This window comes from Anopheles ziemanni, chromosome 2, assembly GCF_943734765.1.
Source record: "Anopheles ziemanni chromosome 2, idAnoZiCoDA_A2_x.2, whole genome shotgun sequence".
Taxonomy (NCBI): domain Eukaryota; kingdom Metazoa; phylum Arthropoda; class Insecta; order Diptera; family Culicidae; genus Anopheles; species Anopheles ziemanni.
This window is the reverse complement of record NC_080705.1, coordinates 86344241-86483336: the sequence shown is the minus strand read 5'-3', so window position 1 is coordinate 86483336 and position 139096 is coordinate 86344241. Positions and strand designations below refer to the sequence as shown.

The following is a 139096-nucleotide window of genomic DNA, read 5'->3' as shown; positions in this document are numbered from 1 at the left end:
AAAAACAAACACACACACACAAACATAAGAGCGACCATTAGCAAAAACTGGGGTGCTTCAACTTTTGACATTTGTTTGCTGCAGCATCCCATCGTGGAACAGCAAACTTTCCATTCGTTCCATTCCGCCCAGTCTTCACGCCCTGAACAAGTGCACCCTGTGCGGCGTAAGGAGTTTTCCTTTTCGCTCATCATTCACATCGTGTGGATCGCTTTTCTCCCAGCCACCGGCCACAAGATGATTCCATTCGGTTCGCGAACGTTCTCGCCGAATCCTTCGGCGACCGTCACCGTCTTGTATGTACATAAACTGTTCCACCCCGAGCGTACCGGAAACCTTGGAGTTATCAGGATACGGATACGGTCGTAAGACGACAGTCGATAATTGATCGAAACACGGGCTACACTGTTGGTGGAAATTCATTTGTGCGTGAATTCTCCCATCGATTAAGTTTGTGTATCGAACATCGCCCATCGCCGCTGATTGATGAGTGTCTGGCCAATGGCACTAATAGTGCCAATTAAAGTAAAAGCAACATAGCGATGGACCGAACTACAATGAAACGAAACAAAAAAAACAACCGCCCTGGATGAAAGTCCACCAGTTTGACAGGGTTTGATGCGCCTGGCTGAGGAAAATTTAGCTTCACAACGCGCCAGGAAAAGGGGAGAAAATACGCTGGTCAAGGTCCTTTGACCGGCATCAATTTTGGAAACGACCGAAACGGAACGCTGCGACGACAGGTATTGATTTCGGAAGGACATAGCCTCGGGGGCCGTAACTTTGAAAGCTTCTCTTCTTCAACGGGCTGGATGAAGGATGTACAAAAACAGATTATCCGTCATCCGATGGTTGCGAAATTAGTTCGTCTTCCCACACAACAGATTGGGTAGCGTTTTCGGCTTGCTGGAAGGCAATGATGCTGGATGTTTCGGTGGTAGAAAAGAATGCTTTATGAAGGACAAAAATGTTAAGCATCCTAGATGCCCCTAGTGATAAGAAAGGATACGCATCAAGAGAAGTGAACAATCATTACTTCCAATCTTACACAGTAGGGTGAAACATAAGAGTGCATTCAACCGTTTTTACTTTCACTCGGGTGATTATCTATAGCGAACCACACAATCAGTGGGTTCCCGGTGGTGACGCATCTGTGTAGGCAAGATTCAGCCGGTTTTACATTTGGAACAGAGGCCATTCGTTTTGTCAGCATCTGCTCGTGGGACGTGCATAAAATTTGCCCAGCTTCCCGGTGGCGTTTATCCGAATGTGCGGATGCAGTTTCTGGCATGTATGCAAGATAACATTTATCGCAAACCGCCTTGTTTAGTCCCGATGGGATACCACCTTCCGGATGATTTCGTGGGGCAACAACTGAATTTTCAGTCCGCGGATTAAAGGGCGAACCAGATTGCTTGAAATGAGCAAAAATAGAGCATGCGAGTTATGGCAGGCGTTGAATTTTTGTGTTTCAGTAGCTCTCCTTGCTGGTTTTGTTTCACATTTTCGGGTGTGTTTCTCATTTCTCTTTCGCGTCGATGATATCAAAGACCGTAAAAAAAAGTAACGAACGAACGGTGGGAATGTCGTGCCCGCACTTTCACGATTCGACTGAATTCTTCTCGGAAGCCACGTAAAGGAACGGTACAAGGGTAAACCACATTCCGTGGAAAGTGACGCGATTATGGGAGCATCTGTTTGTCATTACGGCATACCCAAAAAAAAAAGGCATCCTGTAAAGGCTCCGTTGATCCTGCTGGCTGAATAAAAGAACAAGGAGGCGGATGCTTCATGCTCAGCCCCGGATCTGGGATGAAACACTGATCTGGCCGTCTAGCTACGTTCGTCCGTTTATCTGTCAAACTGGATGCTGCGTCCTGCGGACGCGGGTTTTCTTCGATTTTCGCCGCAGGCTCACACATACACTCCAAGACTTCACTCCAAAGGAATAGCGTCACTATCTGCAGCACACCATCGCCACCGTTTCAAACGGCCACGGGGAAGACTTTGTGAAAACTTAACAAGTTTCTTGAAATTTCTCACGCAACCATTTTCGCAACATGCATTACTTTTTTCTAGCTGCTTTGCCAAACACTTCACGACCGCAGGCCAACCGGATTTCGGACTACAGCAAACACACACGCACGCGAATGCGAACCGCGGCTTCGGTTTCCACGGAACAGACGTGCGAACGCATCGACGGGCGGAACGAAACTGAAGTTTGGAACAAAGCTGCAACGCGCCAAACTGACATCAGCAAGTTTCAAAAACCTTGGTAACAGCTTGAAAAAATTACCGAAATAGCTAATTTGCTAATAACTTTTTAGTGCCTAGGTCTATTTCAGCAACAGACCCCTAAAATGAAAGGTCTTGTGAAGACAAACAACTTGATACAACAAAGATTCCACCTCGAATTGAGGTTTACGAAATAAACATTTGACTGGGACGTATGTACAGATACCCTGGTTGGTAACTTCTGCTGAAATAACAAATTTGTTAATTACTTCATGATCGCTTAACCTGTGGTCAAAGCTTTCCGCAACCGCATGCGGTTGCGTTTTTGATCTGTCAAACGAGCACAGCTTTTTGCCAAAAATAATACTTTAATGTTTGAATATACCACTTATATGAGCATACAATTTCATTAAAGTCTACTAGGAACAATATTTACTATTGACATATAAAAACGCAAGAGTCTGTGGCAAGAATCAAACTCGTTTGATTTTTTAGTACAGAAACCGCAAGGTCTTGCGTCTGCGGTGACAGCCCATGACAGCTCCTATCTCTCCCATGGGGAAAAACTCAACCGCATGCGGTTGCGCAAAGCTGTGACCAGCGGTTTAAGCGATTGGTACCTGTGACCCCTCAAATGAAAAGTCTTTTCAGGACACACAACTTGAGACACAAAAGACCTTTCTGTTTTTTCTAGTTTTTGAAAAAGCTTATTGTGTGAAAAAGAGACAGCATTCTACCGGGAACCTCGATTACTTTTTAAGTAATTTTGGCAAAAATTTGCCAAATTGTTAATAACTATTGATTCTTCCAACCGATTTTCACGATTGACCCCTTAAATGAAAGGCCTTTTCAAAAAGCGCAACTGTCGTTGAAGGTAGATTTTAGCGTAGTTTCTTATTTTTGATGAAAACCGCAGGTGGAAATGTGTTCGCCAGAGGGGGCGGAAAAGTAAAGCAACCTTGACGGATTGGGATTCGGATTCGGAGATCCGGATCTCCAAATGGATTTGAATCGAACGATTGGATCCCAACCGGTTTTCCCAACACTAGACGGCACATTTTTAGCGCCGTGTAAGGTTACTATACCCTAGATGTGATAGACGGAAAAGTGTAAAGTAACCGTGGTCACAATAATGGTGGGTTCATCAGTTCCGATCCGAATGCGGAAAACGCAGCAGAACCTGGTTTGCCACCACTGTGCTCGACAGCGTGCCATCACTACAAATGTCACATGCAGTGAAACGCATTGTCGGTTTGTTGATAAATGTTTACATCGCATTTTGGAGCCGGATAAAACGATCCGATTGTAAAAATATGGATTCAGGGCTTTCGAGCCGTAATAGCACCTTCAGTGGAGGTAATCAGCATTCCCGGTCCTATGGCAAACAGGACACGGTGAAGCTACAGCGTAACGCTTTGCCCATCTACTCAGTACGGAAATCGTAAGTACTACAGCACCGGCAACCTAAAGTCGGTCTAAGTCGGCTCTAATTATTTATGTATTATGTGCCTTAACAGGTTGATGGATTTGGTACGCAAATCTTCCACGATCATTGTACTCGGTGAAACGGGTAGCGGGAAAACTACCCAAATGCCTCAGTTCATCTACGATGCCGGGCTGAACGGGAATAAGCTGATCGGCATCACACAGCCGCGCCGTGTGGCCGCCATCACAGTGGCGAAGTGGGTAGCTAAGGAAATGGGCACCAATCTGGGCGATCTCGTGGGGTACGCGGTGCGCTTTGAGGATGTGACGTCAGACAACACGCACGTCAAGTACATGACCGATGGTATACTGTGCCGTGAGGCTCTGTCCGATCGGCTACTACGAAACTATAACGTCATCGTACTGGACGAGGTACACGAGCGCACCGTCGCGACCGATGTACTGCTGGGGATAGTGAAAAAGGCACAGCAACTGCGCGCCAGCCAACGCTTGCCCCCGCTGAAAGTCGTCATCATGTCGGCCACAATGGACTGTGACCATTTTGCGAGCTATTTCTCCGACTGCCCCATCGTGTACCTGCAGGGCCGAACGTACCAGGTGAAGGTGTACCAGATGGTTGAAAAGATGCATTACATTGAGGCTTGCCTCAAAACGGTGATCGAAATTCACCAAACGCATCCACTCGGAGATGTTTTAGTGTTTCTTACAGGGCAGGAAGAAATCGATTCGACGGTTAACAAGATGCGGCGCTTAGCAAAGGTAAAGAGGAGGGACGATTTGTCTTCCAACGTTTTTATCATAAAACAATCTTTTCTAGAACCTCCCGTTGGACCTGCCCAAACTCGCAGTGTATCCCATGTATGCGGCGCTTCCACAAAATCAACAGCTCGATGTGTTCAATCCGGCCCAACCAAACGTACGGAAAGTCATATTCGCGACGAATATCGCCGAAACTTCTATTACCATCGATGGAATCCGTTACGTGATCGATTGCGGGCGGGCGAAGGTTCGCTCATACGATCCCATCACCGGACTGGACATGCTTAAAGTGTCCATGATTTCGCAGGCCCAAGCACATCAGCGTACCGGTCGAGCCGGGCGCATTTCGGATGGAGTTTGTTTCCGAACGTACTCCAAAGAGGTGTACGAACGGATGGACAAAATGACGGTACCGGAAATACTCCGATGCAATCTAGCCGCCACCATCCTGAACCTGCTTGTGATGGGCGTTAACTATAAGGAGTTTGATTTCATCGATAAACCACCGGAGGAAGCCATCATCGGTGCGCTGCTCGAGCTGAAAGCGCTGAATGCGATCTCGTCGGTGGAAAATCCAATCCTCACGCCGGTCGGCAGCAAGATGGCAAAGTTCCCGCTCGATCCGAAGTACTCTAAGATGCTGCTTTCCGCCCCAAAATATGGGTGCCTGGAAGAGATGCTCACTGTCGTCGCCATGCTCTCCGGGGAGAACATTTTCACCAACAGTACCCAGAAGCGCGAGGAGAAGCTGATTGCACATTCGAAGTTTTACGACAAATCCGGCGATCACATCACGCTGTTGAACGTGTACAACGAGTTTAAGAGCAAGGCGAAACCGAGAACGTGGTGTTACGACAATTTTCTGCACGAGCGGAATCTCTCCCATGCGGCCTCGGTGCGAGAGCAGCTGAGTGAGATTTGCAAGATGCTCGACATGCCGAGCAGCACCTGCGGTAAGGATCGTACGCCAGTGGCCAAGTGTATGCTGACGGGGCTGTTCGCAAATATTGCCACCAAACAGCCGGATCACCTATACCTGACTGCGACCAACAACCTGAAGGCCCGTATACATCCGACCAGCTCGATCTGTGGCAAGCTGAGGCCACCGGTCGTGATCTACACCGAGCTGGTGGCAACAAGCTTCAACTATCTGCGTCACGTAACCGAAATCGATCCGGCGTGGATCGATGAAGTTGTGCCAAACGTTAACCTTCCCGGCAAGGCCCAGCCAATTCACAGTGACGCCGGGTTTAGGTCCTTTTCTAGTTACAAATGAATACGGCAAGTATTCGTAAAAGTATCAATTAGTTAGCAGTAAATGATAAGCACGCAATGTGAAATAAAATCCTAATTTTCAATTGCAACGGTTTAGCCAACTGGTACTGCATATTCCTAACCCCTTGTGCTGTAGCTGTCAAACTGAGCTACACCAATCTGCATTGTCCTACCCCAGTCATTTTGACAGCAGTGGCATCCGTTTCAGTCGCACCTACGGGAATCCTAGGGCTAGCAATCCAGCAGCAACGATGACAATTTGGCAATTTGGAACAAAAAAATTAGTCACGAACGACAGACACGACGGTCGACGATTTGTGCGGCGCGGAACAGTGTCGAGCGAAATAAATTCTTATCAAAAAAGGGAAAGACCTTTCGCCCAGCCTAGTGCGTGCAGGAAAGTGTGCACCGTCATCAGCACCTTGCGCGTCTAGTGTGCATTCTGTTCTTACATAAGTCAATCATATTGAATCGAACCCGATCCGCCAGGGAACAGTGCACTTTTTTTTCCTGCTGCTCCTGCTCGCCACCGAAAGTATCCTTCAGAATATCGTCTAGAGTAGAAAGTGCAGTCCGTGTGCGCGTCTTTCACTTGTTTTTTTTTCGTCCCATTGAGTGTGCGAAAGGAAATTACACCGTTTGCTGCGACCGCAATTCAATCGCCAGCAGCGAACAACTGCCCAGCCAGTGGTTGCAGGTTGTGGGCATCGCCACCCACCCCCTCCCGTTGTGTGTCCGTGTTGGAAAAGAATTTGCCGCATCGGCCAAAAAACGTCTGGAAGCGGTCGTGTTGCAAAAGTGGATTAAAGACACGCATCGTATTGCGTGCAGTGAAGCTACATCCAGCTAGAAGCGGTGTGCCTATGTGTTTATTGTACAGTGCGTTGCTCTCAATGGACACTGGCGGAATCGTTTGAACGCTTCGCTTGTTCCGGCTATTGAATAACTTTGGGTGACCTGATAACAAGTGACCGGAAAGGGCAACCAAATAAGCGGAAGCATAAAAGTGATTGCTTGCGCTTCTGATTAGAATCGTGGTAACAGCAAAGCATACGGGGGCTCCGTAATTTTCAATCATGGTAAGCCATTGTTCCCTTGCGAGCTGTCACTAGACGATCGATGATCATGATATCTAAGGAAAGAGGGAGAAGAACACGAAATTCGATCCGATGGACAGCTTTGTAAATGCATTTTTGCTTCTCTTTCTTGTTCCGCTAGAATTTCCTTCGCTTTGGCCAATCGGCCGACATCGATATCATCTTCGACGGCGCCGAGAACCGCCAGCAGGCGGAAATCAAAACAGAGGACGGCAAGAAGGACAAGTACCTGCTGTATTATGATGGCGAAACGGTGGGCGGAAAGGTGAACATTACGCTGAAGAAACCGGGCAGCAAGCTGGAACATCAGGGTATCAAAATCGAGCTTATCGGTAGGTATCAGAGTTTCTCTGGCCGAATGGCTGAATGAATGCGCTTTCAGGGCGACCTCTGCTCCACAATACTGGCCAATCGGATCGCCTAGTGTTGTGTGTGCGTCGCATGTCGTTGTGTGTACCGCATTTGTACATCAGTTACGCGGTTACGCGAGATAGCCGTCCCTCCCTTCCTGCGTCATACGATATATCCAATCCACCCACCTGCTAAAGTCGGTTCCTGCTTCCTTCCGCCCCACGGTGCGCGTTGTAAAGCCATCCGGCAGATTCCTCTATGGCGGACGGGAACCCTACGGACTTTTCCGCTCATTGGGTTCGAGCGACTTCTTATCGGAAGTTTGCTCGAGCACAACCGTGTTCCGCTTTCCGCCAACCTTCCCTCACGCCTACATTGCATAAATGTTCGTTTTATCAATTTGTTGACTTTCCAGTTTTCTGTGATATCAAAAGAATATCGTTGTGGGCTGAAATGAAATGATGGCGTGTCTAGCAGTTAAAAAAGGTCACATATTCCATTAAGCAATTTGCGCGAGCTGGTCGCATTTGATTGTGCTGTCCGCGTTTTCATCATTGAATGTGTTATGATATTCTATTAGGTTGATCAAACATTTGATATAACAATTGAGGGTTTATTGCTATTAAATGTTATTTTTGCTATGCTGTTTGAAATTGGCAACTATTTTTAGTGTTTATGAAATACCATAACCATAAGATTGGCTTTTAAAAAACTGCTCTGACGCCCATAGATTGGTATGTGTAGATCGATGAAAGATATTAATAGTAAATATCACATAAAAAAGTGTACCCATATAAAAAAAATCACTGATTGTTCATTATGATGATAAAAATCCACACCAGACTGTTCCCACCTCTTCTCAATGAACTCGCAATTGGTACGGTCTCCAACCGCTAATCGGGAAGCCAATCTCGTCAACGACACCGTCCTTAACTGAAACGCAACCCCACTGTGCTGTGCTGGGTGCTTGATATTTTATCAATTCTTCGTCCTTTAGTTATTGAATGGTTTCTTTTGCCCGTTTGCTTTTGCGTTTGCAGGTCAGATTGAACTGTACTATGACAGGGGCAACCACCACGATTTCCTCAGCCTCGTGCGCGAGCTGGCCCGCCCGGGCGATCTCATTCAGAACACGTCATATCCGTTCGAGTTTGCGAACGTAGAGAAACCTTACGAAGTTTACGTCGGTTCGAACGTACGATTACGGTAGGTTAGGGAGAGGGAGCAAAACACTCGAGTGTTTTTTTTTTTAACTGTTCCTCTTTCAACAAGTTAACTGTGTTGCATTAATCGTTTCATGTTTCCCCAGATATTTTCTTCGTGTAACGATCGTTCGCCGTTTAAGTGACATCGTGCGTGAGGTGGACGTTGCCGTGCATACGCTTTCGAGCTACCCGGACACGAACAGTCCGATCAAGATGGAGGTTGGTATCGAGGACTGTTTGCACATCGAGTTTGAGTACAACAAGAGCAAGTAAGGATCACCCAGCAATGCTCAATAATATGAAAAGAAAAATGTGAAACAGTGCTAACAATGGTTGAACTTTTCCAGGTATCATCTGAAAGATGTAATTGTTGGAAAAATCTATTTCCTGCTGGTGCGCATCAAAATAAAACATATGGAGATAGCGATTATCAAGCGGGAGCAGACCGGTTCGGGTGAGTAGCGAATATTTATATAGCGTCACCGGGAGGGGCGGAAAAGCCCATATCATGACCTCTTTCACCTCCGCCACTATCAGGTCCGAACATGTACACCGAGAATGAAATCATCGCCAAGTACGAAATTATGGACGGTTCACCGGTCAAGGGCGAAAGCATACCGATACGCGTGTTCCTCGCCGGGTACGACCTCACCGTGACGATGCGCGAGATCAACAAGAAGTTTTCGGTGCGCTATTTCCTCAATCTGGTGCTAATTGACACCGAGGACCGGCGGTACTTCAAACAGCAGGAGATCACGCTCTGGCGCAAGGCGGAAAAGACACGCAAATCGCTCACGCCCTCGCAGGCGGCTGCCATAGCGGCCGCGCAGGGTGGTGGGGCCGCTATCGGCGGACTGGCACCGGGTCAGCTGGCGGCGGTGACGGGCTCAAGCAACAATCCCCACATACCTCACCACCTGGTGGGGCAGGGTACGATGAGCTCGCTCGGATCGAAGGATCTAACTGGCGGGGGTACCGGTGTTTCCCTCCTCGGGGACGGAAGTGCCGGTGAGGAGGACGAGGGCAACGTGAAGCAGCGGCCAGACGAGTCCAACCCGATAATGGGATTGTTTACGGAGGATAGTTCACAAGCCGGTAAGTGAAGCGATGGACAGTCGTTTCTTCTGCTACGAATGAATGTAAATAATATGCTTATTTCAGATCTACGGCCGAAACCGACGGCACGGCAGCGAAGCGTGGACACATTGCCGTCAAGCAGTGATCAGTTGCCCGATAGCAGCTCCCGATCGGCCGGAGTTAATAGCAACCTGAAATCCGGCGAACTGCCTCTTCACGTGGAACCGGATGATGATTCGTCCCCGCAATTAGAAACCCCGCAACCCCAACAACCGCAATCACAACAACAGCAGCAGCAGCAACAGCAACACCTGCATCGTGAAGCAGGTGACGGAGCCGCTTCAATATCGCAAACCACTGACGAAGAAACATCCTCCCTGTTCGATGCGAACGATCTGAGCTTCAATGCGGCTCCAAGCAGCAGTAATACGCCAGCGGCGGCGACAGCGGCTACGTTGTCGGTCACTGCCACCTCGACGGCTGCGACCGATCCGACGTCCTCCCCGACGATCAGCAGTTCCGTCAAGCAGGAAGATGAGCCACCACTTGTTGTGGATGACAACGGGGCAGTGCCACCGGTGGTCTCGCCCAGACGACAGCCGGACGAATCGTTGTCCGTGACCGACAATATACCGGTCAGCACAACGAACGACGCTGGCAACGTTGCTGGTGCACCAGCATCCCCGATAACAACCAGCTCAGCATCGCCCCAGCCTCAGCCGAGCGCAAAACCGGCCAAACCGCGGAAGCCAGTGCTCGAATAAAAAACGGTAGATGATTCCTGCATCGCATCTACTACTAATTAACTAACGGCTATCTCGCGCGGGAAGAAAGCATTTCCTTCTCCATCCTCCTCCTGACTCCTAGCCAATAGTTGAAGAACACCCTGTCCTTCGTAAACGCCGGCATCATAGGAAACTAAGCGCCAACGCAAACGCATTGTTTCATGATTTTTTCGTTCGATCGTAGATGGCCGGAAATCAACAATGTGTGGTGTAAAATAAGATTGTATGTTTTTTTTTGTTGTAGGACAAAAAATATCAAACCCCAACTGCAAAAGCAATTTGAATAACGATCGGTGTAATTTGCGAAAGGGACCGGACGGTGTGAAAGCAAGTAAAGCCAATTTTGCGGACACAAATTGAATCGTATTGTGATCAAGATAAACAACCGGAAGCAAATAAGAAGTTGTCGTGGTCCTTCGGGACATTGACAAACGTTCACTAACAACAAGTAAAAGTAAAAATCTATTTTAATGTGATGGTGTTGGAAAACGCCTAGCGAAAGAGGAAAACAATCTAGGCTGCGTTGGAAATGCGTTTCCGGGTTCTTGGATTGCCCCGAAACGTTTCAGGTTGGATCCGAGCTTTCATGATCGCGGATTAAAATAACAGCACCCGGCCACTCCTTGGTCTCATGAACGATCTTTATTTTCGATTCGTACTTTCGCACCAAAAAACGACGCAAAAGTCGCAAACGAAAACAGAAAAGAAATATAATTGTAACCAAAATTAAAAGTCATACCTCCCCTCTCTTGGATGGTGGCTCTTTTTTTATGTAGTCAATTTTCGGCACGTTTATAAAGAAAGTTTAGGTATCGCGGAATTGTAAAATCCGCCTAGTGCAACGACGACAGGGGGGAGGCGGCATAGGCCGTCAATAATTAATTTGTAATCTGCTTTTCCTAGGTTAAGAGTATAATCCTTTCTACAGGCTTTGCCCTGTTTTTTCGCTATTTCGCCCCCATGTACGGTTAAATCCTTGGCGTGGTGAAGTTTTGACTATTTCTTTTGTATTTCGTCTTTAAAGTCGATCGTTAGCTTGCTGGACCCTGTCCGGACGGCTCATGGTAAACAAAAATGTGGGGGGTCTTTAGGTATGTGAAACGAAAACGAGAATACGAGTAGAGAACGCGGGGACGTGTAACGGACTGTTAAGAGAAGTATCTTGTTACTACATTTAAGCAACGCAGGGTGAATGATAACTAAAAATAACAAATTAACAAATTATACGCTCGACGAACGATTACTACGAACGGGAGCGAAATTGTGGCATAGTTGTTCTTCATGGGTATATGATAGTATACAACTGGGGGAGTTATTTTTCCTTCTTCTTTTTATACGGAAAAATCGCACGCCCTCCGTATGGAAGATTAACGCACGCGGTTACTCAAGTTTATAAAATAACACGATTGGACAACATTTAAGAGACGGAGAACCAAAACCCTCGGTCGGAAAGAAGAGCGAAACAAACGGCAACAACAAAACTCTATGAAAAGTATATATATATTGAAAATAAACATGCTATGTATATGAGAAACGAAAACAACCCCGGAAAAACATGCCTGTTCAACATCTTCAAAATGATAAGGAATGGAAAGAAACATGTTTTTTGCAAGGACTCTGGAAATATAAATAAACTTGTGATTAGAAATAAAACGTGGCTACTTGCGTGCATTATTATGTTTACTCATAACTTTTTTAGTGAACATTCGCATCATGGTCTTTTATTACAAATTCAAATTTCTGGAAAACATCGAATAGACAGTAAGGCATAGTAATTTCATCGGGTTGTCTCCCGGTGCAATTTAACAGCAAATCAAATGAATAAACAAAAACATCTGGTACGTCAAACACCGGCACTTTTCGTAATGCCCCTTTTCTGAGTGTTCGGTACATTTTTTAGCTATTTTCTTAAATTTCCACTTCGAGATGGTATCTATGAAAACTCTCGCGAAAACGGCCACCTATATTGCTGTCGGTGGCATTACGGCGGCGCTGATAATGAAGGTAAAACTAGAGGACAAGATACGCAGGCAACCATACTACAAGGAATCGCTCAAGCTACTCCGGTCTCATCCAGGTGACTTGCTTAAACTAGTCCCACCTAATCGTTTTAGCGGAATTGCCTTACTAGAAAAGTTCCATTTTTTTTTCTTCCAGGTGCTATCAAGCTACTCGGTGAACCAATCAAAGACCTAAGCTTTGATCTGGGAGAAGAAACGAAAAAGTTTGGCGGTGGGAAAATCGACAGCTTCGCCATACCGGTAAAGGGATCCAACACCCGAGGGAAGTACTACTTCTGGGCGGAAATGATTGATGACCAGTGGACTATCAAACGAGCCGAATTGGAGCTACAAAATGAGCCCGACCGAAGACTTCTAATAAGGGCGGCAAGTGACGCATAATAATTCTACGCAGAAATAAAGGCGTTTGTATAGTGTACTAGTTCTAAACAAATTGATGCGCCTTGCAGGGATTGGTTTATGTAATTTATATTGTAGTTTATTATTGAATTTTATGTACAAATTTGGCAAATATTAAACGATCCAACCACTACTTATAGTCAAAGAGGAACTGGTAATCGAAAAGGTTTTTTATGAATTTTATTTAATTTTATATATTTTATTGTAATAATAATTAAATATACAGTTATTTCATTAATTTTCACTTTTACTACGAACCTCCAGCATTCGCGATCTAATGTCCGACGATCTTGTCGCGCGCGCGCACAAGTTACTTCCCTATATACGTGCTTGTTTAGCGTTTGTCGTGCTTTGCATATGGTCTTACTTAGTGTTTGCTCTTGCTGTTTGATTTAGTGTCATACTTATTTTTCTTCGAGGGTTTCCGTTGTTTCCTATTTCCTATTCCTATGGTCTTGCAGGCTTTTCACACGTGTCTGTGTTTTCTAATTCTCTGTTAATTCGGTTTCCAATTCGTCACCTGGCTGGTCGACCACCTTTAGCTTTTTTGTCTGTTTGAATTCTACCTTCACTTTTCCTTGCCACTATACCACACTACGTGTTTACTCATATCAATCTCAAAGTGTTAACCTCTTTTCGCTAGTCTACTAATGCTTGGTTTAGATTTTTCTTTTATTTGCATTTTGGCCTCCATCTTTGTCAATATGATCCGATATCATACAACCATAGCGTTGTTCTCACCAAATTAAAACAAACTGGTACCAGTTGGACAAGTAGGCCAACAAAAAAAAAACATGTCCCATACTTAATCATATCTCTATCGTAAGCTTCACTTCAGTAGGCGCAAAGGAAATACAGTTTGTTTTCTTCCAAGTTTTTTTTTTGTTTGCAAAATTAACCAAACACACTTAACGGTGGTATCGACATGGTTTAAACTTATAAAGGAGCGAAGCTTCAATCGTAGCGTACCCTTTACTAAACCTGTTTGTTTTTTCTTGGTTATATTTTTCTTTTCACTCTCTGTTTCGAAAGAATTGCCCTTTCGTCCGGCAGCCTAGCATTATCCAAAAACGCAATGTCTCTACTAAATGCATCAAAAGTACACCTGATATCGGAAACTCTCAGCTTCAGTCGTGTCGCGAGCGATCACGTTCGCGCCATTGTACCTCCTCTGTGTCATCGTTTTACGTAGTATTTTTAAGCGAGCAATAGAGAGTTGGACGAGTGGGTAACAAAAATTGCAAATCAGAGAGAACACGTGCTATTTCGAATTGACATTGGATTAAATGGGTAGAAAAGTTAAAAAAAAAAACTGCACAAAACCAAGATAATAAAGTACGGTGCTGGCCAAACATTACAGGAAGGTGAGACAGAGGGAAAGAGGACTGATCGGTGGCCATGAAAACCTCGTTGCAAATAAGCGAATGTGCGTGATTTGTCTTCGTCCTTTAACGAAGGTAAAGTTGTAACCTTTTTGGGAACCGCGTGGAAACCGAAAAAGGCAACGGTTCGAGCTGGCGACTTTACTTTTAATTTCCTTCATTGGTGCATGTCTGGCGCAATCATACTTTCCCTTTGTATCACTTTCTACGACCGTGACTTAAGACGAATACCGTTACGCAGGTCCCCCGATGGTAAAGGGGTTCATTGTTTGTGGCTGAAGATCATCATCGTTAAAACAAACTAACTTGGGCGCATTAACTTCCTAACGGCTGGAGGCAATGGAGGAAACAGAATTACTATGTCACCAACGGACATGCTTCATATTATACGGCAAACGAATACGTCACTTAAGTCTCGCAACTATTTGCGAACGTGTCGTCGAGGATCGATCAATTTCGTTAACACTGTTACTAGCAGTTCCCTCACTGTATTCGGTTGCTTTATCGACGCCTACTTTATTGCCTTCTTAACAAAATCTTAAGACATCGACCACTGTCTTGGACGTTGCCTAGCGATTCACGTATTAGGAGTGTGGGTAGGTTTTATTACACACTTCCTCCTTGTCGTATCTTTTGGAGAAAACAGCAAAAGATACCAGCGCGCAGAGGCAGGAAGTAGGGATGTGCCCTCATGTTGAAGGGAATCAGTTAAGAGTACGTTCGTTATTGCAACCCCCTGAAGAACACGCTTCGTTTGGCATTGGGATTTCAACCAAAGCTAGTACTGGTTGTTTGCTTGTTTACCTTCGATTGCGCATACTCAATAAGAATGATTTTCCTTGTGATTTTCCTCTCATAAAAAAGGGATCAACATTTGTAAATTATTTCGCCTGTTTCTGCGTGTTTAGCTTTGCTTTATTCCATGCTCTTTTTCGGGTTTTTTCAGTCCTAACCCTCCATCATCCGTCGTTCTCCTTGTGAAGAGAAAGATTGTAAAAAAACGAAACAAAACGAAAACACAAACAAGCTGAAAAGGAGGTCCAACAGGACCTTCCTTGGTTGTTATTCGACACGGCTCGATTGAGCCGACACGGGACAAAACAAATCAATTTCACTACCTACCCGGGCGAAAGATTTAGCGGTATGTAAGTGTGTCCGTTTGTCTCTGCTGGATGTTTGAATACTTTTTGCATTGGCCTGGTTTGTTCGTTCTTCTCTCAGCCCACACGGGAGGGAGAGTAGGGGGAAATAACTGTCGCGCGTATCTAATGTGTGATTGGAGGTTGCAGGATATCCCAACGCACAACTAGGCTAAGTTTAGTAGTGTCTCGGTAAGCTTGTTTCATGTTCTCATCTACCTAGTAACAAAAAGAAAAAGGAGTAAACTAAATCGCGCATTTCCCTCCCCCCTCCATCTGCTTTTTTCCTAACGATCTTTTTTTCTTTTTTGCTCCGATTTTGCTTAGCTCTCCAAGCCCCGTCGTCCCTACCGTTTCAGGGACGCTGCAGCGATGCATTTCATTTGTTGCTCTCGTTTTCCACCATGACCTCACCATGTCCCGCTCCTTCTAATGCTTGTTCCTCTCCCTAGGCGCGCGCGCTCTACTGTGTCTTCAGCTCCTTACCGATGCTATAGGATACTATCTTACTCCAGTCGATTTTCGTCCGCGTCACGGGTAGCTGTCGCCGGAGCGCCTTGAACGTCGTATCGGACATCGTCTGGTAGTTTTCCGATATTGCCGTCTGGTAGTCGTGCTCGCTCTCCTCGATCAGCCGGATGATCTCCTTCGCCGTGTTGGCCTCGTTCGTGATCGGTACCGACTCGCGGCAGTCCTTCGCCGACACGAGCTGCACGTTGCCGTCCTCGTAGTAGTGCACCTGCAGCTTCAGCGAACCCTTCAGCTCGGCCGTACCACCGCCGGTCGCCGGGAACGTGATCGACCAGACCGAGCGCCACCGCCCGTTCCAGAAGTTCTTCGGCTGGAACTGGTGGTCCTCGATGCACACGTTCAGCGTGATCTGCCCGTTCACCGTCCGCCCGTACACCGAGCAGGACCCGTTGCGGTAATGGTTGGCGCTGTAGGTGAGCGTTTCGATGTCCAGCATCGCGCGCCACTGCTCCGACGTGTGGTCACCATCGAGGTTCTGCAGGTCGGTGGCCTCCTTGCGCAGGTGGTCGAACTTGAAGCTCTGCTTGGTGCGTGGATCATAGAAGCGGCCGCCACCTGTTACCGGAGGGTAAGAGAAAACCGTTAGATGTTTTAATATTTCTTCTTGTTCGCCTCCATATCGTCCTAAAATAGTTTCATCCACCACAACACCATCAGTGTACGGGCGCAGAGGACGGTCAATGTCCCAAGTATGTTTTCAAAATGGTCCCCACGTTTGTTTAGCACGTTCTCACATGTATCAGGCACGCAGACGTCCGGAGTAATTGTGTTAATTTGAAACGAAACAAAGAACTACTATTTGTGTAACCAATTGCCCTAAGAAGATTGTCCCCAATAGGAAAAGTATCCGCGTGCTACTGCGTACCCCGGCCATGAATCATCTTTGCTATGCACCGAGAGTTGGTTGGTCATTGCCGACGATATAGAATAAAATTCCCCCTTGAATGCAATGAACTTTCTCTTACCAGGCCCTTAGAATGCAATGCGATTATTTCAACAATGCGTAATACGATACTTTACAATATGATCGTTCACTAACTAGTGTTTCAAGCGTGCTTAAACCTAACAATGGGGATGGACTGTGTGCTCAACAGAAGCGTCAGACGAGACAGTTTCTTACTAGGTCGCCGTAAGGAAAACAAACACACGGACGCACAACTTAATCGTTTAATGTTTCATTGACCCACGGGGCAACCAAACCTAATCGCATCGTAACGGATAAGCGAAGTGACTGGACAGCGCACATCGGTCATATCAAACACGACCCTTGCGTGCCGCGAAGGTGTGGCTTTGACCGGACGAACCTAGCGCCTCGCTTTCGCAGACTTTAATTAGTTATAAGCTGTAGTAAATGTAACAGCCGAGGTGTAAATAACCACGCATTCTAACGTAGTTTGGCTTTCGTTGAACGCGTGGCATAAAATTATACGACCAAACAAAGTGTCCGAAAGCCTATAAAAATAGTTGTACTCCATGCTTGGTACACTAGAGTTTGGTAAGAAAAAAAATCCCTTATCTCCTCCACGAGTCGGGGGTGGTTTTTATGAGCTTGATAATTTCAAAGGAATGATTAAATAAAACTACGCTTTCATAATGATTATTGACAATAATGTTTGTTTCAATTAATTGATTTGTGGGACTTAACTTTCGAGCAATGATATTTTAGTTATGTTTATTATTCACATTAATCTTCCTGCTTCATTATTAAAAGACAAGGATATCTCTTTACCAGTGTTCCAGATGAAATTTTGATGTTTTTCCCGCGGTCCTAATAAACAAAAAATAGTGTGGATGCCTTATTGGAGCTTCTACTAGTTCACTCAGGTTTCAAGAGAAAATAGTTGGTATAACAATAAGTTATAATTAACAATTGGTTTGCTAGGCTCTGTTTTTTCCGTATTTCTCCTTTTATGGGCCGGTTATGAGTGGTATGAAAACATTAACTAGTGTTACATCAAATCCGATTTGGTGCATTTTCATTGCTCCAATTATATGTTCCACAAGATGTTACCAACCACTTCTCGGGCATGCCATTGGATCATCTCTCGATAGAGACCAAAACACGCACCTCTCGCGTAACGTATGCCGTAAACCATGGAAACTTTCACTGCTTATCCACCAGTCGAAAGGGACAAAAATGCGTCAGACAGGGTAGGGAGGGGGGTTTCAAGACAAAACAAGTGGCCGGGTGTTCCGTTGGTTTTCACTCTTTTCACTGCACTAATCTGTGAAAGACACACACATGGCCGATACGGACCTCTTTCCCTGGCAAATGGGGATCGATCGGACTGCGGATTGTGCCCTCATTCCGGCTTTGCGTGGAAGTATTGTTTTTATTGATCGATCTAATTTAAAAAAAGGAATTCAAATAAAGCATCCTATGCGTTGCACCAGTTTCGCTTTCAACCAAGGGTATACATTTATGTTTGTCCATACGACCATTTCCTCCTGCATGGCGAAAAGTAATTTGATATGCTTCGAGAACTGGACCGGTACCTGGGATCAACACGTGCAAACACGTGTGCAAGAAAAGGTGAATTATCTTCTACGCCACCGAAAAACATGAAGCTATCCGACTAGGACTATTACGCGGTTATGTTTCATCGTTAGATTTATCTATTTCAGTTTCAAGCACGTACGTTTTGGCTACATTCGAACATCCAAGCAAAAACCCCATACCAAACCGCACGGTTTCGTTCATGTTTGCTCGATTTTAATTGCCACTAAACAATCACGGATTTTGCGTCAGCCAACCCATGTAGAATAATCAGTTGTTGTTCGTATTTCGTATTGCGTAACCACGCGTGATGAAGTAGTTTTCCAGTACGAAGAAGAAAAAAAAACAACACGATCGACTGTTTCCGCTTTTTAATGAGATTTAACTGAACTCCCATTTCGGCATTACACTTTTCTGATCCATTTTCCAATGAGATCTACCAGTTTTGAGCAAACCTACACGGAATGGAAGGGGATTTTACTTTTGAGATGTTCCGAAAAATCACCAAGATCGGCCAGATGCGTCATCATTGCTCAACTTGCACGATCGTTTTGACCTTGGTTTGCTAGATTTATCAATCCCGTGCAATGTACGGCAATTAATCCTTGTACCAAAAATACATGTCCTCATGTTGAGTTGAGAAATCGTTTCGAATATTCAATAATGGAAAAGATCTGTCTGTTTAAGTTGCGCATAGACGTTTGGGGTGATGGCCTATTTTGCCACGATGTCACAAAAGATTATTATGATTTCCTAACATAATTTAGAATGTATTTTAAACAGATAATTTAGAACTTTTTACGTGTGTTTTTTGTCTAAAAATAAATGCATCAAAAGCAAACAACCTGCTTGTAGTTAAATGGGATAAAGTTAAAGTCCTTCGTTTGGCTGCTAAAGGAAACTCTCCATTCAAATCCGCACACGCTCGAGATGTTCCGCAAAGATCATGCACTAATCGTGATCGTTACCAAACAAGTGACACGGTTTGGTGCCGTCGAAAGGAGGCTCGCTGCTGCAATGGTGGTGACCAGCCTTCGAGCTTTCCTATACTTTTGTTACCTTTTATGGTCCGGTGGCCTGAGTCAGCCGGACGCTCAGTTGCAGCCATTTTCAGTGTCCCGTCGGCACTCTGTCGGGCATTCCTACCAACACTAAGCTGGCTGATAAGGAGCAACTTGACTTAAGGAAGGTGTGTTTGGAAAAATCGTACCGCCATCCCAACGAGTAAGGTGCCGTAACATGGCCGTTAGAGGGTGGTTTTGTCCACACAGTGTCCGTCCGTTTGAAACTGGAACGCAACTAAACGAAACTTATCAAAATGCCAAATTTGCTCGCCTTAGGCTTTCTCGAACCAAGAAACTAAGTGGGAGGCAACTTCGACAGAGCGCGGCAGTTAATCGACTTTAAAATTGTTGCACATGACTGTGCTGCAAAACACATTGAGGGGGAAAAAATAACAGGCCTCACAAAAATATAATATGCCGAAGACCGCCTTGGTCATAATCAGTTTCAAGTTTTCTCAAAGCCAAAATAAGGACACCCTTGTGAAATGGAGTATTTTTCAAATGTAGCCATACTTGGGATAACGTCGCTGAATTGAGGAAATTTGAACATTTAATTTTCCAAAATAATATTTACCACTTGACGTGTACAAGTGTAAAAGAACCCATTGACTGGGGGAATCAAAATTTATAATACAACTGTGGGCGTTTGAAGAAAGTGAAAGTGCTCGCGGCATCGTTTAGGATCAACGGACGCCAACGTCTAGCTCTTCTCCGACTTTTGGGCAACGTGCCAGGATGCAAAAATAAAATTCCCTACGGTAGCGTTAGAAACATGCAAGTAGTGGGAGCAAGCAACACCCCACCACATTCTTCATCAACGGAAGAAATGCCTTCTTTTATCGGTGCCGGTCGTACACATATGCTTCTCAAACATCTTTCCTGTAGGGCGTTGTCCGTTTCCTTCCAATACTTGGCGCGCTGCCGTTATCTTACTTTTCCACACGCCTGAGAGTTATCGGCCGAACCGAAGACCAGCATGAACGACCCGGGCGATCCTACCGAAGAGTGGTGTGTGTTATCGGAACAGCACGCGTATGCATGCGTAAGATTTTGGAGAGAGCGTCACTACCAGCGAAGCAACTGATAACACACTGTGGCTTTACACAACTGTGGTGTTTCGATCGTTGCAAAGTATCGAAAAATGGAAACCTGATTTGCGACAGACTTCCGCCCGTATGAGCGTATGTAGATACCGGATGCGAAGAGTGGAAGATCATCTCTCTTCCTACAGCATGATGTGGTGGGAAGATGGGTCATGATGGGAAGAGAAAAATGAAGGATGGAGAAGCGTATAGGAGGCAGGGCCGAAGAGCCGTCGGGTCAGCAGCAGTCGAGGTGAAACTACGTGCGACGGCGGGAACATGAATGAGCTCATGCCGGTCCAAAACAACCGTCCCGTATCTATGGCTGGATGAGGTAGTCGTTTGGGACCATGACCATGCGTATGATTCATACATCGCGTAATGGAACGAAGACTTGAGGACAGGTTAGATGACGTTGTGAGCAAATGAACATAGTTGATGAATTGTTTCAGTTTTCTCCAGATCGACAACTGATTGTGGTAATTGTGCTCAAAACTATTTTACTTTATACAGGCGTAATTTCGTAAACAAAAGACTAACTCTCGGGGTATTTTAGATTTTTTACCCTGCTAATGCAAGTTTTTAAACCGTGCAGTTCGATCCAGAGTTCAATTTGTTCAAATTCAAAGATAAACTTGCATCATGAAAACCATGGCGCGACTAGTGGCTTCTCTTTTAAACATTTCTAATATTACCATTTTTATCGCATAATGACACACCTATAGACAAACAATCGTATCTACTTTTTTCCTGCTCATCTCTAATCGATTCGATCGTGGTCTAAAATTCCTTATTATTCCATTGGTTCGTTCGATGCGAAATAAATCAGTACAGTTTGCACATGGATCGATATCTTATCGGTGCCAACCGTGCCCTTATCAATTGTCACCCAACGGGTTGATAAAGCATAGGAAGGCAGCTAAAAACATGTTTAAGTGGCTGCCAATATGAATATGATATGCTAGGACATGAAACAAATAGTTGTCTCCTTTCAAACCCCCAACACACAGGTGGATATAATTTTACATCCAATCGTGACGACTTCCTTATTTAGCGGGCCTCAACAAATTGATTTGAAAGGAAATCCTTCATCAGGTTGAGGGGTCCATCGGGGTATGGCACTCTTCTGTTTTTTGCAACCAGCGCCTTCGGTTCGCTGATAACGGATAAGCGTCTTGGTGGGTAGGCGAAAAAGAAAACAGTTACCAATACCGTTGGGTGGCGGCGGTGTTTTCGGGGTCTAGTGGAACCCCATTACAACGGTACGGAGGCCGAGGGACGGGAGTGGAGGAACGGTCTTGTCTGTGTTTAATTCACCATTCCGACCACCCGTGTGCGGGCCCAAACCGTTGATCCCAAAATCTCGATTTTATGGGTTCCTTTTTCCTTCCTACAATCCGATGACGGGTCGTTGCAGTGGGAGCAGCGATACCAGCGGGGCAATTCGTCTTACTGCGCGGAAAGCCGCTGTGACAACGTTTTCTAAAAATACTTTCAACCATCGACGTAATGTATCGGGGGGATCGCACATTTTCATTCAAAACTATTCATGGCGCCCCCGGCATTCGGACGTCGGTTCCGTGGGTTGATTTTATAGCATCGGTCAAGCCTTCCGCAAGAATGTAAGCTCTCGTCGACGGACAGGCGGTGCATTCTCCGTGTGCCCCAAACCATGCGTGCACTTACCGAGATCGTTAAACTCTGTGATCAGCACGGCCAACTCCGAGTTCTCGAGGATGACTGGAGTAAGCTGATCCTTGTTGTACTGGGCGCAGGCGGCACTGGCACCTTCCTTCAGCAGCCGATCGTCGTTCAGCAGTTCGCGCACATCGTTGAACACCTCGTTGAACTCGCCGGGCGGTGCGTGCATCAGGAAGTCGGATGCGATCCGGATCTTGTCCTGATCGCTTATCACATCGTCCACGTCTGCCATTGTGTGCCGCTGTCGCTGTGGATGGTTCCTGTCTGTTCCTGTTCACTCCTGGGGTTCTTCTGCTCCGTCGTCGTTCTTCGTGCGCCGGCAACGTTTCGTTGACACAGCAAGCGCTAGTTGCTGCAGTGCAGAGGGCGAGAATGGACGAAAAATCAAATCGATGCTACGAGTGACGGCAGGCGTACTGAAAGCTAAAACTAAACTTTTCACAATCAATCAACACACAAAACTGCAATGCAATGAAAACGCGTCTGAGACTCCAAGAGTCCTCAGCAGAATGCAGTAATCAAAATGACTAGCTAACATCGAAACGTCAAAATAGGCACCGGGTAACCTGAAACTTTACGTATCGTGAGCGGGAGGGAATAAAATGGTGTTGGTGGTTCATGCGTTCTCGATTTTCTGTCACTGCGATGCACGGAACGCACTTCTGGGTTGGGTGAATTGGCGATGAGTAATAATTTCGTTTTCTTTGCTTCTACCCCCGCGGATTTAACGGCACTTTATGGAAAGTCGACCTTTCTGCCAGATGATCTTGCCACACCTGTACAGCACTTTTTTCTATCCGATCGCTTGATGGAAACGAAATGCACCTGCGGTGGGCTACGAAAATCACATTCCACACCGCATCCGATGCGATCAAATGAACACAGATTCGTGTCAAATAAAGTGGCAATGAATCTTGACTATTTCTTCGCAATCTTCGAGATGCACAGCTTATATCGGCTTGAAACGGCAAACAAAATATCACCAGTACACACCTATTGCCTTCTTTCAGAAGACGACATAAACTAGTGGCGCCCGAGACGTGCCTGTGATCGGTTATTAGTTTTTTTCTGGTTGCAAATCTGCTGTTTTTCACGGAAACTCGAACACCACACCGTTCTTTTAGGGACGATGAAGACGACTGACTGACAGTTATGATGTGGTATATACTCAAGGCATAGATGATACTGGCAAAGGTAGTGATATTTTCTGAAGACAGGCAACTGCCAAACAAAACATCGAAAAACGAGTATTGACACTAGGAAAATAAACAACACGAAAATGTTAATATCATAGAATCTTCATTGAATATTTATTTTATTTAAATATATTTTGTTCTTTTTTATCGCAACAACAGGAGTAAATGCAGACATAGTAAAAGCATAAGAGGAACTGATGCAGATACAACACTGCGGTTGCTATAAACGGTTTTATGGATGAAACCTTTTTTCAAGATTAGAAGCCACAATTTTGAAATGTAAATCAGCACTTATGTTGTTAAAATTGTTTAATTCTGATAGCGATAAAACTTCACAGTGCTCCAGTTTGATTGTTTCGATTATTTAGTCGTTATTTAAGCATGAAATCACGTTTTATCGTTAGAAATTGCAAAGAGCTTTCGCTGATTTCAGCAATTTGACTATCCCATAGTTTGAATTTAAATTTCGCATTCCGCACGATATCAAATAGGTTTGAAATATTCCGTTTAAAACAAGATTGGTTTTTGTGACTACATTTGCAGTATTGTTTTGTTTAGATAGCTTTGGACGATTAACACAATGGAAATATTAATAAAAACTCTAGTAGAATCGAATAGTTCAATAAAAACAATTTTTTTTTTGCTACAAAAATATGTCTGTACTGTGCTAATCCGTTGTGTAGCTAGAATGTATTTGGCTAAATTCAGCTTCACCCTGCGCAGTATGAACGAATTCAAACCGAGGGCCTAAGCTGTCAAAAGCTCTCAAAAGCTTTGCCTGCTGCAATCCAAAATCCAACTACTGCGCCAGTAGTGGTTCAAGTGCCGTCGCAAACGGTCGTGTTCGTAACGGATTCGCGAGTCAACGTGTTCGTCAACCGTATCGGTCGCTTCCCAGCTTAGGTCAGTGACTACTACCATCGATTAGCGATAGTGTGGCATGTTTGATAATGCATAATCTGTTTTGATTTTTACTTGCTTAAGCTTAGAAATAAGAAATTATTACATTCCGTGTAAGCTTGGTAATGTAAAGATTAAATCCGGCCAGAAAGCAGTGAATTTATGTGCTTGTTGGAGAATGTGTGGAAGAAGAGGAAGAGAAGAAAACGGAAGAGCATCATACCTGTGTAGTGTAGTTGTGCACCTTTAACCGTCGACGGAACGTAACTAACACACATCAACCGGGTAGCTTTTTTAATGTGTTTTGTGCGGTGATTCGTTGAAGAAGAATTGGAATGAAGTAAAACACCGAAGCGGAATACAAAAGCAACCGGTGTGTGCGGAATGGCTATCGTTGTTTCTTCCATTTTCCGTTTCTCCGTCTCGTTCGTAGTGTTGTTGGTCTGGTCCAACAACCTGGTGCCCTTCGCCGTGGCGTTGGAAGCCACGATGCTTAAAAGCGTCAGAGAAGGTAGAATAAGAAAGGCAAAACATTAGTAGTGGAAAAGAAGCAGCCGCAGCGCAGCGATCTCGAGAAACCGGGTGTTCGAGCTTCGAGGAAAAATATCTTTCTTTGTGCTTGTGTAACGCAAAGAAAGTGAGGAAAAGTGCACGAGGTGAAGGTGGAAGGAGAGTATTTACCGGGCGAGTAGCAACAACAGCAGCAGCATCTATGCAGACGGTGTTCTTGTTGATGCTGCGTCGGTGCTTTGCGCAGAGAGCTTGGCATTAGTTAAGCCCTCGTTTACACGCAACAGTGCATTTTGGCCTGGCCATTTCTTCACTCGTTCTGTTATGGATCTACCAGCAACTGCCCACATCGAAGTGGGCTTCAATCTCTGCTGTTCATCGAATAGTGGTCGGAGGTGGAAGCCTTTGTTGGACCGTCGATGACTCTCCTTCCGTATTTGTGGCTCGCGAGCGGCTAGGCTTAAAAGTGTGTACTCGACTGTTCTACATACATCCAGGTCGCCCTTGTCGAGTTTAAGTGGCACAGCTTCTAAAGCATTTTTTTTGTGTCCGGTTGTGATTTTCTTGTGATCTGGGCAGGCCGCGCCGTAGCATTGCAACAGTCCAATTGATAGTGAAGGTTGTTTACAATCAAAGTGATTCGAGTGCCTGAGAGCAAAAAAGGTGTACTACCCGAAAAAAGAAGTGTACCAGCCTAGTTTCCCGTAAGATAACGCTGACTGGCTCGCGTACCATGAATCACGTACTGGAATACAGGAAACGGTGGCCAGTGAACCCAAAAAGTGTCTACTTGTTTATTTTTTATTCCGTTGCTAATTATGTATTTTTGTTTCGTTTTAAAGATTTTTAGTATTTAAAACAAAATTCAGTTTAGTGGATCATCATTGTGTTATTAAGTGGTGCAAAATTTCATGTGCTTTTATTTTTATTTCAGCATACGGTTTATGTGGTGCCTTATTGATGTGAAAACATAACAAAAAACCAAATAAAGTGCATCAGATGATTGGATGCAACCTCTGATACTCAGTGAAAAATTGCCAAAGTGCCACTTGAGTGTGATTTACGTTTGGTGAAGAAAGCACAACGTTACAATCCACTCGAGCACCAACACAGTGCCTCACTTCCGGCGTTCCGAAACACACATTTCCAGTTCTGGCGAACTGGTTCGGTGCGAGAAAAGGCCTACATGGCCCATACAGCCACACACCTCCGGTCACGTCCGCGGCGCGTAGAACGAGTGGAATCTTAAGCAACGCCTCAGCGTCAACCTATATTTTGTGTCGCGCTCCGGAAAGGCCGGAAGTTGTCACACACATATTCCCGTAGCCCGATTTAAACCGGAGCAGATCAAGTGCAACTGGCCACGGATTGACTTTTCAATCTACCGAAAGCCAACGTGTCGCGACCAAAAAAGTGGAGGTCCATTAGCGCATCCGGGCAACGATCCGGTTCGTTTGACGCCAGTGGTCTTGAAAAGAAAAAGGTAAGAATCTACCGGGCGTTAGGAGCTTATATGTGGGGAGGCGAAGCAGGGAAAAGGGAAGTTTGATATTTACACAACAATTTGAGTGTGCTTTTCTTCGTCGTTCGGCCATCCGTTATCCACAACCAGACTTCCTTCCTTCTCGTCGCTTTCCACGGTTCAATGCCAGCAGGATGTTGACAAGACCATGATCCGCCCCGTTAAAGACGGTCAAATACCTTGCCTGTAGTACCTGATTCATCATAAAAAATCAAAGCATACTTTTTGAAGCAAAACTGAATCACAGTTATTAAAATAATTTCTGACTGTCGAATATTTGTGTGTGCATTGAATCATATATTAAGTACATTGCATGATAAAATAAAAGTAGTAACTCAACAAATATGCTTTGATAAAAAAAAACGGATTGAGGATATGAGAATCTTGTTCCAATTTGGTCGTTTAACTCTCGCTAGAATCGAGGGTAAGCCAAGGCAATCTGTTGATTATTTAATTAAAAAATCCTTGTGGGCCCACAGGGCTTACTTTGATTAAAAAAATGAGTGCATATGTGTATGTTTACGTTGTTCGCTGCTACAGATCGGTGGAAGATCGTAAACTCTAAACACGCTGGCACACTCTTACGATATAGTTAACTGGCGGTCGGCCGAGTCGGTTTCCTCTGTGGTTCGAATTGATTCTTTGTTTATATGCAAAAGTCCATAAAATCTCCCCGTTTAACGATGCTGTTGCATCCCCACTTTAAATAAGATGGGTGAGGATAAACAGTCGGTTTCATGACCCGAAAGGTGTTTTAGTATCTTTCATTTTCACTGCATCAGCCTTTGTCGACTTGAGAATGCAAACTTTATGCGTTTTTTTTTTCAATACATGCGTCGCATCTCATTACCGTGCACACGGATTAACGAACGATTGGGAACGGTGCTGCAATTTATATGCACTAAATAAATGCAATCTGGGGCGGTTACTTGATTATCGCGACCGTAAATTATCCCTCCGAATGACAACTTAACTGTACACATAAGACGTGCGCCACGGATTGAACTTTTGCCGGCAGAAATCTTATTGAAACATCATCCCGTCAAGGCCAAAGACTCTCGGCAGGCAATCGGCACCGATCGGGTACATGATCGGCGGCAGCAGCTCGATAATGTTTGTCGGTAGAATTTCTTTATAGATGCTTCCCACGCCGTGTTTGATGGCGCCGTTTCAACGTCCCAGTACAGCGTCATAAATAGCGCCCGAGGTTGCTAGGACGATCGTCATAAAAGGGATTAATAAATAACCGATTATGAGATTTCAGAAAAATTAATTCAGCCGATAAGAGAATGCTAACCTTTTTAATTAGTTTCTAATAAGATGTGCCGATGAGATAAGATTGCACGAGTGCATCGGTTAGATGAAGAGTTTTCTTAGAATAGATGGATGTTTACACACTTTGAACAGCTATTTTACTGACGCGTTGAAAACATTAGTATGGTACTATTGGGGATTTACCCAAAGGCCTAAATGGTGCTTCCTTCAAAATATATTTAATGACTGAATAAAATAACGAAGGTTTAAAAAAACAATGTGGATCACATGTAATATTTTGATATTAATTTTGCCTATAGAGAAGATGTGTTCGAGAATTTTAATCGAAACAGATTTACTGTGTAAGATTTCAATCAGAAAGTTTCCTCTGCGGTTAATTGAGTGGCAACTGCATCGCGCTATCGAGCGTTTTGTCCTAACTCTGCTATTTACGGTTCTCGGAAACATTTCTTATCAGCAAAGCACTCCTCTCAACCGTTAAACTGAGGATCCCTGTGTCAACGGGCACCGACCGAGATTGCTTTCTGCGTAGGTAATGCGATCAGATAGATAGAAGCTCTCTGGAAGGGGCTATATTTATTGAGCTCTCGATTGTCATCCACTTGTCAGGATAGCTCTGACCGACGCCGCGAAACAACCGGACCGCATAGACGCGGGCTGCGAAAGCCTCTGCTTCTTCTGCTGGCGAAAGCGACTCGGTTAACTCGATTTCATGCCGAATCAAAAACGGAAGGGCAAGTTGGTTGGTGGGAAGATTGCCGGGGGCTAGCCTCGCGATGGTGGTTGTGTGTGGTAAGCAAATCTAACACTTTCAACCGTCCGTTATCTATTTGCAGATGTATCAACCCCAGCAACGTGTAGTGAACGCACGGTAAACCGGAAAAAACAGCAGTGCACGCATAAGGTGCTGTGATAGTGTGGTGGCCAAAAGATAAGCCAGCCATCATCCCGGATCGCTTTTCATTTACAACATAGAGCGGTGAGTTCGATCGATCCGGTACGACTACGACGACGACTACGACGGCGACGGTGGTACATTATCAACCATCATTCATCCGTCAGCCAGCCCTATCTACGGCTAGGTAACACACTTATCGAAGGGCTTATCGTGTTCAAACGGCAGAAGAAGAGCGTCTGCCCGTTGTGTGTGTGTGTGTATTGTGCCCTATTCTAATGGTTGCATCGAGCTCGACCCATCAGGTACCGGTGCAGCAAATTTTACCTACACACACGGCGTACGATGTCCAGCTTGTTGCTTGTCAAATTAAAGTAGCGAGAGGAACGTTCATACCCTGGACAAAATCAACCGAGAACGGACGAGAAAAGCCGGTCTGTATTGTTGAGGTTTTTATGGCGAGTAATAAAATTTCGCCATCAGTAGGATCATCGAACAGCGGGACATAAACGCAAGCAATATAGTAGAATTTACATCGCGGCCTCACCTTGTTGCGTTTGGTACGCGTTAAAGGATAAGAAGTAGCGAAGGAGAAGATTTTTCGACCCGTGCAACATCGACGTGCTCCTCGAGGGAGCCGTCGAAGGACCGAACCGATCAGATCATGCGCAAACCTGCCACGAGGATGTCACGCCTGGTGACGACGCTGGCAGCCGCCCTGTCGGTGCTGGCATTAGTCGCATCGTCCGCTGTGGAGAACAGTAGTAGAAGCAGTAGTAGTGATAGTAGCAGTGAAATCAGAACATCGCACCACATTGCAGACGATCATCGGTTAGCGAGGCAAACCGTAAGTCACCTGTACGACTACCAGCGGGAACTGTTGTTCGGTGGCCGACGAAGTAAACGAAGTCCCTTCAGCACACTCTACGAATCGAACAACGCACTCAATGGGAACGAATACGGCAACGGTGGTGCGAACAGTGGTGGAGCGTCCCGGGAGTCGGCGTACTCATCGCCGGGCATTCTGCGAGACAACCGCAAACCGAGCTTCGTCGAGTGTGATGGCTACAAACCGATGCTGAAGGAAGAGCAGCCAGTTGGCACGCCGGTACTCCGCGTGACCGCAACCGATCCCGACCGGCGACAGACGATCGAGTACAGCTTCGTGACGACACCGGGCGAGCGGGCACGTTTTCGAATCGATAAGAACACCGGCGAGATCACGACGGCCCACATCTTCGATCGGGATGAACCGATCCGCGAGAAGGAGATCTACATAACGGTGCGTGTGACGGACAACGGCCGACCCCGGCTGGATGACGTGTGTACGTTCAAGGTGACGATCCTCGACATCAACGACAATCCGCCCGTTTTCGACAAAGTGCGCTACGAGAAGTCAATGTCAAAGGACTCGAAGGCGAACCTGCGCGTAGCGACGATCTTAGCGACGGACATAGACGATGGAGACAACAGCATCATCAAGTACGAGATCGTGCAGCAAAATCCGGACAGCAGCTACTTCAAGATCAACGAGAACAACGGCGTGCTGACGCTGACGAAGCCGATCGATCGAAGTCCCGGACAGTTCTACTCGATCCGGGTCCGTGCATTCAACGTGGACCCGCAGGGTGAGGCGATGCAGGACGCGGAGGTGGACGTGAAGGTGCGCGTTGTGGAATCGAACAAACTACCGCCGTACTTTACCAAAGTCCAGATGACACCGATCGTGCTGAACGAGACGTTTAAGAACTACACCGAGTCGCTGGCAGAGTTCGAGGCGGTATCGAACATCCCCGAGAAACCGGAGGTAATCTTCGAGCTGATCCAGGGCCGAGCGGAGCAGACTAACCTGAAGAATACGTTCCTGCTAGAGCAGAAGAATAATACGGCCTCGATCAAGTTGGGCAAAACGCTCGACTACGAAACGGTGACGGAGTACACGCTGACGGTGAGCGTACGCAATTCGCACGAACTCGTCGCGGAGACGGTGCTCAAGATCAAGGTGCTGGATGAGAACGACATCATCCCGGTGTTCACGGAGGTTACGTCGGGAACGATTCCGGAGGACGAACCGGCCGGCACACCGGTGATGCAGGTGCATCGGTCAGCGAGGCACACCGTAGGTCACCTGTACGACTACCAGCGGGAACTATTGTTAGGTGGCCGACGAAGTAAACGAAGTCCCTTCAGCACACTCTACGAATCGGACAACGCACTCAACGGGAACGAATACGGCAACGGAGGAGCGAACAGTGGTGGAGCGTCCCGGGAGTCGGCGTACTCATCGCCGGGCATTCTGCGAGACAACCGCAAACCGAGCTTCGTCGAGTGTGATGGCTACAAACCGATGCTGAAGGAAGAGCAACCAGTCGGTACGCCGGTACTCCGCGTGACCGCAACCGATCCCGACCGGCGGCAGACGATCGAGTACAGCTTCGTGACGACACCAGGCGAGCGGGCACGTTTTCGAATCGATAAGAACACCGGCGAGATCACGACGGCCCACATCTTCGATCGGGACGAACCGATCCGCGAGAAGGAGATCTACATAACGGTGCGTGCGACGGACAACGGCCGACCCCGGCTGGATGACGTGTGTACGTTCAAGGTGACGATCCTCGACATCAACGACAATCCGCCCGTTTTCGACAAGGTGCGCTATGAGGAGTCAGTGACGAAGGACTCGAAGGCGAACCTGCGCGTAGCGACGATCTCGGCGACGGATATGGACGATGGAGACAACAGCATCATCAAGTACGAGATCGTACAGCAAAATCCGGACAGCAGCTACTTCAAGATCAACGAGAACAACGGCGTGCTGACGCTGACGAAGCCGATCGATCGAAGTCCCGGACAGTTCTACTCGATCCGGGTCCGTGCATTCAACGTGGACCCGCAGGGTGAGGCAGTGCAGGACGCGGAGGTGGACGTGAAGGTGCGCGTTGTGGAATCGAACAAACTACCGCCGTACTTCACCAAAATCCAGATGACACCGATCGTGCTGAACGAGACGTTTAAGAACTACACCGAGTCGCTGGCAGAGTTCGAGGCGGTATCGAACATCCCTGAGAAACCGGAGGTAATCTTCGAGTTGATCCAGGGCCGAGCGGAACAGACTAACCTGAAGAATACGTTCCTGCTAGAGCAGAACAACAATACGGCCTCGATCAAGTTGGGCAAAACGCTCGACTACGAAACGGTGACGGAGTACACGCTGACGGTGAGCGTACGCAATTCGCACGAGCTCGTTGCGGAGACGGTGCTCAAGATCAAGGTCCTGGACGAGAACGACATCATCCCGGTGTTCACGGAGGTTACGTCAGGAACGATTCCGGAGGACGAACCGGCCGGCACACCGGTGATGCAGGTGCGCGCGTACGATCTGGACGGGACCCCGGCGAACAACATTGTCTCGTACCGATTCGACGACGAGAGTCAGCCGTTTTTCAAAATCGACAGCCGAACGGGCAACATAACCTCGATGGTGGAGTTCGATCGTGAGGCGCAGGATTCGTACCACCTGAAAGTGATCGCGGAGGACAACTCACCGTCGGCGCTGTACCGCAATGGAAAACCGAACAGCATCTCGCAGCTGTTCATTATCAAGATCTCGGACAAGAACGACCACGAGCCAAAGTTCGTGAAGGAACACTTTGTGGCGGAGAACGTACCGGAGGACGCCAACATCAACACGGTGGTAATCGAGGTGACGGCGATCGACCAGGACACGGCGTCCCTCATCACGTACAGCATCATCTCGGGCAACGTGGGTGATGCGTTCAAGATTGACGAGAACACGGGCCGCATTTCGGTCAACAGTCGGCTGGACTACGAGACGATCCGCGAGTACATGCTGATCGTGCAGGCGGACGATGGCATCTTCCAGGACAATGCGACGGTGTCGATCCGGATCGAGAACGTGAACGACAATCCGCCGCGCTTCATCGACCTGCGCAACGTAACGATTCAGGAGGAAACGATCCCGCCCGGCTGCATCATGAACATCAAGGCGTACGATCCGGACATCGAGAGCCAGGACGAGCCGCAGCACATCAAGTTTTCGTTCGTCAAGGAGCAGGAGGACCTGCTCGAGATCGACGACAACGGATGCCTGCGGTTGCGCAAGGCGCTCGATCGCGATCCACCGCAGGGCTTCAAGAGCTGGCAGTTCATCATCACCGCGACGGACGAGGATGGTGCGGGCAAGAAGACGCCGGCCACGGTGAACATCATCCTGGAGGATATCAACGATAATGCGCCCCGGCTTTCGAATCCGATGCCGGTCGTGTGGGGTGAAAACCAGCCGCCCGGGTTGATCGTGAAGCTGACGGCGGAGGACGTGGATGAGGCACAGAATGGGCCTCCATTTTTCTACAGCATCGATTCGAACGCACCGCACGAGATTCTCGAGCGGTTCGAGGTACAGGGCGATGAATTGTACGCACGTGTCGAGTTTGATCGCGAGGAGCAGAAGCAGTACCAGGTGCCGATTCGTATCCGGGACTCGGGCGAAGAGCAGATGACCGACGTCAGCATTCTGCTGCTGGTGATTGGCGATGAGAACGACAACGAAATGCGGCCGGGCTCGAGCCGCATCTTCGTGTACAACTATAAGGGCGAATCGCCGAACACGGAAATCGGTCGGGTGTATGTGGAGGACGAGGATGACTGGGACCTGCCGGACAAGACGTTCCTGTGGGAGGAAACGGTTGGACCACACGATTATTTCGATCTCAACCGGGACACGGGTATGATCACGATGCTGCAGGGGACGCGCGGTGGCGAGTACGAGCTGCAGTTCCGCGTGATCGAACAGTCGCGATACTTTGCACGTCACAACGTGTCCTCCACGGTGACGGTGACGGTGAAGGAAATCCCGGAGGAAGCGGTCGATCGGAGCGGTTCCGTGCGCTTCTACAACGTGACGGCGGAGGAGTTTGTAACCCGCACACCGGGGGTGAGCAGCTCTCCAAAGGATCGACTACAGGCGAACATTGCCAACATGTTCAACATCAGTCGGGAAAATGTGGACGTGTTTACGGTGCTCAAGCGTGACACCGCCAATGGAACGTTCCTGGATGTCCGGTTTTCGGCGCACAGCAGTCCGTACTACGAACCGGAAAGGCTGAACGGACAACTGGGTTACCGATTGCGTCAACTCGAGGAAGACGTTGGCCATTCGATTCTGATGGTGGGCATCGACGAGTGCATCGAGGAGGGACGCAACTGCGAGCTGTCCTGCAAGAACACACTCTACAAGTCGAACGTACCGATTGCGGTCTACACCAACACCAGCTCGTTCGTGGGTGTGAACGCGTTCGTGCAGGCGGAGTGCGTTTGCCAAGTACCGCCTCCGATGACGTGCTTAAATGGGGGCTATTTGGTGAACGACCGGTGCTCCTGTGTGGATGGTTTCGAGGGGCCACACTGTGAGATGCTGGGCATCGGGTTTCACGGTAGCGGGTACGCACTTTACCCACCGATCAGTCCGTGCAATATGACGCGCATCAGCCTGGAACTGTCGCCGACTCAGGAGGACGGCCTGGTGATGTACATCGGCCCGATGAACTACAATCCACGCCTTTCGGTGCAAGATTTCCTCGCGCTGGAGCTGGTCAAGGGCTTACCGGTGCTACTGCTCGACTACGGCAGCGGAACGATCCGCATCGAACACCGGCATCGGTTCCCGCAGAATAAACCGTTCACTGTCGAAATCGTGCTGCAGCCCCAAACGGTTGAAATGATCGTGGACAACTGCAAACTGTCGACGTGCATGAGCCTGGACGCGCCGAAGGGTCCGAACCGGTTCCTGAACGTGAACGCCCCGCTACAGCTCGGTGGAGCGGCCGTCAACCTGGAGTATCTCGGGTCGCTGTTCAACTGGACGTACGTCCCCCAGGACAAAGGCTACAGCGGGTGCCTGCGCAATCTCACCATCAACGAGCATACGTACAACCTGGGCATGCCGAGCCTGGCGAAGAACCACGACCCGGGTTGTCAGCGGTCGGTTGCGGTGGCCGTTTCGTTCGGCATCGATTCGTACTTCCTGATCGCGATCATCGCCTGCATCGTGGTGCTGCTGGTCCTGCTGCTGGCGGTCGTCGTGCACAAGAAGCACCAGGACGGCTGGCACGAGAAGGACATGGACGACATCCGCGAGACGATCATCAACTACGAGGAGGAGGGTGGTGGCGAGCGGGACGCCGAGTACGACCTGACCGTGCTGCAGGCACCCCCGATCTACGTCGACAAACCGTACGGCAGCGAGCTGCGCCAGAAGGAAGCAAACACCGAGGTGCCCGACATCGGTGCGTTCCTCACCGACAAGAAGGACGCGTGCGACAAGGATGCTGACGCGTACCCGATCGACGATGTGCGACACTACGCGTACGAGGGCGACGGCAACAGTACGGGCTCGCTTTCCAGTCTGGCCTCGTGCACGGACGAGGGTGACCTGAAGTTCAACTACCTGTCGAACTTTGGCCCACGGTTCCGCAAGCTGGCCGACATGTACGGCGAGGAACCGTCCGACACGGACTCGAACGTCGACGACGAGGAGGGCTGGAGGATATGAAGAACGCTGAACATAAACGGCACTTTCGAGTCAATCTAAGTGTGTGTGATAAACAAAAAAAAAGGGAAGAGAAACAGCAAGGAACGCCAAGCAAAGGTCACAGCGAAGATTATGGATGTTGTTCCCGTTGTCGTCCTCTAAACAAACCTAGCGATAAGACAAGAGAGGAATGACCACTTTGTGATCTATCGTTCAGTAACACTGGACAAATGCTCGAAGTCACCACACATACACGACACATACAGAACACATATACACACGGGCCTCCATGGAAAATAGACGAAATAGTTTGTTAAGATCATTTCACTTTAAACATCTTCTCGAAAAGCTAGCAACGGAGAATCGTTCGATTTAAAATTTGCAGAAGTCATTCGAAAAGGTAATTAATTATCTTTTGCTCCACTGCCATTTGAGGAGGATCACTCTTCAAATTGTGAGTTTTTTTTCTCTTGATATATTTTGTTTAGCTCAAGATGGCACAAGAGGACATGGAAACGAAAGTCAGGTTGCGCCGGGGGAATGGTGGTTGGTAGTTTCGAAGGAATTTATTTATTAAAAGTGAATGATAAAGTTATCCAAAATCTATTTGACAAAATCCGGTGCAAGCGCAACGCGAGTTAAAACAAAAATATCTAATAGTTCGACAGTCCTGCCTTTTGCGTTTTCCTGGCGGATTTACAGGTTTTGCTGCCTCGGGTGTCGATCCATTGTTCAGCGCTTGTTAGATTGGTATTGGGGAGATTACCGTGAGTCAGCTAGGTTAAATTTGACTTATTCATTTCTTGTACAAAAAGAACGCCCGATTACAGTTTTTTTTAATGTAATCAAAAAACTTCAGCCCATCTACCTAACGAAAAAGTTATCGATTCAACGACATTTATAACAACTGATGTATGTTTGGACGTGTCTCTGCTCTTATCCAGCCAACCCACCATTATTTGTGACACTTTATTCCTTCCATCTACCTTCCTACCCTCGACCTCCTTTCGTGTCTGTTGTGGCTGGTCGTGCAATAAGAAACTGCGCTAGCCCTTCCTAAAAAGACTGAACGAAGACACACGAACACACGTCGTGTTGAACGTGGGCAGTCGTTTGTACTGCGCTGTGGCCGCGATGACTCATAACTTTGTCCATGCATGCTTCATTCCGGGTCGGTCGGTGTTACATTTCCAGCCGGCCAGCAACAGCAGCAGCATACATGTCCTAGGAGTTGGGAAGCGCGTCCGTGCCAGGGACGACATGATCGATATGATTGCCCTTTTTCGTGGGCGTTCGGACAAATAATAATTCCAAACGAGCCACAAAGAGAGAGAGAGACAGAGGGTGCAAGAAAGATGTTGAATGTGAGACGGTGAGAGAATAAAATGTGTTTGGTCTCTTACTATGTAACGTAATAATCACGCGATCTATTCTAAGAAACGCGAAATTTTCATTTTTTTTATTTCTTTATCGTTATTTACATTAAGGACCTACGACAAACGGATGGGAAAGTAATTAAAGATGTGAAATAGGTGGTGAACTAAATTAACGGGAAGGGATGGATTTTAAACAAGGAACATAGTATCCGTACTGGAAAGAACTGGCGAAAAAGGAAGACTCTTTTGTAAACAAAATCAAAACATCAAAAAATAAACATTAGCATTGACTTATGTAAGGGCGTTGAAAAACGTGTTTTAATCATTTAAGGTATAGCAGTAAACTAGGCAAAGCATTTAAAAAGGGGAAAACGAACTAATGATATAGTATTATAAAGAGACAAATAGCATATGGCAAAGAAGAAAAAAAAGGTACTTTTTTTTAACACAGGTTGAATGGATGGCCAAACTATCTCAAAATGCACACTTCTCCCCGAAGATAAGTGTTTTTATGTTTTTTGGGAGAAGTTTTTAACGAAATTCAACGGTCAATGGATACGAAGGTGAGTTGACATAAAAAAATCCTAATGGACCTAATAGGAAAGTAACAGGAAAGGACCTAATAGGAAAAATACAGAAACAAGAAAAAAAACCAGACACGAACGAGAGATACACACGTGCCTAATAAAATATGTAAAATAGTCTGCTGGGAAGCCTTAGTAGAGAGAACACATGTGGAACTTTGTTTTTAATCCTAGCAATAAGAATAGTGTGGAGGATGGTGCGCAGCGAGAAACAATCTTTCACTATAATTACGCCGGCCCTGTAATTGAATGGTCGAGAACATAGAAAGGGGAACGGGGAAAAAAAGAATATATTTTTCGTGTATTTATTAGCTAGATAAATCGTGTAATGGCGGCAGCTCTTAAGGACGTGATAGCGAAAAGTTGACCATAAAGAATGAATTCAAAAAAAAAGCGACAGGACGCGCGAAAAAAAAAACAGAACAAACCCTTGCAGAACAAGCTTAGGAACGACGTTCGGTGGAACCTTTTGGGAAAGCGGTTTCCCACGGCAGGGGGTGTATAGTAAACGGTTTTTAACCGACCCGCATGTGCTTTAGGGAGGTAAATGTTATGGCAGCGATGTAATTTAAGAAGCAAACAGCAATGTACACAAGCAGCAAAGCCACCTTTCAAGGTACTGCATTTTGGCACGCCCGGTGTCGCCGTTTCACCAAAAATTCCATCCACCGTTTGCGGGACCGAGCACACGATCAAACAGAAGACAGATTTATCAAACATTCCTTTGCATTTTACTTAAACTATCCTGGTTTTCCAACTCGTTTGCATCTCCTTCCAGTTGGAGCAATGCGCATATGTATTTTGTACGTTGGAAATATTAGGGCCGGAATCTCGTTTCCAGCGCGATATGATATGTGGGCGCAGGCAAGAGACAGGATCGACATACGATCGTTTTTATAGTTGTTGTAAACAAATCTCACACTCAACGCAACAGGTTAGGATTTTATGTTGTGTCCTCGCAGGTGCGCGCCATGCAGTGAGTAGGGACAAGGACGACCCGCGTGTCTATTATTGTATTTCAAATAAATCAAAACTACGATCGTAAAAAATAATCATATGTACAACATAGTTTTTTTTTTAATTCCCAAAAGTGTGTAGTTTGTAGTTTGATGAAGTTAATAATTGATGCAACGTGGAAAGAAAATACACTCGCGATCCACTGTTCTATGGCGACGCTGGTGAAGTACGCAAAAGGAAAAACACGATCGAGTTTCCCGATCAAGGCTGAAATTAATCCACTTCTGCCAGAGCGCAACAGCGCGTGTTGTAAATGTGCGCCTTTCTTTTCTCCGCACACCACAGAAAAACACACTGTGGGTATTGTGATGACGTTTTCGAGTGTGCTAGAGTTTGAGTGCGATCGTTTTCATTCGGGATCATGGATAACGGCAGGATGCAGCCAACGGGAAGCAGCGGAACGATGTGAAGAAAACTCTGCTCTAAGATGGAAAATATGATTCAAATCTCGAAACTAACCGTCCGGGTCGCGTTGGTAAAGAGAAAAAACACCCCAGCCTCCTTTGCTTCGCCTTTAGAACGTTCCCTGTTGGTGCGAGAAGACAAACATCGGCTGCGGAAGCGTAAAGGAGATGCAGAAAAATAGAAGGCAGCTAGTGGTAGAAGAAAGGCACGTTTTAATGCTGATGCTTGCCCATATTTTATCCCTTCCCGCGCAATCGTCGACGCCGGCTTGTAACGGGGTAAGTTGGGTTATTTTTCATCTCGCACCGGAATTTTACTAAGCACGATTATCGTTTTTCTCCGTTACCACCATAGGAACCGCAGCGCTCCAGGAGAAAGGTTTACAGCAACTTACGTGGTTGCTGGGATGGTTTCCCTTCATTGCAAGTGATTTTCGTCGGTGTTTCGGGTGTGTGAGCGAACAGTCAGTCTCCACCATGCATAGCAGGAGTTTGTTTGGAAGAGCTAAACGCGAAAGTACGCCTCAAACTCATGAACAAGTTCCAAACTTCACTAGTTAATTCGTGACTGTGGGGAAGAATTAACGCCACGAATGGAAAAGACAATGCTCGCCATTATTCCACCCTCGGACTAGCGGGCGATGAAGTCTATGATGAGGTGGAGAAGATGGGCGAGAGAATGTTGATTTAACAACAGAAGCAGACGAAAACTTGGATCGTTTCTTGGCCGCCGGAGAAGAAAGGGAGCAGGAGGAATTGGAGGTGTCGGCAGATTACCGTATTCCAACTGCTACTGCTGTAGGTTCAGTGTTTGAGTCTGACTATACATGTATGTGTGTGTGTAAATGCTTTTCTATGTTTGCGCTGTCGAATGTTTAAACATGAAGCATAGGTCGCTGCGGGTTCGACGACGTGGAGAACCCCGCGTGGGGCCTATCAATGAGGGCGACCTGTTGTCATCGCATCACGTCGCCATCATAATCGTCGTTCGCCGGCGTGTTACCACACTGATGTCGATGGAATTTGCTGTGGCCCATCCATCCCCACAAACGACAAGGTACGTATATGTATGTTTTTCAACTAATGCATTCGTTTTCCTTCTCCCAATGTCTCTCCTAACGCGATAACTTCGTCGTTGATCGGCATATCAACGGTTCAAGCAAACGATTACGGTGCAATATTTCAAACTTCCCCCCACTAAACTTCCGAATGGAATTGGGGAACCTTTCGGCGTGTCATGAAAAGGTCAAAGCTCTTGCCAACATAGGTCTTGTAGAGCACAGGCTGTCTCCTGGATGATGTAAGGCAGAACTTGACGTCTGCGGTATGCCTTTTTCGTGAACGAATTATGATTTGAAATTGGAGACTTTATTGCCACGTGATTTGGTATCCGTTACAACGTTGAACAAACATTTGATAATCTAGTTGGCCTTTTATATTGCATTAAAATAAATCATTGCTTTGCAGTAATGTATGTTCAGTGCGCAAATAACCAGTTGTTGGATTCAATTTTCGAATTCGTTTAAGTTTTGTAGATTGTTTATGATTAGGAGATTTCATGGTGTTGTTGTGGTTTTTTAAATATTATTTTCTATTATCGAAATAAGAGTAGATTAGAAACTTGTGAATTAATAAGTAAGGATTGGTAGTCACAAAATAAACTGGCCACATATCTTGGTGAATCAATTAGTAAATAAACAGTAACACATTTTTCGTCGTTATCAAGCTAAGAGCAAAAGTTGAATTTTAGCTAAAACCTATGAATCACTTATTAGTTGTTTTGGTATGTCGTTAGTTTAGTTTAACACTATGGAAGGTGAATGGAAAACCAACGAATAGAGCCCTTCATGTCGGAAACGGATAGAACTTTTCATGTTGGGCATAGGCTTGACCAGTGGCTACCGTCATCTCGATAAATCATCTCGAGCTTTGATCTTAAACTGAAACTGAACTCCTAAGGCGCAGAAGCAGCCACTTCTTCCAGTCCCTTTCGCGATACGCTCACGGGTGGCATATTAGCGTCGATAGTTCACCGAGGCGAGTGGCCGTTTCTGTTCCATTTTGTCCAGCCGCCTCCGGCCAGCTACCATCAGACAAACCCGTGGTTCGCCTTTGCTTGGGCCGACCGTAAAGGGCTATTTCGTTGCGCCTTTTCCGCCAGTAGGCTTGCCTTTTTTCTCCCATTTCACTGCTCTGCTATTATAAGCTAGGGGTTTTCCAGGTCACCCAACAGGCACGCCGGCGACGGTCTGTTGTGGCCTCGTTCTGACTAGCCGTTGAACAATCGCCGATGGCGATCGGTATTGGTTATTCCAAGAAGCTCATGGAGGAAACACGGGTTCCGGTTCAGCCATGCCATGGCGGTGCCAATCTTTCAAAAGGAAACCTCATGCAGTTTCACTTACTGCATCATGCATGCAAGGTAATTTCAATAATTCCTTTCGGTGGGTTCAGTTTATGCAAAGGTTTTCCTTCGGGATGGTTCCTTAGGAGGTCAGTGAAGATCACTCAACTCGGGTAGCGTGCGGAAGAGATCGTGCATACAAGATTCCCTATGATGTGTCGGTATGATTTTCTAGAATTTAAACTTTGAAACTCCGCGGAACTTACAGGACGGTAGAGTGATCCATGATGATTCGTTCGTTACCAGAGAAACAACCACCTCTGGTCATGACACATCATGTGCAAAAAGTGTTACAATTTGACATCATCCGGTTTTGAGTTCACGTTGCTCGAATAAATGTTTCGCATGTTTGTTGCTTCAAATTACCAGCATAACCCAGCGCTGATGGTCAATCAGTTTAACATTGACTCAAAAGCGATTCGTTATAAATGCTAAATAGTCCCCGTCGTTGCCCCGGGGTTCCCTCCAACTTGCCGTCTGACCCTTTTAATGTTGTTACTACACCACCCTGACGCCCACAGATTTTTGTCACGCTCGGTACATACAATGATCAATCGATGCCAACATTGATGACGCCATTTGGTGGAAAGCAAAAAAACCGTTTTTATTTCTTGTCCATTTCCACGTCTCGGTGGCAGGTTTACGTTTCGTTAGAGTTCTACATAGGATTGAGGTCACGCGCGCGCACCCTCAACTACCCCACACGAGAACCTTATTTGAGCGGGTCGCGGAAATGGCCGTTTAGGGTCTTGCGCAGGCAAAAGAAAGTGTCAGGAATCAGAACGCAGACCATTAGTCAGTGTACGTGCCAGAAGTAAGAAAAACGGGTCGCGCAACATAGGAAGCAACCGGTGGTTTACTTGGCCTGTTTCCCGGGGTGTGTAGTATGTTTGGGTCACAAACAGTAGTTGACTTTTTGTTCCCCCTGTTTGGTAGAGGAGAACCGAGTCGTCGTAACCTTCTCGGTTACAAGTGCGCCAAGCAAAATGTGTGCAAATGAGTCAGTTTAAGCTTAGGGATGTCGTTTTTTGTGTGTGGATAAAACAATAATAATATGCTGCATAGTGTGCCGTTAAGCCGGTTCCTTGGAAAGACCCTTTCTAACAGGGTATGGAGAAGCTTGTAGCTGTCGTAAGATAAACAATCCCACGGAGTTGGCTTCAAAACCTGACTGCCACGATGTGGTAATAAGAATCCCGCAATACATACACGGTTTGACTCGTGAAATGCGTCTGAACATTTTGATGGCCATGCGTTACAAACCTCCATACCCTATAGCCTATACCAGAACTTGGAGATGAACGAACGACTGTGTGAACCACGGTACGTGCAACTGATCGAGTTAACGAACCTGTACCCGGGACTGGTTGCATCGATCGTTTGAGTTCTACCATCGGAAACATTAGCAGGAAAACATTAACCAGATGCGCAGCCGAACAGAACTATCCAAATTAGTTCAGCAAGAAGGTACTTGACTATTTCGGTGCGACTCCGGACACGTACGTTTGTTTGTTGTTCTGCCAAAGGAGGATGGGTGTCTTCAAGTGGTTGGAACTAATCGTGGCTTATACTTTCTCATGACTCGACTCAAAACTTCCCGGGATCGCGTTGAAGAAGAAATTTCATTTGCCCTCTTTCCAAATCACACAACATCACGATGCCTCGGTTTTTCTTCTCGATCTTGCGATCTCTTGTGCACGGCTTCTGGTGTGGTGGCACGTTGTTTGTGCCCTGCGCTTTCAGTGTCTGTGCTCCTATTTTCCCCTGCGGTGGGTGTTTTTAATTTTCCGCTTGCGGCAGCGGATAGTAATTGTCTCTAAGCTTTCACAAGCATCGCCGGGTACATATTATCGCACATTATTGTTCTACTTTGTGCTGCAGTGTGTTGCTGCCATACAGTGTGTTTTTCTCCTTTCGAAACAAACGTACAATATTGACGACTTTGTGTTGATACCCCGCGAAACTTTGTGTGAACCAACGCAATGTAGCATTATGGGAAGCATTAATGCATAAGCCGTCGGATGGCGGTAATGCGTTATACATGAGACAGATACCCACTTTAAGCTTTTCGATTGGTTGCGATTTGGAGTTTAACATGGGATCACAAAACACACAACAACGAGATATAGAGAATCGATTGGATACATACGTTCACTGGTCTTGTAATCGGAGAGTTTTCTGGTAACGCTTGAACAAACCAATCCCCCATTGTAACATGGCAAGGGTTGACACTTGCCCCGTTTGCTTGCATCCTTGTGTTACCACGTCGTCAATCTTCCAACCGTGATTTCCCTCCTCTCCAACGTTTTTTTTTTCAAATCCGTACCGATTTGATCGTGAATGTCAATCCGGAGATATTCGCCATCGATGAGTATCGGGTGACCACGGCTGGATTCTGTTATTGTTCGTTCCACGAAGCACAAATAAAATTATGGGGTCTCTGGTGTGAGGTTTTATTTTACATTCGACCACAACGGGAGCAGCCGTTGGTGCGTTGGAAGCAGCTTTGAAAAGTCGCGAAGAAAATAGTGAGTTAGTAATTGTTTGTTTAAAGTTGCGTTCGTTAGTTCAGGCTTGCAGTGGAGTATGTTTTTTCTCCTCTACTCATATTTCGCCCGAGCTCCCCTCGATTGTAAGCTTAATGACTATTGATCTTCGTTGTGTATCAACTTGCAACAATCGACCCTTTTCTTAAGCTCGGTTACGGTTGAATAATAAATAAAGTGTTAATTTATTCCTGAATACATTTACTTTCAGCCGAGCACGCCAAACGATCGACGAATTCGTGCAGATGATGCCCCAACATGCGACCATAATGATCATCGGCATTTCTTTTAAAAAACCTCATTCAACGATCGAGCCAAGACTATGTGGAACACTTTCGCCGGTAACGATCACATTTACTTTTTGACTGATCATTATTTCTCCCGGTCCCCGGTTCGCGATCAAATGATGCTTTCCAACCGCATGGCTTTGGTGGGATGTTTTCCCCCTGCAACGAAAAGAAAATTGCAGCATGGTTGCGTGTCCCGTGGTAGTAGGGGTGGTAAAAGTAGATCACCAGTTCAGCTGCATCGTTTGAAACTCTGGTAACCTTTCGCGCAAGAGACGATCGATCGATTCCGCAGCCGCGAAGAAAGTGAGATCCAAATTCAAAAAGCTTGGCGCGTGCATGCAGACATACATTTATTGGACAACGCATACCGGGGGTTTATGATTTTATCGAGCACCAAATGCGCTCGATCAGCACCCAGTAACTGATTTCGATTGGTTGATTGATGGTATCACTTTTTCGGCCCCCCCTTCGCTTCTGTTTGTTTAATTCCTTTTCATTCATCTATTTCCGCTGGGCTTTTTTTCGATTTTTCACACCCTTTCATACCAGATTCCATTTTTTTTTAGCTTTTCCGTTCATCAGCTCCCGGAAATCGGACCCCGTGTCGATCGCGCTTCGGTTGAATTTCTTTATTTAAAAAGTGAAACCATTAGACATCTTGACGCTCGCATCTCTCTGTGAAGCCGTGCCCTGCCCTCTCGAATTTTCGTTAAGATTCGTTAGCTTGGTTCTTGCTCTCGGGTGTACAAACGAATGACGAATCACGTGACCGGCGGCCATGCGTTGATTACCTCATCAAGCGGTAGCTTCATCAGGGTGGTGGGTTCGTTGCGGTTCGATTTTACGATTCATCAATGAATGTACCCAGGCCCTGCGCGGTAGCGTCGGACGAGCCGTAACCGGCCTTTCGGCCCTTGTCAAAGCCGCCATGATGAACGAAGTCCTACAAACGAAACCCCTTTTTTCTGGGAATCAGGGACTCTGCGGTTGATCTTCCTCGACATGACGATCTTCTCCCCGAGATCTTGGTGAAGTGCCGCTTTTGTTTGTCCATGACGTGGGAAATAAGCAGTCTGCAGTGTGTGTATGGTGAGGAATCGTAGGTGCAACGATGGTGGCATATCGAACCGTTGACTCATCTCAATTCACGAGCTTCCGATATCGCGAGAACACCAATGATCACGTCCCGTACCGGGTGTTTCTTTTTAGTTTTCGCACCGCCATTAAGCTGACGAGAAGGCGCCCTTTGGTATGTAGATGACTAATGATGCCATCCCACCAATACCAGCACCAGTATGTAACTGCACGGCTTGGAGCATCCGTACCGGATTGTGTGGTCGCGGGCGATCGTGTAGCAGATTACCTCTCATTTCCTGTGAAGCCTCCCTGTACGTATTGGTGCCACACGGCACTCCGTATTTAAATGGCAATGGTGATTGATTCAGCACAGCAGCGTATCCCCGCCAACCAGTAACCAAGCCAACGGCAAGCCCCGGCCTTGCCTTAACGATTCTTTCTTTTACCACGTTGCGGCGCGGTGGAGATCACCGGCAAGCGGTCTCCAGTCCACAGGGGTCCAGAGGTAGGGCACTGCAAGAATGCAACATTCCTCCGCGGCAGCACATTCCCTTACGGGCACCGCCGGGGCTTCCACTCAAGGGCGACGGATGACAACGGTACGACGCGATGGCGGCTGCACTGGAGCGAGTAAATAAAACGAGTTTGCCCCAAGCCATCGCCAGCTCTACGCTCGCGTCTGTCTGTGTGTCGATGGTCTGTGGTGGTTTTCTGGTGGTACTGAAGGTAATACTTGAAATCATTCGCTCAGCACTCGAGAAGATTGCCTGCAAGTAGTGTAGCAAGTTTCGGACATCTGGACAATGAAAAAGCAAGAAATGGAAGATCATTACGAGGCGCTTATTTTCCCCCCATTAATGGTTCACCGTGTGACCTCCAGAAGGACGCCCCGATAAGCGACATGGCATGGGATGAATTTTTGACAGCCTCCAAAATGTGGATGGACCAATCCATGAGGTGTACAGGCGTACAATTCGTCTTTCAACTCGTTTGATGTAACTTCATAGTCGTTATCGTTTCTTTTTCATCTTCACCACATGTGCGCTGTTACTGTTTGAATTTAAACTAGACCTTCGCTAGAAAACCGCACAGTATGTGTGCAGCAGCAATAAAATAAACATTTTGCAAATATTAATCATAATTGAGTTCTATTCCAAGTGTAGAGATTCCGAGTATTGTCATTATCAAATTTTCAACACAATCGCTAATTCGACACCAATTATTCAATATTTCAATAACAAACCGTATAAAGGTTCTTTCAAGTACTGTAAACATGATTCTCCCTATGTATGCCATGTTTTATGTTTGAAATTTGCTAAGGAATTCCACGGATTGTTCAAAGTAGTATGCCCTCTACAATAAAATCTCTTGCCTCTCCTAGCACCGGTTACACTGTTGTTGGACAGTCCGTAAGATCAAAGTGGTAGCTGTGTTCGAGCGATCCAATTGAAATTGGGGCTTATTGGGGTCAACGAGTGGGGATATAGTGTGTATATTATTGCCCGGCACAAGCATGAAGCCAACTCGCGTGAGCTGTAGATGAAGGCTAGAAAAGCTTTGAGATTCATCCACTTCATTAAGCGTCTCGGACAGTGGCGAAGAAAATAGCATCAAGAGTGTGGCTTACGTATTTTTATGCTTACAAAGTGTTCTTAACCCTCAGACATCGCCCCGGTATAAGGAAATATTTATTTACGTGTATTTATGAACGATTTTTTTATTCTGAACTTCTGAGCCATAACTAAGATAGAAAAAAACCCATCCGTTCAGCTGCCATTTAACACATATGGGCGACTTTGCTGTTATCTTGCATGGTAAATAAACGCTCCATTGCAACGCGCATCGATACGGTGGAAGAAATTGCTTGCTCAATTTAGAAAACGCTTCACACAATCTTATTATGCAAACATCGATCGAGCCTTATGTTGCGCCTGCACAAAACCCGGCACAGAGAGCGATGGAGGAAGACAGCAGAGCATACGCAGTCCGCGAGGTAGAAGATGGTAAATATTTACACTCCATTTTAAACACTGCACAACGTAGCGAGGGCACACGCCCTACATCCTTGGGAGCGTATTTTTTTTTTTTGCTGTTCATTTTCTTCCTACACGCAAGGGCCGGGAGAAAGAGACTGATTGAACCACTCGATCATTTTGTTGGGAAAAAAAAGCGTTAACGTTACGAAGAAAACGGTTTAAATTGTAACCGCAAAAACCGTTGCGATTCGTATACCACACGCATACACACACTCGATCACGCATGCTTCGTTTCTAACGTGAGCATCATTTATGATCAGACGGGAGTGCGACCGAAAGGCTGAAAAAAGAACCAAAGAAAGAAGCGAAGAAGTTAGCAATCATGGCAAATGGGAAAGGCAAACAAACAGATATCGAGTGCCGAATGCCTATTTGTTTGCTTGCGTCCCGTTCGAAACACAAACATTGTCATTCCGATGGCGAACCAAGCGGCCATTAGAATTTCTGGTAACATTCTTGAGATCCAGCCTTCTTGGATGTGGTTCTGTGGCCGTAGCGGATCCTCTTGGGTTGGGTCGATGTGGAATGTTTGTTTTCTTTTTAGAAACCTGGTACATGCGATTTTGTTTTTATCATAAATGCTCGCAAAAAAAGGTAACAAGGTGAGAGAAAGTCTTCCACGTTCGCTCGTTTGCGTTTAATCATCTTCAAGTAGTTGGTTTTTTTTTCAAACCGATGTCGCATGTTCCGGGTAGGGCCCGAGTGGGGTTAACAAAATGTATGGAAGGGACAACCCGATCTAAATGAGGCACGGATCCGGCGACCCGACAGCATGCTGCAACCATGCGATGTCGTAAATCATTTTTTTATGCTCTTTCTTATGACCTCGAATATTCTTCTCTTTTTTAAGCCAGCATCAACCGGCAAGCAAGTAATCTGAGAAAGTTTACAAGGGTCAGAGCATGCATCCAGTTCCCATGCGATACCCTTCGAGAAGGATGTTTTCTTTAGGAAAAGAAACGATTTCTCATTGATAAACCAAAAGCCTCGTTTGAAATGAGTTATTCGACTGATTTGATTTTATCTATACTATGGTAAGCACTGCCTTGGTTAGGAAAGCTCTTTTTTAGGCCGATCGAAAATACATCGACATTTCACGAAAATTTACAAAAATGTTATACAGTCTGTTCTCGAGTTACGCGGTTCTCGACTTACGCGGATTCGGAGATACGCGGTTTTCAAAATTTGACAGTAGATTGGGTTTATTACATCGATTTAAATTCCTGAGATGTACAACCACACGAATAAATATGTAAATTACACATTTGCATAACTTACGCTTTTTATTTCGTTTGTTGCAATTTATGTTGTTTGAATACGCTTGCATTGCGTTCATATTAATGAACAAAGAAAATTTTTGAATATTCTGTGATACATGTACACAAGAGCTCGATCTCTTAACTCCTAGTATAAACTATGTGTCAAGCAATATTCGAGATACGCGGAAATTCGAGATACGCGGATTTCTCTGGTCCCCATAATCCGCGTAACTCGGGAACAGACTGTATCCTCCAACCCCCAATGATTGGTCACCATTTTAAAAATTCGATGTGCCTTTACGTCAACTGAAAGCAGTACTAGAATTCACCAGCTATATGCATCTTCATCATAACACCTTATTTAAATTTATTAATCCTAACAGTGCATCTGTTGATCATTGCATGAAAAGTGTTTGTAGAGAAGAAAAGTACGATCCCGTAGCAGGATACGGTTTGATGGTAGCTAACAAGCCCGGCCTATGCTTCCCAGTTGCGAGCATAATTTCCATAAGTAACGAACCGTCCAGCATCCGTTACGGTTGAAACCAAAGCCAATATACCGTTTTCTTTTTGGTGCTCGGAAGATCACCCAGTGAAGGAACCAGTGGCGTACGGAGAAAAAAGATCTCTTCACACATACATGCCACAAGAGGGTTGCATGCAACGATGCTGGATGATTTTTCCTCCTTTGCTACGTGTCGGAGAATTTGCACAGATGCACCAACGTGCGTCGCCCATGGTTGCACATGGAAGTAAGGCGCAATAAAACCAACGCAAAACAACGGTCTCGTTATGCTGCACCGATGGTGCGATGGTGACAACTTTCATGCCCCTTGGAATTAATAATATCTTCATAGCTGTTTTTTTTTGTTTGTTGTAGGCAGTTTATTTTCTTCAGAGGACCAACAGAGTTTTTCAACAGGGAGCCAATAAACCCATCCCCTACAGCGCGATCGGCTTGTTCCAAACGTGCGCATAAAAATTTGTTCAATGTTTTTTTTTCCTGTATTCTGTATAAATAAAGCAGAAGACATGCATAACGTGGAGCTGACTGAATCCGGTTTCTTGCCCGATTTTGGCTGGAAAAAGTAGAACTAAATTTTGTTATACAGTCCTGTAAGCATTAAAGCGTTTCAACAATTCGATCATACTGGTTGTATGAGGATTTGTACGTGTATTATAAATATTTCTTCCTGTCGTCATCAAACGATGCTGCTTTTTGTGTCCACCTCTGTGACGATCTTCGAACCGGCGAACCCGAAGACTTGTTCCGTTGCCGGAAAGGGTTGTAAAAGTTTGATTTAAAACGTCCCACCCCCGGGGGGGAGGGGGGGGGGGCCCGGCACGATTGGGGACGCTTTTATGACACCAATACGGGCACGGGGAGGTTCAAAGAATCGTGATCATTGTACTACTGGAAGGAGATTAAATTGTTGCTGAAGCGCGTGAAGTCACCAACCTCGACTCTCGAGCGCTCCAGATTTTCGGCTGACGCGAGATGAAACTCATGATGTCGTGATAAACGCTCACCCACTCGAACTGCTCCCTGGCTTCCGCGGGCAACAGCTATAATGTCATGTGTGTTGAGCAGAAAGGTCGTGCACCCTGACGATCGTAAATTTTTAATTTACGAAAGGATTTCGGTACTTTCCATCATCGTTTCGTGCGCGTCGGGAACGCTGGAATGGAATACCATTAAGCCATTAACCGGCGTTTAAATCGGTCGTCCCAAACACGCACATACACACAGACACGGACACCATCCGTGTGCCGTCATGGCATTGATTTACGCATAGATAATTAACGTAAATCAAACCGTGTCGCGACAATCCACGACGAGCGCAACAAGCGATTCTTTCTTCTTTTCCTGCTGCTCTAAATTGGCCTTGAGTTGCAGCTGCAACTCTTCCCCCCACCAATGGGTTCGTGCGTATGTGTGTATGTGTGTCTATGTGTGATGCATTTGATGCAACGGATGGTGGATGCTGGTGCAAATCAACACCCATTGCAGCGCCGATGCAGCACCGCAAAACCTGGCTCGTCACGATATATGACCCTCGTGCGGTTAATTCGCGTGCTTGTTAGAACGCATTAAACGATGCATCACGCCGGCTGGTGGCCGCGATTGATGATGCAGCGTGAGTCCACTTCTGCTTTCTTCATCATCGCAATCGTGGGGTGCACCGATCATCATACCGTGCACTTCATGATGGTGATGGACAGCAACCCAATCCCATTCCGGTGCAAATCAACTGCACAGTGGTTACTGTTGACCATTTAGTCGCCCTCGTGTGGTTCAAAATCTCTCCTTTCTAAGGGCAACTTCCCCGTTGATTATCAATTGTGTTAATTCCTAAGGGTTGAAATATAACCCGATAAAATCTTGCGCATTGTGATATGACGATTTGCTGTACACGGTGACATTCACGTTGGCACCGTTATAGAGTACATCAGAATAGCAATAATTTAGTAAATTGTCATTTCCGTGGACCATAATGTGTTAATTTGAAATTTTGAAATACTTAAACGGCGGGAAACACCTTGAGTAATGGTTCTTCATAATAAACTCTATTTCTTACATACTTTACTTATTTCTACAAAGCATGTACATTTTACCAGATTTTAAATGCCTTTTTCGAAGAAAGTTTTTTGCGTACAACTTGGACTGGGGTTTTTGCATATCTTTGATTGGAATGTTTGCAAAGCGGATTTCATGGTCGTTAAGCAACAAATGGAAATTTTTATTATGATAATTTTTAGGCAAGTAGCCTTCATCAGGTTTGATCATTGTTTCTTTTATTGTTCATGGTTCAAAGTTTTGCATATTATGTTCCAAACGACCTCTCTGATGGGCAAATGGAACGGTATTGCATCTCGGAAGAGTCATTAAGTAATTGTTAATTAACCAGCTACTTCCAGCGGAATGAGTCCTGCAAGTTGAATTGCAAGAAGAGGGCAGCGAAAGGAAATTTAAATTGACAATCAGAAAGTTCCCGCTTTGTGCGTCGTCTCCCGTATAAATTAAACTCGCGGCAAGTGCTGCTGGCGGCGTGATTTTTTCAATCAAAATCTGCTGGCTGATGTTATCGGATCGTTTTCACTCCGGTTGCATCGGTTCGCCGTCCCGAGGACAAAAGCGTCCAACATGACAGTCTCGCTGACGAATGACAGTTTGATGACATTAGATACAATTAGTTTTATCGCTTCTCATCGCCCTGCCCTGCTTCATCGGCATGTTGCTATAGATACGCGCCGGGTTTTTGGTTGTACGTTTTGGTGCAGCTTACTTGACAAACGGAATTTTTCTAGTGCCGTCTGCAGCCTTTTGTTTTCCACAGGAAAAACCGAAAGGGGGTACAATCTTCTCACTTTTTGTGTGGAAATTGATAAACCCTCTGCAGGGTAAAGATCGGAAATGATCACCAGTATGCGGCATAGATGAACTCCAAAGGAAAACATAACCCAATCGTGGAGGGAGAATATTTGACGAACCTTCAGAGGGGGAAGATCCATGATCAATTCGTATTTTAGACCCGTTTTATTTTTTGCCTTTCGGTGCTTCCAATCGTTTCTTTGATTTACTGATATGTTTCTTCTCACCCTTCTCTTTGGCCCGTGGTGCAAGAAAACACCGCACATATGTGTGAGCCGGAGTTTTCCCAACCCCACCAGCAAACTCCCGGGTACATGCGCACGCCGCCAAGATTTAATTAATTTCTCGTTGTTGTTTACTGAACTCGCGGGGTCACATCGGGGCCTGGTTTCCCCCTTTTTTCATGAGACCGCGACGTAACCTTCTTCGTCTTCTTTGGAGAATTATTACCATCGTGGATTAATTGGTGGCTTCGAGGAGCGAACGGAGGGGAAAGCGAAGCCAACTCCGATTCTCCCAATGTCGAAATTCGAAGGTCTTTCGGTTCCGGAAAACCCTCCAATTCTGTATGCACTTCCAAACAACATCTCGCCGTCCCCTGGGTGAATAATGAGAAACACATTAGAATCATGGCTTTTTAAATGCTTCATGCAACGGGAGATTAACTCCAAGTCTACTGCACGCGGTTTGGGATGGTTGGTAATAAATTTTAAAATTCACCCTTTCTGCTGTACAAACAGTGAGAGGCCGGGCCGCACTCCAAGAGCCGGTGTTTGAACAATCGTAAGCCTTGTGTTGAGCATTAATCTCGAACGGGAAAGATGAAAAACTCGAGATGATCATTTTCATCTAGACTGACAGTTCTTTTTCCCGCACGCTCGTATTTTTGGTGGGGGGAGGAATTGAAAATACACGTGTATTCTGTCAGGTTCAAGTCGGAAGGAAATAAAATAGTTATGTCTATGCAGCTAGAATTTCCTATCCAATTGGTTTTCCTTCCTTACAAAATAGAACCATCCGAATGCCGCTTCGATTGTCGATTTCAACTTGTCCATTTGGAATCGTTCCCCGGCACAACAGAACAGATAAATAAATCAAGCCCAAAGATTGTGAATGGCCCGCACTCCAGTCCCGAAGGCAAAGAACAATATTTATCTAAGCGGAACCTCATCGGATCGAAAGTACCATCCGCAATGTCAATCTCGGACGATTCCCTTTCCGCTGGGACAGGAAGCAATAAATCACCAGCACCGACGGCGGAGGGCGGAACAAAGGCAAACCTTCCGAGGGAAACCGAATCCATCGATTGAGTGCTGACAGTGTCGAAAATCTTAGTCCATTCGGTGGCGGGTGTATGATGTCAATTTTCCTTCCATATTTTCCCCCGGAAAAGAGGGGTGACAATCAACCGATCGTAACAATAAACCCATCAGACGGATAACCCGAATCTCTAACGATGGGTTTGAGCCACTGAAGATTGCCATTTCAACAGTCCATTTTCGCTCCAAATCGGATACCAAAACATGCCAGATTGTGCAGCTGCCGGTCGTCCCACCTTTTTCGCGCTGGGAAGCAACGCTCGGAAGTGGTCCTGCTGCGATGCGAAATTGCAACCCCCTTTCCGGTTCCACCGGCTGGTCCGCTAGACGACATCAATGGTAGACCTAGTGGGTGATCCGGGTGTTTGTAAAACCCATTAAAAGGCAATTAAAAGTGCAATAAATTTGTCGCACCACTCCACAGACGGAGACGACTTGAAACGCTGTGCGCCGAGATTTGTAAGAGAACTGACGAGGGAGTCCCATCATTGGCTTGACCCTCGTTACTCGGGAAATGGGTACTCTGTCCATTGACGGTGTCTGTCGAGGAGTGAACAGAGTGGAAACTTGTATTTATTGGGTTCTCTTCAGCTTCATACAATTTCAGCAGACAATAGACTACGAACCCGAGGGTTTTTAAATGCTTGAAATGGAACCGTTTGAGTCTTGAAGATTATTGTTGACAGACGTTTCTGTTACTATTGAACAAAGTAGAAATACTTTAAGCTCCAACAAATATTTATTCGTTCAGGGTGTGACCATCAGCCACCACATGAGGCGGCTTTCCCGGCCGTGCTTGTTTCTGATGGTTTGATTCCAAACTCGATATCAATTGGTCTTCGATGTGAACTCATTCTGGGCAACCCTTGGGAGAAGCATAAGTTGATAAGGCATATCAGGGTGTTGGTCATACAACCAATCGCTTAGAAGTATGCTGCAAGAGAGAACCCTGAAGGAAAAATATATAACTGCGTATGCTTTATCAACCCTTGCGAGAGTGGAAGATTGTATGAAAATCGATACGAATAGCTATGAGTAGTTCCATGGCTCTAAAATCAAATTGCTTATAGAGAACAAACAGTGGATCGAAGTGTATTACGTTTTGGTTTCAATCCTTATTTTAATTCCACTTAATTAGCATGAGAAATGTTTAGAACTAAATATAATATTTCGCTGCAAATATGCATTAAGTTTCGCATTTACAAAAAAAATCACTTGGTGGCCAAAATGTAATTGTTGCTTTGGAAATGTTATCAAAAACCTATTTGTAACTAAACAATTATTATTTATTTTATTGTACTACAATTTTATGAGCTTGTAAGGATAATTTTACCCCGTCCAAAAAAGAACACAGTTTGTTCTTTAGCTGGCTTGGGAAAACCGCACAAAAACCGACGGAACCCTACGTGTGCCATGCGCCAAGCAGTGTTTCCAGGGAGCCATCTGGACGAAAAACGCCCATACCGGGCAAGGGAAAACCGCTCACAGGACGCCGGGTGGGTATCAACTTTCATGCGTAACTTCAAACGCCGCCCAGAAACTCTCGGAGAAGGTTCATCAATTGAACCATTTGAACGGCATTCGCCGACATTTTTCCGGGTAGCCAGTGAGTTTGGTAGGACTTCCGAAGCCGAAGGAAGGGAAAATGTATGTCATTCGAATTGAATAAAAACAGGCTGGCGTCAACGGTGGAGGATTTTTGGCAGCTTTAGAGCGATCAGGGAACCGTAAGCCCCTATAGGGGGAAGATTTCAATTTCCGCAGGCCAAAGGTGTGTGCAGTGAACGACCCTCGGTGGGATTATGCAATAACATTTTTATTTTCTACACCAATTTTCCATCCCCCGAACCGTACAATGACCGAGTTCGGAGTCCCCCAGGTACACTCGTTCAGAACGTTTTTTAACGGATCAGTCAGAGGGTCGGGGACGGCGCGGTTTTACAGGAAAGTCGGGTACACAGCGGTATCGAATTTCCCTCCAAGGACCGTAGAAAAATCAGCTATCGTAGTACTACGCCACCGAGGATGTAAAACACGACAGCAAAGACAACACTGAAAACCCCACAAAAAAAAACACTCATAAACTTCCGCCAAACGGCTTGCGAAGGGAACTAAGGAACGTCCGGTCCTCGGTTCCATGTTGTAAAGTGTGTTCGCGTGGCCAATCGTCTTTACGTTAGTTTTCATTTTTCCTTTCCTTTCAGCTTCACCGCCGCTCCCTCCAAACGCTCGTCTTGTGCTCACCACTTGTAGTGTCGTGCGTCAAGCGCTTCTTGCTTGCTGTTCTTTTTGTGCCGAAAATATACAAAAATATGCCCGAAAGCGGAGAAACCTACCCAAGCAAGGATGCCCGAAACCGACGTCCCACGGTTCCACCATATGGCCCGGTTTTAGGAGCATCAGATTGGTCAAATCGTTCGCGAGCCCAACCGGGGTTTCCATCTTCCTCCTACGTAATGCAGCGGAGAAGGTGATCACGAGCAGCAGCAGCAGAAGCAGCAGGTTGCGTTGGCTTCTTTCCTACACCATCTTCTCATTCATTCGTCTTTTCAGCCTAAAACAAGCCCAAGCTCATGGTACCGGATCCTATCCATTCCGTATGGCATCTGTACTTTGGGAATGCTTTTTAATCTACCTTATTTTATTTTCCGTTTCTTCGAAGATCGCCCGAGCTCGAATGCCCACGATCGGATCTTTTCTACCGGCATATGGGCATTCCGCCCGGCTGCAGGGACTTTTAGTTTTCGTTTTCCATCAAGATAGGTCCTTAAAGCTTTTTTTTTCCTCATTTAGTCCCTCTTTGTTTTCCTTGTTTTCTCGGTTCCATTCCTTTTTTTTTGTCCCACATCTCTACCATTTCTCTTGATCGCGCAGGTAGCAAAAGACGTCTTCCGGAACAATAACACTCCCCTTGGGTACAATAACACAGAAAATTGGTACCGAAGGACGCACCGGTTTCGTGACGTCCATCTTCGGTTCGGTTTCTTGTTCCTCGTGTATGTAATTTTCTTGTAGTTCCCAATACCCTTCAGATTGACACGCAGGAAATCTTCCTCTAACTTTGTACGATTTTGTTCGTGTCTACATTCGAGTATGCATCGCGTGTTGGTGTTGGCTTGAGGAAAATTACTTCCGGTGGTAGTTATGGCAACATAAATTTGCATGCAACACTGTCCGGTACGCCGTGCTGTTTTCTATGCATTTACGTTGCTTGCAGCATGAAGGTAACCTGTCGTTTATTTGTTTATTTATGGGAAAATATCCAAAAGGTTTAATTTATAGAAAAATATTACGTTTAAGCGTGTAAAATATTCCGAGAATTGTAGGTGATGACAACCTTTACTCATTTATTACTCGGGAATTCTCCTTGTAAGTACGAGTACTTCAGCTATAAAATGATTTTCAAACAAACCTTTACCAAATCTCTTCATTCCTTCCCGCTATTTTCCCACCTCTGCGCTTCGGAACGTTGCGCTTTGGCAGGATTCCTCAACGTATTACCTTTACCCATTTCCCCATGCGTATCCGTATCCGCACGGTAATAAAGCCTAATTAGGGACGGAAGGTAAGGAAGGATATATTAGGACGAGGGATTCTCAGGGTGCGACGCTGGCTCGGGGAATGCTCCTCGTTTACAAAATCACGTCCCAAAAAAAACCCGGGGCCCTTAAATCCCCTGGGAAAGAGATGGAAGAGAACGTGTCCTCATTCCGTCCAATAAAGCTAATAGTCCATACCCTGCGGTAGATAATGAGGACTGGGGCGTTTTCTAGCCGAGATTTCACATGAGAAAAGCCGAAAACTTTTTCAGTAAGTCTAACGATCATTCATAACATTATTTTGATAATGTGGAATTTATCTTGTCAAACCTTTTTGTGTGGTCCTTATGAAATTGTTAAGGAATCGACGATTCTGACTGTCGGAAAGCCGTGTTCAACTAGAAGTGTTGAGAATATTCAGAGAATATAAATAAGTTGAAAATGTATTTTGTCCAATGGGTTTCCATAAGATTCAAAAGTATTACTGAATCACTGGTCGGAAAAGTTGCCCTTGAAATCTTACTGGGACATAGTTTGAGAAGCTCTGTTCCAGGTTAATGAACCATACTTGTTTTAAAAATCACGATCTTTATCTACTTCTCACCGTTTTTCACATTTTCACAGCCCGTAGAAGAAGCTTCCGTAATCCGGTAAAAACTCCCTTTACATTAAATGGAACCATTCCGGTTTTAACTTAGCGAAATGAGTCTAATTTATTTGATAACATGTATAGATTGTGTACCAACGTGCCGCTGTTGTTTTTTTGTTTTTGCGAAAAACCTTGCCCGAAAGGTGAAATGGTCGGACTTTTTGGGGGGCTTCACTGGGAAACAGTGCAGTCTGGTATTTTCCCATCCATCCATCCGTGGCAGCGAGCGAGCGGGTTTGCTCTCCTACCGAGCGGAGACACACACAAAAAGCAGTACCATGCTGCAAATAACCAACGATCCGCAACGATTTCAGCGAAGCTCCAATTCGTTTCCAACCCCGCGGTGTAATAAAACACGGGCTGGTTTGTTGGAGCCTGTTCCGAGGGAAATTAAACAACCCAATATTTGTGTATCGTGCACAGAAAATTAGATGCTCCGCATGTGGACAAGCCCTCTACCGCGGCGAAGGTGCGGGTGGTGACATTTCTCCCCGTGACACAATAGAAACAATCGGAAACCAACAACCAACCCCCGAGGGAGTTGCATCGGATGCCACACCTAACCTTAAAAAAATGTGTCGTCTAACGAGTTTCGGCTTCCATTTTGACTTCCGTGCCCTGTCGTGGTGGCCGTTCGTGGAGCCACAACTCGCACCGTGGCGCAGAGATCGACTGACCCGACCGTTCGATACGATCGCCTTCCTCCCCGGTAAACGGATTGCATATTTGAAAAAGCCAAAACCGGTACGCAAAACGCGTGCCCATAGGCCGTGACTGAGTTCTTTAGTATGTTAAAATGTGCCCTCCAAAACCGGTAAATTATCGCCCACCAAATGGACGCGATGAAACATCGGATGAAGATTTGTGTTGTCGTCCGTTTTCCGCTGTTTCATTGTCCAGGGCTTCACTCTGTTTTGACTGTGTCATCCGCTCCCCCCTCCACTCTATCCGTTTTCTCTTCCGATCCTGTGCGGCCATGATGGTCATGATCCAGTTCGGGGGCAAACAGGCGAACCTAACCGGAGTTAAAAGGAACGACCAAAAACCGGTACAGTTCGCTGGCTTACGGGCTTGGCATCCAAACACAGACAAGACCGCTAGACACCGCGCCGTGGCCACGTGGTGGTGGGAGACTGTTTTCGATGGCAACCATTTTTTCCTTTGTCCATCTACCTCTACTGCCCGGTAACGGGTGTGCAGTAACAACGCATACCGGGGTCCAGTGTTGCCTCATCTGAAGCATGGCATTGTGGACCACAACTGTTCAGTTCCTCCCTATTGCCCTCGAGAAAGCCTAACCAAACCGTCCCAAGCCACCGCGAGAACGAGAGTCCACCACTGAAGCGCCCCTAGGCTTTTAGTGTATTTAGGCGCTACGCCAACCTACGAGAGTTTTGTACTTCTAAATGGCCATTTATCGCGTGCTTTCGATCGACACTTTGTGCTTGTTCCGATGAACGTACAATTTCCATCCGTTTATTACTGTATCGAATTGTGCTTCGTTTACTCAAAAGGTTTTTGTAATGCTTGAATCATATTAATACATGTTCTTTGTTACTTTTGAAGAACACATTTTACATAAGACAATATTCTCTTGCGTGTTTAGAAGTTATTTGGGAATGTACTCCATTGGAGTTTCACGATATTTTATCGGACATTTGATTCGCAAGTGTTTCTGTCATTTTTGAAATGCTTAGAAAGTTAAATGAATTTCTTATTTTTCCTAGGTGAATGCCTCAATCACGGGTTTTTTAAATCCAACTTTGTCCAAAGATAACATCAGATACAACTATCCGATAAAATCAAACGATTTTGATTTTATCGTACGATAAAATCGGATGACCGACTTCTATCTATCAAAACGCAGACAGTCAAAATCTACCGCGTCCGAGCACAGACACCAGCTTTAGAAATGTGATTATATTTTTTTTTAGATTTTTCATTTTCACTGCAATGATATAGGTTCACACGGGTAAATTAAAATCGAAGATTTATCCTCGATTTACAAACCTTTTCGTACCCACGATCTCTCATAACCAATGAAAGCAGTTCAAAAGAATAACCAACAGTAGGGAATTCAATTCTTCTTCACTTTCGTGGGGGGTTTTTGAGTTTGCCCGCCGCCCTGGAGGCAATAGCTGCAGTCTACCGATAAGATATGGTTCAACCCAGAACCCCCGGAGCCTCGCGGGATGTCTAATGTCCGCTGCAAAGAGCTACTTGTAGGTAAAGCAAAGGTGAGTTGTAGATAAATCGAGCCGCTTCACGCAGCCACTGCCCAGGTGCTTATTGAACAAAGCAGGCCAAGATAGCTTTTTCAAACAACATACATTCGCTCTATGCCACGCTAGACATGCACATCGTCGCACGTTGACCTCGTTCCTGGTGAGGGGGGGTGCGCAATTTGTTGATGGTTCTTTAGCCCTTCCAGCGAAGGGTGGTAGACCCTTTTCGAAATGGAAAAGCAAATTTTATTGGACCATCACACACCCACACCGGTTGGTGATTCCAGGTGGACGAATTATGCTACCAACTGCATGCAACTAAGAGCATAAAACGTTGGCCAAACTTCTTCATCGGCCTGGGTCGGCTAACAAAAACGTCCCCCGGCGACCGCATGTGATTAAACGTGGAATCCAGCCAATGTATGCCGTAGCACGACGCGGGTGGTGAGACACGACCGGTCTGATGCACGCAGGAAGCACACCGTGTTTCATTTTTATCTTTTTTAGTTTCGCGAATGAAGGAAACAGAATGTGAACAACTTCCGGCTTGAATCTTTGCGCTTCCTACCTTCTTCGGTTGACTCTTCGTCATCAGGTACGCCGAAGCGTAAGAGAGTCAAGAACGCGAAGAGATTTTTTTTTTAAACGAAGATCGCTACTAAAAAGCAAAAGTGGGTCCACAACAATGTGAACTCTTGCGGGAACGTTGGGAAATCATTTTCAAATCCATCCACCGGTGCGGGGGAGGAGTGCGATGAAGTGCGAGAATTAGTGTTTGAAATTTCCATTCGCTCTAGGTGACAATTTAATCACCAATTAGTTCACACAACAATCGAGCGTTTTTTGTTTGTACCGATCACAGGCGTGACCCTTTCACCGACGATTTGAAAATGGTGTAACGGCGAACGTCACGATTAATTAACCGAGGACGGGCTTTAAACAACAGCCGAACGATGGGCAAACGTGTCCATTAACCCCACGTGAGGGAGGGTAATTTGTGATAAGTTTTACGCGTTGGAAAAAAACGATAAAACCATGCCACGGACAACCATTTCCTACTTCCTGCATCGGGTGAGCATCCTTTAGAGGTAGCTATTTAAACCCGAGGGGAACCAGGAAGCGTTGCTTTTAATCATCGACGCGGTCGCACGGAAGGGTCACGACAAAATGTTCCACGTCGATGCACACTAGCCACGCTGGATCGATGGAACCTGCCACATTTCGGGGCGTAATCGACCGTTCGGGCTCAATGCTTTCATGTTGCTTTGAGGGGGGTTTCAGTTCCAGATGCGACCCACCTGTGCGTACCGGAAGAAGGTGGAAGGGATTTTCAATTCCCGGGGGGAAAACAAATTTACTTTCTCGTGAAACTATGGCAATTTATGATATCGAGCAGGGTACTTGCATTTTTGTGCAATTACATAGTTGCAGTTGAATATGTTTTTTTACTATTACAATACCTCGGTATTTGATTTCTATTGAGCAAAAAACCGATGGAAGAATATTCAGAATTATCGATTACACAAACGTAATACCCAATCGAACCACACCATACATACACACGACTCCTTGTACACGCTGTAGTATCCACAGTATTTATTGCCTAACATGCTTTACAACATAACCGGAAAAGGGTCGATTTTGCGTTCCTTCATATCACCGCACTCTCATCAACTGCCCCCCCTATTTGCCGGTCGTCCATCCACGTTCGCGTTCCTGCGTGAGGGTAAAATCGTAGCGGTTCGGATTTATCGAGCTGACGGCGTGATGCTTCACATCCGGGAAGAACTCCCAGCCCTCGTCGATGGACTGTTTTTTGAGCGCACCGGCAACGCCGAAGATCAATCCAGCGACCAGCCCACCGACCACGGTCCGTTTCCAGGCACCGTAAACACCACCGGCCGCGAACGCTCCGGCCACATAGTTCCAGCCATCGTCCCGGCCACGCAGCTTGTTGGCGGCGTACGCACCGACCGTGAACGCCGAGGCCATGCCGACGAACGGGCCGGTAAAGTACACGTACCGGGCAATGGTCGGCAGGTAGCCCTTGGGCTTCGAAACCATCATCACCTCAACCGTCGACCAGCCGAGACCGCCGGCCAGAGCGTACTTGTTGGTGGCAAGCATCTTGCCGAAGAGATCCTCGCCCTCCGGCTGATCGTAATAGTTGGCCTTTAAGCTCATTTCGACTGAAACGCGATAAAGGGAAATAAAATGATTAGAGTTGATTGATGGCGAACTTAAACTCTCTAGAAAATCGATAAATTTTCACATTATTTTGATACTTTTCGTTTATCAAACGCATTTCGTAAAACCAAAACAAACGATTTTGCACTTGCGATTCTCAGCGGAAATCACTCATTCTGTGTTGAAAACATCAACACGTATGTTTGTAAGGTATAGAAAAGATTTTTCTATTAAATAATACTTCTTTTACGGTTAACAGTGGGAATAATTATTGGTTTTTTTAATAGAAAAACTTACCGATCTCTTTGAGGCCTAGCAAATTTTACGTAACTTCAACTTGGACTGACGTTTCTCATGCGCTGGCTGCGTACTTTAAATCAGGAACTGTCAGGGAAAGTGTGTGCCTAGTGGTTAGAATGCACTGGCGGTTTGATGAATCGGACGGATGGTTTGAAGCAAGATTACTAAACACTAGACAGGTTGCGACAAGCAGAACATTTTTACCGGTTGACGATAAAAAAATGAAAGAAAAATTTGACAAACAAGTTGGAATGGTTTGTTGCGCTGCTATTTTCAATCAAAGAAGGCTTTAACCAGATTATTAAAGTTAGCGGAGGGACAGATTCACAGTTCCACGAGAGCAGGCGTTAAGAGAACTCGAAATCTATTGAACACTATCTTTGAGTACCGGTGTGCCTGTAGCCGGGCTAAATCCTCGATAAACTTAGTAAACGATTTTTACTGGGGACGTACAAATGGATGAAGTTCATATCATTCTTCAAGATCAACTCATTGTACACATTGGGTCCTTCCTCCGATTCTACGATTTAGAGCAATGTTGTTTCTCACATCTTACGCATATCACAGCCTATATGGCCATGGTCCAAGCAAACCAAAAGAAGATTAAAAGAGAAGTATTTTTACGCGAGCCACTAGATAATTTCCATCATTCCTGCAAACCACAACACTATTGACAGCCAAGTTGTAAACAAGATATCCAAAATGGTTCCGAGCAAAACTGCTCTGTCGCAACCTGTCTAGTGTTTAGTAACCTTGGTTTGAAGAATAGAATTTCTAGTTTGATTAAGTTGAAATACAGTTTTCGATGCCGGGATGTATCGATTTTATTTTAAGTTAATTTTGTCCACTTTGAATACCTTTCTCTGCTTAGTATTTAATTCGCAACTCATAATATTTAGGCACCGCTGGTTTCCAAATCCCATTGTGCATGTCAAATGGATTGTCAGTTTTGCAACCTCAAAAAAGAAAAGTAAACAATTCCGCTCAGCTGTTTTTGTTTAGTAATTACTTCATTGTTTTCATAGTGCAATAGCAGAACAATCGACAGTTTTACCAAATAAATAAACAAACAAATGTTGGCTGGTTTGAAAAAAGTGTGCGCTATGAAAATAGTTTGTTGAATAATCAACCTTACCCAACCTAAGCGACCAAAGGACGAACTGCGCCACCAACGGTGCAAGGTGCAAGCTATGAATTGCGCCATCAACCGTAGTCGTATGCTTCTTCGTAACGCATATTTAGGAAATGTGGCTCGCCCTTGTTCGTCCAGTTCCAAAGGAAATGAACCAAAAGGATGTAGTACACCCGAGGTACTTGAATCTATTGGATGATGTGTTCCTAAGACCTGAAAAGGATTGAGCATTATTTCTCGTTTCAGCTTCCACCAGAGCCCACAACGTGTTGCATGTCCGGTTGCCAGAACTGTGTGTGGATTCAGTATGCCGCTGAGCTGACAAAAATACTGAACGATGGGGGCGAAAAAGCACGCGAACTCGTGTTGGAGAAGATAAGTGATCCTAGTCTGAAAATGTTTCTCAGAATGGAACTACAAAATATAGAAACCAAAAATGATCCGGACGATCCAACGTAACGGCGGAGCTAACAATAGCTGTTGAAAGGCCCATCGTTTGCTCAATGAAATATTCTTGCACTCAGCCCAGTTATTTTGTAGTATTTTAATGTATGAACCAAATAAACGAGAGGACGATTTATAGAATTACATTACCTGGCTGTTCAAGTCGATTTTGTAATGCGTTCAATCCAAAAACGATCAGATCGCCTCCAGCCGCCGATCGGATCGGACGCATTTGGTGTTCGCTCCACGCTGCGCGTTGTCGTCGCTTCGGGTTATTGCGCCCTACTTACCGTGTTCTAACAGTGTTTGTGCCTGCATGTGCAAAGTTCGTCCAGGCGCACCGATCACTCGGTCACCGCCGGGACCGTCCCGTCACCGTTATTGTGTGATTCGCTTCGTTCGTTTTGTGCGTATCTTCGCCAAACTCGAGGGAATCAGGTGTGTAAGTGTCCTTTGTCTTTCCCGTGTGGCTTATCTTTTTGGGTAAGTGGTAAAGTTCCTCCGTTTCTGTGGCGTATTCCCGAATTTTGCAGTGCGATTTCATAGTTTATGGCCAGTACGGCCGTGGTCGGTATGGAAACCGACCAGACGGTGGGCGGAAAACGTAAGGCCGCGGATTTTCCCGTGGATCCGACTGTTAAAAAAACGGTGACAGCAGCGTCCCGAAGACCTCGAGCCTATCCGGAGGCATGGCGGGGGGAGTTTCGGGTGTTCTTCATGCCAGGAGCAAAGCCCCTGAATCTGCGTTCAATCGCAGGTTCACTAAGGGCGCACTATCCGGCCGTGACGGACGTACTCCGCGTTCGTACAAATAGGATTCGGGTCACCGTAAGTGACCGGCTACAAGCTAATGCGATTGCGGCCAATCCGGTCTACACGACGGACTATCGGGTTTACATCCCCGGTAGCGTGGTTGAGATCGAGGGAGTCGTCGAAGACCTGGACTTCCCCCCGGAGGAGGTCCTAAAATTCGGATTGGGGGGATTCCGTTCGACAGCACTTCCTGCAGTGAGGGTCCTGGCGGTGCGCCCGATGTATGCCTCTTCCGTCATGGCGGATGGAAGAAAGGTGTACAGGGAGACGGGCTCAAAGCGGGTCACCTTCGAGGGAGATGCTCTTCCGAATTTCTTGGTCTTTGAGGGCGCCCGCGTTCCTGTAGCCAGGCCCTTCGTGCCCAGGGTACCAACTTGCAACAAGTGCAGCCAGATTGGACACCCGACAGATTTCTGTTGCAACAAGGCCAGATGCTCTAAGTGCCGTGGGGAGCACCTTGCATCCGAGTGTATGTCTCCAGCTTACAAGTGCGTGCACTGCAAGCAGGAGTGGCATGAAACGACTTCATGCCCCGTGTACCGGCGGAGGCAAGCAGAGCTGAAGAAAATTCAGCTCCAGCGAGCATCTGGTTCGTACGCGGCAGATTTGACGGGTGTCCCATCGAGTAATAACATCTACAGCGTGTTGAGCGACACCCCAACGGCCAACGCTCAGGAGGCTGTAGAACCAGCTCCGGCTCTTGTGCGAGTGGATGTGGGTTCGAAACAGAGTCGGACCAAGCCTCTAAATAAGCAAACCCAAAACGCAAAGCAGTCCAAGCCCCGGGCAAACCCTCGTCCACGCAAAGTGCCCCGCCCCACTCACAGCAAAGACGAGTCTTCCTCTCCCCTCCCTGAGCCAGTCGCCATTCCCGCCCCTTCCTCAACCCCAAAACCCCCCCGCCCCTTCCCATCCCAAAGCAAAACCCGCTCTCCCGAAAAAGAGAACATCCCGACTCTATCCGAGTTGATCAACTCATTGTTGACCAGCTTTAGCATCCCTGATCCGCTCAAAGCGTTGTTGGCCGTCGGTATGCCATGGCTAAAAGGTATATTGAAGCAATGGCTTGGGCAATGGCCAGCTTTGAATGAGTTGGTGAATTTAGACGAGTAAATCTCTAAATGGCTAACATCATACAATGGAATTGTAGAAGTTTTATTGGCAAAATAGACCTTTTCAACGGGCTTACAAACCATCACGACTGTGATTTGTTTGCCGTTTCTGAAACCTGGCTATCTCCGGACACATTTCTCACCTTCCACGGATATAACATCATACGTCAAGACCGAAACACATCAGGTAGTGATAGGCGTGGAGGAGGGGTGCTGATTGGAATTAGAAGTGGTCACAGCTTCTATAGAAAATCGCTCCCTCCTCTACATGTCATCGAAGCAGTCGCAATCCAGGCTAAGCTAGGTGGTCTTGACGTATGTATTGCCTCCATTTATATCCCTCCAGAAGCCAGTTTGGACTTGTCAGAGATCGCAATAGACCTCGAAACAATAGCATCGGCGCTCTCCACGCCGTATTTTATCCTGGGCGACTTTAACGCCCACGGACAAGAATGGGGCAGCGTTAGAGAAGATAACCGCGCCCCGATCATCAGGGATCTTTGCGACAAACATAGATTGGTCATTTTGAATTCTGGTGAAGCAACTAGGGTAGCTAGACCTCCAGCACGACCCAGCGCAGTGGACCTGTCTCTAGTTTCGTGGTCGCTGGCACTGGATGTAACGTGGAAGGTCATTCAGGACCCGAACGGCAGCGACCACTTGCCGATCAAAATCTCTATCCCTAAGCGGAGCCCCCCGGTCGAAAACTCCTCTGCTAATTGTGACTATACGAGGAATATTGACTGGGGGAGATACAGCGAGTTAATGTCTCGCTCCATGTCTCTCGTCGAACCTAATTCATCTCCTCTAGAGGAGTACAAAAATCTCGTTTCTTGTATTAACGAGTGTGCACTTGCGGCCCAAACAAGGAATCACCACCAAGGTACTAAATACAAGAAAACTACCAAACCTTGGTGGGACAGAGACTGTGAAGCAGCTTCGCAAGCGAAGCGAGAGGCATATGTTTTATTCAGAGATACCGGCTCCATGGCTCTATATGATACATATAAAGCCTTGGAGAACAAATGCAAAAACTTGCTAAAAGCAAAAAAGAGGAGCTATTGGCGAAGATACGTAGATGGTCTCAACCCCTCTACGTCACTAAACTCGCTATGGCAATCGGCCAGAAGGATGCGAAACTGGAACGTAACAAATGCGAGCGAATCTTATAACGATGATTGGCTAGAGCCCTTCGCACGAAGGGTTTGTCCAGATTCCGCTCCTGCGCAAATCTTCACACAACATGCGCCTGGCTGTGACCCCATCATGGACTCACGATTCACGATGGTCGAGCTCTCCCTCGCCCTTCTTTCTAGCCGTGATTCCGTTCCAGGCCTGGACATGTTGAGGATCAAATTGATCCAAAACATGCCTGACATGGGACGGAAGCGTGTTTTGATGCTCTTCAACAGAATGCTGGAGCTCAACACCGTGCCGGAGGATTGGAGAGAGATGAGAGTCATCGCCCATTTGAAACCTGGTAAACCGCCATCAAGACATGAATCTTACAGACCTATCGCTATGATTTCATGCTTACGGAAGCTCTTCGAGAAGTTGATCCTTTTTCGACTAGAGAGGTGGCTCGAATCAAGCAACCTTCTCTCCAATACCCAGTTTGGTTTTCGCAAGGGTAAAGGGACAAACGACTGCCTCGCGCTATTGGTAACCGAAATAGAGATGGCCCGCTCTCGCAAAGAGATGATGGCCTCGGTATTCTTAGATATAAAGGGGGCCTTCGACTCAGTATGTGTCGATATTCTATGCCAAAAACTACAGTCGGCTGGGCTTAGCCCGCGACTCAATAACATGGTATATAACCTCCTTTCGACCAAGGCAATGAATTTCGAGCACAACCAAACAAAGGTTAGACGGCTCAGCTTCCGGGGACTTCCGCAAGGATCCTGCTTGAGCCCTCTATTATACAATTTCTACGTGCGGGATATTGACTCGTGTATAGCGCCGAACTGTACACTTAGGCAACTGGCAGACGACGGGGTGGTCTCAGTCTCCAGCAAGACCATCGCCGGTTTACAAATCCCCTTGCAATCCACACTGGATAATTTAACCACGTGGGCGGACGGCCTAGGTATCGAATTTTCGCCTCAAAAAACGGAAATGCTGGTGTTCTCATTCGCATATAACACGGAGAGTAACAGACAGAAAAACATGGTTAACCCGGTCTTTGATGTCTTTATCTATGGCACAAAAATCACAATTGCCCGAACTTTTAGATACCTAGGCGTATGGTTCGATACAAAAAATGTGTGGAGGACACATGTCAATTACTTACTACAGAAATGTAGTAAGAGGATCAACTTCTTGAGGACAGTCTCGGGATTTTGGTGGGGAGCTCACCCCTCCGATCTCCTGAGGCTATACCAGACCACGGTGCTGTCCGTCTTGGAATATGGTTGCATTTGCTTTCACTGGGCGGCCAAGACGCACTTGATCAAGCTTGAGCGGATCCAGTACCGTTGTTTGCGCATCGCTCTAGGAAGCATGAAATCAACGCACAATATGTCCTTGGAAGTGATGTCCGGAGTGATGCCGCTGATTCTTCGTTTCACCCAGCTGTCGCTTCGCCTTCTTATCCGAGCCAGTGTATCTAATCCCTTAGTGATAGAGAATTTTGAGAAGCTGCTAGAGATGGGGTCAAAATGCAAAATCATGAAAACTTTTCATGACTTTCTATCACTTCAGGTCTGCCCTAGCTCTCCTCCTGTTGCATATCGTACTGCTCTCCCAGAATCCTACAATTCCCTGATTTCTATAGACACCTCATTCAAGGAGGAAACCAAGGAAATCCCAGATTCCCTACGCAGGATGTCCATTCCCAGCATTTTTGTGAATAAGTTTGGCCACCTTCCGACGGCCAACACGTTTTACACAGACGGCTCATCCTCGCACGAAGGCACGGGTTTCGGAGTGTTTAACCACACCTCCGAGATCTTCCATAAACTGCGCCAGCCATGCTCCGTCTACATTGCAGAACTGGTAGCTATCTTGCATGCACTGATGATCATCAGCGCGAGACCACCTGACACCTTTCACATTTTCACAGACAGTCTAAGTGCTGTGGAAGCGCTAAGCTCAGCCAAGTCTCTTAAGAGCAAAGATACCATTATTCATAAAATACACAACGTCTTGTGCTCAATGTTTGATAAAGCGTTCAGAATATCGCTAATATGGGTTCCAGCCAAACGCGGTGCCCACGAGGGCAGCTTCTTTGAGAGGCCGATTCCGCCTCACGAGTTCCTTTCCATGCCACAACAGCTCTGCTTATCTAGGTGGCAGAGGATGTGGGATGACGATGAGCTCGGGAGGTTTCTGCATTCGATCACACCCCAGGTAACTTTGCGCCCCTGGTTCAAAGGATTCGGAGTGGGTCGTGCGTTCATCCGCATGATGTCTAGACTTATGTCAAACCATTTTGCGATGAATGCACACCTGCAACGTGTAGGCTTGGTTGGCTCCAAAGCATGCGGCTGCGGCGAAGGATTCCACGACATTGACCACATCCTCTGGTCATGCGTGGATTTCGACGCCTCACGTCCCGAACTATTAGCCGAGCTCCAGGTATTAGGGAGGCCCCCGGCGACCCCCATCCGTGACATCCTGGGGCAAAAGGATTTCAAATACGCGTGGATAATCTTTAAATATGCCAGAGAATATGGAATCGCACTGTAAATAAATCCTCCTCCCATCCAAATTCCCTGTCTTCCTTTTGTTGTGTGAATTAATGTGTAGGTATGGATGCAATGGACTTCGGGGAGGGGATAGCGTGTGGTGGGGGGCTGCATCGCTGCGTCTGCCGAGCACCACACATGCGATCTCCAGCCACCTCGCACCATACATGAGACCCAACTCACCGACCGCCCGCACCGACCACAGCACAACCCGCCCGCACCGACCACAGCAAAACCCGCCCGCCCAATCCACAGCCAATCCGCCAACAACAACCGAGTTAACCCGGGATAAGGTTACAGCTGCTGTTAGCTGGAGGAAATGCCACGCTACAATTAGTTTTAAGCAGTAGGTTAAGAAAAATGTTATATTTTCGGTACAACAAGTACAATACGGCCTGGCCGTCCAAATATATATAAAAAAAAAAAAAAATCCAAAAACGATGGGACTTTCTTTCATACCTCAACAAAACAATTCCCATAGGACGTAATACGACAAATAATAACATGTATAACCCACGTAACAGATACGATCTTCCCCCCAGACACAATACGTAAAATGTACAAAAGCGATTGCCCTCCATTCAGACACAAAAGCACAAAACAAACACACCGCGTACTTGTTACAACGACCGAAAAAAATATTTCATATATTTTAACTGTATTTTGAAATTTGTCAAAAATTTAACTGCATCCTTTACAAGGCACGGCCGCTACGCTATATATGAGCGAATAAATCTTCGCTAAAGAATCCAATTTGTTCGATTTACAGGAACCTGAACCTATTTCGTGTGATGCTACTAAAACATTCTGCGTTACGTTCGATACTGACCGATGGCTTATTGATTGTGGGGTTTTACATGTTTAAAATGTTTTGCAAAACATTCAACTTCGTGTGTAGAGTACTCTCAATTGAGGGCGGGTGAGGAAAATGTTCTCTTTCACCTGGTTTTGTATGGCGTTTCGTTACGCAGTTAGTTTTTCATGTGTGTATATAAATCGTTAGGATGGATAGCTTACTTGCTACAAAAGTTGCTCGAGTGTTTATAGTTCCGAAGCGATATTCATTTTCGCGTATGCACCCATGCAGACACTCGGGAATAGTCGAAGATCGGAAAGAAAAATTAAGTGAAAGAACAGCGTGTGTCCTTTCCTTACCCCGTTGCTTGGGGGAAAAAGCCTTTTTGAAGCCAAATATATAGATAAATAAGCATATCTTTTTTAAATGTAGATATATGTAATGATATAAAGAAATGATGTTCTTCGAAAGCACAAAAAACTTGGACAAAGCAACCCATGTGCCGTAGTTCGTTCGTTCTCGTTCTTTAGAGCCAGTAGCCTACTTGTCCTCCGGTTCATTCTTTTTCTCGCATTGCTCTCATGTAGATTCGTTCCTTTTGCTGCTGCTGCTGCTGCTGCTGCTGGCACTGTTGGTGTAGGTTGTGTTGTTTTACATTCTGCTTCCGGTTATGTACAGATGCATTTCTGTACCCCTTAGTGGATTATCTATGTTGTGCAATTGATCCGTAGTGTATGAGATATCTCCTGGTGTGTTTCTCCTTGTCGCCCACGCCTAATAATGTTGCTCGCTGTTGATCTTCTGCTTCTTGGTTTAAAGTTGGTGGCTTGGTTTTTTTGTTTTTTTGTTTTGCACTATTCATCGTAGAATTTGAACAAACACGTCGAAAGCTTCTGGTGAGATATGCAGTGTACAAATAATACGAAAAAACAACCGCACGATGATGATGGTAATAATGATGGACATACTACACAGTCACGCCTTAAACACTATTTTGTAAGCGCAGCGGCTTCCATTTACGCCTCCGAAAAAGCAAGGGCAGTAGTTGTGCAACGAGTACGTGCGTTCGAACGGCCACCATAGATCTTCCACTGCCCGGCATTCGCCCGTGTGACACATTCCACAACGCCCACCCCCACCAACCAACCAAAAAGCGAACGTGTAGTGTCGGTTTTCTGTAGCGGCTTCTTAGCTGTATCTGCAGTTGTAGGACGGCACGAAGAACAAAGACAAGACACACAAAATATGCATTAGAGAAAATAGATCATGGTGGGATCGTAAGAGATCCATCACTGGAGGGAAGGGACCACCAGGCTGGACGTAATGAATGCAGAAGACAAATCCATCGACATCTTTGGCTTGTTCGTTTGGGTACGGGTAACTCGTTTGTTATTGGGACCAGTTATGATTCGGTGAGACATGTTAGTAGTAATTAGTAGTAGTACTAGTAGTAGTTGATGTTGTCAGCCTTGGGTTTTTAGCTGTCCTTCCACTCGGATGATGTTGGGTGAGGAATCGATGGTGTTGGGAAGAAAAAAGGGAGGAACGCGCGTACGTCGGTCGAAATGGAATGAATTCTTCTTGTCCCCCTCCGAAAGGAAGTATGTGGCGCTTCAAAAGTCACTTCTTTTAATAATCAGACCTTCTCTGCTGGTTGCGGATGGCGTTGGCCAGACAGCAGGCCGAGATGAGTCCGAGCAGCTCGACGGCGGCGACACCAAGCGACACCCAGGCAACAATGTTTCCGGCACTGTCCAGGAAGTCGGACAAGCGGCCCGTACAACCTCTAGCGAAGGGTACGCAAAGGGGAGCGTTACCGGGGGAGGAACAGCACGACTGCGGGAAGTCAACGCCATAGTCCAGGAAGCTACTCTTTCCGCAACACTCAAGCTGTGGGAAAACAGAGGCAATGGAAAATGAATTAACGAGATGCGGGATAAGTTGGCGAAGGATAGCTGTTCAGTAGTGGAGCGGAACTTACGGAACGTTGGATCGTATCAATCAGATCACGGTTGACCGGGTTGTCTCGGTTTTGGAAGATGCGCTCGAAGCCCTTCTTCATCGCGACGGTGACGTCACCGATGAACACAAACACCAGCACGGCGATCACGATCTGGGCGATGACCAGCAGGATCAAGAAGAAGCTGTACTGTGGTTGGGAAAAACGCAGCAGAAAATTAGAACGTTGAAGTTTTGAAACACCCAACCCAATGAACCACCACTACGTACGGTCGAGGTCATGCAGTACGATTCGCGAATAGCACCGCAGCATCCGAAGAAGGCAATGATGAACACGACCGAGCCGAACACGATCAGCAGAATGGAGGGGGCCACGATGTTGTACTCATCGGTGATGTCGCGTATCTCATCCAGCCGGACCAGCGAGATGGCACCGATCACGATCAGCGCAATGCCGCATAGCTGAAATGGAGAAATAAAATAAGGCAATGGTAAGCGAGGGTTAACTGTTGTACTTAGTCCGAAAGCATGGATGCTTTACTAAGAATGGAGAGTAGGTTTCCATTACGTGCATCCCACAGTCTCGTTAGAAATGGGGCTACTCTCAGTGTACTTAAAAAAAAGGACCCAATCGAACCTGTGAACAATATGACGTTACTTTTTCAAGTCTATCACAGATAAGTACGGACCTTTCGAAACGCAATGTCCATCTTTTCTTATTCTTAATTTGATCAACATTTTAAATTCAGCGATATTGAAACGATCGTGTCACCGGCCATATTTACGTTCGCGACAGCCTTTTTTTTGTCGATTTATCAGTAGAACTATTTTCACTATGGTGCGATAATCATGCGAAGCCGAACCATTCAAACAAAAAATAGCGAAAACTTAATTTCATCGATCGTTGGAGTTGTAGCTAAAAGAAATTTGTTTGAAGATTAACTTTCCCTTTACCTCTCTGTGATTAAAGCGTATGTTTGAAACATTTGACAATGAAACATGTTCACACCATCGTTCCGCTTAAATCGCGGCTCGGAAGCATGGGAAAAGTGTATCGGCCGGTAAGTTTCCCTCGCAGAACCACAATTAGATTCGAACGAACGATGGCAACGGGGGGTACGGGGTGTTGGTTGTGATTTTCAATCTTCCTTCGATCGATCAATTCATATCAAAATGCTTTCCTGATTAGATCACGCCGTCTCAACACCTAAAAGAGTACCACCGAACCCTATCCCTGCCCCGCCAATTGGTTATCGGGAGAATCCGTTCCTTCCGAAAGGAGCGCACATTCCTATGTCTGCGGACGCCAGAGCATCCGTCCCCCTCCCCACCCTCAAACCGTCGTCGTACGACAAATAGGACAATCGTCATCCGACTAGAAATCGGTCTCAACATTTACTGAACCACCACCACACATCACCTCGTGGTTCCAGATGTTGTTTGGCGTCGTGCCGCTTCGGGCGGTTGAGAAACTTTTACGCCTTTACTACTACTATACTGGTGCCACGATTCTGTGGGTTGGGGCATCGGAAGCGGAAAAGGCACCGCCATGTCGCCGCCGTTGACGCTCTCTGTGTGTGTATGTTTGCTGTTTTTTTGACGACGCCAGGGCAGCTCCTACACCACAACAGTCCCCAGTCTCCAGTCCCGTCGCCAATAATTGCGCCGTTTCGGTTCAGGATAAACTCAGGGGCCCATAAAAACAAGGAAGTGAGATGATCGGAGGAGAAGAAGACGGGGTGGTGTCGGAACATATCCCACTTAAGCAACGGCGTAGGGATGAGAAGAAAACACACCGCTGGAGAGATACGGCCGACACACAAAGGGGGACCCCCGAATGGAGTGGAGTCTGCGCATGAAACGGTGGGGACTAGTGGCTTTGGTCCACATGGACAAGAGACAAGCAAAACTAGTCGGTTTGGAATTTTGAATTTAGACATACGAGTATTTGTTCCTTTTTTAAACTTTTCAGTACAATAGTATTTAAATTGGTTTGGAATATAGAAATTGCTTGAATTTGGTCCACATGGACAAGAGACAAGCAAAACTAGTCGGTTTGGATTTTGAATTTAGACATACGAGTATTTGTTCCTTTTTTAAACTTTTCAGTACAATAGTATTTAAATTGGTTTGGAATATAGAAATTGCTTGAAAACACCGGGTTGCAAATTTTTTTCAAAACACCTGGTAACAAAACCAGTTCAAAAATCTTACATAAAATGATCGGTTGAATTCGTTATTAAGTTTTTTATTCATGAAGTCATTGACTGATTGAAGGGAATGGACATTTGGACATGAGTAATGTCCCACAATTTGTTATCGAATCACACACTCGAGATTTCTTGTTACTTGTGTGGAGAAAGCGATGACTGAGCTGTTAAGAACATTTGGGGGACAGAAAGCACGGGTTAAACGATACTGAATCATCAGCACGATCGCGAAACGGAACGGAAAATACCAAATCGTCTGTAAATTAGCCTTTGTACTTGACTGGCCAATGGTTTATGGAACCGTTGCAAGGCATCCAGCGTCTTCTTAACGTTCAATCCACTAAAAGATTGTTCGTGCTTGTTTATCCAGGTTGAACAGAAAAGCTTAAACTATCCCGATAGTTTTTCCTTCCGGAGGATAGATTGTAACTTTAAGAAAAATGGCAAGGTTCTAATATTTCTCTTTGGAGTAGAATCGAATGTTGAAAAAAATTGCACGGGCAGGGAACAACTCAAGTTTCATCACCATCTTCAAGTTCCACTAGCCACATCCTGTGGATATTATTCTCCAAAAGTGTTGAGGGTTGAGAAAGTACGATAAACATTCTTTCTTGCTGATTCACTCGAAAGATAAGAGCGAAAGCCGAGATGTGCACACAAGCTTAAAATAACTATATGACCATCTACAAAAGCCAGTGCAATGCCAACTATGACGACGACGACGACGACAGTCAATGCCTGCTCGATTGGATGACATATTTAAGATGAACAATATTCGTCAGCTTTTCCTTACGCCATTTGCATATAAACTGCTGGACACTGCTTACAATCAACACCGTGCGCGCGGAAGAAGGATGATGTCATCCGGGTCCGAATGCGAATGCCAATCAAGGCACACGAACTCTGTCGGTGTGTGACGGAGAACAATCTGCCATTAAAAGCGAACCAGACGGAGGCGACGGGGTTGGGAGAAAACCGTACCTCGCACACATGAAACATGGTCACGGTGGGGAGGGAGGGGGGGGGGGGGGAGTCGGTGGATCGGTATTCCCTTCAACCACTTGACCGTTCCTTCCCCACCTACCTGTTGTTGTGGGGGACCTCGGATAGCACATTTGGATTCCCCGGCGTTGTACCCGAGGAGTATGGAAGAAGGTAGAGGTGCTTGATAATGGGAGCACCCGGTTTTGGGAGGGGGTGGGAATTATAACTACAAGCGGGGTAGTATTTTACATCGGTTCCACCGCCATGCTCGCCACATATGCAACAATTCCGCGTCAACTCGGGGGATTTCGTTGTCGCGCACGACCTTGGCCGTGGCCATTAGTAGTCAACGGCGCGATTGTTGTGCTGACCCGCACACCCATTCGTTGTCAGACATCAACAGCATGTGTAATTATTGTCCCCCCGTTAGCCATTAGCATGCACGGAGCGCTCATCAAGGTTTTGGCTGGACAAAACAAGGATACCATCACTTTCTCCTGCAGTTTGTTTGGGACGCGCCGAAGGATCATGAGTGAATTCCCAAACGTGTTTTTGTCATAAAATAATCCTCACTCGCGACCTATTTTTGGTCGCGAAAAACCCGACACGGATAGCCTTTCCTCACTGCCAAGAAAAAAAGGAGACATTTCCTTTCCGGGGGTGAACGAAAATGAAATCCATCCGGAACACAACATCACCACCCAGGCCACATGGTCGGGGCGCGCGGCCACCGTCGTTTGTCATCGCGCTCCATTATTCACAACGTTTGTGCGTTAATGGCACGAAACGAGAGTGTTAGCACGGGGGAAAACCGGGAGAAATTAGGTTATCGAAGGTGAAAATTGAACGGCCCACGGACATGGACTTTTCCAATCAACAGATTTCCTTTTTGCTCGGTGGCTCCGAACCACCACGATGACCTTCGGTGGTTAAGTTCTGAAATCTTCTCCTCCGTATGTAGGTCGTGAATATTATTTCTTGCCCCGTCATGCTTGTGTTCGGTTGGTTATTTGTGCCCCAAAGGTTGATGTGCACTATAATTCTAGCCATTTTTTTTTTTTTGGGAAACAGACAACACACCACATTAATGGACACCTGACACAGGGCCACCAGTGGGCTCTCTTTTTACCTATATTAGAGAAGCAGCGTTAAATTAATAAATATTCCATCGATCCCATTACTAACGCCATCGTCACAACGATGTCGATCGAATGCCGTCCCAGGCCGCCCCATGTATCACATTTGTCCATGAGTCAGAATGTTTCCAGCCGCGTGCGTTTCCCGCCATTCGATTCGCTCATCAAATGAGTGGTTTATGTTAGTTAAATCGTAACCAACAAAAAAAACAACCCCCGGATTATTCTAATCCATCCGAAAACTGGTTGGCGCCAATAGGGTGGGCTCTTGCCGTCTCACTTTGTGCTGCTTTCCTGCCTTCTAAGCGCCAGCGAAGCGACGCTAAGACACGATGATACTCACGGATGGATGGATTGGAGATGGCGGGGAGGAGGGTTGGTTTTTGTTGTGTCCTTCATTTGTCCAATCTCGGGGGAGTTTACTACCAAGACATGCTTACGGTCTAGCAACTACACACCGCGTGGGTTTAGCAAGAGAAGCAGCATATGGCAAATTGATTGCCTTGAACTAAATGCAAGGCGACGTGGGTATCATGGGTTTGCAGTGCAAACTTTGCACATTAAACAAATTTGTAATAGAAAACATGCGATTTGAGCAACGTCTAGCAAAATTATAAAGTAAGGAACAAAAGATGATATAAAAAGGAACTATTTTGCTCAGTCAACTTATCATTAAGTTCATCAGATTCTTGCCCTTTGGCATTGGGGATGCAAAATGCACTCGAGTGTAACTCGTATGACCGATTGGCAGCGATACCATACAGATAACCCTCTCAGACAAGTTTGAGTTAGTAATCTCAGCCGGGAAAGCAAACACTCTGTTGATAGCTCTGTTTGTATCGGATGATCGTTATTCGCACTATCCGCCATTTGCAAACGACGGCCGTGTCGTCACCGGGGGCGAGTATTTACACCGGATAGGGCGAGTGAGTCACTTCGCAAGATGCACCTCGTCCTGCTTCTCGATCGCCCATCTACTATAACCCTCCCGTCGGCATCATGTGATCGTCATGCGGCGGTGGTGGTTACGGCGCAATGGGTTCGCAGAAAAACACTTCCGCGCCCGCGAGAGCAGGCATGACGTCAGGTACGGTGAGTCGTCCAGAACAAACAGACAAACGATCGTGCAAATTTCCTCCGAACCTCGATCACCCATCCGTATCGCGCGCACCAGAGCCAGAGTCAGCAAACGTTGTAAATGTTGGTGGCCACACTGATGGGCTTAGATCAAAGCGCGAAATACTCACACACACACATCTTACATCCCCCTCCCCCTATATAGTGTCTCTGCCATCCCCCCAGAGGGCAGGTGATTCACGCGAGCAGTGCGTTTGAAAACTCACCAAGAGCAGATCCAAGGGGTAGTGGCGTGATTTTTCAACCCTTCCTTACCACCTCCACTCTCTCTCTCTCTCTCTTTCTCTTTTTCTCTCGATGGCATTGGAAAACTAGCCACACGCAGTAAACGCTTTGGAAAAGTGTTTGTTTTCGAAAACGGAAAATCGTGCAACCTTGGCGTCGTTTATCGAGAACGGTGTCCAGTGTATGCCAAAACAAAACCACCAACCGCGACCCCGTCGTCGCTCGATACGTCAGTCACATGGTCTCACGTGCCGCCATCGAGGAAGGATCTTCATCAAATAAGGTGTGCGTGTGTGAGCCAATCAATATACACGCATCATACATCAGCCCCGGGAAGTCCTTCGAGCTGGCGCTGAAAAAATCCAATGACGCTAATGAAAAGGCAAACAATTAAAAGCATGCAACAAATACGGGTCGACAAGGTTCTAAAATCAAAACAATGTTAATGTTTATTAATTTTTTTAACCTCCCGTTTCACGAGAACCGGCACCGAACGTAAGATAGGGGATGAGCGTAGGACCAGCTTGGGTTTAGTTGGCTTGCAAAAAAGCACATATTGAAATAAGTGCTCGAGCACCCGCGTTATCTTATCATCATGCCTAATAATTCTGAGTTACGACCTTCCCCGAAGCTCACCGAAGTGGCAAATTAGTCACCATCGGACGTAATTTATTTCCATTAATATTATGGCATACACACTTCCGTCTGGTGTCGAACTTCTTGTTCTGGGAGACGTTCTGTTGTCAACTTAAAAAATCCACGAACCTGTCCCCCCAAAGCTATCTATATTACTTGCCTCCGGTGTTATCGGATCGCATGTCTGCGGCTCCCAACATATCGGTTCTATTTCAGTGATAAATTGCACAATATGTGTTAGGTCAGTTGATTCGGTACTGAGCTGAGAACTTATCGCATCGTTTTTTGGACGCAAAGGGGGTTTCAAAAAACACGATAAGATAAGCAGCTCTTCCGTTCGTGATGTTGCCTGATAACTCCCTAACGTGCCGTCATACCCCGATCAACCCCCGATGATCAATGGTGACCACCCCCCGAGCTGGTGTCTTTGTTATTTAACAGTAAATGAAACTTTACTACATAGTGTTGCGTTTCCCATTAGATACATTTTCAAACAACGATCATTATAAAATCGATTAGTTTTAATAGGAAATTACGCTGTACGAGAAGAGTAAACAATACTTGAGCAAATGTGGTAAAACAATGTTACCATCTGCCTCGCTCAGCTTTGTGGGGAATTGTTTTTCGACGACAACGTAGGATTCCCAACGCCGGAAGATTACGGATCGAATTCATGGTTCGATTCATGGCACGATTTGTTTATTTGACTTTCAAACTCCACCATTGCTCCACACTCTCCACCAGGATGTTGTGCCGGTTATGGGGTTTACGATCGCACCAAGCAATCGGTCAGTTCGTCATAAGAGGGACTATGGCTGTAATAGTTTGTTTACAAACTTATCGCCCGAAGCATGGCCAGTAGGGTGGAAATCTCGATTGGTTTTCGAGGTGGGAAGGGGGGAGGAGTTCTGAGAATGTGACCAAAGGGCGAAAGATTTACTCAAAACAAAATGAGCACGTCGAAAGGGCCGACGAATTGTTATAAACAATTTTCTGTCCGTGCCACACGGTTTGGAGCGGTAGAGCCAACTTTTTTTCCGAATTGACCGGGAACGGTTGGAACAAAAAGTGGCCAACCTTTTTCCACTTGTGTGACTCATAGAATGCACCGAAAAGGTGTGCCTCTCCCCTCACTCCTCGTATCTCTTATCAACTGTCGGTTCGTTTCTAAATCAACAGGTTACACGTACGTTTGCTGGTGTACACATATTTGCTGGCGGGGGAGCGATTGCTACATAAATAGATACTATGAGTAAAACCACTTGTGTGAGGAAGAAATATAGGACATTTCGATCTGAACTTGCATCGTGGGGAGTGTACGAGCAGCTTATCATGCGATAAGATAATGCTGACAATTGATTCAATGGGAAGGAAGGTTCCGAGGGGCATCGGACTGGACGAAATCACCTTCAGCAAACACGCGGTGATAAATTGGCGAGAGTATGCTACCACTGCTGCCAAAAGTTGCCATTTCACGAGAAGCTTTTCTAGTCGCAATCATTTAAAAGTCCAAGGCATTATAATTTTTTTAAAGAAACACCCTTCCCAGCCAGTCGGCTTGTGTTTGTGTGGGGCCTATTTTGTAACGCCCGGTGCAGGCATGGTACGCAGGGGGGTAAAGGGTTTAAAATTTCCATTTATGATTGGAACTGGCACAGGCCCCCAACACACGCGCATGTACGCTCCACAAAACAACTCCCAGGCGCGGCCATGTTGCACGCCAACCGCGCTGCAGTCGGTCGAGGTGAAACTTTGTGTGCGCCACGGAGTTAGTAGGGCTCGCGGGAAGGAACGACGTGTGTTTACGTAAGCGCTTTTGAACCCGCGTGAGCTCACGGCATTCTTTGGGGCGGAAGGGACCCACAAACAAACGCACACCGTGGCGCGGCGTTGGAGCGCACACCTTTTAAAAACAGAAAACTTTTGAATCGTTTCTTCGACAGTTTGTGTCTCTTATTTTGTTTCTTTTCTTGAAGCCACCGCTTAAGAGATCGGTGGTACGCTACGGTCACCATATCTTGAGGTCAGGACAAACACACACACTCACACATTTCGGGCCAGCCAAAAGTGTGCGTTCATGCGTCCGCGCAAGCATCACGAAGGGAGTGACTCGCGCATAGGGGAAAAATACCTAGAAACAAGACAAAGTACCATCATTCCTTCAGCGGCAAACAAGGTGGCGTCCAATTGGCACCACATTGCGAAAGTTTCCCCGCCTTGTTGTCGTTGCTTTATCAATGTGTAAACAAACGCTCGGGTTCTTTGGTTTGCTTTCTTCCCTTTTTTGCACGATCAACCTTTCTCGGACGTTGAGACGTTCGACGTGCTGTGTACTTGTCCTGTCAAGGTAAGCAAGTAGGCATTTGGTCCTTCGAACCTCGTCACGGAGCAATTGCAGTGTGCGTGTACAGCGTACAAACACGGTCAAAGCAAACCATGCAGCTGCACGCAGTAAGCGCAAAAGCGCAATTCTCGGTACCAAGACCTTGTGATCATTTGATTTATCACACAATCCACGCTAGTAGACACAAGAAAAGGGTTAGAAAAGCATGTTCGCAACAACAAATTCTACTTTCTTCGAATCAACGAACACCCCGAAACGGCGAACAAAGCCTACGGCCGGTATGTTTCTATTTACGCATCTGTTTATTTGGTATTGACGCTCGTAAGAAAATGGGAAGGGAAACAAACGCATCCCACACCATTCTTCTCCGGGTGTAATAAGGGACTGCCACAAAGAAAGGCACGTCCGCCGTTTGTCTGTGCGTGGTATATTCAACTTCAGCTGCGTTAGCCGCTCGCAAACATCGAATGTTTAAACGACAGCCCCAAGAGTGCATTCCGCCGGCTTGAATCGAGGTGTAACATGACCTGTTGGATGCTAAATATATATCCGAAACCGTCTGTTTTGTCGCGGGAAGTGTGTAAATTTAGCGTGCACGACAAGCAGGGAGCACGGAAAGCGCGGTGTCTTGCGCCCGCCAGACAACCATTTCCTACTGCGTAGTGATCGTAGAGACCACTTTCCCTTTTCTCAGCTCACATTGAACCACGACGGGCCAGAGGGCATTTTTAATTTTGTCTGCAACTAACGTTCACCGAACGAGACGCGATAACGCTCCGCCAACCGGAGGACCCCAAATCGAAAACCATATTCTAGCGCACAAAAGCACACATACCGAGCACAGGAGGTTAAAGATGAACAGTAGATACTTTATGGTCGAATGACCGCAGTTGAGAGCCATTTTGCACCGCAGGTGTAGTTTGCTGCTTACTAAAACAAAATAAAAGCACACGAGAAAAAACTTTCGTCACACCACTGTCGAATAAACTGCGCCTAGGAGGATTATTTTGCCAGCACTGCTCAAATTACAACAGGCACAGCCCTTAAATCACACACTCACGGGAAGCTTAACCGTTCGTCGGACGAGTCACAGAAGTAGAGCAAATTATCAACCAACCGCCTCAAATGCTGTCACAATACTGAATGCGCTATTCGTATTACGAACGATTTCTACACGTTGAAGCGGACCCGAAGATTTGTATCCGGAGGCGCACACGCCGTGTGCGAGTTCTTCGGGCACGGGTTAGCGAAACTCCTCCCCGAAAGAAACTGCTGCTGCGAGAGTGAGCAGCAATATACTACTTACCTTTGCAACCGTACAGGAGATTTTATCGGATTTTGCCGAAGCACACTTCGGCTGCTCGTTAGCCGCGCTCGAAGAACGCGCGGACGGTGTGTGCACACCCGCTATGAGACGTTGCAACAACAAGCTTCAAATACCTTGGTCACAGCTTGAAATAATGACTGAAATTGCTTATTTGTTAATAACTTTTTAGTGCCTCGGTCAATTTCACCTCACATGAAAGGTCTTTTGAAGGTAAATAACTTGATACAACAAATATTCCACCTCGATTCTTAGTTTTATGAAATAAACATTTGAATGGGATGTAGGTACAGATACCTTGTTCGGTATTTTCTGTTGGAATAACGAATTTGTTGATAACTTGAACGATCGAATAATCGATCGTTCGTAGAAAATGTTTATTTAAATTTTTTACATCGAAAAAAACATGGTATAGATTACATCTTGTTTAACAAATTCGTGTTAATCAATAATTTATATTGCAGTTTTAAAGAACATACTGTCATAATTGGTACATTTTTTAAATTACATGAATTCTTGAAGAAGCTAGTAGTAATCTTGGACGAATGGCGGAAAATTGTCTGACCTTTTGTGTTAGGTACGCTAAATGCTAAAAGCATGATTTTGATCCTTGCTTGGTTATTTTGTACAAATAGTTTTGTAAAACCCTTCATCATCCCTCAACACATATACTGCTAGTTTTTTTAGATGTGCGAACAAATGTCGGAAAAGTGGAAAGTAGGGGAGTTTGCTCTTAACAACGTTTTCACACTCCTAATGGTAAACATCCCATCCTGTAATTCAGTGTATCCGTAATATGAATGAATTTGATTTATTAAATATATTTCGAATCCAAAATTACCTCACACTCTCCTTATCATTATGGCTGTCATAGAGTAGACTGATTCATCACTTCCACTCTACCGTCTGTGTATCAGATAATACTGTTTAAACAATAACCAGATGATTCAAGTCTGTGGAAGTCCCACTGCTCCGCTCGAGGCACTACATTCTCTTATCGTTGCGTGGTAAGTACTTCGTGTCTTGTTCGTAGTGTTGTTTTGGGTACCGCAAGTTTAGCTAAATTGTTAATTTAATCGGTGAGTTTCGGATGATTAGGACGATTCATTGATTACTCATCACCTGTACTGCTTATTTTAGTTTTAATACGATTTAATATTAAATATTTTATTCGAACATTTGTTTGTGCTCAACCATTGTCGCACGTTGTTTGTCAGCTTAATTAGATCGTCGCGTTTTTATGTACGGAATTTAAGTACGTTGGCCTGTCTGTCTCTCCCTGTCTTCCATTCTTGTAACCCACATTACCACTAGCGTCCAAGGACGAACGATTAAAACAACGAAACCAAATGCCAACACACTGCGCGTTGCGGTGCTCTCTAAAACTATTGCGATTCACCTAACTGATATCGCATTAATAATGATAAAATGGGAATCTTATGGGCACTTTTGCTGTAAGCTGGCAGATTTGAAGTGAGGTGGCTAGATTCAATGGGAGGACGGCTTAATGACGGGTGGGTCCACTCGCGTGGCGACGGGCTTTAGCGGGATAGGTGGTTTTGTACTGCTGTGTGGTGTCGGATTGCTTATATTGGCCGCCGATAGTGGAGTCATCTCCCGCGTACGCTTTACCCGGATCGAGTGGTTATCTCCGTTTGGCAGCATTATGGTTGGTCGTCGCAGCAGCATCGTCAGTTGTATCACGCAAAAAATGCCGAGGCTCTGGGAGGATATAGGAGTGACGGAAAAAGTATGATTAGTTGGAACTGTGTTGAACGAAATTAAACAATTTTTAGGTTAATTAAAACATGTGGCAGAATGCAACGTTTTCAAAAATACCGTTTTTTCTACCATACCACCATAGCATGCTACATATTTCATGAAACTTGCACGCAAACTTGTATGGCACGTGAAACATTTCACTAACGAATGTTTAATTTTCCCACGTGGCTCTAAGAGACTTCGATTTTCCAACTTGTCCTAAGTTAATTTTCTCTTCTAGCAGTAGATTTTTCATCCTTCACATCCACCTCCCCGAAGGCCACAGCGAGACTAAAGAGGAATTTCACGAAAAGATGGTCAAGGTGCCGAGACCAGGACCGAGAAAATAATGGATGAAAGCAATCGTGTGGCGGGCCCGATTGTTTATTATTACTTCTGCCCCGCAACAACCGCGCACAGAGCGGCAGAAAAATTGTTTGCCTTTTCCGTGTGTTTATAAACTGGCCATCGAAACATTGCAGCAGGGGGCGAGTGGATCTGCAAAAAAGTGTGTGTGTCTGTTTGTGGCTGTTTGTGGGATGATGATGTTTATATGTTTGGGAATTGTGTGTGCGCATTTTCTGACCACGCGCAACAAAGAATTGTACGTACAAGAAAGGGAAACACACAAATCCGTAGATCCCGCACATAGACTTCCGTAATTCGACCTTAGCTACAAAAAATTTAAAATTATCTACGAACGATCGGAATGTGGTTTCAAGATATTTAATCGAACTGGTTCCTAGTTTGAATGTATAAATCGGATGATTTATTCGACCACAGATGCAGTAACGGTTGGCCGTTGTTCAATCCATACCCTCCTCCATTGCTTTGCATGAGACACCCAAGTGAAGAAATTCATTGTCAGAACGTTCCCAGCGGCACCGTTGGCAAGGTTCCATCGTAAAAACCGAGAACGGTAGAAGACCATGACCTACATCGACTGAATTTCGGGTACAAAACAGACGCTACAAAACAGAGTCATCGTTTAAGCAACAGGTATAAAGCAACGCTCACACCACATGACCGGGTTTGTCTCCTCGGGAGAAACTGGTTAAAACTGGGGGGGATGAATCTTCCCACTCGTTGGTACACAACAATGGCTACATTGAGTCCGGAGATTCGTCCGTTCGTCGCGGAAATCCGTCAGAAAGAACGTCTATCTTCTGATCGTCCGTCCAAGTCGTGTGGACACTAAATCAGCCAAGCAGGCTACCGAACCGGCCATTCGGGCAAACCTGCAGCAGCAGCAGATGTCGAGGAATGAGTGGTATTTGCCATACATTTTCTCGGGACATTCTGTTGTGCTTCGAGATGACGCGCAGAGACCACCGCCATGGGGAGGGAAAATCCATTCATACGCATTTTCCTACCATTTAGCATAACGGGGTCTACGTGTGCGTGCGTACCGGCTGACAGACAACGGACGCGTGACGTCGTCGTCTCAAGGGAGCAGACAGACGGACGTAGAGGACGCGCGTTTTATTTTTGACCACCCGAGGGAGGATCGAAGCGAAGAATGATGCTGCAACATCGCATGCACGTTTTGTAGAATATAAATAATCTATTCATTATTTTGAAATCCTTCCACCCGCTCACGCTCAGGGACCTTTTCTTTTCGTCGTTCTGGACGGACGTACGAGGGGAACCAGGATGACTAATTTTCTTAATTAGTTACTCCATTTATGCTACAAAGATTTATCACCACACTAAGCGCGCCATTGGAAGTGGAGCAATGGCGTTCTCCCCCGCAAACGGATGCACATTTCGTGGGGGGGAAATTAAGTGGCTAGCATTCTTACGCCATGCCGACACCAACACTGTACTGCATCCCTACCTGTATCAGCGCGGAGGCAATCGCGACCACCGCGACGCGAATCATATTCATCTCGATACTTTTCACGAACACGTGCATGCAACCGGCATTGAACACCTTCGAGTTGACCGGATCGTAGCAGGACCAGGGGACACCTACTTTTTTATAGTCATGGATGCCATTGTAACCGCAGCAGTGAAACTGAAAAATAATAAACAACGATAGATTAAACGCTGGGGAGGCGCGAAACCCTCGAGGTAGCCACTGTTGACTTACGTCCCGCTGTAACCGGTTCCATATGTGCGTTTGGTCCTTGGTGGTGCTGTCTTTTGCCAGAAACTCCCCAAAGCTGGACTCAATGGCTAGCTCGGCCGGGGTGATGAGATGCGCCTTGGTGGCCACCGACCAGCCACTAACTAAGAATAAAATCACAATGAGGCCCACTAAAAATGCGCAGAACTGAAATGGAAGTGACACGTGAGTGAGACGGGCGATGGGGTGATCAGAAAAAGGATCTCCAACCAGGAATAGCTTACCGTTCCTAGGTAACACCGATGCTTCCGGCTCGTCGACGTCCAGCCAAGGTAGCAGAGGAGCTGTGAGATCAGCCCGAGCACGATCAGCACTGCGAACGGTTCCCAGAACTGATCCTTTACTATCGGTGAGTACTGCCGGTGGGTCCATAGGAGGAATGCTCCGATTACCAGCTGTGCGCCACCACATATCTAATTTCCAGGAATCGTTCAGAAACCCAAAAAAAAGAGAGAATAGTCAATTCCACGCTGACTCAGAATTAATTTCCTCCCTCCAAACGTCTTGTAGTAAACATCGTTCGCCAGTGATAAGCCTCGTTACATCTTCGTTCATTTGATCTCCGAATGAGGGTCCGAGAATCAGTGCACCATTCGCTGCGGGGTCAGCGAAACGAATAGTGTTAATTAGTGTAGTTCGTAAAATGCGTTTGAGCCATGGGCCCGCAGAGTAGTATAAACAAATTCGAACGAACGGTTTATACGAGCGCGACGAGTGTGTAAATTAAGATAAACAAACGCCGGAAGAATAGCTCCCTGGTCCACCCTGGGGAGCGTTGAGGCACAACTTTCTCGGAACTCGCCCACCACCGCCGTGGGTTTTCGCGGCAACATTCTGAATGTTTTGTTCGACACAAAGGAGTTCGGTTTTACTACGTCTAGATCTTCGCGTCTTGATGGTGACTCGCTGCATCCATCAGCGCCAAGCGGCGGAGGAGAGTAGGTTAATGTAATGTGAACAGGTTTTGGGGAAAATGAACTCCCACTTCTAATGGCAGTGTGGAGAAGCCGGGGGAGGTTGTGCAAAACAGACCCTTTCCGTTGATTGACATTCTAATGCCGGGGACCGTTGGGTTGTTGGGCAAACCGAAACGTGAATCCGGTGAGTCTGGCTGATTGATCGCTGACAGGTCGTGGTGTTTTGGGGCCCGGGAAAGCGAGAGTCATTAAGATCACTTCTCGAACCAGGCGTACCGTAAGCTGGTTGCATCGCGGAAAACTGCATCATAATCTGTTCGCACCATCGCGCCCGGGGGGACAGTTGAGAAAGTGTTGCTAAGGGGACATGTTACGAAAAGTGTTTTAGAACCATCGTTAATGCATCCATAAAGCATCGGATTAACTATTTCTAGTCTCGGCAGTTGCTCGCAGAACCCTTATTGTTAAACATCGATTTAAGTATTTGCGTAACATTAGTAGGCGGGAACCAAAAATAGGGACCGAAACAAGATTTTTTAATTACTTGAATCGTAGTAACGACTGCTATTTTGGAGAGTGCATCATTAGGAGTTTCTCTTTTACAAGATGGAAATGTTCTTATACTTGTTGGTTCTTGATCGTTTGTTTGAAAAGGGCTGCAGTAAAATATAATGAATCGAGTTTTTTTATTGTTAATAACTTGTTCAACAACCACATGGCTTGAACATTTACGATCTAAATGGTTAAAGCTAGTCTTCTCTACAATGAGCAAAACTAAACTATGATTTATGTTAAATACACTCCAGCACGTTTACCGTCCCTTACGCATATCAGCAAATATTGAAATGTAATTTCCTACACCTGTACTTTTCCACGACCGTTGGCTTATCATACACACGCGGTAAATATTAACTGTTTGCAGTTTGATTAAACATACCATGGAAAAGCATGTGAGAGTGTTTATATTTAAAGCGCTTGTTCAGGGCGGATTGTACCGTAAGCCTGTATTATTTAAATCTAATGTTCGCCTTACGTCGCCCAGTTTCAAAATGTGTCCAATTTCCTTCAGTTCCGTCTATAAGCGATTTGGAGTCACATTCTGCCAAACCCGGGTAATGAATGGCTTCCCCTGTCCGCGGGGAAAAGAAGTCCATCACGTAATAAGTTTTCTCGCCCGGCCCAAATCGTCAAAAGAGCCAACGTCGAACGGCACGCGAACGATCGCCATTTGTAACCACAATCCACAAACACCATTCGACAGATTCGCGCGCCCGAGATTCATAATTCTCAGTCCTATCACGTCTACGTCCGCCGCCGCGAACGGTAAAAAGAAAGATGCCTGGCACGATTCTCAGGCTTTGGCCTTTGGTACGGTCGGAGTGACACATGATCCAACGAAAAACCGATATTCAAACCGGAAGGGCACAAACTAACCGCCAACCGATTATTCGAAACTAACTCCGATATGGTGGGCTTTCTTCCAACTAGCATGCATTATGCATATTGTGCTCTGTCGGGGGGAAGGGAAAGAATTTGCGTCACCAGTGAATGGTTCGCTTTTCTTCTCCTTTTTGTGTTGTGACGAACTGAGATGTGGCGTAAAATTTTACCATAAACTTTTACCCTCCCAACAGACCATTTTAAACTTCTTACTGCCTCCCTTTTGCTATTGTGTGCCCCCATTTGTCCATTTTATGACTCAACAATAACAACAAAAACTGATGCCGGTGTTATTGTGCGTTGGTTTTGAGTAACACAAGCACACGACGAACATGGGGGCTATCTTTTTTGATTAAATTTACAAACAATGTACTAATGTGCACATTTGGAAAAGCCCTCATAAAAGTATCCGTGATGTGAACCGTTTTTGCCGGCGCGAATTGAAAGCCATTTGAGCATGTACTTGGCACTACTTTGGCATGCCACAAAATGGTCTCGGGCGATCGATAAAAACGGGTGGTGGATGGGAGGTTGGTCGCGGGAATTGAGACGTTGTTGATACACCGTTGGTCGTTTGTACGTGGAAAACCAATGAAGTCATCGATAAAAGTCCCTCATATCGAGGAATTATTGAAGTAAAATGACCTACGGTGATATCAAGCCATGTTTGCCAATTAATACGTAACAAGATTCCTAAACAAAGCTGATTGAACATTCATTTACTAATTTAATACGATCTTCAAAAACCCTCAAGCTTGCCACCCTCCCCGCGTCAGGGAAAAACGATACCATACATCTTGAACGTTTTTTTTAGCTGGCCAAACGCCAACAGATGAGGAAAAACTGTATCAAGAACGAACCATAATTTTGTTCGAAAATTTATTAGAGCGACGCAACGCCCGTTCACACACGTTAGCGAACCGTTTCTGGGCTATTAGAAGGAAAGCATCTTCAAAAACTCTCGCAAACACACAAACATGAACTCCTCCACATCTGCTCTTAGACGAAACGAAAATCTCCTAACGATCGACAGTCGCGACCGACACAGATGTACATATATTAAGATCCGCGGAATGGAGTCAGCAAAGGAGAAAAAAGGCAACCAACTCACATCTCGATGGAATGCAAGGGGAGGGGGATGTGTTTTAGTAAATGAAGTGTGACTATAAATCATTTCTTTATGAAAAACAGATACGACAGCCCGTCTCACACCACCGAGCAAGTCAGTCAGCGGCCAAACTCAACTCTCGATACACCGAAACCGACGATGATTTAGATGAACTTCATCCAACAGAAGGGGACGGCGAATGTTCATCCGATTCTAGGCAATTTTTTAAATAAAAAAAACGCAAATTCGAACTGCATTTGCACCGCTTCGAAAGCCGTCGGAGATCAAAGGGCTCATAAAATGTTTGGAAAAACGGTTTGACTTGTGTGTGGAATAAAACAAACTGTGTTCCATCATCATCTAAACATGAACATTGAACGAACGTTTTATGGGTGCTGTTTTACATAGTCCAACTAGACGGGGACTTTGAGTTCATAAAAATATCAGCAGTGGATCATCATCATCTCCTGCTGAAGCTGGAAGCTGGGCAAGAACACGTGCTTCCTCTTGTTCTTCCGCACAGGCTCAGCTAGAGCAGCATCCCGCATACAGATGTTGATGGCGGACAGCGAGGGTTTCTAAGTAGCACACAGCACATTAAAATGGCATCAAGAGGATACATTAGTAGCGCAGTTTCGATGGGATTTCCGAACAGAGACTGGTGATTGCTCTAAATGCATGCATAATCGGTTACCCAACGTGCACTTGAGTTCACCGTTAGCTTAGCAATTGCCAAGAAATAGGTATTCAAGAAATAAAAATCCAATGCAACAGACTCTCGTCTCGATGATGGATGTGCCATCCCTGTGCTGGTTCTCCCTACATTCGTTCCCTTCGGCGGATGCAGATTCAGTTCATGGCGCGCACTCTGATCGGTATATCCATTAGCAGCATAGACTAGACACAGCCGCAACCAAAGTCCACGCCCTTGCCAACATCCACAGCTGCAATGGAAAAGGGAACGGAGACAATTTTACCGAGATGCCGGGCGGGTAAATACTCTCCTTCGTGTACTTAAAGACTCTCGTCTATATGGCTAAACTTAGATTCGATCGGTTGAGCGGAGTACACACCTTCGACGTAGTCTTTTTGTAGCACGAAGATCGGTCTTTGGAGCGCCTGAGTATCGTTTTTCCATTCCCCCGTCGGGATCATTAAACGCCTCGATCACGCTCGATCCCGGTTGTTTGCAAAGCTACAGATTGGTGGCGACACGGGTTTCGAGAAGATGTTTTCCAAGTCGGAAGATATATTGTATTGGCGAACTACAACCGCACGGTTCGATGAGGTCCAGCAGCACGATCGAACTAACCGCCCCCGCTTAGCTTCCTCCATCCAAAACAGTCGGTCCAAAGCGACACATACCGACGGTAAATGTCATTTGTTTATTTATACGATCCGCCCGACCGAAGTCGGGAAGTGTATTCGGCTGGAAACCTCCAACCTTCCTACCATTCGGAAGATGTGAATTCTAAGCCGCAGAGGGTACACACCGCAGGAGAAGACGCCGGAAAATGCACCCTTCCGTAGCAAAGTTACGCAAAATCAGACAGACTGAAGCTGTTTCGCTACTCGAACGTTTGTCGGTTTGTTTGCTTTTGCAAAACGAGCAGAAAGTGCAACATCGGTTAGTTGCCGGTTCAGGTTCCTTGTTTGACAGCATTTGGCGGGTAGTGTAGACAAAAACAAACATTACCAGCGACCCTTCAACGGGCGGTCTGTCTTAGGTCAATGCGACGGAAAAGAAAAGATCCTTAATAAATCTAATGCCAATGAAGGTAAGTTTTGTTAACACGAATAAACCCAACATAAGAACCGAGCGAGCACAAGAAAAAGAACATAATTAGCAAAAGCTACCCAAATAATGCGCATCCTTTGAAGTGCGATCAAAAGGTGTGATCAAACAGTTCTAAAAATCGCTAATTTGAGAACTTGTTTGAAAGAGACCTAGCATCATTTAGCATCGATTCTCACCTTCGGTACGGAAGATTTGGTCCCCTCTATCGACCGGAACACCTTCTTGTGTACTAACCGGTTGTTTGTTGATAGCCGATTGAATTTATTGGCTTACAAAGTTAATTTGACAACTAAACATTGTATTGCTGCTAAACTGCTAACCCGCTGGGAACCCGCTCCATGCCACACCAGGTGGTTTCCACGCGGTTAACGTGTTTTAAGATAATTATCGGCTCTTCCAGCAAAGAGAAAATAAACATCCAATCCGACAAAGTGGGAAACTTTCTAACTTTCTTGTCTAGTGAGGTCTTTTGCAAGGATTCTGTTAAGTGATTGGGGTGGGGAGAAACCTTCGTTCTGTTCCGAAGAAGTCACATCCAAAGTTGGTGCATCGTCTTTTTATCGTCCTGTTACATGCAATGCAGTTACATATCTTCCACCGAGACTATTTCATTAATTGAATGAAGCCCTTTTCGCCACAATACGCAGCGAGCGCTTGCAGACATCCACTTCCATCCAAAGGGAAGGCTAAAATGGAACGTTTTCAAAATGGGGACGACTTATAAACTAATGCGTAAATGTGCAACGCGTTATTGCGTATTTACCCGGAGCGGTACCACAAATCTAGTTCTTTCTCTCCCTTTTCGAAACCGCAGGATACGCATATTCCGACGGAAGTTGGAAGAAGCTTGACACAGCGAATGCTGGGGTGTTCACATGAAATATGGTTGAAGCGGCAGCATCTTTCCGCGCAATAAAAACGGCACAATCTCGCGGCATCTGATCTATGCAAAATAAAGCCATCTGTGGCGTACGGTCGGGCTTCCCGGTACCCGTGGGAGGAAGACGATAATTTCCCGAGCCAGTACGAGGGAACAGTCAGTTCTGGCGAGAGAAGAATCAAGAATTCCATTAATTTCACTACATATGTTTTGTGCGAACGGAAACCGTTCCGTTGGCTGGTTGGGTGGCTGGTGTCATGCCAATGATGCAAATCGTACATTTCTGACCCCCCCATGTGGGGAGGGCTTTACATATGTTTAAAGCAAAACGTACACGCTTTCCGGGCAAGACAAACCGCCATGAAAATGAGATGTGGTACGGAGAGTAATCTATGAAATGCTTTTCTGCAGGATTAGAGTAATTGCGCCCTGGTTCAGTAAACGGTTCGTAAACTGACCAACGGGGTCAAGGGTCAACGCGGGACGTAGATGTACAGTCAGGGGCCGGTTCTGTTGAAGCGTGCTCATAATTTGGACCACATCCAAGCCAATGTTCTTACGACACTGGGATTGTGGTTCGTTGTGCGGATTACTTATGCGAAAGAACCGGCCAGCCTCTTTCGGTTGGTCATGGATTTGCTTCGAGCGTGGCGTTGGAATATTTTTTTTATTGCCCAAACATGTTAAGAATTATTATGATAGCTCCACGAGGCTGTACGAGTACATCGAAAGCTTAACTGAATTAAATGGGGAAAGCCACACACGACGAAAAGAAAGTTTGAGAGGGGGAGGGGGGGGGGGGGGGGGGGGGTAAATCGGAAACCCCGAAACGATTAGACGTCGAATCAACTTGGGCGGAAAGTAGAATCCCACCAAAAAAAAAAACCAAAAAACACACACAAAACAACAAACTGGGGATTAACTCCCGGTCACGATAATCCTTGCCAACTAGTTCTCTTTGGCCGGTTAGAGATACGTAGGGTCCGGGTAGATGCTAGGTCTGTAGGGCTTCATCAACAACACCACCAGCCAGCAATTCTGGCGTGACGAAAGTGACGCGTCCAGGATGACATTTACGTGTCTGGCAGGGATATGGGAGAGGTTATGGAGTCATTCCAGAGCAGATGGGAAGGAGCACTGTAGTGTGCTTGTTCCATTACTTTTCCCCACAGGCACCATCATTGAGTATTGTTTAGCAACCATTTTCCAGCCCAGTGCCTTTTTCTGCACATAACAGCCATGTCTAACGTGGCATCGGGAGAAGGGAGATAATTAGAAGCGTGTCGGGCAATACCGTGGAGAATTTGTCTCGCCAAAAATGCTGAAGATAATGATGGCTCTTTTCCTTCCCTTCCCAGGCTTTCCCTCCTGGTTCGGGGTACGGTGGACGACATCAACGATAACGACACCCGGGACTGGCCTCGGGTCGGATGAGGAGTGTGTAGTTTAGTGGCTTTGTGTCTACTCGTTTGCCATACTCAGCGCGCACTCGTTGTTGTTTATCATCAACAATTGCTAAACAGAAGACAAGATAAAACAGAGTCTACGGTACACACCCAATATTTCACCCCAACCTTGTGGGGATGAGTTTGTCGGTTTGGGGTAGGTTTGTTCTGGCTGTCTTTGTACCGTTCCCAGTGTTGTTCCACTACCTGTGGTACATATTTCTTGCATGCGTCAATGGGAGCAGTCGCGATATGATTGCTCAGCATGTTTTGAAGTAGCGTTACCCGAAGCATCATCTCGCATGTCGAGGGAATATTGTTGGGGTAGGGAAATTTGATTCTTCCCTCTCGAGAGGGAAGTGAGGTCATGGTGTGCATTCGAGGGTTGGCGAGTTTGTTCCTTTGTAAGACCTCAACATCACATATTCTTCCTTGTAGTTTCGAATGACATTTTTATGCTCCACTCTTTAGCTGCCCTCCGTATTTATTTACGTAAACCATAACGCGTTAGAAAAGGGAAACGTTTTTGGAATGATTTTCTTGGCTAGATTTCGTGGCATCTCGCACGCGTTGCGTTTTGGTAGAATATTTTGTTTGTTTAAACTTCGGGACCAAGTCAACATTAACGCCACCGGAAAACCACCGAAAAGTCGTTCGCGACGGACAGATGGATAGTCCTCGATTGCTTGGATTTCCCCCCAGAGTAAAAGATGGGTCATTTTAAAACAGTACCGCTATGCTTAATCATCCTTTCCGGACCACGATAACCGACAAGGGTAGCGCCTGTATTCCGTTGAAAAATGTGGCCGCAAGGGATGATGAATACAGTTTTCCCGCAACAAAGACTACTCCTTTCTGCGAAAAGCTATCTATTTTTATCACAATTCCAGTGAGATTTTGCCTGTTTTCTGAAAATGGAAAAACCACTGTCACCTTAGTAACCAACCGTCAACTTTTCGCTGGAGACTAACGGTTATTCAGTCTACATTCGTTTGTTCATCCGCGTTTCACTCCACACCGCGTAGCATGGCTTTCAGATTGTGCACCGAAGCATAACACCACCATGAGGTTTTCTTTTTTCTGAATTTTCATTGTTTGTTGTGTGATGATTTTGTCTAATGTGGGCAGCCGGTTAAGTCAATGAAACCTCCTAATGATGTTTAGCCACGCATTGAACCGTGTTTTCATAGATTTTTGGGAAAAAAATCAGCACTTTTCGTGTGTTATTTGCGTGATCTCTGCGCTTTTGATGGATAATACGCTGCCAAGGAATATTCCACAAATACCATGATCAACATTGAAGGGTCCGTTGGTGCAAGATCACCGACGATCGTAGCATGCGGCCTCGAGTCTGCTGCGATTACACCTTAAGTTTTTTTCCTTATGCACCCCAAGAAGTACCTACACACCCCCCTCGGCACGTTTTTCTCAACGAATTTTAGGGTGTTTCTCTAACACCACGAAACAGGCTTTTTTTCTCTTTCGTACATTCACAACTTTTTCCGCTAGTGCCGTTCCCTTCGCTCTAGCGTCGGAAACATTTTCTCACCTGCAAGACTTAACTTGCGCGTTGTCTGTTTTATTTTACCTGGCTGGCAAAGGAGGTTTGTAGCATTAATTAACCTGGCACTACGAAAGATAGAAAGAGAGCGAGAGTGGGCCGAGGGGTGTCGCCGATCGACGGAAATTCCGGTTTAGAGAAGGTAATTGTGTAGGTTATACCTGCGGCGCATTGTGGCGTTGTTTGAGAGATGCATGGAACTGATGCGATTCTGACGCAAATTGATGCATTTGTTGAGATTTTTCTTACACTAGGCACACTGTTTAAAGGGCCGATGGGCCACGGGGACAACGTGTGTGCGTGAATTGCAGATAAATAACCTTCGGCGATCCCTTCCAACAGGCAGCAGAAATGGCTGAATCGACGCGAGAAGGGGTGCACACCTTCGGCACGACACATCATCAATGTGCCCATTTTCATCAGCGGTAGCATGAATTGCATGATCACTTGCGAACGTTGCTGTTTAGCAGCAATCCAACTGCAGAAACTAACAGGAACAACAATCCTTGAAACAACCCAATTTACGAACGGATTTCAAACGAACGAGATGCGACGCCATACCGCTTGGAGGGGTAGGTTTTTCTTGCGGAATAAACCTTTTATTTTTGGAAAAACAGTAGAACCGACTCACTCACCGATATTAAAATAACATATGCGTACACTAAATACTTGAAACACTTGATGCGAGCGGAAAGACGCATTTTAGTATGGCTTGCCTACGATACACTCGATGGAAACATGGGATCACTTCGAAGCACGGTTAAGACGGAAACTGCACTGTTACTGGCGTTATTTCAATACATAGCATGTTTTAAACTGGAATTGCATAAAACAAACACTGACAATAAACCCACAAAGATACTTCTGAAACGCACGGCACAAAAGGCGTGATTTTTAAAAACCGAACCGTCGCGATGCACTGTCTTGGCTCAAGACAACAAAATAAAAGCACACGAGAAAAATCTTTCGTTACACCACTAACCTACCGTCTCAAATGCTGTCGCTATACTGAATGCGCTTTCTGTAATTCGAACGATTTCTTCACGTTTCCCGAACGGACGGATGGTACGTTGCAACAACAACTACAACTAGAACGAAGCAGCGGCGCGCCAACAAGCTTCAAAAACCTTGGTCACAGCTTGAAATAACGACTGAAATAGCTAATTTGTTAATAACTTTTTAGTGCCCCGATCAATTTCAGCAACAGACCACACAAATGAAAGGTCTTTTGAAGGCAAATAATTTGATTCCATAAAGATTCTACCTCGATTCTTAGTTTATGAAATAAACATTTGAATGGGATGTAGGTACAGATACCTTGGTTGGTTCTGCTGAAATAACAAATTTGTTAACAACTTCATGATCGCTTGATCGATTTGTACATGTGACTCCTCAAAAAAAGTCTTTTCAGGACACACAACTTTGTGGTACAAAAGATCTTTCCGTCTTTTATAGTTTTTGAAAAAACTAATTGTGCGGGAAAGAGACAGCCGGGAACAAGGTTGATAAGCCTCGATTACTGACACCGGCAGCGATTGTAAACAAAGCAGCATGCGTCTAGTTACGAAAATCCATCCAATCGAATCTTGTTTTGTTTTTCCTCGATATTACTGTTGGTAATTTGGCAAAAATGTTAAGAACTTTTGCAAAAACAACGAGAATGCTGCTACAGGCTTCCTTTGCAGCCATTCCACCAGCTGCAGGAACTAGTGTACTCCAACCACGTGGGATGTTGTGGAAAAATTACGCCAATTTTCCCCACAGCAAAGAACGGCCAGAAAAAAGTGTTACCACCGAAGGGACAAAAGTACCGAAACCGTCAACCGATATGGAGAAACGTAGAAAAATTCTCGAGCTAGAGATCGAAGTGATGCGGCAAGAAGGACGAAAGGTACCTTCGTTATCCACAATCAAACCAGACCAGTGGGAACATCTGCTAACACTAGGCTCACGGTAAAGGAATGCAGTGCTGGATAAAATGTTGCTGGTTTTTTTTCTTGCTTCGTACATTAACTCATTGGTTGCTCAACAGAAATCAACGCCGGCATTATTATATGTACTTGTGGAACATTGAAGTGGTACGCCAAAGCCAGAAGATTAAAAAGGAACGCAAACAAGAAGAGATCGCCAAGCGACGAGAGGAACTAATGAAGGCAACCGCGGAAAACGATCACATCGTGTACGGTCTATTTCACAACACCATGTTCCTGAGGATATACGACTCAACTGTGGACCACTTCCATAACAATCGGTTGGTGTTACGGTAATGGTTGTAATCCGACCTGAAGTTTCTCAACGTTCTTTTCTGTCGTCATTGCCCTTTATAGGCTCATTCAAGCGATGCAGTTTGGTATCAATCTCGTGATCGACTGCTCCTACGACGAGTACATGAACGACAAGGAAATGCGCAATACAGCGAAGCAGCTAATGCTATGCTTTGCACAAAACCGTGCCCATCCGGAACCGTTCAACATACACCACTGCAATGTAGACTACCGTAAAACGACGATGAAACAGCTCGAAAAGCATCTCGTTCAGATCCACCAGCCCGAGTTCCCGTTCAACATTACCGAACGCAGCTATCTGGATCTATTCCCGAAGGAACGGTTGGTGTACCTAACGCCGCACTGCAAGAACGATCTTACCGAGTTCAATCCGGACGATATCTACATTATCGGTGCGATGGTGGACAAATCCTCACAGGAAGCGGTATCGCTGGGAAAGGCGAAAAAATTGGGCCTCCGAATGGCACGACTACCGTTGGATAACTATTTTCAGTTTAAAAGTGGAAAATCGCTTACCCTCGACCAGATGGTGATGATAATGTTGGAGCTAAAGGGAAGCAATGATTTTGGCAAAGCTCTTCAATTTGTTCCCCGGCGGAAGATTATAACGATGGATGAAGAGACGGAAAGGGAGAAACAGAGGCAAGAAGCAAGCAAATTTAAGTTTAACTTTAAACGCTCTGGTGACAAATGGAACAGTAGTAAAAAGTGGCGGTAAAAGCAAATACGCAACTATAGTTTATGTTAGTAATACACATTGGTGCACCCATATGCGCTACCGACAGTGGTATATTTCAATTAACATTAAAAATATCTTCATCCTCTCTGGTGAAGATGAGGATAGTCCAGTCTAGAGCGCCATGTCGTCTGTCTATGCTTAATTTCTTCGCCGTCTCGTTCGACTGATACGCCACGCGTTCGGTTCCTCGTACTTGTTGTATAACGGTTCCAACCGTTGGTTCTTCTTGAACTTGCTCAGCTTGGTCGGGTCGGAGAAGCGGAAGAACGCCGGGGCAAACTCCACCAGCCACTTCGGATCGATCGTAGTCACCTCGCGCATGTACTCCTTGGTCGTCTGTACGAGTTCGTGATAAACAACCCTAAGAAAGAGACAAAGAAAGAAATAATCGTTAATGAAATTTGTTATTCTTTAGGCTATCATGCGCCGTCGTTTGTTGCTGGTTTCTGGTTATCCCACGCACGCAGGATATCTTGCTTTTGCCATGGTTACCTTTCTAATAGCCTACTTTAATTGAGGCAGTAAAGTTCGTTGGTTTAGCGAAAAAAAGTAAACGACGAAATTTTGACATAAAAAAAATCGAGATTTAGTTTTTCAAATTCTAAAACCAAAATCGTTAAATCTCCAATTAATAATCAAATCTTCTTCTAGGTGGGGTATTGTTTAGGCTAAAGTTCCTGCGTTCAGCTTTCAAACAAGGAGCATTTTGCATATAATTTTTCGTCAAAAACGACCATATGTCCATAAAGATACTACTTACCATTCCGGCTGCCGATTGAACAATGCACTGGAGGGATGAATGTAGACGACCTGTGAATCAACCAACGTCCGGTAACCTTCCTGAGGGTCCTTTTTCGCTGCGTTCCTGAAGAAACCGGAACAGATTGCCTTCTGCACCCGGACCGTGTTCTTTCCCGCCGACACCACGTCCAGTTTGTGACGATCCATAATGCCCAGCAGCTGCTTCCGGACATCCTGAGCGCGCTTAAGTGTACGAATCTGCACAAAGTTTTCGTAGCACCACGCGTTGGAGAACTTATTGTTTTTCCAGCTATTGTAAACCGCCAGTAGCGTTAGATGGTCTCCCTCAATCTGATTAAACTTTGCCTTCTTTTGATCGGCAAGTGCCTGCTTGTCCTTTGGCCGATAGAACACATTCTGAACGGAGAGCATGGAAACGATCGTGAGTACCTCGTCGGAGCACTGGAGTGCCACGGACATAATGAGCAGCTTGGAAAGGTTCGGCTCGAGAGGAAATTCGGCCATACGTCGGCCGAGGCGCGTCAGTAGTCCCTCGTTGTCGAGTGCCGACAGCGAGTGGAGCTGTTCGAGGGCCATCACTAATGATTCTACGGGTGGGGCGTCCATGAAGTCGAAGTGCAGCAAATCGTTGATTCCCATCGTTTTCAGCTGCAGCACGGTGGTGGCAAGGTTCGTTCGTTGGATTTCCGGTACCGGCGTGGGTAACATTTCGTCTCGATAGGCACGCTCCGTGTACAGACGGTACGCTTTGCCCGGCCCGGTACGTCCAGCACGGCCGGCACGTTGTTTAGCGGCTGCCTGGGAAATGGGAGTTACGACCAACGAGTCCATGCCGGTCTTTGAGTTGTAAACCTTCTGTTTTACGAATCCTGGATCGACGACGTAGTAGATACCGTCGATCGTGAGTGACGTCTCGGCAATGTTGGTAGCAATTACAACCTTCCGGCTGCCGGGTGGTGCTGGGTCGAAGATGCGCGTTTGCATTTCCGAAGGAAGGGCAGAGTACACGGGAAGGATAATCAACTCCGGCACGTCAGGGCCGAGCGATTTCATGCGCTCGTAAAGAATCTCGCAGGCAGTGTCGATCTCCTCCTGTCCGGTAAGGAAAAGCAGAACATCCCCGGGCGGTTCGCGAAGGTGAATCTGCATCACGGTAATAAGCGACGCGTCGAGATAGTCCGTTTCGGGTTCTTTTGTGTAGAGAATTTCTACCGGAAATGTTCGTCCGGGGATGGTGAAAATTGGTGCTTCGAAAAAGTACTGCGAAAATTTAACCGCATCCAGCGTTGCCGACGTTACGATCAGCTTAAGTTCGGGTCGTTTTTGTACCGCTTGCTTTAGCAACCCGAACATGACGTCGGTGTGGATCGTCCTTTCGTGTGCCTCGTCAAGCATAATAACGGAGTAGGATTTGAGATCGAAATCGACCAAACACTCGCGCAGCAACATACCGTCCGTCATGTACTTGATCACCGTCTCCTGGCTGGTGCAGTCCTCGAAACGAATCGTATAGCCCACTTCCTGTCCGAGCCGACAACCGTACTCTTCGGCCACGCGCTTTGCCACAGACATGGCAGCAACACGACGCGGTTGCGTACAGCCAATTTTTCCTCGCGCGATAAACCCGCTCTCGGCGAGATACTGCGTGATTTGAGTCGTTTTGCCTGAACCCGTTTCACCGATTACGATCAGTATTTGATTATCGGTGACGGCTTTGATGAGATCGTCCCGGAGTTTGTAGATGGGCAGTGATTGACGTTGCTCGACGAGACTCATGTCTGTTTTTCGCCCGAACGAACTCTTTTTACCACCAATGATGGCTTTCTTCCACTCCGGCACATCCTGCGTGGACATACCGACACCGCGTGTGTTCGCTGCTGTCGTACGCTCGTCGTCCTCATCTGGCAGCGGATCGATCCAGTTTTTGTTCATGTTGGTCGGTACCGCGTCCATTTCCTGCTCTCGCTGGAGCATTTTGTGCTCGCGCCGTTCTTTTGCCAACGCAGTCTGCATCATGGCAGCTTGCGCAAGAGAACCATCGGGATTTTTAACGATCCTCACCGGTGATAGGTCGTGCAGAGCTCGTCCATGGCCCTGCAGGAACGGTGGTTCATCTTCGACGATCTCAATCTCAATATCCGCCTCACTATCTTCGTCCTTTGGTAACAGGCCCGTCTCTTCGTCGAAATCGGGCATTTCGGATCGATCGATCACACCGGACGAAATCATCTGCTTGATTTCCCAACGCTCGGGGGAGGAGATTCTGGTAACCTTTTTGCGGGAAGTTTCCTCTACTGGTTCGAGCGTGCCCTCCTGAAGGTTCAGCATCGACGGAATCATCGACATTGGCCGGTCGGGATTGCGACCAGGTAGATCTGATTCGGCCGCATCCTTAAGGTGTGAGTGCGAGAGTGGGTTCAGATCGCGACCCGTCGATTGCTCCACTTCCTTCATGCTTAGGGAAATTTTATTGCCCGCTAGGGACATTACTTTTACCTTCACGTCGTCGCCTCGGTTTACGACATCCGTCACGAGGTTCACGCGCCCCTCGGTCGATAGCTGCGAGATGTGAACCAAACCTTCCTTTTTCCTTCGGAAGCCAACCAGCTGCACGAAACAACCGAATGCTACGATGTTCACCACTCGACCATCGTAGATTTTTCCTGGTTCCGGTTCCTCCGGCATCGGAGGCGTACGTTTTCGTTTCTCCACCATCATGCGATCCATCGAAGGGCTACGATTCCGTTGTCGTGCACGATCCTTCGAACGACTTCTGGAACGGCTTCTTCTTGTCTTCCGCTCGCGATCGCGTTCACGATCCCTGTCTCGGTCACGTTCACGATCCCTGTCGCGGTCACGACCACTGCGATCACGTTCCCGATCGCGGTGTCGTTCGCGACTCCGCGTACGGCTTCTACGTTTACGATCCTTTGATCTGCTTCTCCTCCGACGATCGCGTGATTTGCTTCTATCTCTTCGCTTCTCGCGCGATTTGCTCCGTTCCTTTCTGCGCTCCCGTGAGTGACTGCGACGATCCTTTCGCTTTACTTCCTTTCCTCCGTCTTCGGTCGATTTCGACGGAGCGAGACTCTCCAACTCTGCAAACATATTATCCACCTCCAGTTGTTCGCGGGACTTGCTGTCGATCTTTTTCTCCACCTTGGATGGAGCCATTTTTTCCAGTTCCGAAAACATATCGTCCACAACCACTTTGTTCGTAGTCTTTTTATCTTCCTTTCGGTCCTTCACGTCTTCCTTTTCGTCGTATTCGCCTTCGTCGGATGAGTAGCCTTTTTTGTTGTTCGGTATAGCCAGGCCGGGAAATTTGTATGCTAAATTGTTTCCATCGTTCGCGTCGTCCTCGAAGGCGGATCCAGTGCCTCGTTTGCCCGATGCTGGTTTCATCAGCTGGATAATGCGCAGCAGGTTTGTCGTGAAGGAATCGGAAAATTCTGCTCCATTCTCAGCCAGAACGCGCTTGAACGCGTCGAGGGCTGGGTTTTTGTGTGCCAGATCAATGATAAACTCCGCTGTAGAAGAAAAGTTTTTACTTATTAGATACATGTTCCATGAGGTCACTACCGTCCAGCACCATAGCTCGGGAAAAATGTCCTTACCCAAATCCTTATCGTTCAGTCCAAGGTGGTTCTCTAGTTCCGTACATATCTTCGACACCAGCGAAAGGTGTTCCAGTTGCTCCAATTCATCCATTTTGTTGGACGAAATCAAGTAATTACAAAGGAAGAAGTAACTTTTTTATCCAACCAGGTTTTTTCCCAAATAAACTTTCCACTTTTTCACAAATAGACGCGAGAATGTTTTGATAATTTGACAGTCTGACAGCCACTTCGTCAAGTTTAAATCAAGGTACATACATATGTTTCGTTCAGTTTTTGATTTTTATGTGAACTTTGCTGCAATAAATCCATACAATTTTTCGGTGAATTTCGATACGTGTTTATAAAATAAGAATCTTTTTGTTCATTTTGAATGCATTCTGATGAAATTTCATTAGTTTGATCATGAATAATTTTCATTTCAATTCGCCGTCACTGAACTTATGCTGTCATTATTCCATTGTAGACTGTCACGGCGATAAAAAACCATAATAAACATTGCTTAAATGTGATTTGGCAGGAAACCACAGCGACTTGCGGTCTGTATTTTCTTCAATTTTGTGATAAGCACCAAACAAAGTAGTGATTAATCCACTAGAATAGCCTTATCAGTTCAGAAACTAGAGATGCTGCAACCAAAAGTGCTCACATCGGTTCTAAGCCAAGCAAATACGGGAGGAGTGGAAAACACAATGTAAGTATTGAATTCAAGAAACAACATAAACAGATCCACACAACAGATTGAATGTGATTCTTACTTTTGATTTTCATAGCTTACTTACTCACGAAGGAGCACTATTGGCGTTTTCTGGTTTTGGGGATCGAGACGCTACGGTAACGGCTGCCATTGCCAGTAATATTTGGTCAGTGTATGAAAAAAATGGCCGAAATGCATTCCGCGAAGATCGCTTGCAGTATGTTTTCCTTCAGTGCGAAAATGGCAATGTAGTTATCACACAGGTGGCCAATCTACTGCTGTGTCTTTATGCACGAGACACCGTTGGATTGGGCATATTGAAGGAGAAGGCACAAGCCCTCGCGACATACCTGGAAGGTCCATTAAAAGAGATAGCGACATCGTAATGCAACCTAAAAGATCCTTTTTGTTTACTAATGTTTATTAGATTTATAAATACACCATTTTAATCGCTTCTAAGCTGCTTGTAAAAGTGAACAGAGTAATTTTTGTTAATTGCAAAATTCGTTACAGGCTGCAGTACCTCGTGTTTAGCAAACGTTTTGATAGCTTCATTGTGTTCCCCAATTTCATCTTTGCTAAAGGTGGTCAATTGACGTGTTTCGAAGCACAGCAAACAATCAGGTTTCCAATTTGCGCGGAATCCCGTTTTCAGCAGACGGAAGTAGTTGGCAGCCACGAAAACTGCATCAAACTTGCCAGCGTATCTTGCATCTTCCTGTACACGTACGACGTCTTCGACAGACAAAAAGAATATTTTTAAATTTTCACACCCAACCATGGGACCGTCGTAGCGTGTAGCTTCCAATACTTCCGTTCGGGCATCGTGTTTGTTGAGATTTTTGCCAGTGTCCAACTTATGCGGACCGTATTGATGTATATCCTTTGAGTCGAATTGATATGCTTGCTTTTCTTTAATTTCATACATTATCTGCATTATGTTTCGTTCCGTTATATCAGTCGAACGGAAATCGTTCACTCCATGCTTCGAACGGGTAAGCCGCTCCTCGGGGCACCGTTGGCCGAAGGAAATAAACGGTCCCGTTGAGTTATCTCCAACCGATCCGCGATGGTGGTATGTTTTCCCCTTTCGCACAAGCCCCACGGCGAACGTTTTGTTTGGGTCGCTTTGTTCGTATTCCGGAAACGTGAAGGCAATCCCCGTCTCACGCCAGTGCTTGTACTCTTGGGGACATATTTGTTTCGCTCCGTTTTCGCGTAGCCTCATTTGTAAGTCCCAATCAAACGCACCATTTCGGTGGTCATAGCGCACGCCCAACTGTGCCCTCGTTCTATCTTCCCAATAGCGGGCAATGTTGAACACATGTTCCCTGGCGTTGGTCCAGAACCGGAACACATCTTCCAGCTGATCGCGTTCTTTGTACCTTAGTGCTTCGTAATTGAAAATCGGAGAATAGCGCTGCGCGTACTCGGGATCCGTTACGATGTTCGTGAGCACTTTAGCTTTACTGTTCAAGTAGGCGTTGCTGTATGGCCGAATGAGACTGTTTCCGAAGAGGTCCATAAAAAGATGAGTTTTTCCCCGTGTGGAAAGTTGCTCGGGATCCTCGAGAGCGATTGCCACCAGAAGCATATGCCTGGCAATAAGCTCTATGCATCCTTCAACGATGTAAAAGTTTACTGTCACTTGTGGATGACGCCAAAGTGTAGCTGCTGTCGCCAGGATGTGCCGCGGATCACCACTGCCAAATAAAAGGATATCCAGAGAGTCGGGTAATGGCGTATCTTTGGGACGGATTTTTTTATATTCCTCAACCAGATCAAGAGCTTCACTAAATCCCCAAAACATGTTGCTGAAGGAAGGTCACTTAATGTACTGATGCGTGAAAGTTCCAAGCAAAATTCTATATTGGTCCTAGCAACGGGTTAACATGTTTCCATAGTAATACGTTTGATATCATGTTGTCGCTGGTAGATTTCTTAAGTATTAATCGCGGAAAGTATTAAATAATTCAAAGAGGTCCTTTCTTTTGAGCAAATTAAATTTTTTATTGTTTTTCATTAAAGAACAGTAGAAATAAGCATATGCATATATGTTGTCTTTATTTTGATTCTAATTTTTGTTTTGTGATGCATTAAAATATTTAACATTTACCGAATTAGGACCGTTCTTAACGGATAAAAATAATCTCATTGCTATTGATGCATTATTCTGGTGCTTGTATAAGCGAGGGCGCAGTGGTTGTAAACTCAACAAAAATCAAATTCGTTCCATTAACATCATTTTGTTGGCAGTTTAGTAGCACAGGTCTCTGTTGTGTTTCACTAAATGAGGAATATTTAGATTTCCATTTTCTCCGGTCGTTTGCCAACTCCTCCGGCTTTATCGAAAACCAGATTAGCCACCTCGTACGCCAGTTGCACAGCGTTGGCTCTAGTATCCGCCTCGGCATACACCCTCACGATATCCTCCGTACCGGAAGGACGAACGAACGAACGACCCTTCGGGAACTTGGCCACAATTTCGTTGATCGAATCTTGAAGACCCTCCGGAGTGACGACGACACGATCCGCGTCCGTAACGGTGATCACGTTGCGATCAGCAAGGTAAACCTTCTCCAACAGATTCGGCAAATCGGTATAACTCGCTAGCCAGTCGTTAAGAGACCAACCCTTAGCATGTAGCACCGTTTCAACTAGCAGCAAATCGGAGATTGCGTCACCGACCGTTTCGTTGGTTAAGTCAATCATTTGCAGTAAACGTTTGGCAGTTTCTCGTTGCTCTTCGGAGATCGTTTCATCTTTGCTAGCCGCTCGAATTGCATCCTTTGCCTTGTTGCTGTAGATTATCGTCCCATGACCGTTTGCCTCAAAATACACGCCGATGTCATAGTCGAGGGCTTTGTGGTGCAGATGTTTAACACCCGTCCTTGTACAGCTGACGGGGATTTTCATCTGATTGACGATATAATCCGTTGATGCACCGTTTGCGTAAGCAGTCTGGACCAGACCCATCTCCAACTTTACACCACATTTTTCAATGAGATCCTTCAAATATCCCGCCAGCAGGGTAGCTATCCGATCACCGTCCAGAAGGTGGAACACTCCGTCGCTATCGGTGAAGTAGTACACCACACGATCGGCATCACCATCCACCGAAACGCATCGACCATTAGGTAGAGCGTCCTCCGGTAGTGCCTCGGGGACACGATGGTTCGTTTTGACGAAATCGGCTCCACATTTAAAGTTGATTTTCCCATTGCTGTTGAACACCTTTACGTTCAGGGATCCGTTGAGCTTCTTGATAAAACCCAGCATTTTAAGCGAACCCACACCGTTAGCCCCGTCGTAAAACAGTTGGTTCTTGTAGTTGCCATTTTCGGTTGAGTCTCCGCGAAGCGTTTTGAAAGCTGTTATCAACTTGTTCATGTACCCTTCCTCCGTGGGTAAACCGTAAGCATTCTGGGTGTTGGTGCAAGTCACGAAATAGTGCAACATCGGTGTTGTAACGATCCCGAACTCAGTAACGGTTCCTTTGAGGGCCAACACACCGTTGACTACGGCACGGGAAAGCTGCGGGCTGTGATAGCGTGTATCCATCCCAACAAAAACCTTCGCCTGTTCGTTGTTATCTATCTTCTCTTGTTCGCAAATTCGCGCTACCTCTGCCTCGAGCTCACCGTCGGGTACGTTGACCAGGTCGGTGGCTAGTTTTTCCCACCGCTGCTCCAACATTTCTCCCAGTGGGTCAATCAGTTTCACCCCATTATCGTGCTCCGGATTGTGCGAAGCCGTTATCATGACGCCAATCGCTTGGCTTGCTTTCGCCCGGGACCGTAGGGCGGCCAGCACACCCATTCGATACATGACGTAGTCCAAGTTATCCGCGCTGGATGGAGGAAAGTAAACAAACGTATTAAGAGATAAGCATTTTATGGTCGCACGATAGCGACTTGCGCGTTCGTGCTACCATTCAAGCAACCACTCAACAAGGAAATGAATGTCTTGCCCATTCCCTTTCACTAAACCAAGCCTTCTACTTACTGTGAACGGAAACCTGCCGTTCCATACTGAATATCCTTCTGAGATTCCTTCTTTTGGTGGTACTCCTTCGCAAATGCAAACACTGAGCGTAAGTTAACCGACATTTTCTCTATTGATGTTGATGACCGGTTTCCTTCCGTTTAACACACAAGAACGCACCAAACCGAGGTAGAATTTGATTGGAAAATTGGTTTAAATTCGTTACACCGTCCTGTGGGTGGTAGAATGCAGGTTAACCGACCGAACAACAACGAGTGAATGGAAATGAAACCTGTTCGCCCGCTACAACACAACGTCAGCAGCATTCGTGTGGAAGGCAAATTTTTGAAGGAATGAAAAAAAACACCGAAAGAGGGCGAGAAGTAAAAACAAGCTGTTTGGAAGACACAAGGTGGAACTATAAGGCAAATAAACATGATCTTTTTTTTGTAATCCCCATTTCTATTGCAGTCTTAGTTTATTTATGTTACATAAATAATTTTTTAATAAATTCAACAATTAATTTATGAATTTTAGTAAAGGTCCATGCATCGATAACTTAAGAGGAATGTCAAAGTATTTTTTTCAACACCTTTATTCTAACGCCTTGGTTTAGGTTTGGCAGAATCTGTCAAAAAGAAAGCGACAGCAGCCGCAGATTCCGAATTCGCAGAGGCGTCGTATTTTGGGCAAAGTTTTGTGTTAAAAAGTGTTGTATTTAGAGAACCTGAACAAAAGACAACTAACCAGGTGGCTTGTACAACATGTCGCTGATTTGCAGTAGTAAGTAGTGGAACCCAGTGATTGGGTTTAATATCGTTTTCCTCGTTTCGTTTACGGGCTGACGAAAGATTGAGGTTAGGCCGGCGATAAACATTTCCTCTTCTTCAATCCGCTTTTTAGTATCAAACGAAGTGCCGGAACATCCGTGCATTTCACCGAAATCAGGTGCAATCTTTGAACGGCGCCTGATCGAGAAGTATCTGATCGAAAATGAGTGCGATCCAATCAATGGACAGCCATTAACAGCGGAAGAATTGGTCGATGTGAAAAGTGAGTACAGCTTAGATCACCTCAGTTTGTTGCTGGTACTGATAATGCAGTTTAATATTTTTGCAGCTCCTCCGATTGTTCGCCCGAAACCACCGAGTGCTACAAGTATTCCTGCCACACTCAAAACCATGCAAGACGAGTGGGACGCATTGATGTTACATTCTTTCACCCAACGTCAGCAGTTGCAAACGGCGCGCCAAGAACTGTCGCACGCACTCTACCAACATGATGCCGCATGCCGTGTAATTGCTCGACTCAACAAAGAAGTAGCTGCTGCACGGGAAGCTCTTGCTACACTGAAACCACAGACAGGAATGTCTGCAATTCAAGCCGCTCCACAGCCATCGATAGCGTCAGAGGCTGCCGGTGTGGCCACCCAACCAGTGGAACAGGCCGGAATGAGTGCGGAGGTCATACAGAAGCTACAGGATAAGGCAACGGTACTGACGCAAGAGCGCAAGAAAAAAGGCAGAACTGTACCCGAGGAATTGGTCAGCCAAGAGAAGCTGCGTGGATTCCTCACCTTGGCTTCGCATCCGGGATTGCATTCAGCTAGTGTACCTGGCATTCTGGCATTGGATATAAACCATTCCGATCAAAGTAAAATCCTCACTGGAGGTAACGATAAGAACGCGACCGTTTTCAACAAAGACACTGAACAAATCGTTGCCGTGTTGAAGGGTCACACGAAAAAAGTAACAAATGTAATTTTCCACCCGGAGGAGGATACGGTCATCACTGCATCACCCGATGCTTGCATGCGCGTCTGGCATGTTCCAACTTCGCAGACCCAACTACTTCTTCGATGCCACGATGGTCCCGTCACCGGCCTTTCACTGCATCCGACCGGTGATTACGTACTGTCTACGTCTTCAGACAAGCATTGGGCGTTCTCGGACATCCGCTCTGGCCGGCTGCTAACCAAGGTTGCCGATACGGCCGAATTTGGCTTAACGACCGCCCAGTTCCATCCTGATGGGCTGATCTTCGGTACCGGCACAGAAGATTCTCAAGTAAAGATCTGGGATTTGAAGGAACAAAGCAACGTGGCAAACTTTGCCGGTCATACCGGACCAATAACAGCCATATCGTTCTCGGAAAATGGATACTATCTGGCCACAGCTGCTGACGATGCGTGCGTAAAGTTATGGGATTTGCGAAAATTGAAAAATTTCAAAACCATTCAGCTGGACGATGGGTACGAGGTGAAGGATTTGTGCTTCGATCAAAGCGGAACTTATCTTGCCATTGCTGGTACCGATATCCGGTATGTCACAAACCTTATTCCTTCGAATTCTTAAGAACTTATATGAAAATGTTTTTGTTTTATTTTCAGCGTATACCTCTGCAAACAATGGCAAGAGTTGAAAGTGTTCAATGACCACACAGCGCTGGCAACGGGCGTTCGTTTTGGAAAGCATGCACAGTACATCGCTTCGACGAGTATGGATCGAACGCTGAAGCTGTATGGGGTCGAGTAAAGTGAAGATAGAAAGTATTGATTACGTCGCACTAGAACTAGCCGTCTGTTTTGTGCCGATTTAAATTCATTCTTTGAAACAAACAATTTATTACACAAATAATAAATAAAATTTGACGTATTCTGTGTGCCCGGATCAACCAAATTGCGAATTTATTTGATATAATGGGAGATGGTCTTGATGAAATTTAATTTTGCATGTTTCGTAACGTCTGTTTTGTATTTCATTCGTTACTAGCGTTTGCACTGTTAGACCGTTACCACCGTTACGGTAAGATGAGAAAAAAAGGAAAACTACTGTCAAACACTTGTCAAACGTGACAGTTTGCAGATTCTCTAAAAAGCTGATGCAATATTGCAGAAGTGGCCAGTTTCTCTCGCCCCAAAACTCTAAATAAACGTGTTAAATTTCGTGAAAATTCCGCACGAACAGCCTCCAGAGGTAGAGCAAACCATGGCTGAAGAAGACGCGGTAGGTATTCAATGTCCACCGTTGAAAAACTCGGTATATTTGGTTGGTGAAAGGTGAACCATGCCTGGTGTGCCGACTGTCGTAAAAAAGAGCCACATCGCTTCGAACCTTCGTCTCCCGGTGGGAAAGAGAGAGTAACTGCATGCCGAAGGTTTTAGGTTATGGACACCCGTGTTCCACTGAAAAGACGGCGATTTGACTGGGCTGATAACACCTCAAGATGTTTTGAATGTGATATTAATAGCTAATACTTTCCCTAATGCTTTCCCTCCTCCTCTTTGGCAGATCTTTGACCCTTCCTTGATGAAGAAAAAGAAAAAGAAGAAGACTCCGTTTGACTTGGACGCTGCTATGGCAGCGACGGAAGAATCGGCTGACACTGAGCCGGGTGCAGCAGCTCCGGGCGATGCGAAATCGGTGGCCGAGGGCGATGATGACCTGGATCTAGAGAATTTTAACAAGAAAAAGAAGAAAAAGAAGAAGCCCTTCAATCTGGAAGAGCTGGACGGTGCTCTTCCATCGGCATCGGGTGATGGAGATGCAGAACCGAAGGATAACAAGGAAGATGGTGATGGGGGCGCCGAGGACGCGCTGGACGAGGACTTCAAACTGGACTTCAGCATGAAGAAGAAGAAAAAGAAGAAGAAGGATCTTACCGAGCTCATGGAACAGGAGCTGGCGGATGGCGTTGATGGCGAAGATGACAAGGATAATGGTAAGTTTGCGGGGGTGACGTTTCCTACGATCATATCGAATCTTGTAGAATGGGAAATGAGGGTTTAAAATAACTTAAATCTGATGATATTTTGCCATTGTGTTGACTTTACATGCCTTACCGAGAACGATGGGACAATCACCGAGATTGGTATACCACTGATGTTACTAATATTTTTAAATTATGTGTTCTTCCTTAGTTAATAATTAATGATTTCATGTATGAAGTGAACCCAATGTTAAAATAACTCTGTTGTATTTTCGCTCTGGCTATTCTTGTTTACAGTGGATGATAATGCATCATCGTGGGCTGGTTCGGACCGTGACTACACGTACGATGAGCTGCTGAATCGTGTGTTCGAAATCATCCTGGATAAGAACCCGGAAATGGCCGGTGGCCGCAAACCTAAGTTTGTGATGCGACCGCCGCAGGTGTTGCGTGTCGGCACGAAGAAGACCTCATTTGCAAACTTTACGGAAATCTGTAAAACGCTCCATCGACTTCAGAAGCATCTGTTGGACTTCCTGCTTGCGGAATTGGGTACGAGTGGGTCGGTGGACGGTAACAATCAACTCATCATCAAGGGACGCTTCCAGCCGAAACAGATCGAGAACGTGCTGCGAAGATACATCAAGGAGTACGTCACATGCCACACCTGCCGCTCGCCCGACACCATCCTCCAGAAAGATACCCGCTTGTTCTTCCTGCAGTGCGAATCCTGTGGGTCGCGGTGTTCGGTGGCTAGTATTAAATCTGGTTTCCAGGCCGTCACCAGTAAACGTGCGGCAATGCGAGCAAAGACCGCCTAAGTCTCAGGCAGTGGTGGTACGGACGATGGCCGTTTTTCGAACCCGTCATCCCGGTATCTGTTTTTGCAGGAAAGGACATTTGGTCGTGGTGTTGTGTGTGTTCATGCACTGGAGTGGTGTGGTGCTCCCGTTCTCTTCGTTTCATTTGCGCCCTTTCCCTAGTACACGTCCTATCACTTTTAACCTTTTCGGACGTTGGTTGATATCGCTTCGCCACATTTTACTCGAAGTGATGTGAAGCAGCAAATTGTCTTTGTCCCGCGTGTGTAGGGGTTTGTCTCGGCGAATCCTGTATTCATTTCGGAATAAATATAAAATGTCATTTTTGCTAAGTGGTACGATAGGTATGTTTATGTGAGGATTAAGAGACACATAGCGACAGAGCAACATGTGAATGTGCAAGAAAGCAACTGAAATAAATATTCCTTACAATCAGAAACATGTTCTTTGGCTCGAAACGGACGGAGGAAACGCACATATATTTAAATGCAATTGATATTGTCTATACCCCCAAGTGATTATCATTTACTTCTGTAATGTTTTTCCCAGAACTGTTATCACTGTCCACCGTAGGCACATCCTCTGATGTAAGAAGGGGTTCGTAGATATTTAGAAGATGAGTTTTCCAAAATAGCTCACAGGATCTGCCCAGTTCGTCGTCAGGAAACATACTGTGGGCAAACACGCATACCTTATCCTCCCGGCCCATGAATGGATTTCCGGCAACGAAGCAAAGCGTTCCTAACTTTATTCGGTTTAAGCGCTTAGTACATTGTGCTTTAGCAATCTGTATTAACAGTCTTAGATGTTTCCTCAGTTCCGCAGACTCCGGTACGGATTCTTCGTTGAATGGAGTATTTTTCCGACGCAGCAGGTCATCGCAATACTCCAGCTTGGTAAGATTATCTGTAATGTGACGTACAGGTACCGTGAAAATAATGTTGTGCCTCTTCCACCAATTTGCTTACCCGAATATTTTTTATTACCGGGCCGGTAAAATATATCTACCGCCCCTGTACCATCATCAAGGCGGTATATTACCACATCATCTTTCACCGTTTCGGCCGTTACCCGACCGTACAGCATTACATTGGTGAAGGTAAAATCAAACAGCTCGCAGATGAACGTGTCTTGCTGAAAGCAAACGTGTTCTAGATAGTCTATGGGCATGCACTGTGTCCGTTGGGAAGCTTTAGATTTCGCTTTTGTTGTGTTTTTCCTGGCATCCTTATCGACACGACGTTCGGGCAGGGTAGTTAAAAAGCTTTTAAATTCGTTTAAAAACTGTTCCTCCGTCAAATCGATTACTTCGACCGAGGACTCGAGTAGAGATGTGGGAGGTTTAAGGACGAATGTCGGAATAGCGTGCTCGATATCATTCTCTTTATCAATTGGCTCGGTTTTAATCTTTTTCGTTGGTAGCTGATCGCCCATGTTTACCCGCCGGTATGTTTACAACGACTGCGGCTTTTTGACATTTGATAGCGAATGCTAACCGTTACTACCATAGTGTCATAACGTGTAACGCGTCACAACGCAGCGATACTGTCATAACGTAGGTAACGGCATTCCTAAAAACGATGCAGTGCTACCAACATAGCGGAAATGCTATTCGTATCTAAAGTCAGAAAAGTTTGCTCCGTTTGCTTTTGCGCTGCGTTAACGAAAAGCAAGAAAACTCCGTTTTCTACTGTGCGTTATTGAAAAAGATTGTTGAAAAGACAGCATATTCAATAGTAGTGCGTGGTTAAACTGTTTTAGTAGTGTTTAGGTAAGTTCAACAAGGCCTAGAGCGTAATATTCCTGCTGCTCGCGTAATCATCTTCCTCATGCATTGTGATCAAACGTGTGAAAATTGGGCATGATGGCGGAATGGTGATGAATGCATTGTTTCACGACGATGCATTCGCAGATTCCCAGTGTGAGTCGTATTATCAAAATGTGTAGAATATAAATAAAATTTTAAGTTAGCTCATCCTCAAGCATAGCGCATCTGTGTGGATGCGTAGCTTTGGTGGACACTTCGTCGGAAGTACAGTGTTTGCGGCAAGGAAGTAGGAGCATCAATCGGAGGATTATTTCGTTGCCTGGAGGATTTTGCAGAGCACCATAGAAATTAAAACCTCAGATCAACAGTATTATTATTATGTTAGTCCTTTGATCAGAAAAAAATTGTTCCGTTCTGCGTTCGTCTAAAGCAGTGATGTCAAACTCGTTTTACCTCGCGGGCCGCATTTCCTCCCAAAATAGGTTCGCGGGCCGCATTTCCTTCCAAAATAGGTTCGCGGGCCAAACCATATAATTGATTGGATTGATCAAAATATGTTCTTATCAGTGTAGTTTTATCTTAACAGTTAATCATGTTTTACTTTTTCACATTTTTTCATATTATATTACTTCTTAAAAAAAAATTACAAATTTTGAGTAAAAGAGAGAGTTTGTCGCTCAATCGTTTTCCAAATTTTAACGAATTCAAATCAAGTTTATTGAAATATATTGTTATTGTTATTGTTATTGTTGTTTAAATTGACATTCGTTCAGTTCTCTTGCAATTCGCAGTTCGTAACGCAATTTACATTAAATATTTTGCTATTGAAAGGAAAGTCAATACTCAAGGATCCAAACTTTCGATGTATTGTTTCAAAGGGGTCGCGGGCCGCACCCAATGTTCTTGCGGGCCGCATGTGGCCCGCGGGCCGCATGTTTGACATCCCTGGTCTAAAGTTTCCCTTGGATTTTTCTGGACTGTGAGTCTTTCTTTATTTTTTTTTTTCACATCGCTACTCTTGGGTGTGGTATCAAACAAATTACAACATTTCATAAGTTTCGTTTAGTTTTTAGAATCTTATTTTACTAGAGATGATGAACACGTACAGTGCGGTTTTGATGAGCATTATTTTTATTATGAATATAATAGTATGATTTTACAAATATGCGTTCTAACTTATTCCGCGTTAACACGTTAAGCGTAGCGCTGCGTAGATTGCACTGCTTTCCCCTCTGCCGGCGATTCGTAGCAAACCATCGACGGCAAGCGAGCAGTGCTTTCACGTTCAATCATTTCTCGACGATACAGAACAAGGCAAAACAGCCCTACCTAACCGGCTCTGTCGATCCGAGCGAACCGACGTCGGCATACGGGAAAGAACGCTGTCGGTCCCACGGGACTGACGTAGCGCTCAACGTATTAAATGTAGTCCACCAAGTAGTCAACTTAAAAAGATTTCTAGTCTTAAGATCTTGAACGATCTGTTTGTTTATACCTTTTCTTATTTATCAAGAGTTTCCTAAAAAAAGAGCATGTTACAATGTAAAAAAATCTTACTATTATTCCAAAAAATGGGTACATTCAATTCAACAAACTATCATTAACAATGTGGATGTAACATGCTGGAGTAAGTGTGGGTATTTTTGCCAGTGAATAGTTTTGGTCATAAACAAATAAGTAATCAAATATCACAACAATAACAAAAAACAAAAAAACACTGCAAAAAAGATTGTTTTGTGACACATTGTTTACAAGTGATAGTAGCTGAGAATAAGTACAGTATAGACATTTGGTACCGTTTGATATTTTGATATTTTTATGTTATCAGTTCACGATGAAATTGTTTTGGCTATTGATATAAAGATGCATTTTCGATTGTTTGAAATGTTTGATTGTCTATGGCCAGTACTCGATCGTGTTAGTAAGTAAGTTGCTGCTGCTATATAACGACATTTTTCATTCTCCAAAAAATCTAAACTAATTAGCGAATTTCAAGACCGTTTTTGTCCATGGCGCAGCGGTAACGCGAGGGAACATCACGTCATAGGTGTGGCATGATCGAATCTTGAGTCTGGCATCCCCCCCCGGTAATTATGAGCGGTGGACCACCGATTTAGAATATACCGTCTTTCGGTCACAGTAACTCTCTTCGGAGAAAGGCTTAGTCCCAAATGTTGTGCCAATTTAAAAAAAATAGGATACACAGTGACCAGCCGAGGGTAGCGCCGGTTAGAAAATCGACCCATGAGCGCCGGGGCTCATCACCTCGACGGGCGTGGGTTCGAATCCCAACCGAGACCAGACCCCTCCGCTGTACGAGAGGACTGACTACCCACGTACACATAGGGTAAAAAGTTTCGTAAACCCTTTACGGGCAGGCATGACCAACAAGGTCGTTACACCAAGAAGAAAAAATGACCAGCAGTGGTATGAAAGAGGCAAACACATATTTTAACAACATAGCGGTGAAAACGATAAGCGATTTTGGAAAATGACGATTTTTCAGTTCCTACCTTCTCAAGCTCCTGTTTTTTGTTTTGCGATCAATACATTAACTCCTATAGAGCATTTTGTGAGGATGCGTAATACTAATGTGGCGAAAAAACCCTCACTTACTTTTACATTACAATCAAATTTTCGAATTACAATCAATAAACAAAAATAAAATAGCCATAATATATTATTAATAGTGAGTTAAACACGATTAAATAATAGGCTCCGCCCAGCGCAAGTGAAATATTTGGCATTTTTGCACTATAAATATCAATGGTTTAATTTGTTGTTTCTGAAGTAAGCGTAATATTATCGTTGTGTTTAAAAAGATATCTCCACGATGCTGTTAAAAACTACATATCACACGTTTATTTCAAATAATAACTGAATGGAAGGGATATTGTTAGAACGTTCTCAAGGTAAGGATGATTGTGAAGAATTGAGAACTCGTCTCGTCTCAAAATGTAAACAGCGAAATATTCCTACGTTTAGTATTGAACTGTAAAAACTTCACTCCCAATGTCCCCAAATTCCCATGTCATCTATGGTAAACGTGAATATTGTAGCATTGACGCAGCATATAATCGCAGAGAACCGTTGTTTATTCACTTTATTGAAACATAACCTACAGCATTATCCGAAACGTGATCATGTTGTGGAAGAAGTTTTGCCTTAACTGCTAGTTTTACACCATTCTGGTAAAATATACGTTTTGACTTTATATAATAATTGATTCTACATACAATGCCACTAATGCCATTTAGTAATTGAACGATGGCTCGGAGTCCGATTAAATGATTGATTATGGGAAAATCGTAATTCGCTTCGTGAGATATTTTAAACATTTCCAGTTGATTTGACATGAGATTATTGAGTCTAATCTATGATAACGTAACGCCCCCTCGAGCTAAGCGCGTACCAGAAAACTAATAAATAAAATCCCAAAAATATGTTTCGTATTTTTGTGGAACACCGTCACGCCGCCATCTAACATTTAGTTGCTCTGTCGCTTGGAAGAGAATCGTTTGAATCCGCGTAGTTTAGGTGCAATGTATCGAAGGGGTTTTTTCGTCGTGGTCGGTATAGTTGTAGTTGCCCTTATGGTCGTGCTGGCGACGGCAGCTTCCGTAGCAGCCTCCTGATAGTCCATGGTCGTCGTCTCCGATCCGTACCCGAAATCGAACGGTGGTCGACCGGTTGTTGTCTCCATCATCATCACCATCATCGTCGGTTCCGCCGTCGGTCGTCGGTCCATGTCTTCCATTTTCAGCGACTCAAAATCCATCTTCCCCACGTCGAACGTTTCTTCCAGCTGACTAGCGAGCGATTTGATCATCGTTACATTTCGCGTGGCTACGGCGTTCCGAAGCTCGGCGAACAGTAGCTCCGCGGGGCTGCTGTACGTGTTGGTATCATCCTGGCCCATCGATGGCTCATCGGTTTCCTCTTTCGAAGACGTTGGTTGTATCTTGTATCCACCATAGGGACCGGCACGGAGATACTCTTGGACAGCCTTCGGTGCTTTGGACGCTTTTTTGAACTCGAACGCTCCCGTTCGGTGGTTGAATACGTACTCGGACTGCTCGAGCTCTTTCAGCGGGATCTCCTCGCTGGAAGTGGAGGTCGGTTGCATCGTCGGTGCCTTGGTCGGTAGGTCTACCTTCGTTCTCAGTTTGCTTGCGATGGGCTGTCGATCCTTCGGGTCCGTTGTCAGGATGCTGGTGTACTCTTTGGCAACACTGACGATTCCGTTAATCTTTTTCTTCATCTTTGTGGCGTCGGCTGGGAAGGTCACAGGACCTGTGTTCGTACCACCGATCTTTGCCTTTTGGTTGAGCGTTTCAACTGCCGATTTTGCCAGCTCGAGCAGTTCGACCGGGTGCTTGGGCTCCTCCTGCACATGCTCTTTAATTGCTGGCGGTTTGTGGGATGGCGTGGTCTGCGGCCGACCCCGATATTTGCTTCCATTATGCGATGGAGGGTGTGTATTACTGCTGGTCTTATGCCGCTCCAGCTCTGGTTTCTGCAGGCTGCTCGTATGCTGGTGGTGGCTAACTTGGTTGTCCTCTTTCGGTGGCCAGTATTCCACATGGGTGCGTTTCTTATGTCCGTGGCCTGCGGTGGAGCTTTTTTCGATCGTATCGTAAAAATGCTCGGATCGATCGCTGAACATCGTACTGGTCGGTTTCGGGACGGCAATGTTTTTAATCACCGTCACCGTTTTGTAGCGACCGCTTTCCGGCGAACCCATATCCGTCGATGAGTAGCTGTACGACACATCACCCAACATCACGCCACGTTTGAACACGGAAAAGCTATGCGGATGTTCGATTTCTAGAGCACTTTTGGGATGCACATGCAGGAACAGTGTGGCCGCAAGGATTAACGCTGTGTTCTGAAATTGTAGGCAATTTAAAAACAATTAATGATACACGGGTTGTCTAACCAAAAATCGATCCTAGCCAATTGCTCAATACAACTAGAAAGTTTCTTCCGATTCCACATCCTTTCTGAATACTCGTATGTCATCATCTCCACATCCTTCACTCTTCCGCAAAACAGACGCTATTTAAGACACCCGTGAACCGATGGAGATTGTTAATCCAAATGCGGCCATTCTCACCAACTTCGAGGTAATGACGGCGCTGAAGAACATGAAGAACAACAAAAAAAAGTTTGGCCTGCGCAATCTAGCAACTATCACGTACGAAACGGTCCAATATCTGGAGGACACACCGTGCAAAGAGCAGTCGGCGGCCGGAATCGTACAGTTCTTGCAGGCGATGAAGGAGTTCAATCTGACGAAGAACGAGTGTCTAATGATGGTAAACGATCCACCGCTGTCCCCGCTGCACATCCAGCTCATGATCGAGGACTCGGACGAGCGGCTGACGGAGGAGCAGGTGGCCAAGATTCTTGAGCTAGCGGCCAAACTACGAACAACGGACGCGACGACCACCGCGGAAGAGGCGACCGTAGACAGTTAATACGAGGGAGGAGAGAGGGTGGCTATAGAAATTCGCGAGAATCAAAGACTGCCTCTATTGTAAATATATTACGATTGATGATTTACTACATCAAAACTGGTACTGTTCTGGTGTATTTTAAAGCTGCATTTTAAACGGGATCAATTGAGAAGGACACTGAAAAACTTTGCAGGCTTTCTGGCGTGGACTTTTTCGATAGAGTTTGTTTTTATCAATTGTCTATCAAATAACACGAGTTTTCTTCTCTAAACCACATCCCTTCTAGCTGCTGCTGAATTTCTACTCAATGTAATATCACTTTTATGGAATAATTATTTGCGGATCGTGTGCCGATCGTGCGGCTTATGACTTAACACAAAAACGAGACAAAACTCACTTTCCACGGTATCATTTTCACTTTCAAACAACAAACAAGAAAGAGGACGTTGTCTTCTGGAAAACGGGCACACACCAGGCACGTTTGAACGGAGACTCCAGGTATCGATCGAGGATAAGACTCTGGCTGATACTGCGAGATTTTCCGTTGCCACCAACCGATTTATAGTTTTCAAGAAAAGCTTTTCCTTTCTCGTCGGCATCGAGTGAAAATGACGGCGGGGGAAAGGAAACTCCTGTTTCTTTCTTTCTCCTTCTGCCATTTCCATAAACTCGGATGCTTTTGCTCGGATTGTCCGTACGAAAAACAACCTGTGGATTATAGACGCACTTCCTAAGCTCATTCCACCATCACCACCCTAAAGCTTCATGATCGACAGAAGACTTGGCGGTCCCCGATGCTGCGAGTACGGGTTCCGTTGCAATTTTCTCTACTTAGGTAGAGGCCAAGTATCTCGTCACCGTTGTGCGACAAGTAGCCAGGTGAGGGTTCGCTGAAAAGAAGCGTAGGAAGGTCGGCTTCGATCTTGTACACAATGTTACAGTTGAGGCAATTTCTTGCATTTTCCTTTAAAAATGTAGGCGTGTTTGATTGAGCATTTGTAAGAAAGAATTCTTTAATGTTCGAAAAGAACTCTATGAGCTGTTACCATGTAACTATGCCAACGTAGGTTACTTTACATTCCAATTCTGTTTTTCATTTAAAGCAACATAAGCAACATTTTCCATTTAAGAAAAGTGATTGCTTATATGTGTCCTTTTCGAAAGAAATTGTAAAAGCCTATACATTTCTTGCTTACATTTGCACAATCAGTGGAGTTTCTGTTGTTGGTACAATTTTTCATGTCAATAAGGCATTCAACAATGAAAAAATGTCTCAGTAGTGCGAAAGAAATTGCTTATTGCAGGGCAAATTTTGGATCTGTAAGCTGTTTAGTCGTACGTGGAATGAGAAAGAAATTTGTTTCATTTGTACCGCGCCTTTTTACGGTGTTTTAGTGATAAGATAAACTTTGCAGCAAACCCTCCCGGCTCCCGTTTCTATCAGCTCGGAGCGTACATTGGCTTGGTTGCCAATGAGCTTGGCTCATGAGTCGAAAACAGGTTCCTGCCGGGGGTTATGCTTCCCAACCAGGCGAACCCGTTGCCTGCAGACTGCTCGTTAATGAGCGTACAAGATGGAGGAGCATAGGTATTGAAACGCACGCACTAACGTACAGCAATCGAATGTGTGCTGAATACAATGTTTGATTTGCAGGGATTTAAATTGTAAATTTTATTGTAACGCAAGGAAAAATATTGTTCATCCATTGTTTATGTAATTTCCTCTCGGGGGGTAGCTTTGGCCCCGGAAGCACGTGTTGCATTTCTTATGTTTTATTTCGATTATTTATTTTCTTCCGTTTTAGGACTACTCAGGCGATTTATCAGCAAGAGGACAGGTAGAAGCACCTTTCTGGAAGTTGTGTGCCGTTGCTTTGCTTCATACTACACACGTCGTGGCGGAAAGGGACAAAGGCACGACGAGCCACAACAACGTTGGACGGGAGAAGCACGTGTGATCGAAACGATTGTGTTCCGTTTGTAGATCATCATCAGTAAAAAAATTGTCAACTGACTATTCTACGGATCTAACACGACGTCGATCGCCGATCGCATTCACTCGTAATTCGAAGGAGTATGTTGAATTAGAAAGAAAGAAATCGAATCGACAAAAGCCGTGTTTGGCTTGGCGGTGGTCGGTGGTGCCAACGCTCCTTTATCTTCTGCTGTGCTCGTGTTCGACGTTACTACTACTGGTGGCTCTGTGGTTTCCCTAGAGCCCGGGGAAACATATCTTTCCGACCGAAGGGACCCAAACTGGACGGCGCGAGCATGAGCGTGATAATTCGCCTGCAGAAGCTGCCCTTGACGGCCAATGCGTCCGATGTGCGCAGCTTTTTCAGAGGGCTGTCGATTCCCGATGGTGGCGTCCATATCGTCGGCGGTGAACTAGGCGATGCCTTCATTGCGTTCAGGTTTGTATTGATTCCATTTTCTTTCCCGTTTCCGATTGTTAGCTTAGTGCGCGGGGCCCCGTTTGGGCGTCGAGGTACGACTTAATCACTGATGACCAAAGAAAAGATCTCCCATCGCTAGTAGCAAACTGTAGCTGTTGATCGTTGGCATAGTTCAAAGAAGAAACAAAAGTTTGATCGTTGATTACACATGATCGTACAGTTTGGTAATATGGAAGTGAAACGATTTGTTTTGTTATCACAAGTTGACAAAAAGAATTTCCCATTATAGATTACCAGACGGCCTCCAGCACAGGTGGTAGATAGGAGAGCCGAGCCATAGGATCAACTTATAATGTTATCCATTTTCTATCTCGGTTGATAAGCTTTCACTCCCCAGGGATCACGCGGGCATCTTCCGGACTGTTTGAAGTCGCGTGTGTTTGTTATACAACCAGCTTTGGTATCTGGCGTTTGGGTCCATTACTCGTTGTGTAATCGTCTTGCGATGGTTTCCTATCATACCGGCATAGCTTACCACGGCTTACAACCCCCTCATCCCTATCGCCGGGATCTTCGGCATTTGCGAAATCATGCGTATTTCAGCCGCAGTCCCAAAACATGCTTGCATGTTTTGCACGTTGGCGTTGGCGTGTTCAGTTCGTTCCCCCATACTTCCGTGGGTGGAGGACGATGGCAAGGATAACACGGTTAATCTTCATCGCATGACTTAACGAATCATCGGAGGATTTTATGCGCACATTTCGCCTCGCGGATGATATTTTTCTTAACCAAACGATGAGCGAGCACTAAATGCAAAACTCGTAAACATCCCGCCGCCACCGACACGGAGCACCGAGAGCTGGAACTAGTTGTGAGGTCGAACCCGTGATCGAACCCGTGTGTTATGTCACTGGGGTAGCGAAAATGGGGGAAAACGTATGCAAAAGAAAAAAGGGAAACATGTGGAGAAAAACTCGGTGGCGGAACCGCGCACCAGGCTGTCGGAAGTAACAGTTGCAAGATAAACTAATATAGCAAGATGTAATCGCTGTTTGTGTCATGCCGATGGAGATTACGCCGATAGAGTAAAGCCGTTATGTCGCGTGTCGCGGGCACACTCTTTGCACGTGGTGGCCAGCAGTCCGACTTCTAGTCCACGAATGAGGAACGGATTCTTTGCAACCGCGGGGTAACGTGCCACGGGACGCACGCGTTGGAAACGGTTGTGGAGGTCTCCCGTGATTCAGCTTTTCTTGTTTGTTTCTGTCTCCCCAACCACCGAATGCAGGAGCGTGCGACTGGTGCAATGGTCGCGGGTGAGTACGATGATGTTTCACTTTCTTTCACGATCAAGTTCGTTCGATTCCGCTCGTTTTGGGTATGCTGCATCTGTCCGCTCGGTGCCTGTTTGCGCCAATGCGCGCTGCAAGGAAAATGTGGAAGGTAATGGAATAGGAAAAAAAAAACATTCAGAAACTGGATCCTCTGTACGATGTGAAGATCTCGAAGACTCGTTTCGACTTGCCACCGCCGCCGCCGAACTGGATAGTTCCTTCTCGAGCCATCGGTGCGAGCGCGCTCGTTATGATCATATAAGTAAAGCACTATTTCCTCTCACCGTTTCGCCAGCGCGAACCGGTGGTGTGACATGCCATGAATCACTTTAGGAGGTTTTTTTCGCCTTATGATGACCACAAACAGAAATACCTTTGGCTCAGGGAGTGGTCTAATTGGTTACTATTAAGCGGCAGCTCAACATGAATGGGTGATAATAGCCAAGGGGAAAAGCGAAACAGATACCTATCGGATGCGGTCATAATTGACCGATGAACCTAATGGTTGATGTGTGTGGGAGTCCAAGGGGTGGCTTCACATGTCATTGGAAAATATATATTTTTAGGAACTTACTATTGGTTCCGAAGAGATATTTTCTTTTATCTGAATTGCCCATATGCTGAATGGTGTGATGTTGCATCGTTTCCAGGAAATTACTTAAAAATTTTAAAACATCTTTATTCGAATTTTAACAAAGTTTGTTTCCTACCTTTGGACACATTGCTTTATTGTTAGTTGTAATAAACTGATCTAACAACGTATAACAGGATCTTGTTAAAGCTTCACGGGTAAAAATACAAATTTTGGGTCCATGTTGTTTTTTCTTTACAGCATATCATGTTAAGGCGGTTTCTTTTATTACATTTGTACTATTGTAGATCAAATAAACATATGGAAAGCTCACTTATAATGTAGAATAAAACAATAGCTATATATTGCGCGAGACAGCTGTGGTGTGAAATTGCTTCGGCTGATTGGAAACAGCATATGTTTTAGGAAAAATCGGAAACACTTTTTTGTTCTCGATATTGTAAAAATTTTAATAACATATTTTTGTTAATTAAAATTTAAGCCTTCCAACTATTAGTAATAAATGACCTATAGTCAAATAAATTGATGTGAATCCTATAGGTTAAAACAAGATTGAATTTTCCTGGTTGATCGATAGCTGAAAGATCATGTACACTTAATAGACTTGCAAATGTAAGAGTATTATTAGATCCAGTTGTCATGTTTCAATCTGTCGTTAACATGTTTAAACTTTATAATTTTGATTAACACCCTGAGTCTATTCACTGAGTATCTTGTACACTCATTGTCTTAATCTATTTATAAATTGCTTTAATTTTCATTTCTTTAATCATCAATACAGTCCGTTCGGTCAATTTATTTGACTATGACATTGAGTATGGTCCATATGGTCTTAAAAGATCGTTTCTGTATGTTTTAAATAAGTACTGAAAGTCATAAAACCCCCTTTTCGAGGAATATGATTAAAAGAGCAAGGTTTTATAACATTAAAGACTTTGAAAATAAATCATTTTTTAAAGAAAACTTGGCCGTCAAGATTTGCAAACTATTGTTGTAAGATACATATTTTTTATATTCCTTAAAATAAGATGTTGTATAAAAATTGAGAATTGTATCCTATAATATTATTACTAGCATGTTATTATTCACTTGCTCACAAAAAAGTGTTATTGGATATCGAATACTTAACACGTTACAGACATTCTTTGGTGTTCGTGTTGGTAAGTATTCAAGAAAAAACGGTAAAATTCCACCCTTCCAAAATTCTTAACTCGTTGAGGTCTTCAAATTCGTTTTACAAAATTATAAATGCCGAACTATGTCTTAAAACCGTGAATCAACCGGACAGTTGCGAAGCGTTGGGAGCGTTTGTTTGGTCCGAAAGAATGCGGAGCGCATTTTTATGATTTTATTTATGATTGGTTTTCATTCTATCCTTGACTCCCGTATAGCACCGACGAAGATGCCCGCCAGGCGATGGCCCTCAATGGAGGCCGGATAAATGGCGAACCGATAATGCTACTGCTTTCCTCTCGCGCCGAAATGCAAAAGGTGATCGATCAGGCGCGCAAGGCAGCCCTCAGCTACATGCAAATGAGTCGAGTCGTCCCGACGGTGGTAGCGGCCAGTGCCACCGGTGTGATGTCGGGCCTCCAAAAAGTTGCCCTTCCGGAGACAAAAATACAACCATCGATCATCCCTCAGGCCGTTGGCGCACTTGGTGCGATTGCCTCGGTCGCCGCTTCGTTGCCACGGTTCAACAATCCGCCACCGGCGTTAAACAACCCGGCCGTGCAGCAAAAACCTCAACCGCCGGTGATCAGCCTGTCCGGGTTTCTGGCCAATGCAGTAAGAAATCCGTTGGGTGGTAGTTCACTTCCTACTCCTGCTTCTGCCACCAGTGTGCCTTCCGGTGGTTCGATGGCTACACAATCGTCTGCTTACGGGTCCATGTTGTCCCAGGGATCGTCCTACAACGAGATTCCGGGCTTGTCCGTAGGAAATCCGGTTGACACGAGCCCTTCTTTGAGCGTGAACAATCTCTCTGGATGGCTTTCGGCTTTAAATGGGCAGCTGCAGACTAAAGCACCAAGTACATCACTGAACGGGGGCATCGATACCAGCTTTCTAGCGAACAGTGTAACGCCGGTGAACCTGAACGGCCAGCAGAAGGACGCCAACAGTGAGAACTCCTGGAAGTTTCTGAAGAAGGAACGCCGCAGTCGTTCTACTTCGAGAGAGCGTGGTGGATATAAGCGCAGTGGCCGGAGTCGTTCGTCGTCACGTGATCGCGATCTGAAGCGGGATCGCCGCAGCCGCTCTTCGTCGCGTGGAAGAAGCTACAAACGGAACGGTCGAAGTAGATCTTCCTCGCGCGATCGTGGCAGCCGATCGTGGTCGCGCGATTCCAGCCGGGACTACAGTCGTCGCTATCGCAACAGTCGTAGTCGCAGCTCGAGTCGCGATCGTTTTGGACGCACACGGCAGCGTAGCCGATCGCGATCGCCACGAAACCATCAGAACAGCCGCGATAGAAGCATGGAACCATCGGGCAATCCGTACGATCGTGACATCCGACAGGGGCAAAACCGTCCTTGGGCTTCTAATTTCAGCGGCAGAACGGCGGGCTACAATGGATCGCAACAGACCCAGCAGTGGAACGGGATGGATAAGGGTTTCCCGGGGAACTCTAAACCGATGGACGCCGGTGGGATGACTCGACACGTGGAACCGATCTTTGGACTGCATACGCAGGGAAGCGCCCAATCTGGTGGTATGCACTTCTTACCGTCTCGTAGCGGTAAAATATCCCCCCTCCCGACTTCCAATGGAGCGTTGTCTAGCGGTGCTGATGGCGGTGGTCCATTCCGCAATACTTCTCCCCTGCCGGAAAGTGTTTACTCGATCAACTTCAACAACGGTGGCATAACAAATGATTACTCCGTCAAGGTGTCCAATCTGGATTCACTCACGGGATACGGAGAAATTCGTCGCTTCTTCAAGTCGCAGGTCATCTCCAACCAGGGCATTAAGATGATAAACGATCAAAATGGACGCCGGACCGGGGTGGCGTATGTGCAGTTCCTACACAAGGATGGAAAGCGTAGGGCCATGTCGCGCGATGGTTCAATGCTACGTCTTATGCGCCTCCGGATCGAATCCATCACCGATCAGGAGTTTGAGCAGGCCATCGATTCGTATCGTCCCGGCATGGATGTTAAGGATTATCAGCCACCGCAGCAGCAGCAAAATCACATGCAACAGCAGCAGCAACAGCAACAGAATACGCAGCCCTGGGGTGCGTCGGGAACCGGATCATCATGGAATGCTCATGGTAAAGACAGCTCGAACGACACGAACGATCAGAGTGGTAGAAAACAGCAAAAAGCGGTCGAATATCAACCGACTAGCACGCTGAAGGTGTGGAACCTGCCAACGTTCTCCACGGAGCAGGACATTATGAAGATGTTCTCCGACTTTACCGTCGTCGAGGTGCTGATCGTGAAGAATCATCTGATCCCGAAGCAGCTGGATGGGTACGTTCGGTTTCATCGGCAGGAGGACGCGAAGGAGGCGTGGTTACAGGTGCACCGGCACTACATCGGCAACAAGAAGGTTTCGGTACGAATGTGTCCCGAGCTGGATTACGTGGTGGCAAAGAATGAGTATGAAAATCCGGGCGTTGCGTCACCGAACGCGGCTGACGCGCCGAAGGATCCGGAGGATGGGCGGATGAACAGTTCGGACGAGCAACCCTCCGGAGCCGGTGAGTCGACGGCCGACGGTGGGATGGATCGGGAGAATGATAATCAAAGCAACGGCGATACCAGCGGCAACAACGGTGAAGCCGGTAGCGAGCGGTCTATGGGCAGTAACGAGCGCCGTGATGAAGAGGGTGGTAATGGTGCTGGTAATGGTAATCGAAGAACAGGCGGCGGTGCACGGAAGAAGCGTTGGGATACGGAAAAGAACTGGGACGAGGAGGAGGGAAATCCACGCGTTGCTATTAAGGCACTCGATAATGCACCACAACGCCAGACGGATTCTGATGCGGGCGCTGGCTCGGACACGAACTCGTCGTGGGTTGATCGTAACATGCGAATGAACAGTGGCGATGATCGTGAAAGCTCACAAACAGGTGATTATGGCAATGGAAACGGAGAAAATAACAACAACATGCGCAATCGTCGCATGCAACAGGGTTCATCTGGCGGTCGTGGTGGTGGTGGTGGGCGGTTCAGCAGTGGCAACTCGGTCGACAATGGTGACATGTTCCAGCGAACCACCTGTCTGCTGCTGCGCAACGTCGACTTCCAGGTGTTCGAGGAGGACGTGTTTCAGTTCTTCGCCCAGGATGGCTTCCAGGCGAAAAACGTACTGTTGGTACACAACGAGCGTGGCAAGCGGACGGGCGAGTGTTTGGTGGAGTTCAACTCACCGAGCGAGGCAGCCCACGCCGAGTCCAAATCGTCGCAGAATCTTGGCCGCCGGAAGGTGTTCGCTAGCCACCTCGATCGTGGCCAGGTCGCGGATATGATGAAGCACTTCGATGCCATCTCCACGGGGGTGCGGGAGAATCCGGAAGACAGTCAGGGGGTGGGCTGTGGACCGTACCGCACCTCGACGGTGGGCCTTTTGAACTTGGCGTACAAGACGACGGAGGAGGACGTGCAAAACTTTTTCCGCGAGTTTGACCTCCCGTTGGAGAACATTCGCAGACGGTTTCTGGACAACGGACAGGCCACCGGGGAGGCGATGGTACGGTTCGCAAACCACATCGACGCGGAAAAAGCACTGAACGAGTATCAGAACAGGAAGCTGTTTGGCCGAAATGTGCGCATTCGGTTGATCAATGACGATTGAATGTGGGTATTGGAGGGGCGTGGGAAATAGACTCCAAAGGAGTCACAGGTTGAACAGACGTTTCACATCCCCACAACAGTTTTACATAATAAGTAGAATGCGAATTGACACGGATTAAATCGGTATGAAATAACGGATTGGAAGTTCATCACCAGTTGGAGCAAGAAGCTCGTACTTGAAGTAATTGGTAGCATCAGCATAAGGAGCATCTTACTGTACAGATTAGTGACAACATGTTATAGTGTAATTAACTTTAAATTTACCTCTTATTATTTTTGCTTATTTGGTTTACTGTGTACTGAAGTGTTTCTGTACTTTATTATCAACTTGATACTGAATTGTATTTGTAAATAGTACCATATATTGTAATAAAACTATATTAAGAAAATATGAACCGTTAGTGTTTCAGGAATTATTTCATTGAATATTTATAATTTGTTGCATCGTTTATTCTCATTGTCCAAAGTTGTAATTTGAGCTTTCATGTTAAAATGGGGGTTCAAATGCACCGGTAATGACATATAAATATTAAATCAGTAAATCTAATTAAACCCATCGTTGGACGTTGACGGTTTCTTTCTCCACATTGACTTGATTAATGCCAATGGCGTCATGGTTCATTTTATGAGCTCATTGTAAATTCATGGATAGAACACATTTGATTAAAGTGCTTCTGGTTAATATTGCTGTTTGCATGCAGCAAATAGTCTGTATGTTTGTATTTGCAAATTTGTGTGCATTCTGAGTGGAGGAAACGATGATTAATTTTATAATGTAATATGATGTCATTGTCAATGGTGGTATCAATATTAATTACAAGTAATCTACGTATCCGCAATGCATAGTGTGGCAAGGGTCGTTTCGGATTGGCAGGGTACTTCGTGCAATTCAAACTCTTTTCCATAAAAATTGCCCGGAGCAAATGAACTTGTTTATTGATACATTCATCATAATATTATGTTGTTCATAATTATCATACCATGTTAATGAGCTTCGTTCTCAAGGGCCTCGTGGGTTGGAAATTGGATTGCAAATAATAAATTCAGCTGTAAATCTATAAAGCAAATAATTGTATTTTCAAGATTTTGATAAAAAAGAAAAACCAAAAAACTGAGAAATACTCTACTTCGATTTTCTTTAACTTATATTTTGACCGCAACAAATGTATTTATAGATTTTCATGTACGTTTTTGTCATGTCATGTCATCATGTTTCTCTCTATTAATTGGTGTTTAGACACCCAAGGTGTATAGAGCAGTCGTGGCCGAGTGGTTAAGGCGTCTGACTCGAAATCAGATTCCCTCTGGGAGCGTAGGTTCGAATCCTACCGGCTGCGCATTTTTTATCACAGTGAATTAGTTGAAACTCAGTTAAATGGTTATGGTTTTTAACTTTTGGGGGTGTTTTTGAGAGAATATCGCAAAAGAATAAAATAGTTTCTTTTATAAAAAGACCATCGTGAATAAACATCCTATTCCCATGCCATGTGTTACAAAACATACCAAATTGTTGGTATAAAGTCAATGAATGATACAGTATAATATGCTTCAGTTCGTTGACCTCTGATCTGGGAGAATGTTTAAAAAAAAAAGAAATAATAAAACAATAATTTCCAGCGCATTCGAGTTGGTGTGTGGATTGTGCATTTCTATGGCGCACGCGAGCTCCAGGATTTTCCATTCATTTTTGGGGCACTTTCTCGCTCATAAATTCCCTCAACACCGTGGACGGATAAGCCGACGGTGTTAAAATCATTGGTGCGTGCAATCTCCTTTTTTTCTCCATCTCTTCCATCCCTTTGTGTATTTTATGTTGGTGTATTTACACGCATCTTCATTTCTGATGATGCGGCCTTGTTTTTGCACACCTTCTTGGCACTTATCAAGCCATAAATCCTTCCGATTTGCGTTCGGCTTGAACCAATGCACCGGATGCCGGTCCATTTCATGGCTGGTCCTCGATATGTTGCTCTTTTTGGTGGTCATAAATTTTGCAAGCAAATAGTCACAGCAGTGGAACGCGTTCCGTTTGTTTGGCTATTTGTGCACGCTTGGTTTGGGAGGGATTGAAAAGTAATTAATTTCATTCAGCTGCTCACCCATTGCATTTGGAGAATTTATTTCCATAAAATCAATATTTGCGAGGCAGCCAATGGGAGGTGTTTTATGTGTTTGCTTCTGTATTTGCTGCCCATTTAATGGTCGGACCATGGTTTGGGTGACTTTTTCCTGCCTCAGGTGGGCAACTTCGCGCTTGGCAGCAAAACTTAATATCTTATGAAACATAATATTCAACAGCAGCAAAATATAAAAATATAGTAAAATACAATACAATTAATTAATGTTATTAAAAATGGTTTTATTCAAATATCAGCATGCCACGCATAAAATATGATCTGTATGCTGAGGAACTAGAGCACATAATGATATGATTGTACGCGTATACGGTTGAAGGAAACCCCCAACAATGCGCCCGAATAAATTAAATTTGCTTCACCTCGGTGCATACGGTGATCTCAAATATGTCTCCTTACCATTTTCCCGCACGGTGGATTTCCTTTCACATACCAGGGAGGATTTTCCACCGTTTCGCTGGAGGAAAATCGGTGTTCTATTTCTGGCGGATGTTACTTTATTCTACCTGTACAAAGTTATGGAAAGGACGCAAAATAGAGGAAAAGTTGTCGGTTCAAAGACAACGGAGTTCACGGATCCATGACATGATAAAATATTTCCACTTCTGGTGTACGTTTTACAGCAAATGCAGCCAATTTGTACATGCCATTCATCGTGCAGTGTTGTCTCACGATGAAGGTACTGTTTTCTATCCGGCGTCTCTGCTACATATGAGAAGAAAATCCACATTTCCCAAACCCTCCTATGTGCAGTGTAATATTTATTAACTGCATGATTATAACATCCTTTACAGCTTTAAACGGTGCTTGTTTTTCGAAGGCGTTGGAGGAAATAAAAACACACACATGTTTCATTACAGGACCAAGCATTGGGATTATAAATCTACCAGATTTACCCGATCAGTGTGGACGATGTTAAACCATAATGGCTTTTAACGGATTTTTTTACTTCTGACGCAAGCTATAGCCCATCAAATAGTAAAAACTGTGTCTGCTGTTGATAAGTTGTTGGAAGGGGAAACTCGAACTTTACTTGGCGCCATTGAAATGTTTATTGTTTTAATTTCCGGTTGCGTTTTACCATTTTGGGGATCGTTTATCGTGGAGGTTTATTTCGTTTCCTTTTCCGCGGGATGATCTCTGAATAGGTTTTCCTTATTTCGTTCACCCTCAAATCCGCTCTTTCTTTTCCATTTCAGTTTCTTATCAGTCGTCCAAGTGAGTTAGGAACCGGATGAGCTTAATGACTGTACGAACGTTTCTCCTTTATCGATCTACCGCAGATTTAAGTTTGGTTTACTTGGAAGATACTGAGGGAGTCTGTGTTTCTGTGTATCTATCGATACTCAACGATTTGAAACGAAGTTTTCTTAGTGTAACGAAACGGAAAATAACACTTTATGTGAATGATCCCTTAAGCAAAGGGTGGAAAACCGTTTTGTCCGTATTTTTTTATGAGAACCTCCATCACTGGTTTTTATTATGCTGAATAGTAGGGTTATATTCTTTTTTTTTTATAATCACCAACCCATTTTCGTCACAAAAGTGTTTTGAATAAATCGGTTCATACAAAACAGTCAACCATCTATTGAAATTATTTGAGTCGTTGATAAAAGGTTGTTTCATATTTCGTTAGGTTTTACATTTCCCGAAACCTCACCTGCACTAAACACCAACATATTTGCTGTACGTACATAAATACCCTGTCCTGTATTTTGCAATGCAGATACCCTACACTATCTTCATCTGCATCCAGTTAAACGCATCTGTCGACTTCAGGTCACCCGCTAATGATAGTAATATGGCCGCATCAATTGCACATCTAATTAATTGGTGTGTTTAGCGAATAGATAAGCAGCCGGTTTTGTGGTCCGGTTCGTTTGGGTTTCGCTGGGCAATTATCGTCCACGCTCGCATGGGCTTTGATGTTAGTATCGCAGTGTATCGGTTTCCTACGTTCGAAATGGGGATGATAATGAAGGAAAAAACATGTTGATATAGTTTCAGCATTGGGATTAGTTGTTAAATTGCGCATTTCAGAAATTCAATAGATTGTTTCATTTATTTTAGAATTTTAGCATTTAAATTCACATTATCAAACAGAAGCCATAATTGTCCTTCGCCAAGTACGAAAATTGAACGTCCTATTTGATTTTGGAAACCATTAATTTGTACAATCGATGAAGTACATTTTTGGTGTAAGTTGGTTCATAAATAAATAAATAAATAGTTCTATAAATAATTTAGCTTGGATTTTAAGTTACGTCATTTTACTAATGCTGGTTGTATTTAAAAGAATATCAGTGCTAATCTGTATGAAATCAATTGTAGAAAATAGGAAAAAAAAATTGGAAGTATCTGAAAACAAATAATGCTCTTTAAATAAAATTCAATTCATTCAACTACGGCTTCCGTAATACCGATCCTAGCATAACGGATCTAACGGTCAATTATTTCAACCACACTTAGCACAATATTTCATTTCATTTTACGCTGTACCGTTCCTTCACCCGCTATTCCAATCCGCAACCATTATGGTTCTTCGATGGCGATTATGTCGGTGTGTTAACATTGTCCGCTACGCTTGGGTAAACAATGCTGGGCCAACCATAATTTCTAGGTGAAGCTAAATTATGCACCGTAGTGTTTGTCGGTTCCAACGACCACCATGAATCCATCCTTTCCACCGTAGTCCTCGGTTGCCATTTTGCTTTTTCACTATTTTTCTTTAGCATTGCATTTTCGCGTGTTGAAATTTTAGCCATAGACAGCGTAGCGTTTACTTGAGTTTTGCGAAATGACAGGAATGTAATGATACCCGGCCAACTTTTCTATCCGATAAAGCTGTGGACGAATAAACGCTTCCAAGCAACACGAAAAGAAAGAATAATTGTAGGAATTTTGGTATGGTGGAAAAGATAAATGGAAATTCTTGTCTTTAACTCCAGTTAAGTCGCAGTAAGTCTCGAGAGAATATACTCTCTGCGTTTAAACGTGGAAACATTTGTCGTACACTGGTCAGCGAACTTCGGGAAGTTTTTCTTATCGCTGTAGGAAAATTATCACTTCTTGGAAACAATTTATAGGTATTTTTGGAGCAGCAAATTGGTCATACTCTTCGTTTTTATTTATTTAAAAAAAATTCTACCATTTGATCAAATGAAGCACTTTTACGATCAGAGGAAGTGATATTGATTCCCAAAATGCGGTGGGTTATAAACAAATTGTATTGTCGTGGTTTTTTAAATGATACTGTTTCATTATGTTGTGTCAATTGTCAAATATTTAATAAAGGAAACATAATTCCTTTATCCTTTTTTAATTTACAATTAACCATTCAATTTTGCTGGTGAGAAAGTTTCGATGTCGAAGTGCAAAATAAAAGTGTAAAAAATGCAACAAAATTTAAATAGGGGGACCATAAACGCAAAATAGTTGACCACAGATATTTATTCAAACGTTTAAAATGCTATTCATATTTTTTAAGACCGAGATTGCTGCTGTCAACATCTCTTGCAGCCCACAATTTTTAATTACTTTTCGACTGGTAGGAAGTTTTTTTGTATTTTTTACCCCATTGTCGCTTTCAAAGCACCATTGTTGGTGTAAAACAATAATCCAAGTTTGGTTAACAAATTGTCCGTTGGGACACATTTTCCGGCAAACAAAAGCCATAAAACGTTCGGTCTAGAATACCGAGGCGGTTCGTGTTGGGTTATGAGTTTTGCACCAACAGTTTTCACTGCTCTCAAATAATACAAAAAATCGGTTGAGAAACATGTAAGACCTAAGGACTTATCGCATTGAATAGAGCAATAGCTTGCACCAGCAAGAATTAAGTTGCGGTAGATGTAATGTAATAAGAAAGCCATTATTTAACAACGTTGCCAAAAACTTTCCAAGACAAAAGATACTTACAACAACGAATGAAAAACTCTAACTTAAGATTTCCGCAAAGGATGGGAAGCAATTGTTTGTACCCCTACAAGCACGATGATTGAGTATCAACCACTTAAAACTTGTCATGTCGGAAGCAAAACGTCTAAGACTGACGATTGGTCATCGTGGTTGCAATTAATTGCTTGGGTAATGTCATTCGGATTCCGGCCAGAACCCAAAAAGCAGAAAAGCCTCCGCTTTTGTGGTGTTCGACCCGACCCAAGATAATTAATCTTATACCACTGATTGGATTTCCCTGGTTGCAGGCAGAAAAAATCAGAATACTTACTCTCTGCCGTTCTGCTGTGAACCGGAGTTCCAACGAATGATTGAAAGATTAGTTTTTCTCTCTCTCTATTTTATCTTAATTTTTCTTCATCTCAAATGCTTCGGTCTGTGAAATGAGCCATTCGAGTACTGACACGATATGGAGAAAGGAAAATTATCACAGCCGCCTTGTTTGAAGGGAGCAACGCTCTGACAAGACAAGGGAAGGAAACAATTAATACCCCTAACCTTCTCTAGATTCACTTTTCTTCCTTTTGCTCCCCTTCCCTCCTGTGGGACAACCACTTTCCACAACGATTTGCTGATTGTCACGTACGGTTGGAGAAAATTGAAAGATAGAGCGTGCTGAATTAATTAAAATAAGTAGGAAGTGCATAAAAAAAGGGAAATGACACGGTTTGCAGATTTCCTGACTCCAAACTGTCAGGTTCAATGTGATTGGTGACAGGCGGTTTTGCTCTTTGGTCATTACAATTATTGAGAGATTATTTTGCATCGGTATTCAGTATTTCAATATTTATAGAAGGTAGAAGAACTTACTGGAGACAGAAGCTTTAGAAAATATAATTTGAACAACTTTTTACCTACTTTTAAAGAAGCAATCTTTTTGTACTTATCTGTTTCTATTATTCGTTTGAAATTCCATTTTCTTGTGGCAATAAAATTTTCCGTGTAATATTTATGTTAAAATAGTTAATTTTTTTATATCATGATTCGTCTAATACACTCAACTAGCACAAAACTAGAGCTTGAATGATTTTAGACCTATTTTGGTTTATTGACGGATGACGGAGTTATTGGGTAGAAATGCAAAAATGAAGTCGAGAATCGTGGCGTAGCTTCCGGAAGGAAGCGAAAAAACTATGCACAGAAATTGCTGGATTTGGTTCCTAGTTCAAATAAATAAAAAAGGAACAATGCCCGGATTTAGATTTGGTGTTTCATATTTTCAATGAACCCTTTGGAGCCTCCTTTCCGTTGGTTATTTCGAAATTGTCGGTGGTGTACGGTTGAATGAAAGTCGAGTGTTGGGAATAAAACATACCTTTGAAAAATACCCGCTCCTGCCGGAAGTTCTGGAAAGGGTGAAAAATGGAGGAACTCATTGTTCGAACGGGAACCCAACACACCGACGGCATAAGAGCAAGCGATGCATGAATGTGCAGTTTGTGAATGATGCAAGATTTATGTGCACTCCCGTTGTTCGCATTGTGGTGACGACGACACCTGCGAGCCCAGCGACGATCTAGACGGAAAAGCGCACGGTGCGCTTGAAACGAATCGGACGAGCTTTCCCGGGTTCATATAAGCGAGGTCCCTTGGCTTGTTGGTGGTGCCTGCATTCGGTTGGACGACCGACTGCATCGAGGTATGCACGAATGCATGCATCACGTTCGTGCATCGAGCTGCTGATGTCATCACAAATGCATTTAAAGAATAGTCAAAAAATTGATATTCAAAGTAATTTGCATAGCGTCATGCTATTCAGTACAGACGTCGAGAACCGATTTCGAGAGGAAAGGAAAAATATAAAAAGTAAACAAAAAGAGAAGATTGAAAGGTTTTGGGGAAAAAGAAGGAAATGCACCGTTCTTTTCCCATTGATTCTGTGGGAAAGTCGTGCTGTGCGCAATCCTGCCGTTACTGGCCGAAGCTGGCGAGCGCATGACGAACAATCTCGTGTCATCAATCACGGGAAAAGTCGGAACATGTGATGTGTATTTTCGGAAAATATTTGAATATGCATTCTTCCGACCGTGGGTCTTCGAATAGAAGTGAAGGCAAAGTGATGTGAAGAGTGGGTCACACCAACAGGGACACGCTCTGTCCTGTTCGGCGAGTTGTTGTATTGTGGATGCAATGTTTTCGGGCGAATAAACATGACAAATGTTTCCTCGAGCTATACAAGCGTCTCACGCTGAGGTCGATTAGTACAGAGTTGTTGTTAGTTGTTGCTTCGTTGTTCCAATTAGAAACCGCGGATGATTGAAGGTAAGTCGTGGAACAGTGTTAACAAATATATAAAGTTTTTACTAGACAGATATTCGTTAAAGATTCAAGTACCTTTCAAATAAAACAAGCCGTTGGAAAAAATACATAAAACACATGAATATAAAAAACCATAGACATATTAGTTTTATTTTTTTAATAACTACATTTATGTTAAAGATATCATTAAACTGTATAATTCAACACACGTGTGTCTTCAGTATGAAAATAAACAAATTTTCACGTACGTTTCTCTCGTAAATTATTTCCCAGAGCAGTGATAACTGTGAAACGTGGAGTAATATATCGCACTGCATCGTAGTGTGACCGCGAAAACAACTCTACTTTGCGTTTCTGGTTGGTAATTTACGTTCATTTGCATAAGAACCCCTTAGTGAGGGTAGCTTTTGGAAGAATACCCTGTCATCAACTCAGGGCACGTGTATCCTTAAATGTAGTTAAAAGCTGACTTTTGAAGTGGTTCGTTTCATACCATTCTGTTCTCTTGAACCGCTTACAAAGCCTCCTAGATTCAACCTAGTTTGTACACGTGCCGGAAGCATTTCACCGCTAAGTTGAAGCATGGAGGCTTGAAGGTAGGATGTCACCGACGCCACGCGTGGCTTTCTTTATCGTGTTTCACTATGCGTTTTGTATTCTTCCTATTACACGAGCAATGGTCTAGTTCTGTTCGTGAGGAGGAACCTTGTTAACGTGGATGGTTTCTCGCAGCGCGTTCAAGGCCATTCGTTTTGGAAAAGAGATGAATGAGTGGGGAAAGTCGAATAGAACATGGTCACTTCCTTGCAACGAGAGCTCACGAGCTGAATTACCTCTTCTGGAGCTCATTAAGGATTTTGTAGTTAGGTTTAAAAATTACAACGTTCACTGTGAGGAACTTGTCTCGGATGGAAACATAAAACTATTCTCCGAAGGTACCCGGTCGCTGCGATCTCGCATCAACGTGAGACATTCTCGATTCTGATGTCCTTTGGTTATCGTTTCCAAGTGCTTTGGTCCTAACCGTGACTGGTAGAGGAAATTCGACAAGGAGATGTCCAATGGTAGAGATGTTAGCTAGTTTCGGATATCGAGAAGCAGTTTAAACACGATTCCCGCCAGATAACTAACTGATATTGTATTCTTTATTGGAGAAATTCGGTAAAATATTCTAATCTGGAGGTTATTCTTATTATTTGATTTCCTCAGTGGAAACTAATACCTTTGGCGTGGTACCTTTGACTACTCTTATTTCTACACTTCCTGCACAGATCAGTGCTTTGATCTTTCGGATAGTTGGCGGAAAACCCATCTTTAGAAAATTATTCAATGTTCATCTGGCTTTTTCTTTTCAGAAAATTTTGACATGACAATTCGAATGCCCATGGATTAATCAGTTTTAGCAAGCGGTTGTTATTAAAAAAAATGTACAGGATTAAAAAAACAGTAAAAGACGGTCATAAAAGATAATAATAATCGGTCTCCAATCGGCAGGAAAATACTTCTGAGAAAGTCCTATAATTCTTGCTGATTTAAGTCTTTTTAGGATGAAACCAACCTTTGAAATGCAGTAGCCTCCACTCCACACAGTCCTTGTCAGACATGAATTGAGCCTAAATGGTTCCATAAATCTTCCTTTTTCTTGGCACCAGGATACAGCCAACGTACCAGTACATCCTTCCGCTCGATCGATGGAATAGCATTCCGCTTTGCTGCCGGAGAAAAGACCGGTGAAATTATTCTCATCTAAAATTTGCATAATCTTCTTCCATGGAAGAAACAGCTCCCGGTGGAATGGGAATGGCCAGTGCTGTAAGACGTCACCGGTGTAGAATGTTGTTTCCTGCGTTCGGCTCCGTGTTTGCGGGTTTTGCTGCTACATACGGTATTTATGTGCGAACCCGAAAGAAGGTAAGCGATCGGAAGCGAAGAGATTAGCACGTTCTGGCTGTTTTCCTTGCTATTTAAACCAATCATTAGAGCACTGCTGCTGCTGGCCTTCACAACGATGATGATGATGATGATACTGAACTCTAGACACATTGGAACAACCAAGCAAACATTGGACGACGCTATACTCAGCATCTTCCAAGGCAACGGGATTAGCTATTGCTCTACCGTTGGAACTTCGCAACAGCCGTATCGTTTTCAAGAATGTTGTTGTTGTCGTATCGTTGTTAAAAAGAGCTGTTTACACAAGGTGGGATTTGTGGGATTTGAATGCGGTCCATTAGGTTCTTTGTTTATGATCCTTTCCTTCCGGTCCGTTATGGCGCAGGCTAGGATAGAGTAGGGTCCGATTAATTACACGATTATTGATCAAGGTAGTTTACGTAGGTAATTAAAAGTGCTGTCCTATGAAATTGAACAGGGAAATATTCTGAATTATTGTTTTAACTAGAACTATGCAAACGAACCCGAGATAATCTCTAATAAAGGTAGGAAATTTAATTTATTTAATATTTTCTTTTGGATCAACTCGAGATTACAGAAGTAGAATTATTCCTGAATGTTGACCTGAATGTTATGAGTTCCAGAGATTATTTTCTATATCAACCGTTAAAACGACCCAAGTGCAGAAAGAACTTACCCATTTGAGTTCTGGCTTGTTAATCTTTCAACAAGATACGTTGCATTCTTTCTTCATTGCATCGTCAGTAAGGAAGACTTGGTTTCATTCGGGTGTCCACTCAACTTACACACTGCAACATGAGGGTTGTTTGATATTTATGTTTTGATTTTTCATCCACAGAATTATTGTCGGTGTTTTTGAAGGCCCAAAAACAGCAATCTCAGAGGAATGATAGAGGAAAACCAGAAAAATACATAGCTGGAAAGACAGATGAGAAAATGAACAAGCAAGAAGTATAATGTTTTTAAATTGTCGGACTGTTCTTGTAGCAGACGAATATTTCCTGCCAAAATCAATAACCTCAAAACCATGCAAACGCCAAGCAAATGAAAGAAATTGCTTTATATTGCGTTGCTGTTAAAACCTTCTTCTTCTCAGAAAATGGTTTCTGGTTTCTGTGGTGATGGTGGTGATGGTGGTGATGGTGCGGTTGAATGCAACAATCTCGTCTTTTTCTGTTGCCGGAAATCAATATTTTTTGTTTACAATTGATGCCTACATGGTTTTATCAAAGCACCACAGTTCCAGTCCGGCATGAATTTCACCAAACGCACTATCAAACCACCAGGAACCGTAAGGTCTGGCTCGAGGATCCCGGGGCAGTGGGGAAAGGTTTCACAAATGGATTCGATACAAGCAAGTGGTTGTTTGCCAGTGCACTTGCATTGGCATGATTTCGATTACGAATTTA

The 139096-nt window shown here is 45.3% G+C and overlaps 19 protein-coding genes and 1 non-coding gene across 21 annotated transcripts; 11 read left to right on the top strand and 9 right to left on the bottom strand.

The window, feature by feature from the left end:
• The first annotated feature begins 3505 nt into the window (after nt 1–3505).
• Nucleotides 3506–5716, top strand: LOC131294620 (ATP-dependent RNA helicase DHX33). The gene is made up of 3 exons (XM_058322666.1): nt 3506–3676; nt 3753–4440; nt 4499–5716. Exons 1-3 carry the CDS (start codon nt 3549–3551, stop codon nt 5714–5716), a joined length of 2034 nt encoding a protein of 677 aa, XP_058178649.1. The 5' UTR covers nt 3506–3548.
• A 297-nt stretch (nt 5717–6013) lies between these two features.
• LOC131282930 (vacuolar protein sorting-associated protein 26B-like) lies at nt 6014–10549 on the top strand. The gene is made up of 7 exons (XM_058312476.1): nt 6014–6794; nt 6934–7144; nt 8204–8369; nt 8473–8637; nt 8716–8822; nt 8906–9463; nt 9530–10549. Exons 1-7 carry the CDS (start codon nt 6792–6794, stop codon nt 10207–10209), a joined length of 1890 nt encoding a protein of 629 aa, XP_058168459.1. The 5' UTR covers nt 6014–6791; the 3' UTR covers nt 10210–10549.
• Nucleotides 10550–12095: 1546 nt separating this feature from the next.
• LOC131281507 (uncharacterized) lies at nt 12096–12800 on the top strand. Its single transcript, XM_058310840.1, has 2 exons — nt 12096–12307; nt 12388–12800. Exons 1-2 carry the CDS (start codon nt 12157–12159, stop codon nt 12630–12632), a joined length of 396 nt encoding a protein of 131 aa, XP_058166823.1. The 5' UTR covers nt 12096–12156; the 3' UTR covers nt 12633–12800.
• A 2699-nt stretch (nt 12801–15499) lies between these two features.
• LOC131289630 (F-actin-capping protein subunit alpha) lies at nt 15500–23178 on the bottom strand. The gene is made up of 3 exons (XM_058318929.1): nt 23040–23178; nt 22032–22398; nt 15500–16257 (listed from the first exon to the last, which is right to left on the bottom strand). Exons 2-3 carry the CDS (start codon nt 22276–22278, stop codon nt 15635–15637), a joined length of 870 nt encoding a protein of 289 aa, XP_058174912.1. The 5' UTR covers nt 22279–22398; nt 23040–23178; the 3' UTR covers nt 15500–15634.
• A 5786-nt stretch (nt 23179–28964) lies between these two features.
• LOC131294619 (DE-cadherin) lies at nt 28965–35037 on the top strand. Its single transcript, XM_058322664.1, has one exon. It carries the CDS (start codon nt 29009–29011, stop codon nt 34916–34918), a length of 5910 nt encoding a protein of 1969 aa, XP_058178647.1. The 5' UTR covers nt 28965–29008; the 3' UTR covers nt 34919–35037.
• Nucleotides 35038–60570: 25533 nt separating this feature from the next.
• LOC131281194 (NADH dehydrogenase [ubiquinone] 1 alpha subcomplex subunit 11) lies at nt 60571–61179 on the bottom strand. The gene has a single exon (XM_058310454.1). It carries the CDS (start codon nt 61177–61179, stop codon nt 60679–60681), a length of 501 nt encoding a protein of 166 aa, XP_058166437.1. The 3' UTR covers nt 60571–60678.
• Nucleotides 61180–70267: 9088 nt separating this feature from the next.
• On the bottom strand, nt 70268–81231 carry LOC131287947 (23 kDa integral membrane protein-like). Of its 2 annotated transcripts, XM_058317053.1 has the most exons (6): nt 81157–81231; nt 80932–81026; nt 71695–71886; nt 71447–71614; nt 71108–71355; nt 70268–70663 (listed from the first exon to the last, which is right to left on the bottom strand). In XM_058317053.1, the coding sequence occupies exons 2-6, from the start codon at nt 80995–80997 to the stop codon at nt 70654–70656; spliced, it is 684 nt and encodes a 227-aa protein (XP_058173036.1). In that variant the 5' UTR covers nt 80998–81026; nt 81157–81231; the 3' UTR covers nt 70268–70653. The 2 variants fall into 2 exon arrangements, with proteins under 2 accessions (XP_058173036.1, XP_058173028.1); XM_058317045.1 differs by lacking the exon at nt 70268–70663 and having other exon boundaries at nt 71095–71355.
• Nucleotides 81232–82908: 1677 nt separating this feature from the next.
• Nucleotides 82909–95159, bottom strand: LOC131281712 (tetraspanin-1). Its single transcript, XM_058311059.1, has 5 exons — nt 95094–95159; nt 85534–85722; nt 85274–85456; nt 85019–85198; nt 82909–83142 (listed from the first exon to the last, which is right to left on the bottom strand). The coding sequence occupies exons 1-5, from the start codon at nt 95157–95159 to the stop codon at nt 82909–82911; spliced, it is 852 nt and encodes a 283-aa protein (XP_058167042.1).
• A 911-nt stretch (nt 95160–96070) lies between these two features.
• Nucleotides 96071–97840, top strand: LOC131281120 (mitochondrial ribonuclease P protein 1 homolog). Its single transcript, XM_058310371.1, has 3 exons — nt 96071–96411; nt 96491–96709; nt 96786–97840. Exons 1-3 carry the CDS (start codon nt 96089–96091, stop codon nt 97459–97461), a joined length of 1218 nt encoding a protein of 405 aa, XP_058166354.1. The 5' UTR covers nt 96071–96088; the 3' UTR covers nt 97462–97840.
• On the bottom strand, nt 97488–102028 carry LOC131281118 (ATP-dependent RNA helicase DHX8). Its single transcript, XM_058310370.1, has 4 exons — nt 101862–102028; nt 101455–101774; nt 98243–101379; nt 97488–97843 (listed from the first exon to the last, which is right to left on the bottom strand). Exons 1-4 carry the CDS (start codon nt 101953–101955, stop codon nt 97621–97623), a joined length of 3774 nt encoding a protein of 1257 aa, XP_058166353.1. The 5' UTR covers nt 101956–102028; the 3' UTR covers nt 97488–97620.
• A 321-nt stretch (nt 102029–102349) lies between these two features.
• LOC131294848 (ragulator complex protein LAMTOR2 homolog) lies at nt 102350–103024 on the top strand. Its single transcript, XM_058322900.1, has 2 exons — nt 102350–102555; nt 102635–103024. The coding sequence occupies exons 1-2, from the start codon at nt 102488–102490 to the stop codon at nt 102942–102944; spliced, it is 378 nt and encodes a 125-aa protein (XP_058178883.1). The 5' UTR covers nt 102350–102487; the 3' UTR covers nt 102945–103024.
• Nucleotides 103004–104368, bottom strand: LOC131294618 (dynein axonemal assembly factor 3 homolog). The gene has a single exon (XM_058322663.1). It carries the CDS (start codon nt 104366–104368, stop codon nt 103004–103006), a length of 1365 nt encoding a protein of 454 aa, XP_058178646.1.
• A 231-nt stretch (nt 104369–104599) lies between these two features.
• Nucleotides 104600–106813, bottom strand: LOC131286286 (phosphoacetylglucosamine mutase). Its single transcript, XM_058315258.1, has 2 exons — nt 106564–106813; nt 104600–106408 (listed from the first exon to the last, which is right to left on the bottom strand). The coding sequence occupies exons 1-2, from the start codon at nt 106665–106667 to the stop codon at nt 104860–104862; spliced, it is 1653 nt and encodes a 550-aa protein (XP_058171241.1). The 5' UTR covers nt 106668–106813; the 3' UTR covers nt 104600–104859.
• Nucleotides 106814–107186: 373 nt separating this feature from the next.
• On the top strand, nt 107187–109214 carry LOC131285092 (pre-mRNA-processing factor 19). Its single transcript, XM_058313952.1, has 4 exons — nt 107187–107325; nt 107446–107595; nt 107662–108862; nt 108932–109214. Exons 1-4 carry the CDS (start codon nt 107307–107309, stop codon nt 109074–109076), a joined length of 1515 nt encoding a protein of 504 aa, XP_058169935.1. The 5' UTR covers nt 107187–107306; the 3' UTR covers nt 109077–109214.
• A 300-nt stretch (nt 109215–109514) lies between these two features.
• Nucleotides 109515–111512, top strand: LOC131283152 (eukaryotic translation initiation factor 2 subunit 2). Its single transcript, XM_058312731.1, has 3 exons — nt 109515–109547; nt 109833–110262; nt 110548–111512. Exons 1-3 carry the CDS (start codon nt 109530–109532, stop codon nt 111069–111071), a joined length of 972 nt encoding a protein of 323 aa, XP_058168714.1. The 5' UTR covers nt 109515–109529; the 3' UTR covers nt 111072–111512.
• A 61-nt stretch (nt 111513–111573) lies between these two features.
• LOC131294617 (uncharacterized) lies at nt 111574–112518 on the bottom strand. Its single transcript, XM_058322662.1, has 2 exons — nt 112040–112518; nt 111574–111977 (listed from the first exon to the last, which is right to left on the bottom strand). Exons 1-2 carry the CDS (start codon nt 112503–112505, stop codon nt 111574–111576), a joined length of 870 nt encoding a protein of 289 aa, XP_058178645.1. The 5' UTR covers nt 112506–112518.
• Nucleotides 112519–112701: 183 nt separating this feature from the next.
• LOC131281186 (DNA-directed RNA polymerase III subunit RPC9) lies at nt 112702–118328 on the top strand. The gene is made up of 2 exons (XM_058310446.1): nt 112702–112842; nt 117895–118328. Exon 2 carries the CDS (start codon nt 117921–117923, stop codon nt 118317–118319), a length of 399 nt encoding a protein of 132 aa, XP_058166429.1. The 5' UTR covers nt 112702–112842; nt 117895–117920; the 3' UTR covers nt 118320–118328.
• Nucleotides 116327–117837, bottom strand: LOC131294615 (uncharacterized). Its single transcript, XM_058322661.1, has 2 exons — nt 117796–117837; nt 116327–117727 (listed from the first exon to the last, which is right to left on the bottom strand). The coding sequence occupies exons 1-2, from the start codon at nt 117835–117837 to the stop codon at nt 116327–116329; spliced, it is 1443 nt and encodes a 480-aa protein (XP_058178644.1).
• A 2173-nt stretch (nt 118329–120501) lies between the features above and the next one.
• Nucleotides 120502–127680, top strand: LOC131294614 (uncharacterized). Its single transcript, XM_058322660.1, has 2 exons — nt 120502–120712; nt 124012–127680. The coding sequence occupies exons 1-2, from the start codon at nt 120570–120572 to the stop codon at nt 127421–127423; spliced, it is 3555 nt and encodes a 1184-aa protein (XP_058178643.1). The 5' UTR covers nt 120502–120569; the 3' UTR covers nt 127424–127680.
• Nucleotides 127681–128677: 997 nt separating this feature from the next.
• Trnas-cga (transfer RNA serine (anticodon CGA)) lies at nt 128678–128759 on the top strand. The gene has a single exon. It is a non-coding gene; the product is annotated as a tRNA-Ser (tRNA).
• Nucleotides 128760–139096: the final 10337 nt, after the last annotated feature.

Bases quoted from the DNA above. Each gene is read 5' to 3' on its own strand.
- LOC131294615 (XM_058322661.1), bottom strand. From the start codon at position 117,837: ATGTGGAATCGGAAGAAACTTTCTAGTTGTATTGAGCAATTG. The intron at 117,728-117,795 runs GCTAGGATCGAT...CTACAATTTCAG, and splicing joins CTAGTTGTATTGAGCAATTG to AACACAGCGTTAATCCTTGC.
- LOC131294618 (XM_058322663.1), bottom strand. From the start codon at position 104,368: ATGTTTTGGGGATTTAGTGAAGCTCTTGATCTGGTTGAGGAATATAAA.
- LOC131286286 (XM_058315258.1), bottom strand. From the start codon at position 106,667: ATGTCGGTTAACTTACGCTCAGTGTTTGCATTTGCGAAGGAGTACCAC. The intron at 106,409-106,563 runs GTAAGTAGAAGG...TCCTCCATCCAG, and splicing joins ACGGCAGGTTTCCGTTCACA to CGCGGATAACTTGGACTACG.
- LOC131294620 (XM_058322666.1), top strand. From the start codon at position 3,549: ATGGATTCAGGGCTTTCGAGCCGTAATAGCACCTTCAGTGGAGGTAAT. The intron at 3,677-3,752 runs GTAAGTACTACA...GTGCCTTAACAG, and splicing joins ATCTACTCAGTACGGAAATC to GTTGATGGATTTGGTACGCA. The intron at 4,441-4,498 runs GTAAAGAGGAGG...AATCTTTTCTAG, and splicing joins AGATGCGGCGCTTAGCAAAG to AACCTCCCGTTGGACCTGCC.
- LOC131285092 (XM_058313952.1), top strand. The intron at 107,596-107,661 runs GTGAGTACAGCT...ATATTTTTGCAG, and splicing joins AGAATTGGTCGATGTGAAAA to CTCCTCCGATTGTTCGCCCG. The intron at 108,863-108,931 runs GTATGTCACAAA...TTTTATTTTCAG, and splicing joins ATTGCTGGTACCGATATCCG to CGTATACCTCTGCAAACAAT.
- LOC131281507 (XM_058310840.1), top strand. From the start codon at position 12,157: ATGGTATCTATGAAAACTCTCGCGAAAACGGCCACCTATATTGCTGTC. The intron at 12,308-12,387 runs GTGACTTGCTTA...TTTTTCTTCCAG, and splicing joins GCTACTCCGGTCTCATCCAG to GTGCTATCAAGCTACTCGGT.
- LOC131294617 (XM_058322662.1), bottom strand. From the start codon at position 112,505: ATGGGCGATCAGCTACCAACGAAAAAGATTAAAACCGAGCCAATTGAT. The intron at 111,978-112,039 runs GTAAGCAAATTG...GTCACATTACAG, and splicing joins CGGTAATAAAAAATATTCGG to ATAATCTTACCAAGCTGGAG.
- LOC131281120 (XM_058310371.1), top strand. From the start codon at position 96,089: ATGTTAAGAACTTTTGCAAAAACAACGAGAATGCTGCTACAGGCTTCC. The intron at 96,412-96,490 runs GTAAAGGAATGC...GTTGCTCAACAG, and splicing joins CTGCTAACACTAGGCTCACG to AAATCAACGCCGGCATTATT. The intron at 96,710-96,785 runs GTTGGTGTTACG...TGCCCTTTATAG, and splicing joins GACCACTTCCATAACAATCG to GCTCATTCAAGCGATGCAGT.
- LOC131281186 (XM_058310446.1), top strand. From the start codon at position 117,921: ATGGAGATTGTTAATCCAAATGCGGCCATTCTCACCAACTTCGAGGTA.
- LOC131281712 (XM_058311059.1), bottom strand. From the start codon at position 95,159: ATGCGTCTTTCCGCTCGCATCAAGTGTTTCAAGTATTTAGTGTACGCA. The intron at 85,723-95,093 runs GTGAGTGAGTCG...CCTGGAAATTAG, and splicing joins CATATGTTATTTTAATATCG to ATATGTGGTGGCGCACAGCT. The intron at 83,143-85,018 runs GTAGGGATGCAG...ATATCCTCCCAG, and splicing joins TTGCCTCCGCGCTGATACAG to AGCCTCGGCATTTTTTGCGT.
- LOC131282930 (XM_058312476.1), top strand. The intron at 8,823-8,905 runs GTGAGTAGCGAA...CGCCACTATCAG, and splicing joins GCGGGAGCAGACCGGTTCGG to GTCCGAACATGTACACCGAG. The intron at 9,464-9,529 runs GTAAGTGAAGCG...TGCTTATTTCAG, and splicing joins GGAGGATAGTTCACAAGCCG to ATCTACGGCCGAAACCGACG.
- LOC131281194 (XM_058310454.1), bottom strand. From the start codon at position 61,179: ATGAGCTTAAAGGCCAACTATTACGATCAGCCGGAGGGCGAGGATCTC.
- LOC131289630 (XM_058318929.1), bottom strand. From the start codon at position 22,278: ATGGCAGACGTGGACGATGTGATAAGCGATCAGGACAAGATCCGGATC. The intron at 16,258-22,031 runs GTAAGTGCACGC...CTCCGGTAACAG, and splicing joins CACAGAGTTTAACGATCTCG to GTGGCGGCCGCTTCTATGAT.
- LOC131294848 (XM_058322900.1), top strand. From the start codon at position 102,488: ATGCTGCAACCAAAAGTGCTCACATCGGTTCTAAGCCAAGCAAATACG. The intron at 102,556-102,634 runs GTAAGTATTGAA...TGATTTTCATAG, and splicing joins GGAGGAGTGGAAAACACAAT to CTTACTTACTCACGAAGGAG.
- LOC131294614 (XM_058322660.1), top strand. From the start codon at position 120,570: ATGAGCGTGATAATTCGCCTGCAGAAGCTGCCCTTGACGGCCAATGCG. The intron at 120,713-124,011 runs GTTTGTATTGAT...ACTCCCGTATAG, and splicing joins GATGCCTTCATTGCGTTCAG to CACCGACGAAGATGCCCGCC.
- LOC131294619 (XM_058322664.1), top strand. From the start codon at position 29,009: ATGCGCAAACCTGCCACGAGGATGTCACGCCTGGTGACGACGCTGGCA.
- LOC131281118 (XM_058310370.1), bottom strand. From the start codon at position 101,955: ATGGATGAATTGGAGCAACTGGAACACCTTTCGCTGGTGTCGAAGATA. The intron at 101,775-101,861 runs GTAAGGACATTT...TTTCTTCTACAG, and splicing joins ACTGAACGATAAGGATTTGG to CGGAGTTTATCATTGATCTG. The intron at 97,844-98,242 runs GTAAGTAGTATC...TCTCTTTCTTAG, and splicing joins TTCAATCGGCAGCCGGAATG to GGTTGTTTATCACGAACTCG.
- LOC131283152 (XM_058312731.1), top strand. The intron at 110,263-110,547 runs GTAAGTTTGCGG...TCTTGTTTACAG, and splicing joins CGAAGATGACAAGGATAATG to TGGATGATAATGCATCATCG.
- LOC131287947 (XM_058317045.1), bottom strand. From the start codon at position 80,997: ATGGCTCTCAACTGCGGTCATTCGACCATAAAGTATCTACTGTTCATC. The intron at 71,615-71,694 runs GTACGTAGTGGT...TCCCAACCACAG, and splicing joins CGTACTGCATGACCTCGACC to TACAGCTTCTTCTTGATCCT. The intron at 71,356-71,446 runs GTAAGTTCCGCT...GTTTTCCCACAG, and splicing joins TTGATACGATCCAACGTTCC to CTTGAGTGTTGCGGAAAGAG.